The sequence below is a fragment of the Corvus hawaiiensis genome, chromosome 1, assembly GCF_020740725.1.
Source record: "Corvus hawaiiensis isolate bCorHaw1 chromosome 1, bCorHaw1.pri.cur, whole genome shotgun sequence".
In the NCBI taxonomy this organism is placed as follows: Eukaryota; Metazoa; Chordata; class Aves; order Passeriformes; family Corvidae; genus Corvus; species Corvus hawaiiensis.
Genome location: NC_063213.1, coordinates 54553041 through 54661304, shown reverse-complemented (window position 1 = coordinate 54661304; position 108264 = coordinate 54553041). Strand labels below are relative to the sequence as shown.

At 38.6% G+C, this 108264-nt stretch overlaps 2 protein-coding genes across 7 annotated transcripts; one reads left to right on the top strand and one right to left on the bottom strand.

The window, feature by feature from the left end:
- The first annotated feature begins 12049 nt into the window (after positions 1–12049).
- Positions 12050–26898, top strand: C1GALT1 (core 1 synthase, glycoprotein-N-acetylgalactosamine 3-beta-galactosyltransferase 1). Of its 5 annotated transcripts, none has more exons than XM_048304978.1 (4): positions 12050–12154; positions 18689–18928; positions 20576–21243; positions 22433–26898. In XM_048304978.1, the coding sequence occupies exons 2-4, from the start codon at positions 18706–18708 to the stop codon at positions 22640–22642; spliced, it is 1101 nt and encodes a 366-aa protein (XP_048160935.1). In that variant the 5' UTR covers positions 12050–12154; positions 18689–18705; the 3' UTR covers positions 22643–26898. The 5 variants fall into 5 exon arrangements, with proteins under 5 accessions (XP_048160935.1, XP_048160925.1, XP_048160945.1 ...); XM_048304968.1 differs by lacking the exon at positions 12050–12154 and adding an exon at positions 12828–12906; XM_048304988.1 differs by lacking the exon at positions 12050–12154 and adding an exon at positions 13040–13500.
- An 11875-nt stretch (positions 26899–38773) lies between these two features.
- Positions 38774–106272, bottom strand: COL28A1 (collagen type XXVIII alpha 1 chain). Of its 2 annotated transcripts, XM_048304937.1 has the most exons (38): positions 106254–106272; positions 106016–106141; positions 101247–101320; positions 99589–99744; positions 98555–99114; positions 97884–97904; positions 97182–97238; positions 95885–95938; positions 95341–95382; positions 94647–94673; positions 93499–93543; positions 90894–90938; positions 90491–90544; positions 82207–82275; positions 80698–80766; positions 78887–78955; positions 77250–77318; positions 76419–76487; positions 75632–75700; positions 74191–74259; positions 73182–73253; positions 71251–71319; positions 70614–70685; positions 69948–70016; positions 67156–67224; positions 62785–62856; positions 61245–61313; positions 55169–55237; positions 52577–52645; positions 47717–47785; positions 45672–45752; positions 45554–45589; positions 45338–45374; positions 44483–45037; positions 43142–43329; positions 40837–41053; positions 40232–40408; positions 38774–39567 (listed from the first exon to the last, which is right to left on the bottom strand). In XM_048304937.1, exons 4-37 carry the CDS (start codon positions 99707–99709, stop codon positions 40239–40241), a joined length of 3492 nt encoding a protein of 1163 aa, XP_048160894.1. In that variant the 5' UTR covers positions 99710–99744; positions 101247–101320; positions 106016–106141; positions 106254–106272; the 3' UTR covers positions 38774–39567; positions 40232–40238. The 2 variants fall into 2 exon arrangements, with proteins under 2 accessions (XP_048160894.1, XP_048160898.1); XM_048304941.1 differs by lacking the exon at positions 38774–39567 and having other exon boundaries at positions 40249–40408; positions 40833–41053.
- Between the last annotated feature and the right edge of the window lie 1992 nt (positions 106273–108264).

The following is a 108264-nucleotide window of genomic DNA, read 5'->3' as shown; positions in this document are numbered from 1 at the left end:
AAAACTAAGTTCTGAATCATAAACACGATGGGTAAAACAGGATCTTGGTGCTTACCTGAACTTCGTTATTGGACCGTTTTGCCTATTTGTCTTGGAGAGTGCTAAAGTAAATGAAATTCAACTCTGAATATTAGGATGTGAAGTCCTAAATATAAACCCGAATTCTCCATGTATACTTCAAGAGAGCAATTAGTAATTCACATGCAGTGTGCTTTCATAGGCAGCTTTAGTGGAGTTACTGTAAAACCGCAGTGCTGTGCATGAAGTTCTTCAGGTCATGCAGTTTGTCAATAGTGAGTGTGATCTGTGTGTAGAATTTTAAAAGGACCTTTAAGAAGCCATTAAAAGGATATTTTTAGGCTTCAGAAAGAAACATCTATTGAAGAATCCTGTGCATGAGAAGTAGAATCCAGTGCTGATCAGGAATAAATGTAGGACGTTTCTGTTCTGTACAACTTCACCTGAACTCAGGCAGCCTGCATATGCCATGTGTGCAGTTCCTAGAGCTGTGCACTGCCTGGAAGGGCAGAGTTAAAGTGTGTGCAATGGCACATGGAGTCACCACTCACAGAAGAGGAATGGTTGTGCTGAGGAACACCTTATATCCTGAGGTTTTTTCCAGAGATCGAAATGTCACTCTGCATTTTGGAAAGCTACAAGAAATAGTAGACAAACCTTGTACTAGCTTAGGTTGTTTTGGGGGGTTGTTTTTTTGTTTTTCAGAGGCATTTGTAAGCAGCCTTTCTTTACATCTTCTTTTCCCCATGCAGAAGAGATTTTTGGATGGGTCTGCTTAGGCTCAAATTGTGGTCTGGGCATTTTCATTGATGGTTCATAACTGTTGAATTCCTGGTTCATAGCTAGGTCTGATACAGTGCTTTATGATAGTAAGTCACAAACCATTTGCTACAATAAAAATCTTTTAATGGAGAAACCGAAGCGGGGAGAGTGAGAAGTGACTTGCAGAAAGCGACTTGGTAAGGCTGGATAGGCACAGCCAGGGTAGAGTAAAACCACCCAAGTCCTCATTAAAGTCCTCATTAAGCCTGCATCCTTAGGGTGCACTGGGTAACAGCCACATATTTATCCTACCTTTTACTATCACTTCTAAAAACTGGGGATAACAGGGATAACTGCTGCATTTAACTATGTCTTGCATGTTTAATGCCAAATTTTAATGAAGTTGATGGTGTTATATATAGGACTATTGGCAGAAATACTGCACACGATCTGTTTTTTAATATCGACAATGTTAGTGTTTGGTAGTTATAAAAGTGCAAGAAAAAACTGATATGTCCTTGGCCTTTTCTCTACTATTGTCAAGTAGCCCATTATAGTCTGCTTATATTAAGTCTCATTCTTCAATATCCAGTCTTTTCTTTCAGCATATCCACAGACAGCACTAGATGTAATTACACCTCTCTCACCTGTGTTCTTCTCAAGTCACATCTTCCCTCTCAGTTTTCTCATTCCTGCAGACATTATCATGTGTAATAGTTTCTCCAAAGCATTGTCTTCTCTACTCTACTCCTCTGAAGTTGATTTTTCCTTACATTTTTGTTGAAAGAAATTTAAATTGCTTCTAGCTGTGTTGAGAGAACAGGTTTGCATGTAAATATTGGATGCCATTAGTAGCTAGGAGACCTTCCACTTTGTGAGATGTGTTTAGTACTTGAGAATAACCACCTGGCCACAGACTAAAACCATTTAATAATGGCTGAAAAACCAGAAAGTAAGAAAGTTCCTGTTTAATGAATTAGGCAGTGCTTGCATTAGTTTTGTTTCTAGTTAGCTGAGATGAAAGGCTAATAGGTTTCTCTGAAGGCAACAGGTGAATGAGTAAAATGTCAACGTTAACAGTTAACCCAAAGCTAACAGGTTTACAATTTACAATTAATACAATGTAGAATGAACTGGCACAGCCTCATGACTTACACTGGTCACTGTCAGCTCAGCTCTCATCTGAGCATTTCTCATAAATGAAGGCTGTGCTCCTCATTTTGTCCCATTAAAGATGAATACCTTTGCTGCATCTGTTGGATGTGGTGCCATCAGCATGCTTGGAAGACTGGAAATATCTAAGTTCTGTGAGATTAGTAAAATGTGTTCGGAGAGGAGACAGAACTGAGGGAAAGGGGAGAAGTGGAGGCTGTGCTTAACAAAGGCATATGGTGAAGGTCTTTTGCTTTCACAGCAATGATTAACAGATTATCAGCCTGTGGTACCGAGGGTTTTACAGGGCATAGTCCCCTGAAGATAGCCCTCATGAGACGGATTTTTGCATGAGAGAACACATTCCAGTTGGTTTTGTCATTGTGGCTCTCCCAGCTCTCTGCTCCCATCCTTTGCTCTCACTGGAGCTGTGCAAGAAAACAAGATCTGAAGTGGAAAACAATGGCAAGACTCAAATATTAGAGAAAGACTTTCCCTTTTCTGGCATCATCCAGTGCACATTCTCTGGAGTTTCTCAGGCAGGAATTGAACGTCTTTTGCTGATGGTGAAAGTTGCCACAAGTGGATTCATGGGCCAGGTCATTAAGATGGGCAGGACTGTAAAACACCCGAAATTCTGTTTGTGTGTCTCAGCACAGCCTTGCACCAGCTCTTTGCACAGAAATTACTAGAGAAGAAGCATTCTGCACCCTACCAGGGCACCTACTTAGTCATGGACTTTTTGAAATGCTTTATCACCAACAATTTGAGGGAAATAAAAATAATGCTGTTTTTGAAAAATTGAAGATTTTGGCTGTGGGAAGGAGAAGGATGTGTCTTGTCTACACTTTCAGGACTCCCTTTGCAACCAGTATCCATTTTTAGCTTGGACCAACTACTTGGACCAACTGCTCTCAATCTGACCTTGAACACATCCCAAATTGTAATAGCAAGACTTGTCTTTTCCTTCTCCTAACTTGTGTAGTAATGGAGGTGTGGGAATAGGCAATTCCAAGTTTCCAGATGCCTCAAACTATCCTTTTCAGCATTCAGTGACTGAATGTTTTCTAGGACAGGGACTTAGCTTGAAAGCAGAAGGGTGTTTCTCCTAATGGAGCTACACAGAAAGATCCATATACCATGGTGGCATTGGCAGCTCATTATACTGAGATAGATCAGTGGTGGGCAGGGCTCAGGGAAAGGTGGAAATCAGTTCTTCCTCCCCAGTCACATGGATTGACATAAACAATATATCTCATACCTGGCTATCTTTCAAATATAGAGGCTTGTTGGATACATGTACATTCACCCGGCAATAGTTGTAGTGACAGGTGTTCTGCTAACACATCTGACATTTGAAATGCATGTTTGTATGTCGAGGATATGCATATGCAGAAAGCAAAGGCCTTTGCCTATATTGGTTTTCCTTCCCCAAGAGACAGTACACTGTGTGCTCTTAAAGTCTGAGTGCTTGCACTCAAATTCTCAGGCAGAACCATACTTTAATTCCTGAGTAAAAAATGAAAAGAGAAACTGTCAAATTCAAAAGCTGTTTGAAGATCCGTAGCTTGAAGTAAGGTAGGCTCCCATTTGTATAATTTAGTCTGGCTTTTATGCAGAGGGACTATATCACATGCCAGCAAGCTTGCAGCTTTTAAATAACTTACTGACCTAGCAGAGCTCTTTGTTCCTTTAATTTTGAATTTGTTTATTTTTCCTGTTTTTTCTCCTCTGTTCTTTTCCTTTCAAAGACATTTAAAGGACATACAGTCTACTTGTCTTCCAGACAAAATCTTTTTTCTCATAGTATAAAAAGTAGTTGTCCCACTGGGAGTTCCTGTTGCTATAGTCTCTCTTTCCTTTTTGTTTTCTTCCTGCTTAATTATGTTAAGCTTCAAAACAAATAATACTTGCTCTGACCTCGGAGTTAGAGAGGTCACAGCACTGCTGAGTGTTGAAAGAAAATCTTGTCTAGAGTCTGGGCATTCAGGACTTCGGTTAAGTACTTGGAAGGCATGGCTAGTGCACCAGTAAGGGAGAACACAAAGTAAGGTGATTTGTTATCGCCTGCACAAAAGACTAAGCATTTTTCACTACTACTGCTGCATCCTTTCTTTAACATCCCAGCCCTTCCATCATCCCTTGTGTTTCTTAGCACAGACAAGAAAGAGCTGTTTGCCATACAGTACACATGGCAGGCATGGCATATGGCACACCAATGGCTCTATTGTCCAGGCCCAGGACCACAGAGGAATGAAACATTGCTGACTTTAACTCAATAGTGGTCTTGGCTAGTGAGGAGGACTCCAGTGTAATTTATTCTCTTCCTGGGGAGGGGGAGATGGAAACAAACCACAAAACCAAAGCACTATATATAGATATACATATATTTATATATATGTGTGTATATATACACATACATGCTTTTTTAACGACTTACAGAATAAGAAAGAAAAATTAGCTGTCTGATATTGACTCTGCAACATAAACCAACATAATTCTCTAGGGATTTTAGAACTATAATGGTAAAACTAATTTAAATTCTGGTTCTTTTTCATATAGTAGTAAAGATTAAGTGTCAGCTGAATTAGCATTTAAACTAACTCTTGCAGTCAATACAGCAGGATTAACTGCAAATTACAATCTTCAGTTCACTTTTTCGTTGTAATTCGCCCATTGTGAAATTTTACCCTGTTCAATAGATGTTTTGTTTAATACAAGATTTCTTTTCACCTAGAATACGGCTAAATTCACCTGTAAGAGAGATGGTTAGCTGTTATAAAACTGTAACAGCTAAACTCATGCTTGAACATATATAATTGAGTTTTAAAATACACTGATACATATTTTTTCAGCTGGAATAAATGGGCATAATTTTAATAAAAAGTTATTTTGACACCCTCCATTGTGCTCCTTTAGTCTTTTAAAGTGTATTTAATGTTGTGATTTGTTTCTGGAAGACAAAAAAAAGTGTTCAGTAAAACGTGCTAAAAAGGCACTATTATGTTCTCCTAAATACAGTTAAGAACAATAGAGGAAGAAAAGTTATTGGACATTATATGAGAATATTTTTAAAGAAAGTTAGATGGTCTTTGGTTTATAAAAGATTGAGAAACTATTCTAGAATCTATGACTGTAGCAGCTCTTTCCCATCACTAGGTCGAGCTACTACCTCAAAATGAGAAGCCATCACCCTGCTAGTACTGTTGTTACCAGAAATAGAGGTGTAGAACAAATACACCAAAGGTCTGCAGTAAAATAATTAGACTGGCAAATGTAACCTTTGCAGTGTGGAAAATAAACAGCTGCACTACCACACACACTAAGTAAATTATTTCTGTAAAAGAAAAAAATTTAATAATGGAAGTAATTTCCCCCCATTTTCTCACAGAAGCACACACTAAAATAGAGTTCATTTCATGGCATGTCTTACTAATTGTATTAAATCACCATCACTGAATTCTTCAAAGGTTATATAGTTATTATAGCTAATTGCTCTCACTTTTTACTAGGAATTGATTCTGAATTCTTTACAGAAGTAAACTTCTGGTGTTGTTACTGCTCTCATATAAACAGTAAAATCTAATGTCTCTCCTCCCAGTTCTTTCCTAGCTAGAAACTAACAACAGATTTAATAAAAATAGCTTTGTCTTTTTACATACGAAGAGAATAAAGAGATGTCTTCCTGATTCAAATCCAAAGAAAACCAATTCTAAAGGAACTCAAAATGCAGTATCCATTCAAAAGGATTAAAAGAATTAAATAATGAATGATTGCAAAGAAGAGTTAGTTCTGCATTCTAATTCTTACTGAACAATATCTCATGTCTTACTGTGGATGCCAGATAAGAATGTGTTTTCCAGTATTAATGCCAACATTTTTATGAAGCTTTCTTTCCCAAAGGAAAGAGCCAACTAAAATCATCTATCAATTCTCATAGAAATTCAATTATATAAGAATTATACTTTATAGCAGCATTACTTTGAATCTTGTTTTAGTTGACAGCAACCCTCAGAACCTCTTTGCTTTTGCCAGGTACCAGACGGGCAAATGAAAGGATCTATCTGCAAGAGTTGGCTACTCCTCAATCTGTTCTGAAATTTATCTCTCTTATTAGAGTTTTTATTATTAGAGAATGCATTTTTTTATTTCTATTGTAGGATTTTTCAGATGAAATATCTGCACTTGTCCTGGCTAACTTCTAAATTGTGTACATGTGTTGGTTTAAGACAGCCTGGTTTTTGGTGGGGGTGAGAGAAAAGCTGCTTGAAACTTCTGTGCCTGGCACAGAGCCAGTCACTGAAGGCTCTGACTGTGGCCAGGTTACTAGCCCAATTAGACGAGTTGGTAATGCCTCTGTGATGACGTATTTAAGAAAGGAACAAGTGCAGGAAGCTCTCTCTTTTCTCCTCCTGAGGGGTGGTGAGGTGGCTGCCGGGACCCCTCCTGGCACGGGCCGCCGGGGGCTGCACAGCCGGGGCCATCCTAAGGTTTGGACCACATGGCCAGGGCCCTCAGGTGCCGGCGAGAACCACGCGGCCAGGGCCGGCCCTGCAGTGCCAGACGCGAGAGACATGGCGAGCAATTCCCCAATGCAGAGCCCGGACAAGATCAACCTCTCAACTGCAACTTACAGAGACCAATTTTCTTCCAAGTCAAAGAAAAAGGAAAAGTGAGGACTAGTGAGGAAAACCAACATGGCAACACCGAGGTCAGTGATAAAAAGGAGAGGGAGGAAGTGCTCCAAGTGTCAGAGCTGAGATTCTCCTGCAAGCCATGGTGAGGCCTATAATACAACAAACTGTTTCCCTATAATTCATGAGGTGCATGGGGGGTTGCAGAGATCCACGTGCAGCCCGTGAAGAAGAGTACTCACACTGGAGCGTGTGGATGCTGAAGAGTTGTAATTTAGTGAGGAACTCGAACAGAGAGAGATGACCTTTGCTTTTAGAGATGGAGGAAGAAAACGTTCACTTCCAAACTAGAACAGCTCATCCTTAAAAGACTGAACCCCATGAACTAAAATGACCCACGCTAGGCAGTTATGGGAAGACTGCTTCACCCGTGGGAGGGATTCACATTGCAGCAGGTTCAGGCGGGACTGTTGCTTGTGACAGTTAAAACCACGCTAGAAAAGTTTGCAGAGAACTATCTCCTGTGGGAAGGATCCCACAGCACAGCAGGAGAAACTCTTTTCCTTAAGCATACTGAAGAAAGGCTTTTAAGAAGTGAAATACTGACCAAAACCCCATGTTTTGTTTCCTTGTGCAGCTGGTGGAAAGAGGGAGGGACTGAGAAAGAAAGGTGTTCTGAAAGTTTGCTTTTGTTCTCATTACCCATTTTACTTTTAATTCTGTGAATAATAAATCTTCTTTATACTGTTTGAGTTTTGAACTTGTTTTGCCTTAAAGTTTTTTTTTCAATAATCCTTATCTCAACTCATGAAAATGAAATCTTAGTTTCCCCTCCTCTGCTTGACTATAGCAGGGGAAAATGAGTGAATAGTTCTTCATGTGTGCCTGGCTTCAAACTGCAACAATGCACATGTAAAATAAATGGAAAAACAGTTATCTATACAGAAATATATCAGCAACAAGAATAAAGAGAGACATTTTTCTTAAGTGCTTAAATAAGGCTTACGGGGCTATTTCTACAAGTAAATCAGGGCCAGAAAATAAATTCAGGTATGGGAGGCTAATTATTAACACACTCATTGGTGTGACTTATGACCCTGCCAAGTAGTATTTCCTTAAGAAAATCTCTGGGCAAAGTAATAGAGTAACACTTGCCAAGTGTTATTTCTAAAGAGCAGTATGGTCAAGGCTGAGGTTTTGGTCCATCCAGTGGAATCCCAACAGAATTCCTAACCCATCATTGCTCCTTCATGCTTGCTGATCACATTCTACAGCACTGAAAATGAATGTCGTTTTCTCAGTTTCATATGAAAATCTCATTCTGATGGGCTGCAACATGGCTTTCAATTTACTTTGAACTGAAAAATTGTGAAATATTTCTGTCAATGATTGGTCCCTGGCACTGTTTCATCTAGAGAAACATAGCTGTAGCCCAGAGCATTGTGAAGTGGGCTTTGGAGCAGGTCTGCAAGCAGGATAGAAAAATTGTGACAAGTGCTTTTCTTGCAGAGTCTCCAGAATGAGCCTATTACATTTTGTCTGGTATTTCCAATGAAAATACAAAGATATTTAATTTTTTAAAATTTTGATAATGAACGAATTCTCTTTACTTCAAACTTTTTAAAGTGTTCTTTAGAATTTCACATTTTATCAAGATCCAGTGATTAATTCCTTATTCTGCCACTTGAAATGGACAACCTGAGTTTTTGGCACACGCTGAATACTAATCTACACTGAATACTAATCTGGAAGTTCACAATGGCTTGTTTTAAGTCAATTATTTGTTGCAAGGAGGTCTGGTTAGCAGGAACAGCAGCATAAAGATTGTACAATTGTTTAAATGAAGACAGTACTTCTAACTTCACTGATCAGCAATGTGTATTATTCCACTCCTGGTGGTTCCTCTATTGTTTGTGCAAGAAACACAGTGACTAAAGTTCCATATCAGAACAGGATGTCAGACTTCTAGCCAGCAGATGTTCTTACGGGTAAAAAGAAGGTGGAGTGATACACTCGTACTTCTTTATTATATTACAGTTTATCTCACACAGCAATCTTACCACAGTAAATAATTTACTTTTACAGCTCCATACATTGTTCTGACTGTTCCGGACACCCCAGCACCAAATTAGTGCGTCCTGCCCCAAGTAAAGTGGGCAAAGGAGTGGTGGTAAATTGAAACTCCATTCACCTTTCTAAAGGCCTTTGTTCTGTTCTAGGAATTAGGGTTGGCATGTGTAATACTCAAACTTGATCTGGTCCAGTGTGCCTGCAACTACAATTTATGGGTTCCTAAGTGGGCACAGAATGGGTAATAGGTTCTTTAGAGAATAATGGCCTTGCTAAATCTGAATGTCAAGTTAGTGAGATCTTTTATAAATAATATTAAATGCGTAAGGCATTCAGTTTAATCTGGTTGTCTGACCAAATAGGAGTGAAAAGAAAACACGAAAGTAGCTTTCGGTCAAAATACATGGAAATTACTTATATAGTATATATTTTTATGGTCTTGCTGATGATCCATAAAAGCAATGGCATAAATGGACTTAATATAAGACCATTTAAAATGAAACAAAATGTTAAGAAGGCATGATTCCTTAACAGCCATTAGCTTGTAGAAAGCTATCTGCAGAAGGCAATCAGTTTCACCACAGATATATATTGGATACCCAATTACATATTTAAATGGTATGTAGTCAATTGCCAAATTGCAGAGCCTCACAGTAGCTGTTGCATTTTTCCTTCTTCCTTAACTTTGTGTGAGCTTTCTTATCTAGAAACCTGTGTTCCCAGACTCCTGCACGTGGAAATGGGGGGAGTTGAGAATAGTAGCTGATCTGTGAAAGGGCTTTTATGGTAGGTCCGTACTCCAGAGTGCTCTCCAGAGGGTGTAAGCATTAAAATGCCCAGACAACTATCTCATGGAGACCTACCTAGTGATGAGCAGAGGGATTAAGGGCCTGCTACTCTGCTTTTGCCCTGCTCAAAAGAGTCTTTATGTTGAATATGGCTAGCCCTCCTATGTGGGGAAAGATGTCATTCTTGGTATTTACTGATATGAAGACCAAAGTGATTGATTCCTTTTTAAATTAAAATACCAGAAATTTAATTTCCCTTTCATTTGTTCCCAGCCACATGTGCCAGTAGTGTGGATCTCCTTGCCATATTACTGTGATACAACTGTGTCCCCCAACACTGCTGGGGTTTCTCAGCTGAGAAGAACCTCCCATAGCAGTAGCACCTTTATATAGAAAGGGACTGTGGTCAAGTACATCTGCACATCCTGGAAGCAAGAGAGAGCACCAGGCCTGCTCCCCCTTCTGATTCAGAGCAAGAGAACGGCTTTTCTCTGGACCATCCACCCAGAGGCAGCGTGTTGAGCAAAGCAGTGCTGCACAGAAGCTGTGGAAGTGTTTGTTACCATTACACATGCAAGGCGGTTCCTTGGAGGGCCTGTTTCCTTACCCTGAACTGTAAGAGGTTGCTGACAGAGAGTTGTAAGAGACACTGCTCACCTCTCCCTGAATGAAAAAAAAATAAACCAAACAAAAGCTGCTTGTATGTGTGGCATGTAAATATCTCCATAAAATATTAAACAGCCATTACAACATGGCCAAACCAGTTCACATTTGTTAAAGCAAACTTTCTGTACCAATATTAAGAGGCAAGCTGTGGCTTTTGTTAAGTTACACCACATCCTACCTTCTCTCTGAAATTTCCCTTTCAAACTAGCCTAACAGAGTGAAACAGCTCAATGAACATGTCAGTATGAAAAAAGTGTAGCACTTCATGCATAAATTTATGGCTATGTAATATACATGGGCCACAGTCCTTGATAGAGGAACTCCTGTGATGCAAGACCAGGCCTTAAAGTTCACCAGGAAAAATGGAAGTCTTGTATTCAGCTCAGACATGCTGCATTATCTGTAATATAAAACAGTTTGAAAACTTCACTTAATCTATTTTGGAAATTTAAAGCATGCACTGGACATGGGATGGACAGTAATTCTATCCAGATTTGGTGGGGGTGAAAAAAAGGGAAACAAGAAGACAGACACATCACTTTTTTTTTGTTTGTTTTGCAGCCTTTGCAGTTTCCATTGTCTTTGTTATTGTTGATTTTCTTAATGCCACTCAAACTTCTTCCCCACAAGAAGCCTGCCCTTTCTTCTGATGAAACTAGTTCAAGAAGATACTATTCACCAAGTTGCTTGTAATTTTTATTTAAAGTGGATAGCAGAGTGGGATGGCGTGGGAATGAGAAACTATGACCTGGAGTAGTATGGGACATGGGAGCTTCCTAAACTGGTACAAAAGCCAGCATCTCCTGAATGACTCGAGGCCACACTTTGAGTGCTAGGTCCAGCTTTAGGTCCCTCACTTCAGGAAAGACATTGAGGTGCTGGAGCGTGTCCAGAGAAGAGCAACGGAGCTGATGAATAATCTGGAGAGTAAGTCATGAGGAGCAGCAGAGAGAGCTGGGGGTGTTTAGCCTGGAGAAAAAAAGGATCAGGGGAGACCTTATCACTTTCTACAGCTGCCTGAAAGGAGGCGGAGGCCAGGGGAGGGCCATACTCTTCTCCTAGGCAACCAGCAACAGGAGAAGAGGAAGTGGCCTCAAGCTGCACATGGGGAGGTTCAGATTGGACATCAGGAAGAATTTTTTCATGGAAAGCGTTGTTAAACATTGGAGTGGACTGCCCAGGGAGGTATGGAGTCACTGTCCCTGGAGGTGTTCAAGAAATGACAGGATGTGGCACTTAGTGCCATGGTCTAGTTGACAAGGTTGTATTTGGTCACAGTTTGGACTCAGTGATCTTGGAGGTCTTTTCCAACCTAAATGGTTCTGTGATTCTGTGTGACCCATCATCCAGAGAAAAAGAAGTAAAAATAGACATGAAAATGGAGATGAAAGGGCACACCCCTGAGGCAATAATTGGAGAGAGGGGAGACAGAAGTAAACTATACAGACAGCTGTGAGGGAAACCTATGGTTTGGACTGGACCCATAGAGAGGCTGGAGGAAGGATGAAGGAGAGAGGGAAAATCAAGAACAGTGTGTGTAGTGACCTCCATTTACAGAAACACTAGTGGCCCTCAGCATGGACCAGTTCTTCTCTACACGTACCTGCACCCAATACTTGAAAAAACAACACACACACAAAAAAACCGCCTCAAACCCAAAACATACCACAACACAAACCTTCTGTCTATGAACTGCAGAGCTCCATCATCTACCTAGTGCTTGCAAAATGCTATTCTTCAGTTACACTATAGTGAAAAACACCTTCCAAATCTACAATTCCTCTTATTTGATGTATTTTTTTCCTAAGGAGACCACCGAGAGATAAACGTCAAGAGCTGTTGGAAAGGTAGGCAGCGTTCGCACGGGGAGATAAGGAGCGATTGCAGAGGGCTCGGTATCCTAGCAACATCCCTTGCAGTTGCCTAATGGTATTCTGCAAGAGCGGCGGCTCCAGACCGGCTGAAGTGAGGGGAATGAGGGGCTGGAGCGCAGCGGAGCTCCGCAGCCCGGCCTGAGCGCCCGGCACAGCCGCTTCCGGGCAGGACCAGACAGGCGACAGCGAGGTAAGGCGGTGGACAGGGCTGCCCGCGGCATTTCCCCGCTGGCCGTGCCCGGGGAGGCACCGCCGGAGCGCCGCGCCGCTTACCGACTGCTGGGAGCTCCGGGTAGCCGCCCCTTTGCGCTCCTCTGTCCCTCCCGCGCCCTCCCCTTCCCCCCGGGACACTTTTCCCCCACACCCCTGGAAGTCCTGGCCGAGCTACCGAGCGCAGCAGACAGGCCGACCACCACTCTCACGCTGCGGCTTCGGCCTGGGGCTCCCGTCCTCGCCCACCGCCGCGTGCCGGGAGCCGCGGGCGCTACTCGCGGCCTGGCCCGGCGACGTGGACGCGCTCTCGGCGGACGGGGAAGGAGGGGCGGATTCCCGTGGCTGCACCGCGCAGGGCGGACGGGGCGGGCGGGGGCGCCGCGCTTCTCCCGCGCCGGGAGCGCAGCGGACGCGCGCACTGCCACGCGGCGGAGCCACCGCCGCGGCGGGAAAAGGGTTAAACCCGCGCGTGCCGCGAAGGCCACGCCCCCGAGCTGCCCGCCGGCCAATGAGCGGGCGGCGGGGCGGGGCGGGGCCGCTCCCGTGCCCGCCCCGGGGTGGGTGCGCAGCTCGGCGCGGGGCGGCCGCGCGATGGGGCCGGCGGCGGCGGCGCGGGCCGGCGGGGGCCGGGGCTGCGGCCTGCCCTGCGGCCTGCCCTGCGCGCGGCTAGCAGGTGCTCGCGCGCCGTCGCGCGGCTGAGCGCGCACCGGGGCCCCGCCGGCCCGCGAGGTGAGGGCGGGGGGGCGGCGGGGGGGGTCGGGCCTCGGGGGGCAGCGTCCCACCCGCGGGGGCGGCGCGGAAGGAGGCGCGGAAGGAGGCGCGGAAGGTGTCTTCTCCCTGCGGGGACGGGGCGGGAGGAGGCGCGGAAGGTGTCTTCTCCCTGCGGGGACGGGGCGGGAGGAGCCGACCGGGGCGCTGCGTGTCACCCCGGCGGCGGGAAGGGTGCCCGCGGCTGCAGGGACAGCAGGTGCCCGGCTGCATGCCTGGGAAGGAGAGGCGCCAGAGGAGGGGGTCTCCTTGGAAAAGCGCGAGTCCCTCGGAGCCCAGCGGAGGGAGCAAGGTGCCCGGGGAGCCGGGAATCGCTGCTCCCGCCTCCGCAGCGGGGACTTCCTGGGCGGACGCCCGTAGCACGGGCTGGGTTGGGAGAGGTCTGGGAAGCCGGGCTTCGGGCACGGGCACTTGTTGCCGAAGGACGGTGTCAGCTTTTGGAATGAGGAAGGAGGTTGCCAAATCTTCCTTCTAGCTCACCGCTGCTGTGGATTGTTACCCGTCTCGTTTCAGTGCAGTTGTTGGTCTCCTATACCGAAATACCTGGCTTTGATGGTTTGTAATTTTTGGTAGAACAAGCAGGTATTTTTTTGATGGGAAGAGTTGCTCTCCAAAGAAATGCTCACAACATTAGATATTTAAAGAGGAAGGACATGATCTGTGCTTCGTCGATAGGAAACTGCAGCAGCTCACAGAAATCCTAGATGCAGACAACATTAGCAAATGCGCAACTTGTGCGTATAGCTGCATTTCAGAAGCGTATGAATATACAGACCATCTAGCAATAAATGTAACTTAAGGAGCAGAAGGCCTGTTTGCTACTAGAAAAAACTATGTTTTTTCTACATTTTGATCGAGTTATTCTGATGCGTTGCTTGACTATTAAGGACATGGTGGTAGAGATCGATTTCATTGCTAATTATGCAGCTCGCAAAGGACATTTACACTGTTTCATCATGAGGCCTCAGAGCTTCCCCCTTCCTTTCTAAGTAAGGGATACAAGAAAGAATCAGCTCTGTATGTGGGTTTAACTTAATCAAATCTTAAAGTGATTATGGAATGATACTGGCATAAACATGTTTAAAATTGGAGTTATGTTCTGCATTCTTTGAATTTCAAAATCCCAGATTTGATGGTTGAATTTTTTTTTTTTCGGCCTTATGTTGTTTTGGGGTTAGGGTGTTTCTGTTTATTTGGTATTTTGTTTAATGTGTTTCTCTAGATTGTCCAAGTTTGTGTGAAAGTATTAATTTTAAATGTCGTTGGGTTGTTTTCTTTTGGCAGTGGGACCAAACTCTTACGATATATTCATATTGCATGGTTTTTCCCTAAATTTCCATTGGCTCAAGAAAGAGACCTTAAAGCCCTTATTGAAACAGCTAGCAGAGTGAGAGCAGTAATTTAGATTAACATGTTCAAAGGCTCACCAACGGGATGCACAGAGACACGGTGGGGGCAGGTGGGACTCCCATAGTCTCATCAGAGGAAGCAGCCCCTGGTTCTGTCACTGAGGAGCCACCAGCCCCATTGCCCAGGTGTGACATGCAGGAAGAGAAGTCACCAGGAAGGCTGTCTGGTACAGCTCACAAGATCGAGGGTGCTAACTGCCTAGAAAATATGGGGCATATGGGATGCAGGGGAAAAGCATCTTGTGACTGTACAAAATTTATGGGGTGCTCGGGGGAGGGGGGACTAAAGGAAGGTGTTTCAGGAGGAACAAGTATGGGAAAATAAAAGGATTAGATAAAGGGCCTGGTCAGTTAGAAGCAAGTGGCTGGTCAGTATGTTTGACTGTGTTCTGGGCCAGATTGCCACAGCCTGTCCTCTTTTCTCATTAAGGTGCCTTTCTAACCATTTTGCTATGCGAGAGGACTCTGCCGTATTCTCAGGTGCATACTGAGCTCTAAGTGCCAGCAACTGGAGATGCACAGTAAGTTGTAGGGACCTCTGTGTCCGGTGTGCCAGCAGCTGGAGGGACTGGAGTGAGTGAGGGCCTAAATGCCCAGCAGCTGGAGTGGGAACTGTAAGCCACAGAGGCTTGTGTGCCTGCAGTGCCCGTAACTGGGGAGACTGGAGTGCGTGAGTATGGTCTTGCCAAGAATGCCAGTGTGTGGTTGCTAGTAAGTAGGATTAAGAGGTTTGGGAGCCATGTTTTGAGGCAGCTGTAAGTGTGGGACAGGTACTAGTGAGATCAGAGAGTCATCAGTTTACCAGCAGAGTGAGGCTCTGGGGAGTCTGAGGATTCAGGGTTGGTTCCTGAATAGGTTGAAGGTCTGAGACCCATTACAGAGGCATCCACATAGTGTGTATGTTTATATTCCCCACTAGCAGACCTTTGTCTGGGTCAGCTGTGGGGAGGAGCAGCGTAAGGCCAGGCCATGTTTGTGTCTGCATGAGCACTTGTTTGTATCTGTGCTGATCTGTATGGTCAGCCATGTGTATATGCATCTTTGTATTCACAGCTATGGGAATTCATCCTCAGCCTGGCTGGATCTGGGCACATGGAGTTGCAGCAGCCTTGTCGTCAGTGGGCTGCCAGGTTCAGCAACCCCCAACACAAAAATTAGTTTTTGTGTAAGCTTGAAGTTGTAGAAATTGTTGACTCATGAAACTTAAATTTAGAACGAAATCTCCAATGACTGTTACGTTGCGATAGAATTTGAAAACATTTATTGGTTTGATTGATGTGTATAGGGCTACCTACATGAATATCTAAATACCTGTATTTGTTTAAGCTTCCATGATAGAGCAGTGGAGCATAAATTAAACTCAAACCTAGCCTTTTATTATAGGTGGTTTTTTTTAAATAGTGCTTTTTCTAACTCCAGAAGCAAAAATAGAAATGTGAATAAAAGTGGGGATGTTTCAGTAACCTGGTAGGTTTTGCACTTACCTTTTCTTCTCTGAATGTCATAGAATTGTAGCATCACAAAATGATTTGAGTTGGAAGGGACTTTTAAAGATCGTCCAACCCGCTGCCGTGAGCAAGGACACCTTTCATTAGATCAGGTTGCTCAAAACCTCATCCAACCTGACCTTAAATATTTTGCGTGTCTTCCCCCTGAATAAATCTGTGTGTAGAAAAGAATATCAGCAAGGAGTGGGGATATTTATCATCTGACAACTGACCTTCCTTTTAGGTGTTTTCTGGTTCTACTGTAATGCTGCAGTGTTCAGTTGTTTTTGCTGTCAAGTTAAAAGACTCAGTTTATGTGAAATATCAAGATATCATAAAAAAATGAAAATTTCTGTCCTGTTTACTGTTGGAGTTTACAAACATATGGATATACACCCACACATGTTTATAGTGACCCACTGTTGGTATAAAATTGATAGAATGATAAGGAGATTATTTTAAATTGAAAACTGTAACTAGAGGCATTTTATATCAACTATGAAGTACAGCTACCTACCTGCCCTGAGAAATCCTCTTTGTGTCTGAAGTACTGCCAAATCAGTTTCTGATTTCCAGTGTGATGAATGCACTTTTTAAATTTTTCAGCATTTCCAGCACATTTAATTTTTTTTCTGTAGAATTCAGTTGTATATAATTTCATAGTTAATGAGCAGCAATTATTTTCAAGTTACTTTCGTTTTTTTCTCTCCAAGCAAGACTAATTTTAACAGCTGTTGGAGCAGATAACTGAAACTGTATTGCAGAGAGACACCTAATATTGAAAAGTAGAACAGTAGAAAGGAGACCTTTTCTTCTAGAAGGTGGTGTAGCTACACTGTGGGCATGCTTGGCTTTATATATTTCCCCACTTTGAATATACCAAAGGAAGGCATTGTTTTATTGTGGCCATCTCCCTATGAGTATTGCAAATTTTGAGGGAACTTTGTGGTGATAGATTGGGAAAGCAAAAACAAAAAGATAATCTTAGTACAGCAGATCCTTTGCGTTTTCATAGGCTGCTTGTATGCATGGGCTTTTTGAGAAAGGCTTTGGGGTTTTGCCTTTTTTTTTTTTTTTTTTTTTTTGGCACCTCATCAAAATACTCATGTTTTCTTCTCAGTTTAGTGGCCTAAATGACAATAGAAATAAACCTGGAAACCAAGTAATTTTTTCAAGGCCTGGATCACAAATGATTATACAGGCACTTTTGTACTTTGTGGTATGATGTCTAAAGGCAATCATTTGTTTCCACCAAGATGTAGTACTGAATTGAGGGAAGACAATGTGCAATTTAAAAATTATATAATGAGCTTATTCATATTAAAGAATGACAGCTCCTTATCAACCACAGTTATAATCGTTTTATACACCCTGTACATTTCTTGATTTTTATTTTGTGCTTCAAGTTGTGTTTTCAATTTTCTTTCCTTTTTCTAGCAGTGTGGAAAGAAAAGCATTACCACGTGTGAGAGCTGCTTCACTCTCAAATGATCTTGATCTGCATGCGTTCAGTAAATCTGATGGATTTCTAGAAGTGCCAACGTAACAACGTGCACACGTGCATTCTGTCCTTTGCTTTCCCTTCAGGAGGGCAGAAGGACAGACAGAAGGCTGGAATTTGGAGTGCGTGTTGCTGCACAGTGATTCATGCAGTTGCTTGAGGACAGCCTGTTTCCAATAGACTGCACAGCCAGTGAGAGGAGGGGGTGCAGGCTAAATGGGTTGTTTTGGTGGCTGCAGCTCTTCTCTGATCGATGGCTTTCATCGATGCTCTGTGCAGTCCATAATTTTCTTTTCTGGGCTCCCTAATGAACTAAATTGGGTTCTGCCCACTGTCTTAATAATGATCCTAATGGAGGGAACATCATTGACTTGTTTGTAAAGCTCTGGCTTGAATTCAGTATGTATTTAACAGTCAATGTTTTTGTAGTTTAGTCACGAGTTATTAGAAAATAGCTCAACTCTTTTCTGAAGATGAAAAGCCCTCAACAACTTGAAATTGGTTTTCAAGTGTTTAATGTATTAAAATTCACACTGTTTTTTGATGTATAAAACTCCCTGTATGCAGGCATGGCTGCTGATTTGGTTCAATGAAAATGGTCAGCCAAGTCCTTTAGTTTTTGAGGAGTAAGGGTGTGGCTGATATGAAGGTGTGTTTTTATTACTGGAATACAAAGGTTTTGAAGTGTAGAAGAGGCTTTAAGGTTGATGTACTTTCTTTTTCTCTTCCTTTTAAAAATTTTCTGTATGAACATTCAGATGTCATTTTACTCTTTCTTCTGAAAGTCAATCCTCAGTAATTCCTAAAAGTGTAAGGACAGCTGCCCTACTTTGGGAGTAGATTTGCTTTTATAACTCTTCGAAATCTGCTTGTGATTGACATCTGTTAAGAATTTCTGTAATATACATTTGGCTGGAGTTTTAAGAACATATTGTGCCCATGTTCTATCTTGACCTGTAGACTGCCATTGATCATCATCTTCTACCTTCATAAAAGACTTAGGTATTATATTATAAAGTGCAGATTTGTAGGCTGAAGAAAATAAAAAAGCGTACGTATATTACAGTTTTATAAAGTTACTGCACTTCAGTGTATACATTCTTGTTTAAATGTTGTATAAATATAATTAATAGTTTTTTTATGTACAGCCACTATCAATAGATGTACAATTTTATATTGATATTTGCATTGCTCTTGTACTTAAATCTCTGTGCAAGCCCAGGGGAGCTGAATCTGAGCTAGAACTGAGTTCTCTGCTTTCAGAGGTTTAGTCCTTGATTTCTTCCTATAGTTCTAGATTTGATTTCTATGCTAAGTCTAACGTATTTTTCATTTGGTTTTGACAGTGTCTCACCTTCAGGAGATGGCCTCCTCTAAGTCTTTGATGAACCTTCTCACCTTCATTTTTGGCTCAGCAATAGGATTTTTCGTCTGCTATCTTCTGTTCAGCATTATACTAGAAGAACAAGTTAAGACCCAGCCTCATGTTCTTTACAATGATCCACATGGTCAGCACTCAGCAGATACTGACAACAATCAGCTGCAAGGACAAATGAATTTCAATGCAGATGCTGGACAGCATAAAGGTATTTTGTTACACCTGGCTGATTAGAAAATGTCCTCCCTTTTCATGCATTGCAAAACATTGCTTCTTCACTGTCAAGAATTTATATGAATCATTTTCTTTCAGTTTCTCCATATTCAGGTTACATCTAAATAATTTTTTTTCTCCTGAGGGCTACTGAATGGTGGTTTTCTTTGTTGACATTTTTATTATAGTAGTAATTTTTTTTCCTTTGAGTCCAACTGTTTGTCCAATGTCTGTATCCAGACTTGTTTGGAGCAGGAATTTCTCAAATGAGCTATTGACACCAAATGGCAGTTTTGCTAAGCAGATATCTTTGCTGGTGTTGTAGATGTAGCTGGATTGCTTTTTAGCCTTAAGAAGCTAATTTTGGACCACTTCTAACTTTTGATCTAGCCTCTAAGATAAAGCTAAAATAAAATTTAAGAAAACCCACTTTTTGGTACAATTAGTAAAACACAGAATTGGAGCAGGGGGGCAAAGGGAGTCAACTGTGGGCATGATTTGCCAAGCTGATTATATAGCAGTCCAGGCACAGATTGCTGTTTGCAGTCAAAGCCAGAGAAATTCTCTTGCACTCTTGATTATTTTTATTTTTCCAGAGAAGGTAGACCCTTCAGATACTTCAGGAATACTTTTATACTTGATATATTTCGTTAAATGAGCTCCCAAATACAGAGAGTGTTTGAGTAGGGACATCTGGATGAGAAAAATTGCACTGCAGTGCTTTTGCTGAAGATGTTAGTAATTTGTTACTTAGACGTATTTAAACTCCAAACTTTGTAAGATGAGTTTGTGAGTGTTTCACATGTAATTGTAGAACATTGTTACAAAGAAATCTGATATATAGTTGCATAAAGTGCAAGCAGGAATATTTTAGTACCAGTTATGCAGATTTCACTCTCCATGAAATATTCTTTTACATAAGTTAAAATCTTTCTGTATGTATCAAGTGAAAATGTTTCTTTGAGACCAAGGAATGCTTTCATAGCTTGAAAAACATTGTTACACACCTCAGATAACTGTATTTATTCTGCTGGATTGCTGGAAAATAAAAACATGTTAGTTCAACAATAATACTAGTTTCATAGTATCCTAAATTATTTAATCTGTTAATTTCTGGTTTACCACTGGCTTTATTCTTAAAACATATGTTCCTGTTTTAGAAATATTCATTAGGTTTTGTTAGTTAACATGAATATATATAAAAGAGCTCATTAGCTTTTTGGCCTTTCTGTGTTGGAATCATTAAGTTGTATTCATTGTGAATGGCAAAAATATTCTGTTTTTAAATTTTCATTAGTCCTCCAAGACCATAAAGAGGTTGCCTCCAAGCAGTTTTTATGTACAAATCAAGGTTTGCTAAAGTCACACTTGCCTGAACAGACACCCATTTTGATATGACTCTTACACTCTCCTTTATTTTGTGAAATTGAAATAGGTTTAAGAATTTTAGTCTTTGAGAGTCTTGTTTGTTTCCTTCCAGAATCTAGCATGGAGTTCATTAACTGGTACATTTGGAAGCAAAAGCCTCTTTTCTGTCTGCGTGTCTTTTCTGATGTAGAAACAGAGTATCTGAGGAGGTGGGAGGTTGCTCTTTGTTTGGCAGTCATGTCTAATATGGTTTTACAACTTTCCTCTTTTTTAGATGAGGATAAAAATGTTGCAGAAGGACTGTATCACAAGGTGAAAATACTGTGTTGGGTCATGACTGGACCTCAAAATCTAGAAAAGAAAGCCAAGCATGTTAAGGCCACTTGGGCCCAGCGCTGTAATAAAGTACTTTTTATGAGCTCTGAAGAAAATAAAGACTTCCCAACTGTGGGCCTAGAAACCAAAGAAGGCAGGGACCAACTGTACTGGAAGACTATTAAAGCTTTTCAATATGTATATGATCATTATTTTGATGATGCTGATTGGTTTATGAAAGCAGATGATGATACATATGTTATATTGGACAATTTGAGATGGCTCCTTTCAAAATACAGTCCTGAACAACCAATATACTTTGGAAGAAGGTTTAAGCCTTATGTGAAACAGGGCTACATGAGTGGAGGAGCAGGGTATGTTCTGAGCAAAGAAGCTCTGAAGAGATTTGTTGCTGCATTTAAAACAAACAAATGCTCTCACAGTTCCTCTATTGAAGATCTGGCACTAGGAAAATGCATGGAGATCATCAATGTGGAAGCAGGAGATTCTAGGGATACAAGTGGTAGAGAAACCTTTCATCCCTTTGTTCCAGAACATCACTTAATCAGAGGATACCTACCAAAAACATTCTGGTACTGGAATTACAATTACTATCCTGCTGTAGAGGTAAGTCCTTAGGAACCCATTTTGTCAAGTGCATCTCATGATGTGCGTGAGCGTGTGATGTGTGAATTAGCATTAGGTGGAAGAATTCAAGAACAGGATTTGGAATTTTTTACATATTAAAGCTGAAAAAAAGATAGTCTAGTTCTTCAGTAGATTTTTTTTGTTGTAAAGCAGCAATCTATTTTTATACTTGTATTCAGCAGCAAAAGCATTTCTGTAGCTTAAACCAGCTGTATGATACTGTATTTGGTGTGTCAGGAGGCAGCAGCTTTAGCTATGGCTGCAGTGCATGGGTGACTGAGCTGTGGACAGTTCCATCTGTAACTGATTCATAATGGAAATTGCCCATTGGATCCTGTCCTGTCATAACCTGTGCTTGGATAGACACTACTTCATCTGGTATCAAAATCAAGCTATATTGATCAAACTTAGTTATATAACAATTGTTCTTTTTGGCATCTTTAAATATTTAATCCTAGTTCCAATTGGAGTAGAAATATGAGCAGCTCTGCAATCAAAGCTGCTGAAAACAGAAATCTCAAAACTATGTTCCAGAAAAGTGTTCTCAAAGCTGAATGTGAGCTATGAAATATAAGTTGTGACAAATGTGTTAACAATGATCCTATAGCTCTTAATAATGTCAATGAAATCAATACATTTAAAACAAAATTTTGCAATTGTTTGTTACAACTTTCTGTAAGTAGGAGGTTAGATACTGACAATATACCAAACAGTATAATGTGTCAGCACACACATTTTGCAGGTACACACACATTTTGCTTATACATTCTGTCTGGATGCTGACATAAGTAACAGGCATGTATTGTTTCATATATAAATGTAACTCATTGAGGCCTGCCTGCTGCTTCTTGGTGCTGTTTAAACACCAGCATCAAAAATTAAGCATGGAAAAGCAGAAAACCTCTGATGTTAATGAGGGCAGCTAGTTTTTTCACTGGCTTGATCATAGAAGCAAAAGACTTCGTCAGCTTTATTTTGGAAAGATGCCTTGGCAGATATGTCTGGTACATTTTGCTTGCCTAACATTAACTTTTGAAGTATGTGTATGACTGATGGTAGTGAATTTCTTACCATTAAATCAAATATTTCTTTGAATTCTCCCTGGATCTTTAATCCAGGACATGATTTGCAATTCTTGCTGATTGTTTTGCTTTGTTTTGTGTTTCAGGGTCCTGGATGCTGCTCTGATCTAGCAGTTTCATTCCACTATGTTGACTCTGTGACTATGTATCATTTGGAATATTTGATTTATCATCTTCGTCCGTATGGGTATTTGTATAGGTACAATCCTGATTCGTCGAAGAATCCAGAAGAGCAGAGCAAAAATGAAGCACTGGAGGATAATCAAAAGCTAAAGCAAAAAATTTCTGAGGGCTAATTGGACTTTGAAAAAACCAAAAAGAAGCCAGTATAATGAGTAAGAGGCTCCTCAAACTTGTGCATGAAGCTTGTGGGCTGAAATTACTCCTGGCGATTCTTCTTTCAAAAATCAAGTTGGCAGCACTTGTCACCCTGTGTACAACAGAGTGTGGTGCTGGCTCTGACTGTTTTGGATAGTGTGACCTCGCAGCCCTGCTCACTAAGATTTGGGGCCCTAAAGCTGTGCAATTGGAGGTTGCTCTGGTATAATAACATGTGGAAGAATTTGTATAAAAACCACAGTGGACAGGTTCTCAGATGATCGTACCGTATTTCTGTTCCTTTTTCTGTTCTTCTCTATTTCCTTTCTATTAAGTCAGTTCTAATATTAGAAATTGGATGCTGCCCAGTCAAACACTTCATGATGGCTTTCTTAAGTATTCTCAACATCTTGAAGTTACCTTGTGTACCTTGCCCTAAAAGTAAGGCAGAGACACGGAATTAGAGTCTCCAGTCTGCTTTGCCTTAACAACAGAGTGGCAGATTTTTACCCACAAGATTAATCTGAATTGTTTCAGAAACAGAATTCACTGCTATGAATTACTTATAAAGTTTTGAATTGTGTTGTGCAAAACAATATGAAGTTTTTGGGGACAAATACTCTTTTGGAGAGAAGTCCAGAAACGGTTACTGTTATTTAAATTGCTGAGGTGATGCAAGCTGCTTACATATTTGCCTGTGGCTTTTTTTATTTTCCTTTTATTAACTTATCCTTTTGGTTGAATGGATATAAAAATTCATCTTAGCATTTCTTAGCATAAGGTTGATGCTTTTGAAAATAGAAGTCTGTGTTCCATCCCACCTGCCACATAAACCAGGAAGAACAGCATCTTAGTGAAGTTGCATTGTAACAACTTGATTTCAGCCACTATTATAGTTAGTTTGTTTCCATTTTAATTTTCACTAGAGGTTAAAATTTTCAGATACAGAAATGTCCTATTTTAAAACTGCATCAAAGCCAGTTTATTTGGTTGAAGTATTCAATTTCACTTTTCTGAACAGTTTTTTCTTCCACTTCAAAATTTTTTTTTATCTGCGTCTTGTTACCTTTTTCACTACAAAGTGTTAAATGATCCTTTTTTCACTGTTTTTGAAGCAGAAGTACATAGTTACTCAGGTAAACAAGCCTGAATGCAGGGATCTTTCAAAGTGCATTAACCTTCTCCACTACTTCATAAGTATCTCTGCCTTTTAACTGGAAACACTTTCTTGGTGTGGGACAAAATAGGTGTTTTAATTACTGTTTTTTTTTCAGAGGCCAAATATATGTTTTATAGAATTAATATAAAACTTTCTGGTTTTCTCCTTTTCAAATTGAGCAAATAGCAGTATGGGGAATGGGATTAAGCATGACATGTAGTGTGTTTTTATTTCACACTTGAACAAAAGCTTCATCTTTTTGTTACTTTTCACCTTCATCATATTGATGAATCTGGACATAACCTAATTACCTCCAGTCATTACTTTGAAAAGGGCACATAGTGGTAGCAGACAGCCTTATTTACTACTGCTGGTCCTTCAGGATGTTCCTGGAAGATGATGTTACCATAAAGTACTGGAATTTTTTTTTTCCAAAGATAGTTCTAGTACAGATTGGAGTTCTTTCTGTTGTCCAGCAGTAGAGTCATTACTTTTCTTTTTGACCATTGCTCTGCAGCACGATGGTAATTACTGAAACAGCTCATGGTGTTGAAATGCTGCACACACCTTCTCCGCCTGAATGTAGGCTGAGTTCATCTATCAAGTATTGGTTCAATAGTTCCTGCAGGGTTAAATCTGTTGGTCTTTATGAGCAGCATTGCTTCTGAAGTACTGATAGGGACACGAGCTTTATTTTACATTAATTAACTTAAGTAGACTTAACTATAATTGCATTGGTTGAGGAAAGGAAAAAGTCTCCAGTTTGCTGTAGTCAGAGGGATGCTTGTCCAGAGAACTGTGGATGTTAACATGCTGAAAGGTGCTTCCTTCTGTGAGCTAAATGTTTATCCCACATGCAGCACAAACCAATCATATTGTGAAATCCATATGGAATTGATAACTCCAGTGTCATTGCTCAAACAAGAAGTTAAAATATTCAGGAATACTTTTAAGAAGTTATAAAATGAAATCGAGATCCCAACCTAATCTCTTTGTAAATTCAGCCCATGTAGAAGATCTGCTGAACTGCTGTACAGTTCCTTTATTTCTGCTTTCTTCTTCAGTTCGTCCATAGGGATTTGGAGATTTTCTACCACAGCAGGCAGAACTAATCCTGCATATTTTCTGCAGATTTGTGTCGTATGTTTGCCCTGTGCTGTCCTGTGAAGCAAAATCATTTCCTCTTCATGTTCCTTACTATTATCTTGACTTTCCAGTCTCATCCAGTGTAAGTCTCAGGTGGACAGAAGGAAGCAGGATGTTTGAGCTTCACACAGGTTGTTTGCTGGGGTAACAAGGTAAACCAGCCACTGCTGAGCTCAGGATGAAGCCTTTTCTCAGCAGCAGTTCTAGTTCTTATTTGCTGCCCAGCTGGGACTTGTGGGTTTAGCAGAGCAGGCAGGAATAACCCTTTCCACAAAATGTGCAGGACCTCAGAGAGACTGGAAAAGTAAAGGAGCAAGTTCCCTTTCTGAAGGGAATAAGGCTAAGGACATACTACCTTGAGATAAATGGGTGGCCTGTCTGGAGGCATGAGTAGCCTTTTCTTCAAATGTACGTTCTTTGTTTTAAAGTGTCCTTTAAATCCTCTGAATTTAAAGTGTCTTTAATTCCTCTGAATCTGCTTCTTTTGCCTTTATAACAACACTACAAAGAATTTTTTTTCTTTCCAGACAAGCTAGGAAAGTATCAGGTTTTACATTCTGTGATTATAACAGAGACCTATTGTTCTCTGCTGAATTGCATTCCCATATCCATGAGCTGGTACCTCTGGAATAATTGGGTTCTATCTCACTGCCTTCAGAAGCCTCAGTGGACAAGGTTGGAATGTGAACAGTTAGTACAATTTTCATGTACAATATTACACCACTATTAGTAGTCTGCTATTTCACTCTCAGGTCTTTGTGCTTCGAGAAAGTATTTATTGAGTTTGAGAATTTTTGCAGCCCAAGGAGACTGTATTTCAGATGCAGAGACTTTCTGAAGCACAGCAACACGGGCTTACTTAGGCTGTGCAGATTATTGCTCTGTGGTTTGGTCTGGTTTCTAAGACAGGTTTCTTAATTTTGTAAAACCTAAAAGCTTTCATTGGCACTGTAGTGATTTAAATGACCCATCTAAAAATTTTGGACTATTTTCTTGAAATTACTAGGCAGTGGATGTGGGAATGTCCCCTACTGTGACAGAGTAACATTTCAACCTTGTATTAAGTGGTTTCACTTCAGAAGGATTGAGAATGGCAAGAAGTTACTTTCTGATCACAGATCTTAATCAGAGGAGAGTATTATTCTTTGTTTGCAGAAGAGAGAATTGATCTTTGTTTGCAGAAAAGACCGATTTTAATCTTCTTTCACTCCCAATTCATTTTTGCAGTCTGTATTTGTGTTATTTAAGAGATCACACACTGGTGATGTTTGCACCATCTTTCATTTTGTGGAAGCTCTTTTCACAGTGCTTTTGCCTTGAAGGACACTTTCTTTGTTTTGCTTTGGTGGGGGTGTATATTAAAAATCACTTTTTCTTCACCTGTTGCCATTTGTTCTGTTATGCTTCCAGAAGTATAAATTTCAGTGAGTAGCTGATAGACCTTATAAACACTTTGTTTTTTGAGCAGGGTGTTTTGTCTTCATATGACAAAATAGTGTGGGTTATTTCTCTGCTGTACCTGGTACTGATGCTGATAGTGCATGCACAGATGAAAATAGACCCCTCCAATACAGGACCACTGGGAAAGGCAGTTTTGTCCTTCTTCTGTCAAGAAATCTTCTGTGGAACTCCGAAAGTGTAATTTGCTTTGTTTTACCATATTGTATTTAAAAGATTCCACAAATGTTATTAATAGTCTAAAAGAATTGAATATTGCTGCTGGACAGTGTGCTCCACTTAAAACCTGTGAATGTTTCACTTTGCAATTATAGGTAGTTGTGTTCCTAATGGCAGATAAAAGTTGGTGATTTGTCTGGAATGGTCACCATAAGGATTTGTTTCTTAAATACCTTCTTTGAAGTGCCTTTGACGAATTTTTAGCATCAAAATTAGGTTGAGAATTGAATAAATAAAATAAGTTATGTCATACACAGTTCATGTCTGTCTTCATTTACCCCTCTGCATGCTAATGGTGTTGCATAGCAGCACAGTTTAGTCCAATAAAAACGTTCTTAGTTTCTTTCTTGGGTGGGTACAGGAAATTCAAAAAGCTTCTCTCACTTCCTATGATTTTGTGATTCTGTATTTATGCTATTAACAAATAGCAAGATTTTTGAAGTGTAAAATGAGTAAGTGCTAGTACCAGATTCAGACTCACATAAGCAGGCAGTTGTTTCTGCATTGTCCTGATTCTTCAGTGTCTCCACATTATTACAGATTCCTGAGTGAACTGGCTACAACCGATACCTCAAAACTAAAGAAAGACTGTCCAAAATTAACCACTTTTTAAAAAAAAAAAAAGGGATTTATTCTTTCAGTGAACCTCTTACTTCTGAAAAAAAGTCCTGTTAAGATTTAAAAGTTGTGCTTTATAACCTAGATGTTTGTGCAGAACAGCATTCAGCAGTAAAAATGCTGGCACTTAGGCAGCTGGGAGGTGTCTTTACATCTGGAACACTGGTTGTTGGACAAGGTGTTGGCACAAGCTCAGTACAGCTGTGTGTCTTTACCTTAAGTACTGTAATAGACCCTGCTAATACCATTAACCTGGATTAATTAACTGTTTCATTTCAAAGTGCAGGAAGCGGGTGACAACCAGTTTAACTGAGCTCCAAAGCTGGCATATTAAAGGGAACAAAAGCCAATTGAACAGACCATAAAAGCTCCTCTCAAGTTTCAGGCACAGATTATGCTTTTATGTGGTGCTGCTGTAACTTTCAAACTGCCAGGATCAGACTACATCCAGCACATTGCAGGGCAGTGTGAGTGCTGGAGCAAAGCAAAAGCTACAGCTGCTACTCTGAAGGAAAACTGTTTCCTAAGTGTGTGTTTGCTTTGCTTGCTTTTTCAGGTCTTTTTTATATTAATATATAACAGACTCACCCATTTCATTACCAGAAGTTGTAGGCACAGTGAAATGTCCATAAATGACGGTAAGCTCTTGTATCCAGCTCACAAAAAGCTTCAGTGGCTCTAGGGAATTTTCGTAGAGCTCTTCCCTGTGCACTAGTGCCAACTAAAAAGTATGTAAACATTTTACACCCAGGAACTGCTAAGTTTGTTCTAAGCTGCAGGGAAGATAAGCCCGTGTATTGCTCATTCCAGCTCTTGCTCCTGAATGTTTAGCAGCCTTTCTTCCTTTCTGACAATGTTTCACCTTAATTAAGCCCTTCCATGAGTTCCTGAAATTTGGTGATGAGGAGCTTTTTCTGACAATATGAGGAGTGAGAAAATCAGAGCTCTGCAGTGAACATTTTCATTGTTCCACATGTAAAGAAATTTAACACAGATATGGGAAAACAGATGGATCGTGGGATCTCACTTCTAGGTTGGGATGATATTTGGCATTCTTAAAGGAAAAGTGGTTATTTAATTCAGAAATGTAGCCTGAGATCTTCATTTTTTTGGCTTTCTAATATATAGTCCTGCAAGACTTCTTAAAATGGCAATAAAAATAAATTGTAAAGGTGCTCTTGTCACTGATTAGTAAAAAGAACATCGCAGGGAGGCTAATTCTGTGTATGTTTTTGTTAACACTGGAATTCATACTCGATGTGGTTTTGAGCTATGACCCACACACTCTCCTTTTAACTCTTCAGACTTCTTCAGCCCCCTGTTCTGTTGTGTATTACATTCCTCCTTTGTTGCAAAACTACAAGACAAGTATGGCCCCTTTTTTCCTTCCTCTCCCAGAAATGATCTTCTGTAAGCTTTGTTTTATTTAGGGAGCCTGAAGCCTCAAGTGCTGGAGCCTACACTGTACTGACAAAAGCGTCATCCAGTTCTGTGTTACATACCTGTGGGGATAAGAAAGTGTCAATCCTTTTGCCATAGCCCAGGTGTTCCCTTCTTTGGAGGTGTGATTTGTCTTTTAAACCTTCCCATCTTTTTATCTTCTTTTTAGTTTCCTTTTTCTTTCAATAGTTCCACCATCTGATCTGCAAAGTGCTGTTTGAGGAGTACCTGGTACCAGCTGGAGCTGAAGACTGTGATCCCACAGACAGACCTGTCTGCAAGGAAGCTTACTGGCTTACAACAGGTTTTAAAGTCAGCCTAAAGCCAATCACTTCCAGAGCAAGAGTTGGAACCAGGTTTTATCATTTAGTGCTAAAGTACTTCTCAGTTTGGTAGGATGGATAGGTGGACTGGCTCAAGACTCCAGCAGCCAGTTGTGCTAAAGAGGCATGAAAAATCTTCTCCTTGGAGAAGAGGGAATTATTTGTAGCAATCTTGTCTGAAAAGGAACATGAGCTTTCCAACTGTCTTCTGAGTGTTGCTGAAGTCACTATCTTACTTTCCACTTTTGCAGAGAGGTGAACAGTCTTTTGCAAAGATGACTACGTGGCAACAGAGTTTCAAATTCGTATGTGAATAGAGATGGGAGTATCGCAGGAACGTTTATTAAGAAAAAAGTTAATGTGAGCAGCTTGCTTATTTTCTTTCATTTAAGCTCTGTTTTACTTGAGCAGGTATGTAAGTTTGCAGTTAACTGTTCTTCAGTTGTACAAAACCACACTGATGTCTGTGAAGCCACCACTTTGGCATCTTGAAGTCAAAAAGGCTGGTTTGCTTCTTTGAATTTCTAACCTGGCTTCCAGCAACTCCTTGCCACCTTCTCATTCCTTTCCCCTCCTAGGATAAAATTCTAACTGATTGCAAGGAAAGGAGCTTTACCAATAGCTTCACCTAAAGAACCCGAGCAGCCTCCTGGTGCTGCTACTTCCCAGTTCCACCCTGTGCTTTTAGTGTTCCCCAACAGATCTGGATCCTGCATGGTCTCAGAGAGTCAAGGTTTTGACTCTTCCTCCTCTGTCTAAGAACTGATAAAAAAGAGTTAGGAATTAATGTGCATTAGTACCCTGCAGCTTTAAAACCTTGGACTATGATTTTTGCTGTGTTTTTTCTTTCACTGTCCCACATGAGTTCTTAACTGGGAATCACCTAAATGTTGTGCTCTTAAGTGCTGTCTTCCTACTTCCTGCCCCTGGAGATGGAGAGCATAAGATTTAACACAAATGTTAACTTAAGGCCAAGTGAGTACTTGACAGAAATCAAAACAAATAGATATTCCTCTAATTAATTTTTTAAATGAGTGTTTTATTCAATCTAGTTACACTAAATGTGGGAGTACTATTAAATGTCTGTTCTCTGACTATTTCTCAAGTGGAGGATGTGGCTGTAAACTGGAGCCTATATCCTTCCCAGATTTGTAATCCAGATGACCACTCTGCAGGGATTAATCCTAAATTAAATTAAAATCACACCCGAGGACCTGAAATTTTTCCCAGCACAGGAGAGTGTTTCACCAGCATTTGATCATTTACCATTGAAAACAGCAGGTTTCACATATTCCACTCTAGGGTCTGTTGAAATCATAGCTGAAATATGGTTAGTGTTTCAAGGACAGGTAGGGTAATCATGTCTAAACCAAATTTTCAAACACCATTTAGAAAAACAAACTCTGCTGTTCAGAAGCCGGCAGTGCTTCCCTGGGGACAATGAAGCCTTTGTTCCTATTCCTGTTCAATATTACTCAGGTTTTTTTTCAGAGAATGGGTTGTGTCTGTTTACCCAGATTAAAACATCATTTGTCTGTCTAATCAATGGCATCCTGCTTTTAAACTATTTCCCTGTCAGCCAGCTTGGGCTCTATGCGCTTTATCTTCGCCAGCTTCCAAAGCTGTATTTAATGTCTCGTTCAGACTCTTTCAAGGAAATATTTCCCAAAAGGCACTGGATATGTCTTCTTTTTGAGTAAGCGTCATGATGTCTAAATGCCGAAATTGTCTTATCAAAACCAGAAGTTGTCTTATCAAATGTAGATCTGAATATTCACAAATTCATACTGTTCCCAGTGGGAGAAGTGTCATGCATCAGTTCTATCTTCTCGCTTTAAAACTATACAAAAGTAGCATTTGAGTCTCATTAGTAATTGTACAACTACTAGTACTTTCTCCAGGAGAGTAAGTTAGATTCACAGAGCCTTGATTATTTCATATAAACCTATTGTAATTGCAGAAAATTCCCAGTTGTGCCAGTCCATGCGTTGGCCAGCACTTCTGGTTGAAGGAGTGTCAGCAATACCAACCGGGAACCAGAGCCTTTCAGATGTGTGGTGGCTCTCTGGTTTGATCCGGTCTTTGCCATACTGGTTGGTCCTGCAGCAAAGAGTTTCAGTGTTGCTGAATTACTTTTTGTTTGTTTTGTTTTGTGAGTCAGAGTTGTAGGTTTTACGTATATTATAAAAGCAAAAGCTTTCTAAAAGATCCATAGGTACAGGTGGTGAGCTGCCACCCTGAACTCTGTGTCCTTGTGAGCCTCGAAGAAGTGGAGGGAGCATGAGTTTCTCTTACATGCAGCATTGAGGAATTTTATTCCTGACATCAGGGCAAAATGAGGAAACTATTACAATTGTTTAACAGGATGGAAAAAAAATATGAAAGCATGGTTGGAAAAGATTTGCTGTGTCCTATTAGCCAAACATATTTGTGGGCTAGATGTCTGGGCCCAAGAGAGACTGAGAAAGCTATTGCAGCATATAAATGAACCAAAAACTTTCGCAGGTTTCCTATGGCTTTTGCAGTTAAACAAAGGTTAATTACACATGCTCAGCTGGACCACCTAGTCCTTTGGCTTTTCAATATATAATTGTGTATGTAGGAGTATTGTCTCTAAGATGAGCATAAGGTAAGAAAACGCTGGTATGAGGAATGTGCATGTCCCATGCTAGTTATCAGTCAGTAGTGGAGAGATTCTAACATGACTGAAGAGAGGACAATCCCTTTTGATTTTACACTTTTGTAATGTGCCTGGATGGCTGAACTCCAAAATGTTTCGGCAGGAGCACCTCATCAAGGGAATACCTTCACAGTGGGTTTTCTGCATACAGCTGCAGTGCTTTTTACTTCCTGCTGCCAGCCAGCACATTCTGTATTTAATACCTGCCTGACCTCTCCCCCTGACTGCCCTCAGGAGCTTTGGACTGTTCAAGAGGGTCAGGTTTGAGGATGAGACTCACTTTCCTAGGATATTTGCCTGTATGCAGGAGTTTAGAAGCTTGAGTAATGCAATCTGACCTTGTAGTTGACTCTCCTTTGAGAGGGAATCCTGAATGGACTGGATGGTTTCTGTGGTCTTTTCCTATCTGAATTATCCTACAATCCTGAAAACATAAGTTTTGCACATATTTTGCACCTGCGTGTTTTACCTTCAGCTCCTCCTTATCTTGTTGGTCCCTGCTGCTGCTTTGCATTCAGCTCCCTTCTGCTGACCATCAGCAGTGCTGGATTGTGCCCATCTTACCCTTTATGACTCTTCATGTTCTCCCTTTCCTTCCAGAGGAACAGTGGTATTGTGAAAGTTCTGCTTATCATTCTAAATAGCACTACACAGAACATCTCTTTATAGTCCCATTTTATAGAATGGTGGTTAAACTATCTTTTTTGTCTGTGCCATTTCCGTCATGTGGGAAAGGAATTGTTCTGCTAGACTGCATTACTAACTATGAGTTTGCCCTCCTTCCAGTGTTGTGTCCTGGTTAATGCACACTGGGGTTTATGGGTCCCAAGGTCCCCTTCTCTCTCTGTCCCTGTACAATTACCATGCCTATTGCTTGCTGAATAATGAGCTCGTATTTCCTTGCCAGGCAGAGCTAGAAGGTTAACCCTGCTATGGGCACAGTTCCTTTTTCTGTTACAAAAACTTCTAATGTCTGACAGCCAGCAGATATCTGCTGTTAAAAATGACATAAAAAGTGATTATAGGCAATGTGAGAACAGGATCCAAAATGTTTTTTCCTACATTGGAAGTAATAAAGTGGGGTATGTGCTGCCTGTGGCACCTGTACATAGCTTAAGTCCAGTGCTTACAAATTACTTGTAATTCTTAAAAAGCACATGCATAAAGAACAGGAAACAAATGCAACAAGGCAGGAAACACTTTCCCTTGATGTTCACTTCAGCATTATGCTGATATTTAGCATTTCACTGCTGTTTCACAAATACATCTGCTCATTATTAGATCAGGAAGCAAGCTGGTTAAAGAAAGCACAGTTAGAGAAACACAGCCGGTATCCAAAAAGTGTACATTGAGACCCACAGGAGGCAATGTCCAAAAAAATGCTTGCTACCCTATCGTAACCAGGTAGCAAGTAGACTGCCTGAGAGGAGGTGGAGATCATGGATTCACAGATTATCCTGAGTTGGGAGAGATCCACAAGGATCAAAGTCCAGCTCCTAGTCCTGCACAGAACCAGCCCCAAGAGTAAACACCATGAGTCTGAGAGCGTTGTCTGAACACTTCTGGAACTCTGCCAGGCTTGGTGCTGTGACCACTTCCCTGGGGAGCCTGTGCCAGTGCCCAACCACCCTGCGGGTGAAGAACTTTTGTCTAATACCCAATCTAAACCACCCCGACACAACTTCAGGTCATTCCCTCAGGTCCTGACACTGGTTACCACAGAGAAGAGATCAGTGTCTGCCACTTCTTTTCCCTTCATGAGGAAGATGGAGACCAAGGAGTGCTACTAGCATGTCACCAGTGTGAAAATGAGGGTGAGAATGATCCTGATGTGACTGTTTGAATGAATTTTATAAATATCATAAATAACTTCTAGATCTGATGTTAATGCTTCCCTCTCCCATTGCAGCTGTGTGATGAATAGGCAGTGCTGGAGCGGGCTCTCATTACAGAACAGGATGCTACAGAAAAAAGTCTAAGATAAATAAAAGTAAAAATATTTCCCTGCACAAAATATACCAGTTAAAAAGAAAAAAGAGAGAGGAGTTTAGTGAAATGATGTACCGAATGAAGCCTTGTTCTGTAACATCAGAAAGCTTTGCAGAGAATTAGTGTGTTGGGACATGCTGAGTTTGAGCTGAGTGGAGGGGCAGGTTCAGCCTGTGCCCCAGGCTGTATCCAGGAGGGGTCATGCTGGGTGTATTGAGGCAAAATCCAAAAGCAGAGACTGAAATCTTTACTCCTGTCTCAGACCTGCTGCACTGCCTTGGACACCAGCTCATGAGTTCTGGAGCCCTTCACTTTTCATTTATTTATTGACTGATTGTTAGATTTTTTTCTTGACTTGCTAGATTCAGCAGTATTGCAACCATTACAGATGAAGCAGGGTTCTGCAAGGGCATTCACAATATCATTATGGGATATGTTGCTCTTTGGCCTTCATACTATGGTATAGTGAGTGCATACAGGCCCTTTTTACAGCTGGGTTCCTGCTCGGTGTAAATACCTTGACCCTGCAATGCTCAGAATCTGGTTTGTGGAACATCCTGTTTACACAACGTTCAGGTTAAGCCAGTTGTAAGTCAACTTATGAACTTGACAAAGAGACCAAGGAGAAGCTACAGTGGCTGGTAGAAAATGTAAGCTGTGAGATGAATTAAGAGGTAATTTAAGCAGCTTCTGCTGCTGAGCTGAGTTTTGGAAGTTGTTACTTCGATATTCCTTCTAAAAACCTGTTGATGACTTGCTGTTTGTTTTACAGAGGCATTTTGTTGTTTTCCTCCTGGCGGCATCGCAGGGTAATACTGTGGTCCTTGGGACCCTGTACTGCAGCTGCATCATTTAAGATGCTGGGATATCTTCTTGCTGACACAACAAATTCTGTTATGCTTGACTTGAGGACCAGTACCACATCATTACTCCATGATAACCTAAATTACTGATGTGGACTTCAACTTATTTAGGGGAACTTTTTTTGGATGATTTTCTCCTCTTAAAAAGGAAAGCTTCAACCAGCTTATGAACTGTAAATAGATCAGACATCACTGAGAGTGTAAAAAAAATCTCAAAAAAGCCTGACATATGGCTGCTAAATTCTCAACAACTCTGCTCAATGGTTTTCATTCAGACACATTCACTTGTATCCTCTAGAATGTCCAGCTAGTACTGTGACTTTTGGTTGACTATATTGTACAGTCCATATGGAAAAAGAATGGAAGATTTCTACTTGCAAACATGATTATTCCCTTCAGGCAGAACGCAGTGCTGCCTCCAGCTCTGCCCTCATCAGTATACTTTCCAGTTATTACAGATACTGTGTATTTTGGCTGCCTTTGCCTCTAGTCACTTATGATCTGTTCAGTTACGTTGTGTGCAGACTAAAAACATCCCAATCATAGTTCCCTGAGGGACCTTGAAATAAAAATATTAATTTTCAAACCCAGATTTTATATGTGAATCTCATTATGTGTTAATTAATTGGAAAATACTGCCTCTCTGGTCAGCAGAAATATATCTCACCTATTAATTTAGAATGTAGTTAAGACTGATAGAAGCTATCCTTTGAGAAAACATGATGCACTAGGGAGTTGCCCTGAATGAAGTAAGAAGTTGCTGAGATTGACAATTATGTCATAAATGTAATTCAGAAGAATTACTAGCTATTTGCTTTCCACGGAAACATCTGTCCCCAGCCTCAATCTCCACACCCATGCCTGTGTGCTCAGCCAGCCCAAGGCACCCCAGGGCCAGCAGGCAGCAATCAGGCCACAAAATCCCTGAAATCCTTCTCTGAAATCATGCTTTCCAGTGCTGAGCATCTCCCCTGCAGTCCCTCTTCCCAACCCCTGCTACTGAAGGCACATCCTGGCGGCCTTTTTGATTTACTGATCATTTATTTACTGCTCTGGCAGGGTTTTTTAACTGTCCTGAAAGCTTTAAGCTGCTGAGACAGGACCAGTCAAAACAATTCCAGTAGCATTTGGGATTAGCTGTGTTATTTTAAAGCTGATCCAAAACTCTTTGGGGGTTTTACTCACATGTTGAGCTTGTGCTTGCCAGATTGATTCTTGTCAAAGCCCTTACTGACCACTATTTTTATAATAAGAAATAGTTTTCTTTGTGCCCCAGGGTTAACCAATGCAGATGTTGGTGATCCCTTTTGCCAAACCAATAAAATGCAAGAAGTCTCCCTGTCCACATGTAGAGAGGTTGCAGCTGCTAAAAGGAGAGATTGTGGGACAATGGGCTCTCCTTCTTTTATCTTACAAATTGCTCTAAAATAGGTCTTACATACATTAGAAAGCCAAAACAGAAAACCTTTATGGAGTATGTTTTAGAGACTTACCCATTTGTCTGAATTTCTACATATTCCTGGTTAGGAAAAAAGTCACACTTCAGTAGCATTTGGCTCAAAATTTGAGTTTCACTTATCCCTGAAGCTTAGAACTGGTTCAGGTCCATGAAAAGATATAATAATACCCCTGGAAATAAAGACCCTTATATTTAAGGCAGTCTCAAGCAAAAAATCTAGTAACTAAATATAATTTATAATTAATATTTCTTTGTCTAGTTATCAAGTATGGTAGCTGTCTCCTTATGTTTGCCTGTGGAATTTCAAAACCTTGATCTGCTGCAGCTTGACTTCAGCAGCACTTGGAAGAGTTCTACAACTGGGAAGGTAAAAGGTCAGCCTAGGGAGACAGAAATGATTTTAAAGAATGACTGAAAAGAAGCTACAGGAGGAGTAACAGTGATGTCTAAGATCTCAGTGCTGAACCTACAGTTTCTCATGTGTCAGCAGAAAAATTGCTCTACTTGCCAGTAGAGCTGGGGTGTCCCAGCCCACACACCTGCCCATGAATGCTTTGGCCCTTTCACTGAGGGGTGCAGCAGGAGGAGTTGTTTGTTTTGTTAATAAAAGGAGAATCATCAAGTTACCTGTGAGAACTGTGCCTGTAACTGTGTGTTGTGATGCCCTTGCAGGCTTTGAGAAGGGTGTGCTGTATGTACAGATGGTATCAAAAGAATTCAGGAAACAACCAAGGAAAAGAAGTGCGGGCATGTGGCACTAAATCTATGCTGTCCATAAAATGTTTCTTTACAAATGTGGATGTTGGTCTCAGCTATGCTATCAATAGTAACTTTTTTTAGTTTCTTTTTCTTAGTCTTTTTCTTCTTCTTTCTTTTTCTTTTTATTTCCATTTCCCCCTCCAAGGAATGTCTTTGATGGCAGCTTCTGAATGAGGAAAAATGTTAATCAGTTTTCCAAGGATGTTCAAAATTGCAGTGCAGGAAATGTTGCATATCTTCAGTCAATTTAGGGTAAGAGAGGAAATTTGAAGATGTGAAAGAAACAGAGGAGTGCAGACAGCAGGAAGGTCAATGAAAAGGCAGTTTTATTAATGTCTAAATGAGTCCTAGGGACGGACAGCGACTGAGTAAAGGGTTAAGGCAAAAGATGAATTCCATCTGATAGTCATTAACAAGAGACTGGTAGAGCTTCTCAAAGGGAAACGCTGCTGCTGTTCTATGTTGAGCAAATGGAGTACTATTTTCCTGGTAATTTTCTGAGTCTTAATCTGAACTCTTAAAATCAAGGATGTCAAAAAAAGAATTTATCTTATAATGATCAGTTCTATAGAAAAGTCTCTGTTACTCACTACTCTTAGATTTTATGGTTTATAGCATTTGGCCCAGTCCAGCAGAAGATTTAAGGATTTAATGATTAAACTACTCTTGCTTTTAAAATTTTCCCGTGACAAAAATAAAGGATTTATTTTTCAGTGAAAACTGTAATGCTCTCAGCAATTATCTTGCATGATTTTACTCTAGCTGGGAATAAAACAGTGGATGTTTGGCAAGCAGGGCCCTCTCCTGGTTTATTGCCCCATGACACCCTTGAGAAGACAGGAGCCAATGCTGCCAGTCACTGCTGATGCATATTTAGAGAAGAGTCCTTTCAGGAGGGAGTTATGTGCTTTTCCATAGTTTACTATATATCAGAGCATACCTTCAGAGTTTGCAGTCTGGAGATACACAAAAAGACCCAAACAGAAAAGGATGCTCGTTTTGGGATAATCTGATTTGAACAGCATACAACTTTTAAAACATATAGCCTTCACTTTTCCCTCTTTGCTACAAAAGGCTTAGTCAACTCTACATAAAAGTGAAAAATAAAGCAGTGGTCTTTTGTATAACACCGGTTTAACTGCATTAAAATGAGTCCTTGTGTGCATGTTAAAGAGTAACTGCTTGTTTTATAACCTTGTTAAGTAACAAATGATGCCATTCTTTGTACTTACTAAAGCTTGTCAGCTTTACCAGAAAGGTTTTCACTAACCGTTATAGAAGATATTGCAAACCCATAACCTACATTGTCACATTTATTCCCAAACTCATTATCCTCAATATTTCTTAGACAGATGTATTTCTTTGTCTGGAGATCTGGAACTGAACACACAGCTAATCCCATCCCTCAAGCAACTGCCCAAGCACACAAGATTAGAACAGATTTGAAAGATCTTGCAGATTCCTAGGCTTTCTTGCAACTCCAGTGGGCTTTGCTGCTGTGAGTTTCCAGGTGCAGCTAAGTGTACAATATTCCTGGTAGGATTAAGGAGATCTTCATAGTATGCATAGTACAAGGTAATATGTTTCTGTTTTACTGGTCCATGTCACACAGAAATTAATTGTGCCCTCGGAGGTTTTTTGAGAGATCATCATTTTAGTATGAGTATATTATCATCATTTTAGTTCTGAGTATAAGAACAGGATGTTTTCTGGGGCTGTTCTCAGTTTATTTCATTTCTAACTTCAAACTTATTTTAAAAGGTCAGATTTTTGGGAAAAAAAATTAAAAACTTTTAAACTCTTCTTCAAGCACTGATTTCCATAGAATTAGGTTTGCATCCTATTTGCTGCAAAAAAAGCTCATTTTGCAAGGTACATCCTGTCATTTGTTCATAAATTGTGTAAGGAATTGTTTAAACACATCAAGAATTGTCCATACTGGCTGTGTAGATTCTAGTCTTTTGTTTATGAAGAAATAATGATGCTTGACTCTTCATCAGGTATTAATTTCCGTTTTAATCATATGTTTGTCATTTTCAGTTTTAACAACGTGCTTATATAGGATTATGGCTAAAAACAGAAAGGATATGGGTAAACATTATTATACATCTTTCAGTGGTTTTCCCTTTTTTGGTTTAGTAGCATATATTAGAGTGCAATAAATTTTTCTTTTTTTTTAACCCAGAGGCCCTGAGAAATTGAAATGTACTGGCTAGCCTAAAGGACATGAAGAATCCTGTTTTTAATGTGTGTTTTGGATGTTAATCTAAGTGTGCTTTACTAACGGACAAAACCCCTATCTAATCACCTATAGCTGTGTTACTTACATTCCAAAGAGGAACTCTAATTAATAGAAATCTTTATTTATGTCTCTAAATGCTGTATTAAGAGTGCTAATTTCAGGAACCACTTACTATTGTTTAAAACTAGAGCATATTTTATTCTTCCATGAGACTAAGAGACCTCTATCATTAAGAATAAAATGTAAACAGTTTTGACATTTTAATCTGAAAAATAGAATTTCATTATTGCCATGTGAAGTAGTATCAAGTTACTGTAAATCTGGAGGGAAAAGGTGTGTCTGTATGTGTGATCCCAAGTTATTGCTATGGTGTTGCAGACAGCGTACATTATACGGGAATCTGGTTAACGTGCAGACCATAATGGGGAAAGCAATAAAGTGCAGCAGCAATAACTTCATGTTAACACATCATTTTGGATTCTTCTCAGCCAGTTCTTCCTCAGAACACATGAACTTCCAGCTTCAAAAGTTCCCAATAGAAGTAATTTCTAGAATAAATAAGAAATTGTTTAATTTTCCTGAAAAGTTTTGAAAAACATGCTCTGCAGTTCAATAAAATTTTCCTGTACTGAACGTCGAAATAGAGTATTTAATGCAAGTTATTGGGGGTGAGTTATATGGCTTTTGTAAAGGCAGTTTTGCACTATTGATAAATAACCTCTCTGAAGGCCATTCCTTGCTCACTAAGAGTATGGATCTAAGATAGCCAGTATAGGCTGACTGGATTTCCAAAACGTAAGGTCCCTCCCCAAAGGAAAATTGCACTGATTTGAGAGGGACAGTCTTATAACTTGTAAGTTGTGAAAAGAATAAAACAAAAAAAGGGGATAAATGGTCAGTGGACAGATGTCACTGAAGGATGGATGCCGTGGTCTGTCCTACTCAAGATAATAATAAGTTATCTAGAGAAGGGAGTAAATAGGGAGGTGACAAAGTTGGAGTAGGTGACAATATTGTGTCCCTTTAAAGTAGTTAAGTAGCAGTAGTAAAGTTGTAAAGAAAAGGAGTGACTGCAAGAAATTGCAGAAGGACCTTGTGATATTGACTGCATAGGCTGTGAGTTGAAAAGGAAAACTGAATTTTGATTAATGTAAAATAAAACATAAGGGGGAAAAGAAGTGATCAAGGGGGGACCTGAAGGAGACAACTTACTTATTAATCAATCAACACAGGTTTCTCGACATTCTTTTTCTGTTTCAAATCTGTTGTTGGTACCATTACAACCTCCATACCAGAACTGGCCACAAGAATTGCCATTCTTGTCATAATACCATTTCACCACGTAGTCCCAACAATCCCCTGGTTTCATAGGTTCCAAGCACCTTGGATCTGAAAGTGCATCAGTAAAAGTTAGCTCGGATTCTGGGGATAAGTTGTTATCTTAGAAGTGCCTCCTTCAGTAGGAAAAGCACCCCTTTTTTTTCTTTCTTGTAGCGCCTGGCCAAATTCCATTTCCATTAATGGCATACCTGAACAGGCCTAAAAATACACAGGATCACTTGGAAATAAGACTGCCTAAATCCTGATGCAAGAATCAAGCTGCTATTGAAATACATAAGCATGCAGTTGGTACACAAGGGTATAATCTGAGTCCGAAAATCTGGCTCTGACTGTGTGTAGTGTCTGTAGACAGAGCACCCAGAAATACAAAAAGTCATAAAATCTAAATTATATTGGAAGGGGGAGTGGGGTTTGCTCATTGCTTTTTTTGGTACAGTCTTGCTACGCACTATCTGCGGGCAGTATTTATTACTCACTTTTTTGGGTTGTTGCTACCTGTGTTTGCAACACAGCTGGCTGGTGATCTTCAGCAGCAGTTCCACCAAACAAAGGATTGACAACTGGACTCAGGGGTCTGATTTCAGACATGTTATAAACTGGGGGAAGTATCGATTCTCTGTGAGCAGAGGTGGTCACAGTGTGGTCCTGAGCAGATGGCAGAGGTTCAGTGTATCTGGATTGTGATGGACTATGCTGCAAAAGGAGTCAAAATCTTAAAATTCTGTCTGGGCTCAGATGCCATGAGAAAAAAAATTACAGAATTATGCAGGAAAATTTTGCTAAACAATGTGTGAAAAAATACTGTTAACAGCAGGTCAGTTTGGACCTGCTTCTACTGATTATTCAGTATGGAACCATAATTTTCTGACAATGAGAGCATAATGAAAAGGCAAAGTAATGACTTCAATTTAGTCATTCAGCTGAATTCATTCAATTCAAGCAAATTTCCAGTCACTACTTAGTCCATAATACTAATAAAACAAAAAATGGAAGGAATTTTTTGATAAATCAGTGCTGCTTAACATCTAGTACACTCATTGGGCATGATCTGACATCTTCAATCTGTCATATTTCTGGCTAACAGCCAGTTGCTAATCATTAGAATTTTAGAATTTACCTTGATAGAAGTGTTAAGCAGTCAACCCTGGTCTTCAAATTATAACTATTATATAAAAAATCGCCTCTCTAAAATTGTAGTATATTCAAGAAGACTTGCAAGATTCTTAGTACAGTATAGTACAAATAGCTGCCTTAATCAGACATTGATCACCTACTGAGAAGAGATAGGAATTTGATACTATTCAATATCTTCCCATTTACAGGCCACTACTGACAAAGTCAGTTTGAGAAAACTCTTCAGAGTCATTGGAACTCAGCCTAGGTGAAATGTAAAGGTGCAGACAATTCATCCAATCCTTAAATTTTGCATTTCTTCTCTAGGTCTACAAAAAGACTGTGTTTATATATGATAGTAATTCAACAGTTTGAAGATTTAACTATAACCACAGCCAGCCAGAACCAAGTGTGTGAGCATCTAATCCTATCTGATATATCTGAGAACCTACCTAAGAATCCTTTCTGATTCTTATCACATGCTTTATAAAGTCAGCATCTGTCTTGGTTTACTTTTATTTTTCTTAATAATACAGAATATCAAAACTGACCCTCAGTGTCTCACAGATCTGTCTAGAGGTACTACAAGCCCAAACCCTAAATCAATCACGCCTACCAAAGGAGCTCTTATTCTTAGAAATTAACCTGGATTTTGAAAGTGAACTATTTAATTATGAACGGTATTATATAAACAATAACACAAGGATAAATAATCTTTAATAATTAATAAGTGGATAATCCATTGACTCCTCCACAGTAAGTCAGTAATATTTAATTATCTCTAATCTGTATTCAATTAATATTTTAATACCAGTATCATGGTCTGCTATATCCATTCCATGCAGCTACAGAGGTTTACACATCAAATATTTCAACCAGTTTATCCATCTGGTTAATAAGGGCAAACAAAGTTCAACTTTTATCACTGACTACTTTAGGCAAAGCAATAAAAACACCCTAAGGTGTTAGTGCTGATCTACTGCAAAGGTGACAAATATCCTAACCCAATACCTTGACAGTGGCTGAAAAATACTGGAGACCCAGTAAGGGAACTAAGGTGATACACACCTGCAGAAAATATTATCTATTGCATTAAAGCTCTCCCTGTCCTGTCTATCTGTGCAGCAGCACTGTTTTGGAGGGCAGAACCTCAGTGCAGCTCAGGAGAAATTTAAAGCTGGAGAATGAAGAGTAACAAATAAGGAGTCCTACAAGTACAGCCCAATGTGGAAAGTGAAACAACACCAAAGGCTTAATAACTTGGAAATATGGCCAGGAACAACCTGGAAAGTGCATGCCACAACAAGAAGCATTGTACTGACAATCAGCTTGCACATAAATAAATGTTTTATCCACTGTGTGCACGCCTCAATAGAAATGTACGAGTTTTAACTCACTTCTGAGATTACGACCTACAAAAAATATGAGTACTGTTAGCATTTATTGAAACCAAGAGGCAGTATTACCCTATTTCTTTTGTAAATGTTTGTTCTCAACAAATAAGTTCACTCTAACTTTAAAAGTTTTTTCCAAACACATTGGTCTGGTCAAATGACATGTTATTTGCATATTAAAAGGCAGATGGTGAAATAAAGATGGTAAAATATTTGAATTCAAATAAAGACACATATTTTAAAAACATTTGATAACTGTTACTTCTTTACTCACTGGGGAACCAATTCCTTCGGTACGAAGCGTATCAGTCTCGGAAGTAGTCATTTTAGGTAACTGGCCATTAGCATCTTCCCTGGGAATTTCAGATTCCAGACTTGGAGATGGAGATAACACACTGTAATTTCTGGTGTAGATTGAAGACTCATTCTCACAGATTTTTGTGATCAGTTTATTTTCAAGAGCTGAAAAGATTAATGAATTGATGACATTTTTTAATAGTAATCAAAAGAAGTCACAATGATTCAGCACAAGCTCTTAGTGCAGTATTAACCCTAAACCTTTAATCACAGGGTCTTGTGAAACACCATCTTTTGTAGTGATGTCAAAATGCAAATGACAAGTAATAAAGTAACACAGTCTCTGAACTATTTTATTTTAATGCCATGTTTTCATTTTAAGAAGAAACAGATGAAAAATGAGAGTGAAGGGAAGAAAGCCTTTACATGTAAGAAAGAAAAATAAAATCTGGGCAACAGTTTTCTACTTATTTGCAAAAACAAAAAACACTAGTGAATGGGAATATTTTTATATTGAATGCTAAAGTCTGAGTCAGAGCCCTAAACGTAATCCCACTGGAACCAGAACCTTAGCTTGGATTCCTCTTAATGCCTTAAATCCAGACTTAACTTCATTCACAGTCTTAGCATAGCAAAATAAGATTATGCTCAGGAAAAGTATAGGCTGGTCTACAGTTAGTCTAGGTCAATGTACTTTTTTTTTCATAGGTCATTATAGATTTCCTCTGGGTTTGCTCCTGATTTCACCTGTAGCCACAGAATTTTTTCAAGCCACATACATTGAAATATACAATGTCTATCATATCCCATTCCCTTGTGTGCGGGTCCAGCATTTTTTCCCTGGAATCAGGGTGAAAGCATAGGTTTCCCTATGGCTTTCAGAAAAAAACCAAAAAAATGAAAGAATGCTTGTAAGAGAGAGTGGAGGGATTCCAAGACTGACAAGGCCCAAAAGAAAGAGAGAGTCCGAGATGTTACATCAAGGTGGAGGGAAATCTACATCTCTCTCGGATGAAACTATGGCCAAGCACAAAAGGACTGTGAAGGAAGGCTGATGCAATCTCTCACAAAAGAGGAGTATCCCAAAGAAGACCTGGGCTTAGAAAACTGATGTTCTTTGTAGTTTATTGTTTCTGCAAGAGGCAAAAATTTGGCAAAGGTTTCGTTTGGCCAAAGATGATGCGAAACAAGAGTGAGCTTTATCCAACAGAGAAATAAAAGCTGCCACTCAGTAGGCTGCCTTGCCTGGCCATGGGAGAGGCCACACTCCCTTACATGCTTATTTCAAGTTTCCTCTTAATGAAATAGTTTCTTTTACCTGAAAGTGTTATGAAGTCATCTATCTGGTAAACATGTTCGTCATCAGGGTCTGTTGCAATGAGCTGCATTTCTTTCAGGAAATCCTCATAATGAGGATCAGTCCTTTGAACAATCCCAATGACAAATATCTCAATATCCGTAGCATGGGCATCTCTTACTACAGTATCCAGTCGTACTTTATCACGACTGTCCGCTTGTCCATCCGTTATTACAACAGCCACCTTCCTTACTGCTGGGCGTGCTGCCTGGAATAAGCGAATGGCTTCTTGGATAGCTGAAGCTGTGTATGTACCTTCTCCTAAGTAGGGCATCTTGTCAACAGCTGCTTTCAGATAGTCTTTGCTTGTGTATTGGTTCAGAGAAGACACCAGGTCCACTTTGTGGCTGAAGTTGATGATGCCAATGCGGGTTGTAGCGTGGTTGGCTGAAACCTTGTCAATGAATGTTTTCATAAAGGTTTTGATAATATTGAAGTTATCCGGTCCAACACTTTCTGAACTGTCAATGACGAATACTAGTTCCAGTGGTATTACTCTACATTTGATACCACAACCTAGAAAATACCCATTTCAGACAATTTATGAGAAACCACCTTCAAAAAACGAATTGAGCTCACACATCAGATTTACAGTCAGTTAAAACTCAGTTAATGAATTAATTTCTAGTTACTGGTACTGATCACAGAAACAGAGCTGGACCAAATTACTTCAGGTATAGCTCTGGCAACATAGCGAGCATCGTTTTCATATCAGTGGTATCCTGACACACAAACATGCAGGGGAAAAATCCATTCAGTCAATATAAATTCACTGTGTTTTATCAGAACTACTTTTTTCCATACTGTAATGCTTACCACATATTTCGTTGATAAGTCTGATAACATCATCTCTCTGAAAAAGAGTATTAACTTGTTGTGTGTTCTGGTGTTAAGAATGCTGAAATATTTATTTATTTACAAAAATGCAGGCAATGCAATATCTCATAAAGACCCTCATAAAGATCACATAACCTTTAAATATTTTCCCCAGATAAACTACTATTGTTTCAAATAATTTATTTATATACTTACTGAAAGACCAGCTTCACCTTTTCTTCCCCCACTTCCCTGAAAACGTGTAGGGTGATATAATTAACAATTTGCTTAATTTCTATTTTGTAAATTTAAGCAACATGAAAATGTGTTTTACCTTTGGCCCTGGAGGTCCTGGGTCTCCAATCTCTCCTTTGGCACCTTTGCTCCCTGGATCACCTTTATCTCCATAGTCTCCCTAATTTAAAACAACTGTATTAAATACAGTCATAGCTCCAGTTTTGTTGATTGTCAGAGCTGGAAGGTTCCATGAGCTTTAAAGATAAATTTTCTGGCTTGTTTTGTTGTTTTTTCTTTTTATTAATAGTTTATCTTGTATGTATTATAAGGAGAATATCTGAAAGCAGGCTGTCAGAGAAAGCAAAATGGGCAGTAAAAGCATCTTTGAGAAATTTCTATGAAAACTTACCTTAGTTCTTGAGGGGGAGTAAAGACATCTATATGCAAATGTCAAGAATCTATAATATTTACTGTTCTTTGATTTTCTTGAACTCTAAAACCATGTTTATAGTGGACCTATGCTAGTTTAGACTTATGGAGAGATATAACTGCCTCAGATCAGCCCCTGTGCTGAAACTCACACCAGCTCTGCATAAAAGCCAAATGAAAACCTGTGAGCTTTCAAAGGACATATGAGAAGAGGCATGCTTGGACTGTTATATCCATTGGAAAATACAATGTTTCACATTTAGAAGCAATTCTGCACTTTTCCCCTCAACTGACTAGACTTTTTGATTTCCAAAAAGTGAGAGGTTTCAACATTACGAGACAGTTTTCATACAATGCAGGTATAAAATATATTGTAAATAAGATTCAGGTTCTAAATTAGACGTTTTTTTAAAGAAGAAGATTGTACAGGACAGTTTTTTTACTTCTCTCTGGAAATTACTAACCAGCTTACATTTCACTTGAAATTTTAAAGCTTATGAATTTGTCTAGATTACTGTCTATTTTGATATCATTCCTCATTATTATCCAGCCAGTGGAAACACACAGGTAACTCCTGTGTCACAGCCTTCACTGTGGTTACCAGTTTGTTGCCAGTTTTAAAGAACCCTTTTGACCCTCAGTCTGATTCTGATCTTATTCAAACTGGTGTAAACCTGGAAATTGTACACAGCTTCTCCACAGCATTAAGAAAACCAGTTTCAACTAAGTAAGGTCTTGGAAGACAGTTCTTATTCTATTTTACAAAATCATAGTATCCAGCAAAGGATATTACTTTCCATTACCTGTCAATGAATTGAATCGAACATCATCAAAGTTAATGTCAGCATTAATAATAATGGGAAAGCAAATATGATTTGCTGACTGTGGTGGTGGTGCTACTTTCTTACCCTTAAATATACTAAAACCTGATCTTTTTGGTTCATATACAAAATTCCTGCTGAACTAAACCATTCCTTTTCATGTGTGACAAGACTGCTATATTAACAACAAACACAAAAGTTTGCTTGGAGAAAAGTCACTTGGAGAGATTTACATTGGGTCACAAAGATTAGCCAATATACAAGATGAATATGAAGATCAGTGAAAATATTGCAGCTATTATTATAGTATGTGGCATTTGGAGTGTGAGTGAAAACAGAACTAGGAGGCAGAAATTTGAATTTGTGTGAAAGAGCTTGATATTCACATAAAAGCTCCCAAGCTGTTAGACGTGAATAGTTAAGTGTAGGAAATTATCACAATTTTTATAAAAACCAGGAAGTTATTCAGTAAGGAAAGATTCAAGCTTGGCCTTCAACCATTGCAGAAAAAAACAAGTCAAATAAAACAAAGCCCTTAAATGATATTAATTCTAAAGCAATTCCTTTTTTTGTCAGAGACTGGCAAATAAAAGGACATTTTGTAATACCCCAAAAACATCAAAAATAACTGAATACATAACTTTAATAACTTAGAATTATTCTCCTGCTAACAGGTATGACCTCATTCTAGGTCCTACTTTGTAATCTGGTCCTTAATGACCATTAGGATTTTCACAGACTTCAAAGCTGACAATGAATAGTAGCTACCTACCTTGCAAGCTAAACAAAGTAATGTCTTTGCCTTCTGTTTCTCTTCAAAGACCTGTCACACCAAATCACCAATAAAGGAAAAAACCCCCTTTTTTTTCCTTACTTCAAACTTAGGATTTACCTTTTGTCCAGGAAGGCCAAGTCCTAATGATCCTTTTAGTCCAGGAAAACCTTTATTTCCTTTTTCTCCCTAAACAGAATATGAAACTTAAGTTTAACTGAAAATTAATGTAAAATCTATGCTGTTCTCTATTCACTTTAGAACACTCTGCATCATAGAGAAAGCAGGGATGAAGCACACAAAATTAGTCTAAGGCTGGAGAAATAAGCAATTGGCTATGATTCAGAACATAAATGAGAACCTTATTAATTCCTGATTAATTAAATGAAAATTTGTCATTCCACTGAAAGAGCTGAAAGACAAAACTAACCTCTTAGAGGCTCAGATGCTTATTTATCCTGTCTATAACCAGTAAAATGAGGTCCAAACCAAATTATCTCTAAAAACACACATTCATGATCTCTCCAGGGTAAACTTAGTTTTTCTGATCTTAAGTAAATAAGAAGACATCTCTACCCTTCACAGTGTGGAAAGCAGAGCACTTTTCTGCTGATACTTCAAAAGAGAGTATCAGTCCAGTTACAAAGCTCAAAACTGTTTATAAGGATTGCTACACATGCCCTGCTGCATGTACTTTGACTTTAGAAGCATGTCCATACTAGCAGTGTGGGCACACAATGTTATAAAACACAGCTGTTATATACACACAGAAAATTCTTCATAGCTTCTGGATTCCAGAAACTTTCTTGCTTTATTTAATAGGGTAACACAAATGATTTTACAGCTGCTGTATGCATTTTAAACACAGCTAGAAGTGATTATATTTCCTGGTACATAAATGCTTCACCATAATTCACATTACATAAATAATTCACTTAACAGCACTGCCTGGTGCAGATACCAAAACCAGCTCCAGAGAATGTCAGTGAGATCAGGAGCAGTTACCACCTGTATCAAACCTAACTATGAGGTGCAAGTACAGGGTTAGTCTGTTCTACTTTTCAGTCAAGAGCTCTCACTGCCCCTCTGAAGCATCTTTTACTAATTCTTGTATTGCTACTCACAAATGGGTCTAAAGGGGTGATACTGCTCATAATGGACAGAAAAACACAAAAATGTTTCCAAGTTTATCCAGCCTTCACCTAAGGTGCACCAGTGCAGCAGGACCGATCACTGACTATCCCTGCTGTGCTGGATAGGGGCTTACGGATTTCTGCAGGCAGAGAAACAGCTGCACAGCGCACAGCTAAGCCAACCTTCTCTTCCTTGTACTAAGGGCTCCTGGCTCACATGAGTTGGGAATTCACCAGGAGTCAGGCAATGAGATGCAGCTCCTCGAAGACACAGTGTACTACATGTCCATGGATGGTTTTCCCTGTCTGAATTCCAGATCTAACTGAGATCCTGCTGAGATGACGGCTTCTGTTTGCACTTGGGTGCATTGTGGTCTTGCCCTGTGCTAGGAAAGGTATCCAAGGCACTCCACTGTTCACATCTCCACTGGAGTACTGCTTTCATAGCCTTGCCCTGTGGGTGCCTCTTGGTCTACTAGCCCCGACTTGGGGAATTAAAAGCTCTGCTTGCCATCAGGGCTACCTATCCCTGACCTGCTAACCAGTAGCCTCTTGCCTCTGTAAGCAGAACTTCCCCTCTCCCCAGTTTCTTACAGCAGCAGCAATTCAGACACTATTATGTAAATGCTGGAGACTGGAAAACAGTGGATGTATCAAATTACATCGCTGATCCACTAGGGGGATTTCCTGTGAATAGGAAATACTCCTAAGGTGATGGGATGCACAATTTATTTATTTCTGTCATAGGAGCTCACAGTGACTATTTAATCTAATTTCCTTTAAGTTGCTTTTCAGCAGGATTGTGCTTCTCGGTGTCCTCATTTAGGTATTAATGCAAATGGCTTTTAAACACAGTGAAATAGTGTGCCAGTTTGTTTCAAGGCTTGCTGTTCAGCACTGGGATGGACTATCCCTCCCCCCTGGGTCATCACACAGCTTCCTGGTTAACACCTCTGCAGGTCTGCAGAGCACACGCATATAAACCAAAATCAGGATATGCTGTGTATTCCAGTGGTCATTCACTAGTAATACATGTCAGACCAAACAAAACTAGATTTATTACTGCCATTTGTTGCTGCCCATTTGACATTGTTAGGATGGTGTTCAGGCAATGAAAACTGAATGAGACCTACTGTTCTAAGTAAATTCATACCCATACAGCTGACATTTCTCACAAGCACACATGTGAGTTTCATCCTTTAACACATCAACTGTGGAACCAAATCCTGCTTCCTCTACTTGTGCAACAAGTATCAATCAACATTAGAAGGTTTTATCACGGATTCCATAACAGTACATTTAGTAAAACCCAAGAAGTGTGCTGTATTAATTTAAAAATATTTATGGCTTTGACAGTTCAATCCATGTACATAATTAAAATCAAACTTGACCACCAGTATTACCAAAATGAACTGAGTGCAGATCTGAGAATGTCTAGACTGTGGTTTTGAAAGGGAATCAAGTATAAAAAAAGAAGATCTGTGAACATAGCAATCAACATAACTTGAAAACCAACTCATTTTTGGCATTCCATTCTTACCGTGTGCAGACCAAGATCTCTCTCCATATATTAAAAAATATTTGGAGTAATATTGGTAGCTCAAATGCAGGAGTAGAGTAGCTTTTATCTGATGAAGAGTGGCCAAAAAGAATGAAGTTTGACATGAGAAGAGATAGAACGACAAAATAGACAGAAGATCAACAAGCATTAGTGTGTGGAGGAAACCAGTGCTACCAGAGCAAGACAGTTGCAAAAGTGGCTCAGAAATAAGCTGCTCCTAAGAATTATATAAAAATAATCATAATTTAAAATAGCAATTGGTAAGGGAAGAAATTAGAAATTGCAAGACTGATGGTGCCTACACAATTCATGGACTGCTACAAAAACAATAGAAGCTGAGTTTGACCCACCATATCATTACAGTTTTGTTTTCAAGCCCAAAGACATTTCATAACCAGGACACACTACTTTCCAACATCCCTAAATTCCACATCCTTGCATTAGAAACATGCTTTTCTTTGACAGTGTGTCAGTGAACTCTCTTCTTCCACTGGAAAGCTTCCATAATGACACTGAGTTCTCTACACTTGTAAAACATGCTTTAGATATTTTTTCATAGCAGTGCCAACATAACATCCAGACATACATCTGTGCATATCTAAATATATATAGAGAGAGAGAGAGACAAGGGGGGAGAGAGAAAGAGAGAGAGAGAGAGAAGTGTATATGTACACACTGACCATATTGTGGGTAACCCTTACCTTCTCACAGGAACAGAATAATATTATGTAATCTGTATATTTTTTAATGTATCATCAGATGCATTTGATTGCTGAAACATTTTTGTCCAGAATGGTAATTGTGCTTTTATAATTAACCTTGCATACCCATAGAATTAACAAAGATATAACCCAAATATTAGATTCTGGAAACACAACAGAAATTGTTATTAAAGGCAGACAGGAAAGAGTTTTCCTATACCATAAAGCAATATAGAGATGGGAAAAAATTTTCTGATTTTCACAAGAATACAGCAAAGAGCCTGTGGAGATTCAGTGAACAAAGGAAGAAGAGAAAAGAAAATAAGGAGGTTTTTTATGTCCTCACACTACAATATGTATTAGCTTTGTGATTACTGATAACAATTAATACAGAGCCAAATTTCAAACAAATCAGAACAAAGGTCTAGACAGTTGTGACTCTTAACCATGTTGAGATCTCTGTCTAAGAAAGTCTGGAAACAAGATAAATCAGAACCCATAAAAGGGAGTTCTACAATAAGGGAAAAAGAAAGAACATAAGAAAGTATGTTTTTATGCTATGAAACACCTCACAGTGAAAAAAAGGGAAGAGCCCTCTACAGAATAGAAACAGAAATGATGGAACACAAATATAAAAATGAAAGACGTTGAAGATATAATCAAAGTAAGTCTTGAATAAAATAAATTCCAAAGGAATCTGTGCTTTTCTGGTAAAGCTGATTCTCCTCTGAATCATATTGCAAACAACATACATTTTCACAATTTGTTTGTTTGTTTGCTTCAGAATGTCACTGTTTTCCAAGGAAGACCTGTTTGCCAGTGAATTCCCTGATGGCTTTAGTATCTAGAGCCAAAATCACAGTATAGGGAGGCACCTTTTCTAACCCAACTAGAACATTGCTCCTTTTACTGAATCACCGGTGGTTGACCACTTAGCGTTGGAGACCTGAGCACAATACTCTTGATCCAGGGAAATATTCAGCCATATGCTCTATTTTAAGCACATTGATTTAAGGAAAACAGGAGAAACTTGGGCTGTTCTCCACTGGAGCCTCCAGTTTTAATAATTTTTCCACACATTTGTGACAAGGCAATTTAACAACTGAATGCTTAGAATATGTTGTCTTGTTTGTGTTTCTCCTTTTAAGGAGAGAAGTTGTGGCTGGAATTGGGTGAGTAAAAACTCACTTAAGAGTATATGGGAGACTGCCTAATTTCATTTATATTCCAACATTTTGTTTAACTTATTTTGCCACAGTAGATCTCCGTTACTGCCTCTTACAAGTGCTACCCAGAGAAAACCACAGATCTAAGTAAAACAGTAAGATGTGGCAGAGATAAGCCTTTTTTCTCCAGGTTAAATATATTTTTAATGACAAGAACAATAGAAGAGCAATTGGATGCAAACAATACTGATAACACAGCAAACAAAGTAAATATTGCATAGCTTACGAATAAGAAACTAAAGTGTAAAATTAATATTTGCAGGAGTTCACTGATTTGGTGGCAAAGACAGAAAAAAGACAGTCTCTTTAAGAAACAGTTTTAGAAGAAACTGACCAGATATGGCATTAACCCGGATTACCTTGTCTCCTTGTATGCTGGCACCAGGGGGGCCAGGTGGGCCAGGGAAGCCATTACGTCCCATAATACCCTATAACAGTCAGTGAGGCAAAAAAAGAAGGATCAGGAGGTAAACTCGTGGTAACACTATGGAAATAATCCCAAAATTGCTGTAAGCAAAAAAGTAAAACCATGTCAAAGACTCTAGTTCTGATTCTTCTTTGGTTTACACTTTCTCGCTGTGGTAATTATCCTTGGCAAATTTTTAGGAAAGCAAAGGAACAATTAATCTGGAAATAATTACAGAATAAAATTTACTCATAACACAGTGTGATATTTTCCTCATTTTTCCCCACACAGAAGACAACAGAAACCCTGTTTACAGAACAGCTTTGTGCAATCACTCCACCAAAGGGAGGCACAACAGCAGAGACACAAAGGACCAGAGCAATAAAACCTAGTGTAAGTAAGTCTGACAGGCATGTTAGTTCTTGGGCACCATGGGCATATGCCAAGCCCCTGTGGTGCCATAGTCTCTAGGAGCATCAGTCATTCAGAAAATCATAAGTGGGAGGGGAATAGAGTAAAGCCAAAGCAGCACATGCTGATTTGTATCAATACAGTCAAAATCAGGTAGAGCCCTTGTGCTTTGCAGGCAGGCTAATCTAACATTTCAAAGTGACAAAGTGAAGTATATTCTTTTGATTACATCAAAACTAAATTATTGATTTTCCTTTTTTTTTTTTTTTTCTTTATTTTTAGTTGACAAAGTTTTCAAAATTTGATCAAGCTTCATAAAAGTTTTTGTCAAGTTCAGGTTGGGGCATCCACAGCTCCTCTGGGCAACTGTTCCAGTGCCTCACCACCCTCACACTAAAGAATTTCTTCCTAATATTGAATCTAAACCCACCCTCTTTCAGTGTGAAGCCATTCCCCCCTGTCCTGTCACTACATGCCTAGTCCATCTCTGTCTTTCTTGCAGGCTCCCTTCTGGTACTGGAAGGCTGCAATTAAGTGACCCCTGTAGAGGCCCAAAGAAGTTTAGTTCCAGGGTGGATTGTGGCAGTGCCTCTCCCTGCCCCAGGCTGCACTAGGATGTAAGAAATGCTCATTAGACCTCAGCCTTGACGAACTGCACTTGGACTAAGCCCCTCCTGAGCTTATCAAAAACACTGTCTGTTCCCAGGAACTAACAGGCATCTAATGACCTCCTGTTTTTTAACAAACAGGCTTGGAAACTTTATCTTTCTTGACTGAATAACAACCCAAGTGGAATGTTTTTGTTACTGAACCTTCAAAGAAAGTTACAGACTCAAATTGTGGCCAGGATGGAAAATCACTATGACTAAAGTCTACTCTCTTGCAACCCTATAAACAGCAGTCCAAAGTGAGAGCCCTTTCAGCGCTCGATTCCCAGAAGGTAAGCAGGTAATTGTATGTCTCAAACACCTATGGCTGTGGAGACAGCCAGGGATTGGTGGTAATAACAGACAAGAATTGTTGATAATAACCAAGGACTGCTGGTCTTTACACACTGAAAAAGGGTAGGTCATCTCAACCATGAAGCCTTCTCTGTGCCAGGCTGAACAATCCCAGTTGTCTCAGCCTTTCCTCATAGGAGAGTGACTACATACATATCCTCACCCTTGAAAACAAAATACTGTTTCTCCACAGATAACATATTTTTCAGTCTCAAAGGCTTTGTGCAAAGAGCACATAGGGTCACACATTTGTAGGATTTTGACAGTCCAAACTTGAAACAGGCTATGTCAGTATGATTTACTAAGGTACTGAAATTGCTGCAGCTTTCAGAAAGCAAGGTAAAATCAGACACATATTCACACTCTTTGCTTATTGCATACCTGGAGTTGGTGATAGCAACGCTTCTTCATTCAGATGCTAGTTTATACAAAATGGCAGTGGAGGGTTCTGTACTCTCTGCTCTTATGCAAAAAGTTACAAAGGTCTGTCTATGTTTAAATGAAACAGAAGTGGAGAAATATACACAATGTTTGTCCTCATTGCCTCTGTAAAAATAATTGATGGATAAACCTGTAATAACGAAATCCAGGCAAGTACTGAATGCTTTTTCTTATCAGTATGTCTTTTTTAGATTACAAATCACTCCAGTGCAGGGAGAAAAAATTGCCCACATTGCACACTGGTTGCTTATAGAATTAACTTTTTGTTTTTGTATTTCTTTCCTAATGGTTTTACTAATGAAATTAATTGGATTTAATCTGATTGAGCAAAAATTTCAAACATAAAATTCACATTTAATGTATCTTCCAGCACAAAAGAATATCTTGTAAACAGGATAGATACAACCAGAAGAAATATTTCATTTAATTTACCATCCTGATAGCTCTGTTCAATCTCCAGATGTAACCTCATAAAGTCTGGCTGCAAATGCAGTTTTCTTCCCATTAGTATTCTTCCTAATCCAGTTGGTAGAAGTGTATGGTTAGTGACCATGTTTATATGCTTGATTTATCCTGAAGTTGCACCAGTGTAAATCAATAACTGATGAAGATCACTTGGTGTCTGAGAGATCAGAGTCTGGCAGCCAGCACCACAAAAGATCCCAAAAACTTGAACATGGCATCATACCAACCTTGGGACCCATGGTTCCCACTCCTGGTGGCCCCGGGGGCCCAGGAGGGCCTGGATTTCCATGGTCTCCCTGAAAATAGTCACAGAAATGTCAGTCATCACCTAGTAAATGTTACATCCTTCATCCACTTATGAAGCAGTCAAACTACTCAGTTTAAAAAACAAGCCAAACAAATGCTACATAAGTAAATAGCTGCTTTATAGATAGGTATGAAAAAAAACCAGCCCAAAATACAGGCACCTGCATCATTTAAGGTCTAGGTGCAGAACTTTATTTCCCAAGCAAAGGTCCATGTGATCAAAATCACCAGCAGAGTTAGGGCTCTACTTTGCAGGCTTATGAGCTACAAAAAAAAAAAAAAAAAGAAAGGAATCCATTTGGAAACACCACCATTTTCCCATCATATTTTGCAGGGGCTTACCAGGATGGACAGGGAGCTTACTAGTGGCACCATGACCATGACCTTTTACTGATACTGTGCTTGTTCTGACACTAGAGACATTTAATTTCCAGAACTGCCAAATCTGGGCGTTTATGAAAACTAAATGAATTTCAATAGCATCAATATAGAAGAATAAAGAGAATAGCTGTTTTTTAAAAAAGCCTTAATGTACATACATTTAGCTTGATTTCTGAAGGAAATTAAGTGATACTCTGCCTGTGCTTCTGCTTGTGTGTGTTGATTCTGGTTTTTTCTTCCAGTATATTTTGAAGTCATCTGTTGATTTCAGCCAAATTCATCAGAAATGTACGGGCCTTGACCATATTAATTTCCAGCATATTTGGTGGTAGTAGGAGGTTGGGTAATCGAGAGACATTCAATTCATGCTTTTGCTGAAGAATGAAGAAAACCCAGAGAGGACTCACCCCTTAACAACCAGGCAGAGAAAAGGCAGCTGCTGTCTGGTCAGGGGAAAATGAGTGTAACAGAGAGCCTGGTGCTGGCCCTCGTGCTGCAGACAAACCCAGTGAAGGAGATGGGGGGACAGGGGACATTAATGATAGGAGGAATGCACAGTTTTGTTTTCCTCAGACTGTGATTGTACAAATGAGGGAATAGGCACACATTCAGCGCAAGATTACTTGAAAACTCCCATCCATTCCTTGAAAAAAAAAAAGAAGTCTATAATCGATAAGTTAGAGATGCAGAGTATTCTGAACTGGGTTTAGCTTGATATCCCTAAACCTATTCCTGTGTACGCAAGTGCAAAATAAAAAAATGCACTGAGAAGCTATTGATCATATCATATATTAATAACAGAGCAGAAGAAATTGTATTTCTTGACAAAATTAAAAAGAAATCATTATAAAACCTCTTAATTGTACTTATTTTTACACTTGGAAAAGCTGCAGAAAGGGCTGTGCCTGCAGAGGGAGCATTCGTTCTAGGAGAGAGGTGCAAGTATAAATTGCAAATCACAGATGTCACTTGAGTTGTGGTAGGTGAAATGAAACAACATATCAAACAGATTAAAAAGGAAAAAGCAAACAGAATATTCTACAGATTTTCTTTACACACTGGGAGGAATGTGTGTAATCATTATAGTGACTACTTTTAGGTGAAATTCCCAAGGTTCAGTCTCTAGAACGACATCACCGCAATCTGTGTTTTTTATCCATGGCCATGATACCCTCATGCTAAGTCCCAACACACGTGCTAGTTATGCAGAGGTACTAGGGCCCAAACTACGCTCAGGCTTGAGGGATTTGGAGAGGTGGGAACCTAATCCCAAAGGCTAAGGCTTAGACCAAGCTTACAATGCTCTCCTTCCTGATGTAATATTTAGCTTTTGAATTTCATTTCCTGTTTCATCCGAAGCACTGGAGACTGGCCAGTTTGAGCAGGACATAGGCATGGTACTTAGATGCTCTTAGCTTCAAATTGCTGTGTCAAGGTGATTGGGTTAAATTAAGTGCCATGTTCAGTCAGGAGGAAATTTTTCCCTCAGATGACCTAAGGCTTTTATATCAGACCTTCCTTGCAATGCAAAGAGCCAAGGCATTGGCCATCTTCCTATCTAGTACCATCTATTATCAAAGGAATATTTATTTGTCCTCAATGTCCCCACAACCACAATACAATCTTATGCTGTTTGTAGGACAACTCTTTATGAACAGAAGTTGTGCAGAGCAGCCAAAGCTTTCCCTGCCCAAGCCTCCCTCTGAAATCTGCCAGAGATGCCAGAGCTAAGAGATACAGATATTGCATTAAAATGTATTTTGTAGGAGATCCTGGGATGCTGTGGCCTGTGAAACAGCCTGTGAGCTGCTGTGATGGAAACTGAATGGGAGGTTATCAAACCTAAATGATTCCTTATGGCTCAGTATCCAGAATACCTACAACCTGCTCTTAGACCAGCCCTGACCAGAAAGAGCCTAAAGTGTGACCTGAAGTCATCTGCCTCTTCCTCCCGCGGGTAACACAGTCTTCCACAGGGTCGTTGCAGGTGAAGGATTGAATTTTAGCCTCACATGCTTAGTTAATACCAGATGTCTCATTGAAAAGCTCTTCTGTAGAGCTTTATAGTAATCCTCACAGCTTCTGTATTTCTTGGCTTAAAGAAAAATACTTTTATTTTGCTTTATGAGTTGTGAAGTGGAGCAGTTCCTTTTTCTAAGGTGTCATATTAAACTGTCCTTCAGGGAATTCAGTTCAAAAATGATTAATACTGTTCTTTGATGAGGTCTAATTTATTTCCTGTATTGTGCTTGTAGACAAGCTTGTCACCATCAGCAAAACATTGAACTAGAGAAACACCACTGAAGAAAGAAATAAAGAGCTGAGTCAAGACACTGTAAAGTGTGGGAGTCCAATGTCTATTCTATACCTTTTATTAAAGAAAAAAAAAACATTAAATGACCTAATGGTCAACTAAAAAGTAAATATTGGATTTCCAAATATATATGTAATTTACTGTGAAGCATATGTATTTGATACTGAAACATGCAGCAGACACTGCAATACTCTCTTTAGTGAGAGCTAATGGATATAACAGTATTTGTAAGAAGAACATATTTTAAAAAAAAGATATTACATCTCTGCTTTCCACATTTTAGTTCAAATAGGCAAGGCCCAAGCTGCAAAAGTTGTTCATATTGCAACTGGATCCAGCCCAAATGCTCGTGCACTTTGCTAAGGATTTTAATAATCTTCCTGCTATCCAGTTACTTGCTTTATTTCTAGTGCTGGGCTCTTGCTCTTGAATGTCTGTAACTCATCTCCTAGTTGGCGACAGTGCTTTTAAATCAAATTTTTATTATATTCTGACATTATGTGCTTCTGTTTTAATGCTACAGAAAACAGGGTTCTGCCAGGACTGAATGCATCCCACATGTTCCAATTTTGTTTTCGTGTGAATTTGACCTCTGATACATAAAATTCCTGTCTAGCAGTGTGCACATATGTGAGCCATTTCTGAAAGCAGAGAACAGAGCTTTGATTCAGATGAGTGGAACATTCCTATATAATGATCCTCAAAGGAATTTCAAATTAACTAGTATGTAAATTTATGAGCCTCTTTAATCAAATAAATGTTCTTTTTTTATATGCAGAGATTCAGAGATTGTCACTGTTTTTACCTTCTTTTTTTTTTTTTTGTGGTATGTGTAAGAGGTAGACAATGCATTTACATTTCATTGGAAAAAGCCAGAATATTTTCCATTTTATGAACTAAGTTCTGGAGGAATTCTTGCAATTCAAGTGAATTCTTTTTCCTTGTTGCACCTTTGCTACCAAGATGTTATGCAAAGATTAAAAAATCAGAATGTAGTATGGGCAAACAGAAGCAAAAAATCAGGGAATGAGAAGAGATGCTTATATATTTAGTTCCTTTTTTTCCAATGCACTCTATACTATGTCTGGTGTGAATAAACAGAAGTAAATCAGAGATGTTATATCTCATTAGATAATGCTTGCGTTGGTGCCCCACTCATATGCTGCAAAAGCTACAGCTGCTCACTCTGCACAGAACAACACACACTTCACTCAACATGGCTAACACACCAATCTAGGGACATCGTCAAAAAGAAACATACCTATTTTAAAGTAAAAAATACAAATTAAATATTTTACCAGATGTTTTTAACTCTTGAATTTTTTATTATCCTGACAGAGTGTTAGATAAGCATTACTCTGAGCACGCAGGTTTGGTAGGCAATATCACACTGTAACACAAATAAAACCTGTAGATCCATGAAAACTTTTCATACAAAATTTGGTGTAAGCATGATTTGCCCTAATTGTGTTGTGTTCCTCTGCAGGGTTCCGTGTAATACAGCTCCTCCTAGAACAAGATGCCACTTCCCAACCCATGAATACAGTGCATTCCAAACCTATGCCATGAATCTATCCATGATTATTATGAGTAGGAAGCTGTTGATAGGCAGCTCCTAGTGCTATGTGTCCATCAACACACAGAGCTGCAGGCGCAACAGCAGCGAATTTGGAGCCTGGTGGCTACACCTACAGCGTGTGAGGAGATCTGCCCAGTCTGCTCCCATGGACTGACCCCCACTCAGGGTAGAAGAACATTAAGAGTCCCTGCAGATCACATCACCTAGTTTGGCTTCATCTGAAGGAAACCCATTTCCTGGCTTGTGGAATCACTCAAACCCTCTTTGGTCTGAAAACCTAAGCACAGAAAGTGCTAGAAGAACCACATCAATAGCACACCTCCAGTCCAGCCTCAAACTCCCATGTGGAGTTTTTGATAATGTGACTTTCTAATTCCTTTTCTTTAGGAAACACTACTTTCCAGAATTATGGATTAGGAAGCAAGGAAGAATTCAGACATAATGATACCCCTAGACATCCTGTAGTTGTAAGTCAAATCTTTATCAATATCTACCTTGATAATTTCATACAAGATTCTAGGATTTTAATGTTTTTCTGTAGTATCAAGAAATATGTATAATAAGACTACATTATATCAAGCTTGGTATTTCTATTTGGAAAGATACAATCTCATACAGAAAAATCTAATTAGTTTAGCCATATGCATTTTTTAAAAATTATATTGAATAACAAAATTGAAATTACTTCTAGTTCTTGCATTACTTGAAGTGAAATGCCTTGTATTGATAGGCAGTAATTCAGAATAGTTGCACAAAACCAGGTTTCCCAGATCCCAGTGACATTGGGACCATTCTGTGGTAATTCTAAAGTCAAGACATTCCAAGAATGAATGTCTTTCAATTTTTCCTTTTTTGTGGATTTTTTTGAGAGGCTATTGCAGTTTATATAAATGTGAATTCTGCTCTTCAGGGAACTGAAGTTGAAAGTTCTTTCTGTTTGGGAAAAACCTTATTTGGGCAATATTTCTTTTGCTTTGTCCTGCAACAGGCTGCCTGTTTCTCATTTCACATATGCAATGAGGAAATAATTAGTAAAACCACTCTGGGATATTTTAAAGAAATTTGTTGTTCGATTTTAGTCTTAAGTCTATTTTTCTGACTTTTAATAACATAAAAATGACAATGTGACTTTTAGGTGAGTTACATACTGCTTATAGTTTCATAAAACTTAACTATTCTGTGTTTTATGAAAAACCTTGGAAGTGTTTCAGTGTTGTATTTCTAATCCCTTTAACAGTTTTTCGCTTGTTTGAGGGTTTTTGTGAGTTTTGCCTCTAAATAAATACTAATTTTAGATAAAGGTTTATAGTCTTCTCTTAAAAGAGAACTTAAAAGATATCTCAGTAGTTCCATGTAACCCCTAACTCATTGTTTGGCCACATCCCTCACACTTCTGCCAGAGAAAGGAAGGGCATAATTATTAGGCAATACTGTGCTTGTGTTGGATTCTGACTTCCACATGGGAACACCAGCATCTAGAAACATCCTGGGTCTTTGGATGTATGGAAAACCTGGAGATCTGCATCAAGTCTGAGGATAAAGCAAGAACTAGTTTCTACCACATCACAAAAGTCTATCGCAAGCTTTTCTTCTAACAGAAATGAAAAGTGGGACAAAAGAATTTTGTCATGTATTTGTCATTCTTATCTAACGCATTTTTCAGAGGATGTCTATCTACCTTTGTTTACAAGTGAGATGCATTGGTCTACCATTGGACAAGTACCTTTGCTCCAGCATCTCCCATGCCTCTTGGGCCTGCTGGTCCTGTAGGGCCTGCTGGTCCTGGAGGTCCCTGGTACAGCAGAGGAATAAAGCATGTCAGTAGCTGTCCCAAAGTACTTGTGTTCTTCAACAAAGAAAATAATTTCTTGACATTTCTGATGTTTACTGAGCAACAGCCATCCTCAGTCCCAGGTGGAAGCCTAAAAAGACTCAGATTGGTGGAAGAAGTGCAACTCTTGACTTAAGAACATCGTTCTCAGCTCAGAGAAAGCAGTGAGAAAGCAGACATTGCTCCATGATTCATATGCTGCAAGCATTAGACAACTGAAATACCAGAGCTAACCTACCTAAATTTGGGGATTAGGTAATCATAACATGTATTTGTGTTTGGTAGTCTGTTCTCCTGAACTCCCTGCTCAATTCATCCGCCCCTTCAGCTGCTTTTCATACTGCTGGAGGCATTCCCAGGCTCCCTTTCAGCATTCATAGGGCAGATGGCTTTGACCCATCCTGCTACCTACTTAGCCATATAAATCTTGTCCACGTCTGACAGTGGTTTATTAAGTTGGTCTTTCCAGCTCATGGGCATGGAATGGCAGGGGAAAGATGTTAACCATGTGACAGTACAACAGAACCTTTGCACGTTACATGATGTGAAATGTGTCAAGTACACGGCATTACACCAGGAACCCGGAGTGAATGCCTTATGAACTAATTCTCATCCCAAAGGATCTTCTCAGCATCAGTCTGAATGATAGGAAATTGGAGCTGAGTAGGAATTTGGAAGCACTCAGGTCCCCCACCTCAGTGCATTTGGGAGTGCTTGCAGGGTTGTAGTTTGAAATAAAGCTGGATTAGACACATAAAGAAAATAGTGCTAGTGGAAGTTTGACATGTGGTGGTTGAAGGATGGCATCAGTATTTCCACTTTCTAGTGGAAAAGAGAGAGGCTGGTCAAACATGTCTGTGTGGCTTTGGGTGACTGAAATTTAGGATGATATGTCCTTGTAATGGAATGTGCCAGCTGGGACACTCAGGCATTAATTCCCTCTAAAACCAACCATCAGAAAAGCAAGAGGTGGAAAATCTTCAAATAAGAGGATTTAACTGCCCAGTATGAAAAACAGCTGAAAATTCAAGGAATTGAAACTGCAAAATTTGGTCAAGCAGGTGGTATTAGAAATCTTGATCAGAGAAGAGTAAAGAAAAGGGAAGGAGGAAAAATAATTCAAAGCAGTGATTATATTTAAACAGGTATGAGCAGTCATAATGATTTTTATGGAATTACACGGTGTCCCTTTCATGGCAATGAAATGAGAGCCATTTATATCCAGTTCCAACTGCTTGTACAACCGGTGCTGTATCTAGGACAGGAAAGGACTTCAAAATATCCATGAAATATTTAAATTAGCTAAAGGATGATTAACTGCACTTAGTTAAGTAACTAAATCTAAGCAACTAAATATTGAGTTATCACATAGTAATTTTTGTTTTGGTTTTTTTGTTGAACATAAAGTACGTTAAATTAAATTTGTACTTACAGCTTCACCTCTGCCACCTTTGTCACCTTTCGCTCCACGGGATCCAGGTGGTCCAGGTGGTCCTTGGTCCCCCTAAACACAAACTAGGAAGTCAGAAATCATGCCACTACCTGGACCATCACAGTGTAAAGAATATTAACAAATATGTAAGGAAGTTAGTTAATATGCTTAATATAGAATAGCAGTTACCAGCTCCTGAAATTTGTTCACAAAGTTCAGGAAATTCTGTGATTTTTTTTATTGTGGTTTCAATTGAATTAATTAAGATTTTAGAAGAGTAAGAATTTTTATTAGGAAATTGTTAATTTCTAGATTTGTAGTTGCAGAGAGAAACCTTCAGAACACTGACTTTAAATTCAGGCAATACAAAGTTAAATTTATTTTCAAGAACAAACTTTTATGAATTTGGGGGTAAGTTTGAGCAATGAGAACTGAATTTAGAATACTGAAATATAATATGCCAGCGTTAAGTTACATGTTGCACATTTTGCACTTCCAGGTAATAACATTGGTTCTCTCATACAGTAAAGCAAAACTTCATTCTACAAGGGAAAGTAGGAAAAGAAAGAAATACAACCAGTTATAAGAAAAAGATCAGCCTAAAATACTTTCTTATCAAGAGACAATCACTCCTGTTGACCCTGTCACTGACTCTCACTAAAGATTTGTGCATCTGCAAAAACTCAATGCTTCCTTTCATGGCCAGAAGAGACGCCAACAGCAAACTTTTCCTCTTTCCTCATTCCAGTGAGAGTTTTCCGGACATTTTATGAGAAAATTAACTGAGCTTGCAACAGACTGTTCACAGAACCAAGAAAGAGAACGTATTGCTTTGAGGCATCTCTCAGGTACACTGTTGGTTTGAACTGTAGATGCTCACATGACAGCACTGGCAATCGGAAATCCTCATTGATACACACCCACCTCCCTCCCAGGCACAGTATGGATATCGTGGCTGTTCACAGAGAACTGCACGCCCTTCACTCAGTCCCACAGAACCAAGAGATGTGATACATTCTACAAAAGAGTGTTGTAGAGTGCTGTCAACAGCTCCCAGAGTTTTGTTAATGTATATAGGTATAACATATCCTCAAGAATAATTGCATACAAATACACAAATATTTCCCTGTCTATTCCAGTAAAAGGAAATAACAAGAAAAACAAAACTACAAGGAACAGAAAACAGCTGTTTCACTGTGCATTGTGCCTGTAAATTTCTACAATAATATAATCCTTCAAGAAGAGAGTCCAGTTAGCAGCTCAGACCTCAGCAGCTGGTCTGTCTGAATACAATATCCATGTCTGGAAAACAAATCATCTTGTACTCTAGTTGGATATACAACAAAAACAGACATTGGGTCAAAATCTCCCGTCCCATGAATGTCTCTACCACAGACACAAATAATCAGTTCTTATTAACCAGTTTGGTCCTACCAGAAAAACGGAAGAGATGCTTTGGGTCTCCTAAAGATATATATCCTAGGTTTAGGCTAGCAGGTAGGTAAATGTAGAAAGACAAGGTAGACTCAATGTTCTGGTTAAGATGAAACCCTGAAATTGCTTTAAATGACATTTGGATAGGGATGCAAGCATGCCTTATGCTTAAGTAAATTCTGTATAGTGGGTCATTCCTGTATGAATCGCATCTACTCTTGAATCCAATGGGACAGTTTCACTGAGAAACTTTAAACAGACCCTGACCAAACTGTGTCAGCTCTGGAAGATGTCTCTTCATGCCTCCTAATTTCAAATGATGGAATTCTGATCCACCACTGTAAAAATTTAATAATGAGAATGCTTCTAGATCATAAATAGCTTTATAATAGAAAGTCAATTTCACCTCTTCCTGATTCTTATGATCCATAGTTCTGAAAGTGTGGATGAATTGAGAAGTGTTTAGAAATGTTTAATAACATTTTTATTTTACAAGAAAGGAAAATATGGATCATAGGTTCATATCTGTTTTTACTTCTAATCTCAGTACACTAAAAACCAGCCAAACAGATGTTTTCATTTAATCTTAGCAGACCACTGTAAATATCAAATACATGTTAACACATTCTCTTCCCTGAGAATTGGGATTTTGTCAACTGCCTGGGTTTCCTATTAATAGCATAGCTATAAATGCTATAAATCTACTTAGGTCAGATCTACAGAAAAATCTTATATAAGAAACAGTTCTTTAGTCCAGATTATTTTGTTGGGGCTTTAACAGTCACACAAGAGATGTCCCAGGAGCAATTCTGTGATTACTGCTTCCCACAGTTTTGTGGTGTCTGGAAGAGAAAATCACAGTGACTTGCTCTAAGTCAGTGCACTAGCAAGAAGGCAAGTGCCACTGATGCCACAGATAGTCTGCTAAATGAATTAATCTGCTTTTCCAGCCTTTCCAGGGCAGGTTCTAAAGTAGTTTTCCAAAGAAGTAATATAAAGATAGTTGCTTCTACACTCTTTCAAAACAAAGAAAATGTATAGAAACATAAATCTTGTATCCATGGTTGTTATAAAGAAAATAAAACAGTTGTCATAATCAAAACCTAATTGATTAAGGATATGACTGGACAATTAAGTCATGTTCATCACTTCTTTTTATAAGAAAAATAGAGTGAAGCAATATTCTAGATTATAGACAAAGGAAATTTAGAGTTTTCGAAAATCAGAAATAAAAGCTACTGAATGAGTGTGGTTCAATGTGCTATTCAGCATCCTCTGGTAGGTGTACTGGTAGAATTGTGTCAAGCCAGGAGTAAAGCATTATTGGTATTCCTAAAATGCTATAATGCAAAAGCTATTGAACTAAGTGGCTATATTTTGAGCTACATTGTGTTAGGTAGACATAAACTACTTGGTTTCTGAATTTGGGTCTATTGTCTATATTTCCACAAAGTGAAGCAATGGAATTGAGTGGAATATTTAATGTGCAGTCATGGTAAAGAGGAAAGAAAGAAAGAAAAAAAAAGATGTTTCTGAAGAAGGTTCCCAGTTTCAGTCTGGAAAGAAGATCACAAGAATGGTACCTTTCCCTGAACTATTCCCTTTTCACAAGCAGCAAAAGTCTGAAAGTTGCAACCCGAACCACAACTGACAGAAGTACAATATGATATAAAGCGTGTTAGACGGGAAGAGGTGAAAGCTGCAAAGGAAATGTATTCAGTTTTTGCAGTAGTGGACATGGGCACAGTTCCAGGGACTGGGCTTTTCAGTTTGCTCTTCAACTGTAGAAAGGTGAGTGCCACAGTTTTCTAATACTGCCTTATTATTCTGATTAGTTAAATGAAAGGCAATTTCAAGGAGCCAAGGAAAAACCTTACTAAAGGGTTTTGGTAATTTGGTGATAAAATACCAGCCAAATTCCATGCTGATAACTGTAATGCATTATACAAGGAGAAAACACAGACATAACTTTATGTACCTAACAGTCATCCTGAGCTACTATCGCTACTCAAGAAACACAACAGAGAGAACCATTCCTTGAAAAGTTCAATTCACTGTTCAACAGTGATAAAATCCCATAAATTTAATTCTTTGTAAATTAATCTATATTCTTATCCTCTAAGCTATTGCCCACTGGTAAGAGGATGGTCCTTGGTCTTACCTTATTCTTCAAGCAGCCTAATGTCAACTCATATGTACTACAGAAGACAATTTTTCACTCTCTCACTTTTGTAAAATCTGCAAGCTCTTTGTTACCACTGAATCCTCAGTTTCATCTCTGGTCTTTCACTCGCATGTTGATCTTGCCATTTACCCACTAAAGGCTAGAAAAGTGACCACTGCAAGCCTGCTACAGACTACTGTACTTCATTCCTGATGTTGATGTTAAAATTTTAAAGGGTATAACCAAGTAAATCCTATTCTGTAACCTATATACAAATAAGAAATTTCAAAAGATCTATTTTTAAAATTCTTTATTTTGGATCTCACTTATGTTTTTGAATGTGCAAGCTTGGTAATACCGAAATGCCACTGTTAAGGTAACGAATACCTCTCAGTTTATACTCAGTAACAAGCATATTGCCCATGTAGAGCTATAAAAGATGACATGAGATAATGACAAGTGGAGATGAATTTGGACCACATGAGATGAATTTGAAGAACTGCCTTCCTAATGAAGACTTCCTATGGGAAGTGTGCAGGGTGAGGTACACCCTCAACCCAAACACAAAATAGTATAAATATTTATACTATTTTGTGTTCTTTGCAAAGACAGTAAGTTTATTTTAAAAATAAACATAACCTGGAATGATGGAAAAGTTGAAGAATTGGTGAGCTCCTTTCCTGAAAAGATTCAAGTGGTGTCTATATTTTCACAGAAGTTTTGTACATGTCTCATGCTTATTTACTTTCCATCTTTTGTCTAAAAACTCCTACCGTTGGTCCCATTATTGAATTTCCAGGAAGTCCATCATCTCCTGGTGGTCCCTTGTGTCCTGGATCCCCCTATCCAAAAAGAAACAAATTCAAATTTATATTAACTATATTAAGTTTTAACTTCCAAAGTTCTACAGAAAAAAACATGTATTCAGTTCTTTCTTACAGGGACAATTTTTGAGCTAGGTAACATGAAATCAGTATGTCTAGAGGAAGCTTCTGCTACCTTGATTCTGACCTCTCTTACACTTCTACTTCTCCCCAGCTGTTTCAAAGAGTTTGTTTTACCTTGACAAATAAATTGATGGCTTTAGTTTTCAAATGAAGATCGAATATCATAATTCCCTTTGAGAGGCCAGATGCACCTGTGGGTCCTGCCTGCTTTTGGCCACAGGCAGGCTGCATAACCTTGTTTCTGTCAGAGCACATAGACAACAGCAAGGAAATTCAAAGACAAGTGCTGGAACAGAGTATGCTTAGAAAGCCCACATATGCTAGGGCGTAGCACTTCAAAATCACAGGTTCCATAGTCTGAAGTCTCAGGGAGAAACTTGAGTTTTCCACAGATATTACACAGCACAACTTTTTGATAATAGCTCTGTCAGTGGCTTTCCTGGAAAGCAATCAGGTTTAGAATCTACGTTCCTTTTGTAACCCTTCATAGAGCAAAATTTGGCTCCTTCTAGTGCTTAAACTTTGGCAACAGATGTTTCACTTTACATTAGGAAACTTAAAAAGAAAATCTAAATGTTCCATGAAACATCTGCAATTTCTCAGTAAGAAGGACATGCAGTATTCCAGGAAACATTCACTAGGGAATGCAATTAAATGCTCTTTCAAAACCACTGAGCAGCTGATGAAGAAATATTAGAAAAAACAGCTTTCTCATAATACTGTCCCCACATTGGTAACAGCATAATGATTGTTAAGGGAAATAAAACTCCAGGCCCCTAATGTGGTGTAGTTTAAAGTAAATAAACTCCCAATGGACACAACCATGGCTGCCCAGGAGTTAAAACCTCTAGCAACCACCCACTTCCATCTCAGAGATGTCCCAAAAAGACCTCAGACATAACTCCCAGCTTTGAGAAACATTCTCTGCATTACAAATTTATAATGTCTGTCTTCTCAACTGCAGACATCAGGACGTTTTAGGAACAAAATTAGTAGTTATCATTGTACTTTCCACAGCTGAGAGAGAAAACAGACCTGTGTAGCTGTTACATTATTGATCAACTGTCCAAAACATAGTAGATATTTGTTTAAACAAAGTAATTATGATGGAGCTGAAGAGAAAAAGTTTTGTATATTTTCTAAAAATCAACTTGCATTTTATAATTACCCCAAATACTTGGGTTTTTTTCATCAGTTACTGCCCATATAAGCCCTGCTCTAAAATTTAGTAAAGAATTTCAAAAGACTTCTACAGACTTCATTGGATTTTGGATAATGGCCCATCTGCTATGATAGTTATATGAACTGTACTGAACAGACCAAAATCATGGTGAAAAAGACAAGGAAGTCTACAAAGTTGTTATTTTTCAGCATGAATTTACTAATGAACAATCTTGACTCCCTTTCTTGTCTATTCAAAAATGTCACAGCAACTAGAAAAACACAAAGAAGGGAAACTGATTTAATGAAACCTGTCTTCATACAAGTTGTGCCTTTTAGCACGTCACCTGTACTCTCCTCACACAACGTTTGTCACGTTATTATAGTTTGAAACCAATATAAGAGATATGAGCACCTCACAATCTTCTTTTTTTCTGCTCTGTGGTTACAATTTTCCTCCAGGTCTACCCTGAGCATTTTGCATTTTCGTCTTTCTTTCTCCTCCATGCACAAACAAGTCCAAAACACATCATATCCCTCTGTGATGTCCTATTGCCAGATGGATGAGTATATTGTATGTGTAATACCCTCCTGTACTTGGGGGGTGAGGAAGGGGGTGCACATATATTTTTAAGGAGGAAGAAAAATGGGGATGAAATTACTTAAATTACTTCTGAGTGACATGATATGCATTAGTGATTCCCTCACTCTAAAAATTAACACCAAAGGTGAAAAGTGTCAATTAAAGTTGAAGTTACCTGACATATTAGAGCAAGACTAATTTAAGTAGCAAGTATGTTTTATTATTTAAATAGCAGTGAATTTTCGAATATTTTTAAAACCTTCAAAGTTAGCTTTATTTTTGCTGAATCTACCCATTTTACTCAGCAGGACAAGTCCCACTTATTTCAGGTACATTTTTCCCATAGGGAAGATGAGATGGATGTAGCCCTAGCTATGTTATATGTGACATTTCATTTCAAGTAGTACCTACAGGCCAGCTGTTCACTTGGAAGTGACATACAAACACTCAGCTCCAAAAAAACCCAGCATATAACACCCTAGAACTATACATAAACATATTCTTGCAGGGGTTTAATGCCATATTTTAAGAAGCAAAAACATAGCAAATCTAGAAGAAAAACAACTTCAAACTGATTAATTTCACAGGAGGGACCAAACCAGAACAGAAATCTAATAAGGTTTTTTTTTTTTAAACAAAAGGCTTCAGGAGGAAATAACTATGTACCAAGTTCAACTTACTATTAAAGGACCTGGCCTCCAACACTCTCTGTTAATTTTTAATACTTTTTAGTCCTTATTTCTGAAATTCAGTATTTTTGTTGCTACAACAAGGAATTTTAAGTTCTTTAAATCAGATTCTTTTAATTTTGACAGAAATGTACACTAGAAATTTGCAATCTCTGGTCTCTAGGAAATACGTATCAGACAGTCACCTTTGGTCCAGGAGGTCCCTGAATAGATGACCCAGTTGCACCAGGAGGTCCTCTCTCTCCGGGATCACCCTGTTACAAAATGGTATAATGTAGACTTAAACAGACAGTTTGACTTTCTGAACCAAAAATATCTGCAATACAGATCTACCTGTAAAACAGGCAATACCGTGAAAAAGACTTAAATCAGCCTATTGTTCTTACGAAAGCTGGTCTGAGTTTCATATTTTAAATTACTATTGGTTGAACTGTGTATTTGACTTCTTTTAGCTTTAATTAATATTTTGTGTCTGTCCAATGGAATAACAAGAGCACTTGTATTATTCCAATTTACTTATCATTCAGAGCAACACTTACAAAATACTACAACAGAAAGTTAATGATTCAAAGTAAAAATTTTGCAAAATACTCATGGCTACATTAACTTGGACAACTTTAATGTAGCTTATGAGTGCTCATGCATAACTACAAGGTATGTAATTATTTTTTTACCTATTCTTTGCCTCGTTGAGACTTCTGTGTCATTTAGGACAGACAATGGAAATATTTCTGCTTTTCTTTTGTTAAGTCTTTAAGTATCAGATGTTTGAGAAATTTTTACATTGCATAAACTCCATAGATTCCTTAACAAATACAAAGAGAAGGGTTACCATGAAAGAACAAGCTTACTTTTGGTCCAGCTAGGCCTTTTGGTCCTGTAGGACCAATCTCTCCTTTGGAGCCTTTTCCTCCAGGGTCACCCTGAAGAAAACAAACTTTTTTTTCAGTCACAGCAAAGATTCATTCACAGCTGCAGATACACAAATAGCCAAAACCACAATAATAATGACACCCATAATTAGAAAGATGTTTAGATGCTCCACTCCAACTGAAATCCTAGTCATTTCTAGAGGCTGGCCCAAATGTCCTAAACCATATGAAATGGGAGATAAAAGTTGTCTGCCTACTAATACATCTTTCCAGGCTTTTAATTTCATATTTAGATATCTAACTATTCTCCTAATTTGTCTTAGCTTCTCTCTCCCTATCAACTTACTGAGCTAATTTGTCACCTCTGAACTTTGATGAAAACTCTCTACTGAATTTTTAGGAAATCTCTGCTGCCCTGTTAACTTTAGGCTCTATATTTAGAGTCTGATTTTGCTGCACTTGTTCAGGCTATAGAACACATTGCTCTCTCTTAAATCCTTTTAAGTCCAGTTAAAATAGAATTGCTACTTAAGATATAATGAAAGAAAATATAGCTCAGAATCCAAACTCTTATAAAAGTCTGCAGTATTTCCCCAGTGTGCATGTCAAGTCATACCTTTTGGCCTATGGCTCCTTTGCCAGGCGGTCCTTCTGAGCCTTTTGGACCTTCATCTCCCTTTTCCCCCTAACAGAGATTAAATGGTTAATTACTTTTCACATAGTTAATTTTATTGCTAGACTTATGAGAAACAATGCTTGCATAAACACTTTCCTCAAAAATGTCAGTAAATATCTGGTAACTGTTTTCCTACAAAAAATAAAGTATTCTGTCTCTTAAAGCCCTTGCAATCTCCTACATTCATGTTCCTTTTTTTTACAGACATTTGCAATAGTGCCATCTGCAACTGCATCAATCTTTTTTAGGAAGGATTCCATGCATACTCTTATAAGAGGAAGAGAAATGCTTCCAAAGTTATCAGAAAATGTCTTGATGGACCAATTCTGAGAAGTAATTTTAGACAAGTCTGTAGCCTATGGCCAATCCAGGCCAAAAATATTTGCCAGGAACGTTACAGCAAATAACTCACAAATAGCCCACATAAAACATTCCATTAAGGAACATTACCTAGAAAATATTTATGCATAATACAAGTCAGATAAGTACCTCAGGATACCTGTAGGTAATTTAGAGAGTGAAAGGTAGAGTAAAATGAGGTTAAAATCCATTTCTGATTTGAACTGTTGATGAAAGTGATATTACAGAGCCCGTTGTTGATAGGCATCAGTCTGGATCCCACTTGGGTGAGATATTTTCACACCTACAAATAATTGCTGTAGTATCACTGTGCTACTCACTGCAGGTATCCAGCTGTTCTTTGCACTGCCCTGAATACCCAGGGTAGCAGCTCAGTACTACTACTTTTACCTTCAGTGGGTTACAACAGGGAAGATGACAGAATTAATCATCAGAATAAAGGCAATATGCAACAGAAAAAACCAAAAACCCAGCATGGCCATCTGTAACTTTAACCCAACATGTACTCTTAATTCTGCTACACTTCTGATACACTGCAATCTTACTTTTTGAGCAGTGGATGATACAAAATTTAAATGTATACTTAAGTAGCAACAAAAATGCTACATTTTTTCTCACAGTGGAAGGATTACTGCTTCAGGCCGTAGCTTGTCAAACAGGTATTGCACTTTTAGGTGACAAAAATGCAAAGCTGCATTTTTAACCGATACTTATTACAGCTATTCAGATATTTTCTGATTTAAAGCCCTCAGTCAAAAATGATTTTCTGACTCCAAATTATGTTTAGTTTATCAATTCTACATGTCAGCCAGGTGCTACCCTCACAAAAGAGCTGCACAGTAGCAGTCTGGAGGCAGCAGTTAAAAATCATACCAAGCACTGGCACTTGCTTACTCAGCAGCTCATCCATTTTGGAAAGAGTACAATTAAAAGCTTTCATTTAATTTGCTCTAAATTTACTCTTTTGGGCACTCTGCTTTGCACCCCTCTAAATTACTGTCCTTCCTTTTGAATTTATGCTTCTTTTCCCCAGTGTGGTGCAGTTTTTCCTAGATCCTCAGAATTTCCCTTGAAATCAAACAGCCCTGGGTTCAGCTGTTTGTGATGGTTCCTGTGCCTCAGCTGACAGGTTTCAGCCACAGCTCACCACGCTGTGAGATGCCCTGAGTCACACTGATTGAGCATTACTTCTTGGTGTCAGGAAAAATCTGAACAGGCCATGAGGAACAGGTTAAAGACACGAGCTGTCTGCTCTCCAAGAAGATTGTGAAATTAAACAGTAGTCAATTGCCCACAAAAGGCAGGACTGCTTGCCTGCAGCTCAGTTGCTCATTCGGATGGTAACCACTGGTAGTAGAGTTTGTTGAAAACATCTCACCCAGTCCTTTATCCCTGGCAGAAGTATTGGCATATGCCTTCCTCAAGGATGAACTCCTTACCATGGCAAACCTGCAAATAATCTGTTCTCACTTCATCACCATTTTTGTCCATCTTTTACATGCGGTCCTTACCTTTTTCCCTGTCAACCCCATCTCTCCCTTCACCCCCTTCTCTCCTGCGGATCCTGGTAGACCTGTATCTCCCTTAAAGAAGAAAAAAAATCATTATGTCTGCATACTTCAGTAAGTTCTTTATTTTGTAAAATGGATCTAAAAGTTTGTGAAAGTATTGATTAAAGATAAACAATATTTTTTCTCAAATAAAAGTTGTTATTTCCAGTAAGCTAAATGTTCTATAGAGACAGTAATTTTTAATACCCATAAAATAAGTATCTGAAATTTCTTACCAAGTTTCCCACCTACTTCTTAAATCTTGGGCTTGTATTAAATAAATTTATATTTATTCAGTGAATAAAATCATGATTGAAAGCTGTTTGTTATTCTGTGCACAATAACAATATTAGATGAATGTAATTTAGTCAAACATCTGGGACTTAAAGAAAGGTCAGCCAAAAATGCCTGAATGATGTTATTGACCAGACACCAACCCCTCACCATTTGTACAAACTGACCAAGGCATTACTTTTGATGGTTACCAGAAAGAGTTGAAAGAATCCACAGGAAGCAGGATCTTTCATGATACAAGAAAAAATCATTAAAAACAAGATGACTGTGCCACCTTACCTGATTTTGGAAGCCCTACATAAGTCATTAAAGATATAGTGTGCAGTCCTCAAAATGGCATCTGAAGTCAAAGCTTTGAGTGTTTAACATCTCTTCCAACATGTAGGCAGTACAACCACTGTTGTCACACAGACTGGCTTTTTTTTTCAAATTATTGCACTGGGACAGAGTTAGCAACCTTTCTAACAGGTCCTGGAAAGACCTCACTAAAAAAGATTTGGGGAAAACTTTGTTCCAGTTATGGTTGTGGCAATGCTTTTATAAGAGTCACTGAAATTCCATCTTATTTTGACCACAAGTTAATTTATGCCAAAAAATCTTCTACTTGGTTTATCAGCAATTAGTGGGAGAATTAAAAGACCATGCAAAGAACAGTTAAAAATAAAAGCAGCCTCACTTTGACTCCTGGTGAGCTAATTCCTGGAAGTCCCACTTCTCCTTTTTGTCCAGGTTCACCTGGTTCACCCTAGGACACAAGAAGTCCTTAGTTTAATAGAGGAACACAATTTAACTTCATTCACTACTTGCACTATTTAATTAGCTGCTTACACATAGAGGTGGACGTGATGATCCTTATGGGTCTCTTCCAACTTGCGATATTCTACAATTCTATCATTGTAAGTGGTCAAGTTTTCAGACAAACAGTTTTCAACTGGAAAATTCTGTTCTTTAAAACCCCCTGTAACTTGTAGGACTGCATCTATTTTACTTTAACCCTGCAGTGGACAGCAAGTCTAAATAAATCACTCCAACTTTTTTCCTTATGCTTTAACACATTTTATTTTTTACTTTACAGGACTATATCAAAAACTCTGGTCACTGAATGAAAAGTGAGTCCAAATAAAGAACAATCAGAAGTCCTGCTTAAAAGGAAGTTTTACCCTCATAATTCTTTCTTCCTGTGGTTCTAAAACAGTTAAAGAGATAGGAACTCCATTTTTCAATTTTGCTTTATCACCTTAAGAGAACTGGCCTACCACATAACATGTTTCACAGATACCTATTTTTTCTGCACATTAATATTAAATGTTGCTGCTATAACCACTGCTTACATGCCAAAGTTATACCCAGAAGAAAATCACCAGTTTTCTCCCTGCTTTTGCTACAGTGACTAATATCTTCCTCTCATAAATCAAGGTGAGCACACTAAGCACACTTCTGATTTATAGTTCATCAGTTCATTCCACTTGTTCTCGTTACATTTCAGCAATTGCCCTTTTCTCCTCTCACAGCACTCACCTGACACTGTACCACTAGAGGCCTGGGCTTTGACTGCAGTAATTGTTTTCCACACTTTTGTGTACTCTTCCTACTTCCCCTCCTTCTGCGGTGCAGGGTCAGCTAAGTACCCTTCAGCTCTTTTTCCTCTCCTATTGTTTCTATCTTTGGTTTTGGTTCTTTCTCACAATGATCATCAAACGCTGAAGGCCAGGCTGAAGGTGTGGTGGGACTAGCTTGAAGTCTCAAAACCATCACTGAACTAAAGCTAAATTGTTAGGTAAAATGACTTACTTGAAGAGAGCATGCATGTGGCACCAAACTCATTGGACACAAAGAAGTCTGAAAGATCCTCTGTTTATAAGTATGTGTTCATTTAGAACCAGAAGTTCACATTCACAAAGGTTAAGAGCTGATGCTAAGCAGGCAGAAGCCATATGCTCCACTTTGGGAACATCTTCATAACATGGATGGCTTTCCCTCTAAGACTCAACAGGAATTGTTATCTCCAATGAAGAGTTACATTTTCATCTCATCAAACACACTTTTGAAAAGCCTGGCAAAGACACTTACTGTTTTGTGACAGTGCTGCTTTTAAAAAACAATGTCTGAACCATTACCTTTGGTCCTGGCCGACCAGAACCTTGAGAGCCTTTTGCCCCAGGGTTTCCTCGTGGACCCTGTATACCCTACAAAGCAAAATAAATGAGTTAGTGCATTACACTCTTCCACATCTGAAATTCACCACATGCCCATCTTTCAGTTAATAATGATTTTATCTTATCTTTAAAAGAAATCAATTAGCTTGCCTGTCCTTGGGCTTAGTTCTGAGATCTTTATTTTATTTTTCCTTTGTCACTAGCCTGTAGATTTCACTGATGTGTCAAGTGTAATGACAATTACCTTTTAGGGAAAAAACAAACGGGAAACCTCTCAGTATCTGCACCTAAGTCTTGATTCCACGGGATACTACGATGGAAGCATGAAGTCTTCTTTCCAAAATTAACAGAACCCAGATCTTTTGGAATGTTTCAGTTTTTCTTTATCCAACTTCTAAAGGGTGTGTTTAAGTTTCAAAGGGCTCAACATTCAGAAGTGGTGGGTTCTTAACCTTGTGAAACTCTTATGTACAATATATCACCATCAGAACAATGCCATCTGATTTATCTCCTATGCAAATTATCATGCGGATTAGACCAAATTTACATTTGTTTGATTCTAAGACCATTCAAATCAGTCGAAAACAGTTGTATTTACAAGCTTTGCCTAAAGACTAGTTTGATACTTTTAAAAATGAAAAATCACTATGAGTTTTTTAATGTATTTACATCAAAATTACAGCTCTGATAAAATATAAAATGAAAACTGTATGCAAATGCTCATTACATGTCCAAAATGTAGACTTACCCGGCTTCCTTGACTGCCTATTCCTGGTGCTCCTGGTGGGCCCTGTGGTCCTACTTGGCCTTGTTCACCCTATAGAAAAAGTATTCCCAAGAACTAAATTGCAGTAATTCATGCTACCTGTTTAACATATTTAAGCTACAGAGCAGCAGTCCTCAAGCTGTATTATCTTGAAGTCACTGCTTCTATTTGAATGAAATATGTTTGGAATATCTGGAAGTCTGCCTATGACAACTGATCTAATAAAAATAATAGCCCTTCTTCCCTACAAACTCTATCTCATTTATAACACTAGATGATCATACCTGTAACTTTATTATTAGAAGGATCCATAGCTCATCTTTACATATTGATATTAATTTTAAAGTTTTTCTTGTACAGAAATATACAGTTTCTTGCACAACACTCAGAAGAAAAACTTGCAAGAGTAAACACAGCAGCTACGGAGTATATCAAAAACCTAAAAATATCTGAGTGTTTCTTTGCCTGTTCCAGGTCCATTAGATGAGATGACTCAGGGATTTTTACATTTTAATATTTATTTTAAAAATTAAACTATTTTAAATAGAATAGTTCTGAAATTATTTTAGGAGAAAAAAAGTACATTTCTTCCCTCATACTCCCAGCTGCATAGAATACAGTCCTTAGCGCTCCAAGCTAACACCTACTTGCACTGATGAATGCACCCCATGGAGCTGCATGGAACTGTGTAACATACCTCCTCAGATCCAGGTAAAACATACCTTTGTATAGTTGTGATATAGTGTAAAAAATTAGTCTTAATTTAACTATAATTAAGTATAGATACAATTAGAAGAATACCCTGTGCCTCACCTTGTCACCTTTCACTGGTTCACCTTTTGGTCCAGGATCACCATCTTTACCTGTAGAGCCTTTTTCACCCTAGAAATACATGACAGTTTTGAAACTTATATTTGGGAACTTATAAAGAACACCATCTTAGACAAACTGGTCATCACAATGTGGTTAATGAGGAAAAAAGTATTCCTTTACAAACAAACTAGGAAAATAATCAATGGAATTACCAATATTAGAGAAAAGAAAAGAAATTGGTTACAATTCATAACATACTTCATCTGCATTCGTGTTTCTGAACATAGGACTTCAAAGGGAGAAAATGAAATACTCGGAGGTGACGCAGGCCGACTTGAAGGGTCGAGCTCTGGCGTGCCGTCAGTCAGAGGGAATGCAGCGTCGTTTCCACAACGTCCCCAGGGAACACCTTTGGTGGCAAAGCAGGGCGCAAGCTGGACACGTGCTGCTTCCGCCTCAGAGGAGGCACGACAGGCAGCCGGTGCCTGGGCTCGCGACAGCCCGGGGGTAAAGGAACAGAGAGGGGCCTCTGGTGTGGGTTCCAACACAGGTTTATTGCCAGAGGGTCCAGGGACCAGAAAGGCCCCAAGGGAAGCCGTGCATGGCTTCATAAAGGGGGGTGGAACAAGTCGGGGAAAAGGGAAGCACCCAATGGAGTACAACCAAGGGGGAGGATACCAGTAAACTCGAATCACTGGGAAAAACAGGGAGGTGGAAGTCACAACAGTGAACCAATGAACAACAGAGAGAAATAGAACTTTCTAGAACAGGGGGAGGTAACTTGTGCCCGAGAACCACCCAGGGGGATGTGGCTTAGACCTCTGAGCCATCCCATGATCCACCCTCCGACCCACTGTCATGGGCGGGGAAATCCACCCAATGGATGGCCCTGACTTGAGTGGCACGTAACGATCTGGGCTCCTGAGTGAGCTGAGCCACCCCAACAAGGAGGAAGGAAGTTATATTTTAAAACATGACAATATGCTCACTAGTTGGAGAGATCAGTTCAGAACTGAGTGCAAAGACATGACTGATGCCTTTTCCATAATAGGAAGAAAAATGTTTGCTTAGTAGTTCAAGGCTCTGGAGAATCTTGACGCCCTAAAACAGGGGGATATATTTTGATGGGAAATTCAGTTATGATTTATTCATAGATCTTTGATTGTTTGTACTTATTTTTAAAAAAATGAAAGTTGACATCTATTAACCTAGCAAATGCCCTAAATGAGATAACTGTCCACAGAGACTCATACAACCCATCTTCCAGTTTCCCAAAATGGTACAGCAAAATGAAAGCAGCTGCTGAATATTTTCTTCCAATACAGAATATAAATAGCTTAGTAGTTTCTTGGAAGACAATTTATCTCACTAATGCAATCAAAAGAAGTTATCTTATTAAACACATAAGTAAGAAAATCATTAACTTACTGCTGATGAGGGACTGTACAATTTTTTTTCTAATTACCTGGATAGAGTTTCTGAAATCAGTGGGATATTCAGAGAGCACAGAGATTCAGAAAACCAAGATCCATCATCCAACATTTTATACTAACGGAATTATCAATGGCCTTAAATAATTTAGACACTAATGCAAATTTGATCCACAATGTTAAATAAAGTAATTTCCAGAAAACTACCTTTTGGCCTTGAATGCCCTCTCCTGGCAGACCTCTCTCACCTGGTGAACCAGCAGGGCCAGGTGGTCCCTGAAAGAAAAGAGAAAATATATTCAACTGTATCAGCAATTCAATTTTTTATAGACATTTTGTCTAATTTGCTAGTACAGGTTTTTGCAACACTTATGACGCTGGTAAGTGAAAATGCTTCCATAACATCTGGCTGAGCCCAGGCAAGTAAAGTGTAACAACCATTAGTTGGGTCATTTAGATTAGAAAAAGCCAATGCTGAACTAATGTAAATTATGTAATTAATGTCTAAAGATTGTACTCTTAAAACTCAAATGAATATGTAGATTTATTTATTAAAAAAATGTTAATACAGTGAAATGTGTTCCCCATAATTTCATATCATTTCATTAATTTCCTAATAAAAATAATCAGTTTGAACATATTTTTTTATACATAATGACAGGTTACGCACATAACATGAATGTTAATATCGATTTACACAAGTACAGAAATAAGTTTTTTTCTAACACTTTCTCTCTTCTTGCAAAATTCAGCCAACTTTCATTATATAAACGTAGTAAGTATTTTTAAGGATGGGCTTGATTAAACAAAAAGTTTCCACATATTTTTGTGAGAAAAGTAGTCTTTCACAACCACAAAGTAACTTTCAAAAATACTATTAGAATCAATCTAACGCCTTGTCTTGGGGTGACCTTATGATGTGTATCCCATATTGCTGCCTATGCCCAGAAATTAATTTTTGTGCCTTTCTATGCCTCTAAACTGAGCCTGAGAGGAGGAAGGAAAAAAACTGAGCAAAACTTTTGCAAAGCAGTTTGCAGCTTGTTCAAGGTCACACACAGATAGCAATTTGTTTCCCAGCTGCGGCAGGGGAGGGAGGAAGCACCCGGATTGCTGCACCCAGAACAGGTTTTTTTTTTGGCCAGTGGTTCAGCTGCTTTGTTCTCCGGAGAGAGACTGAGAGTTGAACTTTTCCTTCTCTGGAATCTCGGATTTTCTCCCTTTTCTACTGGACTGCTTGATTGCTTTAACATCAGAGCACATCGGGAGGACTTTCCACCGGGCACAGAGGGCCTGGCCCTGGGCCAAGTCCCAGCTCCGAGAGACCAAAGAGAGGACTCCAACACTTTCCCAGGTTTTTTCCTCCACAGTGACAGATTTTATTATTTAGCATTATTTTCCTTTTCCCGTGTGTTTGTTAAATAAATAGTTTTATCTCCTTCACTTTCCTTCGAAGAAAATTTATTTTTTCCCAAACCTGGTGGGTGGAGGGGTAGTTGTGCCTTCTCTCAGAGGATATATTTCTAAATCTGGCCAAACTGGAACACACCTATCTACATTTGTGGCTTCATATGCATAAGAAAACCATACATTTTATAAATTTCAGGGAAAAAAAGCAGCCAGAGAGCATTAAATCATGATCTTGCCAAAGTTCTGTAATTCAGAACATAAAGACATAATTAAAAGCATGTAATTTGGGTCCTTTTTCTTGAAGTGATCCAAATTACACACAGGAGTCAATTTTTAATTATCCTCAACTTAAACGAGTAGGAGTATACATATACAATTTTTTTATTTTCCCAAAACTGACTTGGGTGTGGTTTTATTCTCCTGCTTGGACAAGCCACATGCAACTACTGATGAAATAACTGGACTGGAATAGCTGAACACGCTCGTGCTGCTCCAGACTAGGTACAAGGTGCTTATGGAATCAGTAGCCAGTATAGCTACTGACAATCAATTACACTCACTAAGACTCTGTTGCATTTCAATTTCCAACGCACGTATCACTGACTTACAGGTATTCCCGGCTCACCAATTCCAGGAGGTCCTGGCAATCCAATTGTACCTTCTCGACCTTCAGCACCCTTGTGAAAAAGAAAATCAGAAAGTTCAGTCCTAATTCAACTTGGTACTTTTGAAGAGTGTAACATTTACGTATAGATGATTTAACTGTGTCACCACAAAGGCTTGAAATCTAATGTGTAGCTTCTCCTAAAGGAAAAAAACCCCATACATGGTGTTTTAGAAACATTTGTAAGTACCCTTCACTTAATACTTGAAGCACTAGATTGCATTCCAGCCCTCAAGACACAGGGGTAACTGCTTAAAATTGCAAAGCCTAAGAGATGACAGACATGAGGGAGCTAAGTCAGACTGAATTTGGCTACAGTACCAAAGCAGGATTGCTGAGGCAGGAGGAATGCTCACTGTAGCCTCTATCTAGGTACTCAAATTGTAGCCTGCCTGCTTCAGTGGAATATGGGATTGCATGGGAACTCTAGGAGCTGCATGCTTTCTGCATCTTCTATTTACAAGGTGTCATAATCTTCACAATTTCTTCACTTTACTGAAAACTATGTGCTTTGAGGATAAGGCAACAGAGGATTTTTATCTTTCTACAGAGCAGTAAAGAGACAGAGGGTGCCATTTCTTCTCCATAACCTATTTTCCCTTCTGGAAGGACCCAGTATTGTTCCTTTTACATGGCAAAATACCAGTTTCTGAGCTTATAAACCCTCTCTGTGTTCTGGGATCTGCCCCGCTGCACAGGAGAAATGTAGGAATTCAATGAACATAAAAATTAGAGCACTAAAAGCAAGAAAATGTAAGTATATTAGACAACGGCACTTGGCTCCAAAACATTGTGAAAAGATGGCATAAAGCTACACCAGAGACTCAGCACCAGAACTAGAGTGCTCTGCCCAATTTATACTTCTTGTCTGAGTCTGAGATGCAGGTCTCTGACAAAACTCTCGTAAACTAAGGAGTCATGTTTCCTATGCAGATGTTTTTGTAGTTTTCCAAAGGGGGATCTGTCTGACCAGCATAGGCAGACATGACTTTTCCAAGGCTGGATTCCACCTTCCAGTCTTTTGCAATAAAATGAGATGGAGGTATTAAATGCTGCACGAGAGTATCTTACAACTTTTATGAATATCTGTTCCCTAGTGAATGACAACGAAAATCTCTCACTTGACCATATATCACAGTGACTGAGATGTATTCCTATATCTCCAAGTGTGGTTTACTCATTAATGCAACCATTTGCTAGTGCTTGAAAATTACCTCACACAGCAAATCCCCATTTAAATGGCATCATTTCTGACTTCGATCAATAGGATCATCATAAAAGTTCAACAGTTGCTGGAAAAGCAGGTCTTTTATCTCTATCCTATGTGAATACAAAAACCTGTCAATCAGTTTTACATTTAGATGATAAGAGTTTGATAAAACAATGAGTGAGAAATTTAATTCAAAAAAATGACTGCCCACAGTCATCACTTTAACATACTGCTGAGAGTTACCTTGGGTCCTGGCTCTCCAATGCCAGGGAGTCCTGGAGGACCATAGGGACCTGGAGGGCCTTGTTCTCCCTAAAGAGAAAAAATGGAAAGAAACTATTAATGTGAATAGAATTTCAACTAAATTCTGACAGTGTCTTTCCAAAGCCTCATTTAGGACTAGAGAATACATTTTAAGTAAAAAACAAATAAACAAAACAAAACAACTAAACCTGTCTTGAAGAAATAGGTTAAGATTAGAAGCAGGGTCAATATCCTGGCCATACGAGTTACTGAAAGAGATAATAATGTTATAAAGCCACTCTTCCAAATGCGTCATGAAAGATAAAAAAAAAAAAAATTATTCTTTGTCCTATCTTTGGTCCTGACTTCATCCAATATTCTGGTGTTTCCACAGACTTTCCTTTATAGAAAGATGGGTATTTGGAAATGAAGCAGAGCTTGCAACACTGCACTCAAGGTTCTTGCCATAGCAACAAATGCACACATAGCATGACTTCTGTTCCTACTGCTATCTTTGACTGCAGCTCCTAATTCTCTTCCTCCCTTCTGGATACTGTGTTTCTAAGAAAGCCAACACAGCCACATAAAGTTACTAACAATAAGTTACTAAAAACGTTTCTGTCAAAATGTGTTTATATTATGGGAAAGTGTTAATCTTTTGGGGATTTAAACTTTTATTTACTGAGAAATTTTATATGCCGAATTCTTTCAATGAGAATTTTGCACTTGGGAAGTCATTGGAAGCGTAAAAAATTACATTTCCTCACAAAACAAGTCAGGTTTTCTTTCAGCCAAAGAACGAAGATAAGATGCAGGAATGGAAAGATACAGGAGAAGTAAATAAACAGATTATTCTTGAAGCTTAATTTCTGATAACTATGCACTTGGAGTGCTACTGCTGCAGCTTTAAATCTAGAATAATGTGGAACTTGTTGCCCAGACTCAAATTCGTTCCACCTTAACAGTATAATAATTTGGAAAGTAGCTATGAAATGTAAAACTTATTCAAAATGCAAGGTTTTCTAGCACATCTTTTAATTCAATAAATTAATACAGCACCAGGAGAAGTTACATCCTAAAAGGCAGAGACAAATCAGACAAAACTGGTATTACCCAGCAGAATAGCATATCTCCACACAGGACACTGACAGGGTATTAACAACATTGATATTGTGTTATTGTGGATTCTGTGCATGCAACTATTGCCAAAATACAAAATACAGCTAGAAGGTTAACTGTATTGCTAGGCAGAACTTATTGTTCTGGGTTCCTAATAATATTTTCATGAAACCTTTGGACCAGAGTCACAATTCAGTTCATCTGTATCCAGATTATTCACAAATGACAATTTTTACTGACATAAAGCCAATTGCAAATTTACCCGTTTTCCTCATAGCTGTGTTTTTCCTGATGTGCTTGTTTGAAACTGATCAAACAAGAACAACAACAATTCCTTAAATGACCCATCTTCTACACTTCCTACAGCCTGGTGCCCAGGAAGTTTTGCCTTTCAGCCCATAGGCTCCCTTACCTCAGCACCAACTCTGGCTTCAGTACCTTTCCACTCGACAAGTCACGTTAACAGGTTCAGCCCTGTGCAGCTTCAGGGCCTGAAGGCAGTCTAGGATGGAAAGGGATGGATCTACCCACTGCAAGAGGTGTCAGAGTGAGAAAGGAACAGGCACAGGCTGTTGTCAGGCAAGGCAGCATGCTAAGTATTAGTTGTTCCAATTCACAGTCCTTGTTTCTTCCATGGAGAAGGCAGACTGCTATTTCTGTCGTGGCAGGATGTGTGACCATGCCCCACAGAATGAATCCAAAAGATACGCAAAGTTGAAAATATATTAAAAAAAATCTGTCAGGTAAAAAAAGTCGTTCAACTGTATACAGCACCACCATGCCCTGGGCACGGCAAATGCAACTAAGCACACTGGCTCCAGCTGATAGAACTAAACCTCTGAAATGGTGTAGGAACTTGTTGCATGCTGAAAAATGATATCTGATAAATACAGGCTCATCTCTCAGCTGAAACAATAAGCCAACCCCCTTTGTTGTGCTTGGTAAGTGCCCTCCAATTTTTTCCTGTCATCCAAATGGACATTGTGTTTCCTGTTCATGCTGATAGTCCCTGAAAGAATTTCCCAAGGACAGTAACTCTGAGGGATGCTTCCAATCACAAATAATTCACTCCTTTGCAAGTTTACCCACATGATAGAGCCAAGCCTTGAATGCAGCTGATAGTCCTACTGAAGTTAATATTTTTCCAAAAGCTCTACTTTTTAAACCATGATAAAAACATTACACAGTTTTCCTTGCAATGACTGGTGTCATGTGCCTTGCAAGAACTGTTGCTGTAGGTATGGTACTAGTAGGTGCTGGGGGAGGGAGTGTAAGAAGCCCTTGTGATAAAAAAACCATGTAGGGTAGTATGAAAATGTTGTTCTCCGGAACACTTTTTTATGGATAGAGGATGCCTGAATATTAACAGAGAAAGAAACCCAACCTTCTACCAGACCACATGCAAAACTTGAAAACTTAAATGATTCAGTCTGTTCTAAAGACTGAATGCTTCAAGCTTCAAATGGCTATTAACAAATCTGGGTTTTATCTTCTGTGGTCTTGGTGCTACAGGTAATGTGGAATTTATGAAAACCATAAAGTTCTGGCAATAATAATATCACATTATGTCTACATGTAGAGAGAAAAGTCTGCTTCTCCAAATAGCTTTTTTGTAATAATTTTCTTCATTTAATGCTTTGCTCACATTATTTTTTCTCTCCTTATAGGGATTTTCCTTCAGGTGGCATCTAATAGCATCTGGAGCAATGGGAAGGAAAATTACACTCGATTTGAGCTTAATGTTTTAACATATTGAAATTGTACCATTTTAGGCCTGGAACATACTTAACAGTGTAACCCAAAAAACCACCATCTGCCCCCCCAAATTGTTCATTATGTTAGGATGAGTTCCTGTTAGTGCTAATATAAATAATTTCTTTCCTTTTCAGAAAGCCCATGTATACTGTAAGGAACACAAACACTCTGTATTTCAGTCTACAGCTACAGTAAAAAAAAAAAAGTCTTTCAAATGTAATGATTTTATCTTTAAACATTGGCAACAACAATGCAAATAGATTTAAACATTTTAACAGATACCTAGGAACTAAACTTGTTCATAGGAAAGTTGGATTTTTTCAGTCTCCTGGGAAAGTTGTAACTTGCCACATAAGTGAGGAAAGAATTCGTATGTCATGAGAGAAGAAGCAGATGCCTTAGCAGTTCATTCTAGGACATGCATTTGGGAAAATATGCAATGATGGATTTTTCATAGAATTGTAGCAGGATGATTTTACAGAAATAACACCTTTGAATATCCACATTCAAACTTAACCTTTTCCTTATAAGTTTGAATACATGTCTGTTCATAAAACTTTAGCCTTTAATTGAAAATCTTATTACACAAATCAAATCAGAGAGGGTCCTTACTACAGTGGTGGATTTTAAGAACTTCATTCTCAGCCTTTCCATGAATAGATTGTGATTTCTAGAAACATGCACTTTATATCTAGTAGCTGGTTTAAGAGTTTAAATAAACCCAATGTCAATTCTGAAATGATAACCATAAGTACTCCCTGCTCATCACTTTTTTATGAGTGGAGCACAGGTCATACCCTGATATCACACCCCAGTTTTATAATCTGTAACCATATGATTCTGTTTGTAAATTATTCACTGAAATTTGTAACTAGTCACTACTATTGTCCTCACTAACAAACACATTTTCAAAAATTAACTGAAGTATACTCTTATGGAACCTTACTGGTGCTATTGCATAGAATACCTCATTGTTGGTCTGGGGTTTTTCTAATAAATATCAGTTAAGCATTTGAAAATAAACTAAACCCAGAAAAAATAATGTCGGCTAGTCTGAGTAAATCAACAGATATGTGCATGCCTAAAATAAACTTTTTATCCAACACTAAGAATACTAGGTGACCCCAATTTAGCTTTGCAAAATGCTATATTCATTCCTAGAACTCTGTTTTCCAGAAAAAATCATGATGATTCTGTTTCCTTCCTGGAGAGGACACCAAGATGAATTAAGTCCTTTTGTGTTAGAATGTTGGATTTTTCCTGGTTTTTATTGCTATTGAAGAGCAAAGCTGTCTTCTATTGAGAACACAACAACACAATGTGGGAATAGGTAAGTCTAACAAAAGACATGAAGTAACCAGTCCAGATGCTGTTTAATTGTATGAACCGAATTAAGAGATATGTAGAACCTAAGCAGGAAAATGACAGAAATCAGGTTACTGAAAAAGTCAAATCATAGATGGGATTCTCACTGGATAATGTTTATGGACTGCTTCTGACAGACTATATTACATTTACAGAGCAGAACCAAGAGTGGCATGGCTTTTCTCTTTGCCAATTTTCTGTTTCTTGTACTTTTAGTCTTTTACCAAGTGAAGTAGGATCTTCTGTGTTTTGGAAATTGTTGAATCATCCAGGAAAATTGTATCATGGGCCACCCCTGAATTCTTAGTGAGACAAGGAACACAAAATCTGAGTTTCTTGCTCCTATAAGCTGCAGTTTGACAAGAGTTGAGTGTCTCTACCTTAGACCCAAGGTTACTAATTGGTGTTCTGCAAATTCAATTAATTAATTCTGTGTGATAAAATAACTGCATTTTTTTTCCTATTGGTTTTCTTCGTAAGTTTTATAGCTGAATGAGGTACACTTTGATCCAAGTTTTTATTTTATGTTACAATATAGATAATATGTGACGGCTGGTGAGGCTGAAGAATGCCTTAAAGTGAAGCAGATGTCTAAGAAAACATAAAGCACCAGTGTGAATAGTATTTCTTTTGGTATTTCAAGTTAGTGAAATAGAAAAAACAGCATAGAATTTGGCTTTAAAAATTTTTTTTTCTTTGATAAACTTAACATCTTTGTATGAAACTTGTCAATGGGCAATAGAAAACCAGTAAACCAGGAAACAAGCAGAAGAATCCTGGTCCTTTGCTCAGGACTTGCTCTGGAAACAGGACCAAGATGTCTCGTTCAGAAGACAGGAGATACACAGTGAAAAGTGCCAGTTCCCAACTCCTATCTGTGCTTGAGTGAAGTGTCCTGTTACCCTCTAATGTTTTTCGCTTAAAAATTGTATTTTATACTGTGCTGTAGGTTATTGTTGACACAGAAGTTTAGTATTTGGTTAAATGGAAATATATTTAGACAGGTAGATTAATAATAATAATAACAATAATAACAATAATAATAATATGAATTAACATACTTTTATGCGTTTTTTTTCTGGAAATGGAACTCAAATGTCTCATTTTAAATGCCTCAACCTCTTTATGGAGAAGGTTTATATATACAGGAATAAGATTATTTAGATGTTTTTGAGATGTTAGAACTTTGCAGAATTGCAAATAAGAGAAAAAATTTTTTTTAATTTGGATAATGGCAAAAACTGGTTCTAGTTAATGCCACACTGAGCTGCCTTCTGGGCAGGATACAGGTTGTTCAACATACTCACACATGGCTTGAAAAGAGGGTGGAAGTAAAGTGATGAAATTTGTCTGTATATTAAAGAGGTTATTAAATATAAGGACCAATTACAAAGTGCATTAGAAAGACTAAGAGGTTAAGGATGCGATTCAGGTCCATATGATTGCTTCTAAACATTTACGTCTACATGGAAACAGGTTGGCTGAGTTCCTGTCAGTGGAAAGTTGTTCAGCGCAGGCAGTGGGACTTAGAGAGCTTCAACTCACTACTGGCAACACAATAAATCAGTATCATTAGAAGGAAAGAAAGTATTGCACAGTCAGGGAAACTTCACATTGAGAGACTAGCCAGCAGCTTGAGAATAAGAAAGTGCCTATGAATAATAGAAGTAAAGATGAAAAGTTCCTTTAAGTAATTTCTTGGACAATGTTTCTCGACTCCATGCTACCTTGTTTCAGACAATTCAAATTGAATTAGTTGAAGGTGTAATGCCACCAAGCCTCTCCTGCTGGTGGCTGCCAGAGCCAGTGGCACCCAGACAACACACAGACAACACTGTCCTCACCTGTGTCTGCCACCTGGCACTGCCAAGTGACAGGATGCATCCATACCTGTAACCAGCATTATAGAGGTGTGGGATGCACTGAGCCGGCCAGACACATGAGTGGACTGTAAACTTCACTACTGAGACACAAAGCATCTGTAGGCTGAGGCTGAGCTGGAGTTTGTATTTTGAGGAACCGAATCTACTCTTTCAAACCTCAACATGGCCCAGTAACAAAGAATAAAAGTTCAGCAGCAGTGTTCTGTGTAATGTCACATCGATACCAATGCCACCAAGATGAAGTCACTAGTTCAATTCAAAAAGCAGAAAGTATTAGCATGGAAAGGCCAAGGAACTGCACTAAGAATAGACTTATTTATTTAATCCAAGGCAATTATAAATAACTGCCACTTTTCAGAGATATTGTGTTATGTGTCATGAAAACTAATCTTAAAAGAGCAATTTAATAATCCTTCGGTCAGGACAAAAAATATTGGAAGGACTGGTATGTGTCTGAACCAAAAAAGGCCTTGACCTTTACTAGCTGAATGGCTGCTTATTAATCTGAAAACAACCACTGATTATCTCTACTGATCATTAAAAAATTTTTCACTCATGTCAAATAAGCCCCAAAATGCCAAAGGTTAGCTTTGGCATTCGGTATGGACATGAGATAACCCTTAAACATACATATGCTTCTTCTATACTCTTCAAGTATAATTATCTAAGCGTGTTAGCTAAAGTTGTCTGGCAGTATTTTTTTTATTATAGATGTTTTGAGCATGGAAAAATCTCATCTGTAGGCTTTGAACAGCAGGTTGGGGAGTTGGAAGCTGATAAAAGAAGGAAGCTTCTTATTCTTACAGAAAATCTGCAGCTAAAGCCTAACAAAAGACCACAAATATTGTATCCATGTAGATGGATTCTAGAGAAAGATGTATGTATTTTACAGACATGAAAGTATGTGAAGAGACTGACAGGAGGACATAAAAGATTCAACAAATACAGTTCTGTATATAAAAGAAATATCTGGTCCTACTGTCATGGACTCTTCAGTGTGAAATGACAGATAAAAAAAATTACTGTCATTTGCTGCACTGAAGTTAAGAGACTCATGATTTTTCCACCACACGTATGAATAGCTTCTTTCAAACCCATCATCTTTCTTTTTCCACTTCTGAAATACTCTGCAGAAGCTTTCCCAATCAAGCATTTTGTTGAGAAGATGAAGAAATGAGAAGTATGAAAAAGCATTTGTCAGGAGGAGGAAAATCATGGTGGATGGCAATATTCCAAACCTTTTACAATAAGCATTTCCCATATCTAAATTTATTTCTGTGAATTTTCTAATTAAATTGTTGCCTAAGAAACAAAACATGAGTGTTTCTATACTGCATCTTTTACAAAGCAGCTTTGTATGAATTAATTTGCCTTGTATAACTTAGATTGTTAGCCAGGCTATCAATGATCCTGTGATAGAAAGTTGTTGCATCAAACTGATAAATGAAAGACCTTTCTGTACCGAACATTGATGTTAATAACTCTCCCATGGGCAAGACAACTGTGTTCACATCAAGCAATTTCCCAAAGGTTTGAAAACCAGAAGACTTCCCAAATTAATCACAAACTTTATCCAACTGATTTTGCTTGACAGGGTGTAGTCATTAACTCTAAATTATCTATTTTAAATATCACTAAGGCATTAATTGTCATAAAATCTCTCACCTCGACCAATTTCAAAGTTGTCTTAAGTTTTTACAGTACACAAGTAATTAAAAATTGTTATAAATACTCAGTCTGAAGGTTTTAACCAATATCTAGAAATACTTAAAATCTCTAAACACAGGCATTATAGACAAAAATATTCTAGAAAAAAAACTTCCCAAGTGATGGCAAAAGTCAAGACACATATTCAGGTGATTGAAATTCTGACATAAGTGCTGTGGCTCTAGGGAGGCCCTTGGTTGCATCCTATTGTGGCCCTACAAAATGCTCTTGGAGACCCAGATCGAGAAGTGGCTGTATGTGCCAACAACACCAAGCCTTCATCACATGCGGGTGCACTGTGCAGGTGGGGACATTATTGCTATGCAAATAACACCAATAATAAAAAAACTACTGACAAAAAAGGACACTAGAATATAAAGATTCTACAGAGTTTCTGCATCCTCTCTCCCTATACAAATAACATATTCAACTACACATACACAACTACATCTTACCTTATTGCCTTGAATGCCTTTTGGGCCTTGCTGACCTGGATCTCCCCTGATACCCTACAAAAAAGTAAAAGCAAAGAATGAGCTGTCTTTGAAGACACATATAAATTTGGGGTTTTACTTCCCCTGAATGGGGTGCAGTATAATACAGCACAATTCTAAGCTTTAAAGGACAAGAGTTTTCTGCATCATACCTTGTGAATATTGTTAATATTCAAAAACCAGTGCTGACAGAAAGGGTATCTTATTACTCCATGTGAATTGCAGGACAAAATTATTTGGCAGACTCTGCTGTCCTGGTGCCACATATACCATGGCTGTTCTTCACAGAATTGACAGGTTGTATGTAGAAGAAACTTACAGAACATGTCTTTCCTTTTTATTTGGTAGCTTTTAGTTCCCTTACCTGAGGTCCCCGAGGTCCCGTAGGGCCCACAGAGCCTTGCAGACCCTGAGGAAAAATTGGATTCAATTATCAGATTAAAAGGAAATTGCAATCTACTTTCAAGTGTCAAGAACTTGAAATGTATATGTAATGGCTCAAATCCCTGTTCAAGCATTTTAGGGACTTTATTCTCTCACCAGAGCACTGCTGCTCTCATACTGTATTCAGTAATTGCCTGTTACATTTCACCCTCATTATTTGGTTAAAATACTTTTCATCTACAACAAGCATAGTGAATGGCTACTTAATATCTTAGCTATTTGATTAAAAAATTTTTATTTGCTACAAGTTTTTGAATTTAGTTCCTAGAAACATATTAGATACAGAATTCTTAATAAAAATGCTGCAGTGTATATACCAGAATAACTTCAGGTAACTTTGCCTCACTAACTCTAACTGCTGTTCAGTAGCCTGGCAGAATCACACTAATAGTTCACAAAATCCATCAAAAATGCATCCAAAAATTTAAAATGCCATGCTATTTAATTCCATTAGCTGTGATTTCTCCATTTAATGAGTTCTTACCAGTCACCACTACTGCAGATTATTCAAAAATCATTCTGCCTCATTGTTTTTTGTTTAGTCACCATAATGCATATTCTACAGAATTTCACTACTTGAGTAAATATTCAGTTATAATTTATTTCTAAAGCAAAAATAATTTTGAACAAATTTACTGGTTTTTTATTTCTCTTACTTCTCTTTTAATTAGTAACATCTCTACAGGCAGAGGCACTAGCAGACTGCTGCATTTTTCAAGTTATGTGTCACATTTTGAACTCCTAATAGCCTTGACAAATTTAGCAATGATACCTATACAGAAATTCCATCGACTGCCCTCCCTAGAGATTGAGAGTCAGAAATTTTAAAAGATTCTCTACTCCCTGGTGTTTGCTCCCAGGCCAAGCATCAGCCACCAGAGAGAGAGATAATCCCACTCAGTTCCAGCACATTTCCAGCCCAATTACACAAGGAATGAAGGCTACAAACAGTGGCTGACGCAATGATGGCTACTTTTGGTAGCACACAAACATATCACTTGAGTCAGTTCTGATTTCAAAGCCAAACAGAAACTGTCTGAATTTCAAGCCTGAACAGCATTTGAAAAAGCTCTGATATACAGCACCAAAACTACTGGATTCAGTCTGATCAGTGAGATGAAAAATTGGTTGTGGAAAAATGCAACATTTTCAAATCAGACTCCCAATTATGCTTCAATATCCATCACTCCAGTTAAAGACTGATCTCAGAACATTGAATTTGCTTCTCATACATTTGGCTATATGTGTTCTGTGTCTGATTTTGTCTAGCCTAGAATGCTTTCTTTAAAAATAAAGTCATAACTTTGTTCTATCTTCAAGATTTGTGAATGTGAAAGTGGGAATTCTGGAACTGACTGATCCCCTGCAGAAGACAAAGTTTTTTCATCACTGTCCTCAACAGAAATGAAGCAAGCAGATTTCTGGCAGCCCTGGCATATGTTTTCTATATCCAGATTCCTTGGCTGCTTTGATTATGTTCTTTGCCAGCTTCTGAACAGCTTCCTTTTAGCTTAGTAGACATTTCAGATAACATCATGCTATTTCTCACTTATTGCCTGGATAAAGAAGGTATGATCTTTCTTTATTCCTCTGAGAGATGCAGCTCTCTCCTTTTTCATTGATATTTCAGACTTTTCCGATTCACTTGCTGCCATTTTGAACCACAGTATCCCAAAAGATATTCTCAGCCTTTAGGTTTTCGTTATAGTATAATGCCCTTTCTTCTTTGCTATAAGTGTTTCTGGAATGAATATTTATTAATTCCTACCTGAAATTAATCATCAAATAGCAGCTTCCAGGAAAACAAAAACTTTTCAAGGTGGTCTTTGATAAAGGTAAGCATAATATGGATGGCAAAACTGAAGAAATGTGCTTTAATAGAATGATAAGTGCAATGTAGTTGGTAGTTCTTAACAATTCTAACTATAAATCAGTGGTTTGCATTACTCATACAAACCTGCTCGTATGAATCAAGATACATGATTATCTCACTTAGCAGTAAAATATCCTTCCATCTTTCAGAATGCAAATAAACCAGATAAAAATCTGTATTCACTTGCAACATTACTGCACTCCAGGTTAAAAAGAAAGGAGGACAGGATAGAAGTGTGAATGCCCAGAGGGGCTCGTAGACCTGACAGTTGGTCATGTCGGGTAAGAACCTGCTTTTATTGCAATATAACTTTATACACTCAAATTGAAGTCAAACTTTTACGGAAATAAATTGGGTGGTCTCTGTAAAATGCTCAGTCCAGTGTAAGCAAGGCTTGGCATTGGTCAGGGCAGCTTTTGTTTTAGGCAAGGATCTGCATTTCTTATGCAAAATGGAAAAAAAACCCAATGCGGTGAACTGTGGGTTCAGTTTCCATAAATCATACTTCTACTATGAATGTATCTCTACCACCAGGGAATTATAAGGTGTTCCAAATCTAAAATAATCTTTTCAAGCTGTTTTTATGAATATGTTACATTGTTTTCTAGTATCTTCATCAAGATAAAACAGTTCAAATAAAAATTATACTTACTATTTCTCCTTTTGTTCCTGGGGGTCCACATTCTCCCCTTTCACCCTTCATAAGAAATCAAAGGGTTCACAGCTAAACAAGATGATTTGATTATACCTCATGCATTAAAGACTCTGCAAGCAGTAGCATAAGAAGTTTAGTAGACTCTGAGGACCTGCAAGTGGTATCATTGTACATGGTCTGTAGAAGATATGATCTGCTCTGCTCAAGATAGATTATTTCTGAAAATTCCTGCAAAACATCCAACTTACATCAGAGAATAATATATTTAATATCTACTAAGTTTTGCTGCATTTTTCCACCTCGCTGCACCACCTCCAGAGATCCTTTCCATGCTCTGATTTCATTACTGTGATGTCTGAGATTTTTCTGAATAACAATTGTGAGACTGTACATATGAAATGAAGAAAGAATTCAGTGTTTCACTGATGATTTAACATATCGATAGACACATGAAAAGTAGACCTATGAGTCCACTGTTCCCATTTTCATGAAATGTTACCACAAAATTGACTGAAGCATTTTACTGACGAATACAAAGATTCATAGAGGCACTGCTTTTATTAACAATGCAGAGAGATAAGTGTCCAAAACAAGAAAAGTCAAAATGGGATTATCTCTGTTTCATTTCTGACTATGATGGTCCACTTTGTAATTTCATCTCTAGAATCCTGCAAGTTACGGAAATGTATACTTTTTTATCTTCTTGGAGAGACTATGTTGAAAATTTTCTTGATCAAGCATTAGCCCTTCCAAGTTATAAATAGCTTAAAACTAAACTTCCTTGTGGAAAGTTTTTTGAAAGCTAATCATTGCCACATTGTGTTTGTAGTAAACATTTTCACTTTCTTTTCACTTAACGTCTTATTCAACCCCCAATTTTTTTTTCCTTCCAGAAACTGCATTTCTGGATGTTGCCACTCTTCTTTTTATATTTAGATTACATTCTGTGGTTGGTTTATTTAATTTTTTTTTTCCAGCAATCCAGTCTGTAAGCATTTACATAAATTATGAATTTACTTCTAGGGATTGCATTAGGAGCTTTCACGACAAAAAGACAAGACGAGCTCTTTTTTCCATTCTTTCATGTACACGGTCAGCAAGTGACAATTTATTTTCAGACTACTTCTATTCTACAGAAAACTTACCTTTTCTCCCTTGTAGCCAGGAGCTCCCTATTTAAAAATTGAAAAAAAGGAAAAAATCATAGAAGAGAAAGCAAAGGCTTAACATACTGCTAATTTAAGTAGAAAAAGCCCCACTTCCCCCGTAAAGAATTATGTTTCAGAAGTTTAACAATTCACAACAATAAAATATCTCTCTGAAATTGCTAAACATATAATTATCTGCAAATCTAGATGTCTATTTTTTACTCATATATTAGCTGTAAATATGCCACTCAGTTTGCCAGCCTCCTAGTAGATACACGCTGTCATTTAAACGGGACTTTTAAACTGAGTTACTCTTCTACAGGGAGTAGTGTTAATCTTTCTCCAGTGAATCAACAAGAATTCTGAGAATTATCAGTTTTTAGAAGCCACTGAAGGACTATCTAGTGTCTTTAGTAATGACATTTTCAGTTCTGCCTTTGGGATAAATCTAATGCAAGTCAATTCAAAACCACACAGCTTTGAAAGTTCCTTCTTCCAGTAGCATCTCATCTGTATAGTTAAGCACATGGTTAGACTGTTTCTCTTAGTATATATGCTTCTGTAAACCAGGCCTTAGTGTAGGTGCTTTAAATAATTGAATAAAGTAGACATATAAAAAATGAAAATAACATTTTTAGTTCAGAAAATGTGAAAAGACAAAGTATGAGTTAGCACTGTAGTAGTCACATACCTCTTCACCTTTTTCTCCATGATCACCTTTTTGAGCATCACCCTATTGAAAGCAAAGGAATACAACTGAAATATGTATTGCCCTTTCATTTATCTGTATTGCACTAAAACCAAGAACACTGTTAACACTGTTACTATTTACTAATATTCACACTTCCTCCTTCCACAATTAAGGACACACATTTCCTGAACATTAACATAGAAAACTCAACTATTGTCACTGGACAACTGAAATCTTAGTCAATAGAGTGAAGCGCTCTGCTCAAGGGATCTGTGTACTGTAAGAAAGCTCTGTGGAACTTAAAGAGCCTTCAGCTATACTCAGACACCTCTGCTGCCAGAGGAGAACTGGAATGATAGGCAGTGTTAACTTGATAGCAGTTTAGTTTTAAATTTTTCTCTCACACTTCTAAAGCAGCTCACTATAAACTAGCAAACCTCAATATTTAGAACTTATTTTAACATACTTTTCCTTTGCTATATTCATACCTATGGTTTGAATAACTGGATAGAAATTTGCTTTATTTCTTTTAAATTCACATTACCTTGTTTCCTTTTGGTCCTGGGTCACCTTTCTCCCCTTTGTCACCAGCACTGCCCTGAAACAAAGCAAGAAAATGTTATTACCATTGTGAGGATAAAATTCACCTGCTTGTCTAAGACCATATCTTAGTGCAAAATCATTCTGGAATAAGCTTTGGTAGAAACCCCTACTGATTCAAGTATGGTACACGTGACACAACATTCATTTAGCTAAACCCACTCTGGTATTATCAGGTATCTACAATTTTTTTTTAAACAATATTCAACGATAAATAGATTTTCTACAGAGCATCTGAAAAATCTAATCAGGAAGGCATTAAAGAAAGCAAACACAGTTCTTCCTTCCCATTTCTCAATTAACCACCACTATCTCATCTTCTCTGCTTAGAAAAAAACAGTACAGAACAGTTAAGGGTCAATACTCAGCAGCCCTAAGGAAAAAATTACTGCACCATTATTACTCTTTGGAGGATCATCACGGTGAGGACTAGAAAGTTTGGTGTACACACATCTGTATACGTAGTTACAACATAATTTTGGATAAAATAACTTAAAAAATCTTGGATCTAAAATTTTAAATTGCAAACAGAGGTTCAGATGCACGTTATCCAGATGCACGTTATCCACAAGGATTGAATGATAGGCCCTGGTGTCATAATCTAACTGTATGGTTGATTGGTTAGAGTCTAGGGAGAAAGATAAAAACCTCTGAATGCACCTTGCTTGTCTCTGGGGGAGATATTAAAGTCAGAAAAATTATCAGAGATCACCCACCATCTGAACTCACACTTTTCTGTTCCTTACCAGAGCCAAGAAACATGTCCTGAAGTGTCACAAGAGAAAAGAGAGTGTTGGAGGCAGAGTTTTAGATCTTTCCTCATACAGCCCACTACCTTCAAACTTTTGAACCTTTACTCCTCACAAAAATAGAAGTTGCTGCTGGATGAAAACCTTTGTCTACTGGACCTTTCCTTCCCCACTGCAAGATTCAAGAATAACTTTTTCATTTGGGCTCCAAAATCATGTACTTATTTATCCACAGTGTTTTATTACCCAATAATAGAAATACATTTTCAAGATACTATCTGATTATGGATAGATTTTTTTTCTGAGCTCTTTTAACAGTGGCCTTTCACTACCAACTTCATATGCTACAATAAATCAATCTTTTTGCAGTATGCGCACAGCTAATGTCTTGGTTTTTACATCGTTTACATAGTAACCAACTGAAGTACTGTGCAGTATTGATTTTGATTAAAATTCAAATTCTTGAGCCTATTCAAATGAATGAATACTTACAGAATCACCTTTGTCTCCTTTTACTCCCTTTTCACACTCGCAGATCTTCTGCACACACTACAAGGTTAATAGAAAGATAAAGCAGTATGTTTTTCAAATATATTATTTCAAAATTTTAAAGTGAAAGTTTTGGTTTTGCCTAGCCAGAGACTAAAGAACATAAAAGTGGAATAATAGGAAATAAAAGATGTTCTAATACATTTATTTCTCATATAATCAACATTAAACTTCCATATAGAGCAACAAAAATCTGTTACTTGCTTTGTTTATAACAAAAATAAATCTCTCACTGTAGTGACTGTAGTTACTGTAATAATTACAAATGTTTAAGATAACATATACACAGTACACAGCACTGTGAAACCTTATATAAATTTTGAATCATTTTGACATTGTTATTGTTTTCTAACGAGACCACAAATTAACTTGCGTATCTTGCATTAAACATATTCCACTGCTGTAGGAAGAGTTCTTTATGTCTTACTGTTGATACTACTCACTAATGAGCTAACATCATAGATTTCTCAGGAAAAGGGACAGAAGAAATGGAGGAAAGTTAAAATAAAAGCAACCATGGTCAGAAAATTTACCCAGAGATGGAAGGCTGATTAATCCTCAAGTATTGTTGCATTATAGAAGAAGCAGACTTTGGGAAGTCTAGTGTCAATAACAGTAATCAAACACAAAGCTCAAAAACCCTACCTGCTTCTGTAGCAAGGCTTCCTGAAAATAAAATAAAACAAAAATATTACTTTCATATAGATATGATTTAATTTAACAGAGTACTAATTTTTCCCCTCTAGTTTACAGAATTTCCAAAGTGAATGGTAGAGATACCTTCATCCCTCATTCCTTCCTCAAAGGGGTAAGAACCAGTCTGTGCAACTATTCATAGAGAAAAGGGTTCTGGGTAGAAAGAGAGGGTTATTCCATGTGACCCAATGATCAGAAAACATATGAGAAGCAATGGGATAGCTAAACAGACAGTATCAAGGTGCAGTGCTAACAACAGGGACCATGAAAAGACTTCCTAATCTAAGGCCTTCCCATGGAAAGCCCTACAAACAGAATATGTAGGGGAAGGACTCAGTGACTATGCATGAGATCAAGCTACCTTCTAAAGTGTTTTCATTTGCTCAGAGACACACTCTGTGTGCTGGGAAACATGATCAGCACAGCTGAGCTGTTATTGTCCAAGCATGCAATTCCTTGGAGGGGGGCTGGGAAAAGGAAGCTCCAGCTGCCCTGACTCCTGCTGTAGCAGAGAAGGCACCACAAAACCCTCTGCACTGTCTTCAGGGCTTACCTAACCAAAGTCAAATGAAATCTGCCATGGGTAGACACGTGACAAGAATAACATCAGCATAACTTACCAGTTCCAATGCTACATCAGCTACCAGGTTCTCATCATCCAGGGATAGCACATGTTTAGAGGATGAACCACCAGATACCATGTGCAATTTTCCTTCTTGGACTGTTTTCTTAGAAAGGCCAATGGTAAAAAAATGTATTCCAAGACTTCTGGCTGTTGTGGCTATACCCTGTACATTAGGGCTGTTCGGATGATCCACACCATCAGTCATCAAAAAAGCCACTTTTACACTTCTCTTACGACTTTCAGTTTTAAACAGCTGAGTGGCATTTGAAACTGCATAATAGGAGTAAGTGCCATGGCCAATAAGGCCCAGAGAATTGATTTTCTGCTTAAAATTCTGGACATTTTTCCAGGCTGTAAAGGGATGATCAATGCTGACTGTGCTGCTGAACTGCATACCTGCTAGTTTAACATTATACATGTGGGACTTAACTGGCTTCATCTCAAAAATGCTGTCAGTTATGTTTCCAACAAAATTCTTCTGTAAATCAAACAACTGATTTTTGGCACTTTCTGAACTGTCCAAGATAAAGACTATATCAATGAGACACATATCACCTGTAATGGAACAAGAAAGTTAAATCTATGAATGATGGGAACACCTGCACAACAGATTTCAGATAATTCTCTGCAAAAATTATTTTCCCAAAGATTCCTCTGTCTTCCCAGTAAAAATTCTAAGGATAAATTTCACTGTAAAATCCCAGAAATTCTAATGCAAACTGTCAAGTTAGCGTCTTCATGGGATTGTTTTAGTATTTTAGTTGATATTGTATACAAAATTTTCCACATGCAATTTAAAACAAAAAGTCAGGTTTCTTATAATTTCTGTTAAGAGATATGCATGTCCATGAAAATCACTGATTAAACTGGAATCCATGCCCAAGTAGTCACAAAGTATTTTCCAGCCCTGATAATCAAAAGAAACATTTTACATATTCACATGAAAGTTATCAATTACTAAATAATTATGCTAAAATGCATGGATACCTGCAACACGGTCAACCAGAAACTTTAAGAAAATGGTTTTACCTTCATCTTTTGGCATGGGAGAGTAAATATTCTTTCCTTTCTTTCTGTTTTGCCCATGTACTACCTGGTTTGTTATCATAGCCAGAAGTATAAAGCAAAGGAAAAGACATTTTTTCCTCATAGTGACTTTCCTCCCAGTTAGACAACTTTTCCTTCCTGTTAAAAGTAAAAAGTAAAAAGTATGTGAATACTTCATTAATAGAAGCAAATAAATAAATACAGATACTTTAAATACATCTTTGTGGGAAGCATGTGCTGGAGAACATATACAGAAAACAATTCTATAAGTCACTGTGTAGCTAATTTAAGCACAGTAACCAGCACCACCTCAACTCTAGCTCACATGTATAGTAGAACCTGTTTCATTACAGAAGCAATATGGGTATAACCCAGGATTGCCTTTTCGTTCTTAACAAAAAGTCATTTGAATAGCTAACAAAAAAAGGTTAAATGAATTGTTACTCTATTTATTAGGAATAAACAAAGATCTGGGTATTTTGGGATACAGATATATTACCTCGGTCTGGAGCATCTGTATGAACAACTTATTCCTCTAAGAAACAGTGGCTAAGTAATGAAATTCAGTATGTTAATATATTATTAACATTACATGGCTATTACAGAATATGTGCAATATTTTTCATAAAGACAGTATTCTACTATAGGAGAAAGTTTCACGAAGGATGTCTGGACTTCAGGCGGCTCTCTTGAAAGCTGTTTATTGCATAGGTGAAGTTACAGCATTTCAGGGAGTGGGTATCCAGAGCCAGCCCTACAGCTGCCAGCTCCAGCTGTAGGCATACCTGAAGCCCCTTTCTGTTCAAGTTACAAAGCATTTTATACTTTTCTTTGCAGAGTATCTTAACACATAACAACCAATAAACACCATACACAATACCTTTACATTTGCCTACACCCTATCATAACTACTACCATCACCATATTATAGTCATTATTATCCAATCACAAGAGTAAGTAAGTTACAATTTAAGCTTACAATGGAAAATTCTCAGACCTCTCTTTTTCTTCCTACATCGACATTTCTTGTTTGCCTGCCATATCTCTCTTTTTGGTAAAGACATGTTCTCTATTTACTTATGCTCTTCTTGAGCATAAGTAATATTATTTACTTGGTGAAAAACATGTCTTTGTTTGTAGTCACATACCTTTGTCCTACTCCTAAAAATCTCCTTCCAACTCATCTCCAACCTTTTCCTTCTCAGTTATTCAGTGGCCAGTGTTTCAGCAAAACATCTTTTACTCTATATCAAAACTTGCTTCCATTTCTACCTCATCCTCAGTTTCTACATTCAGAGATCTTTCTGCCAAGCCTACATGTCTGTGAAACTTTCTTACCAAACTTTCATCCTCCCCAACATTCTACTCTAATGAGAATATACTGATAAAATGAAAATTAGAACATTTAAATCAGCGATTCAACATATTTCTAGAGTACACTGAAATATATTAAAACTGATTTACAAAAAAAAGCCTGTATTTTATAAAAATTCATTTTAAATATCAATAACAACAAAGACAATATGTTAAATGTAAAAATCCTTCCTAAATCCTCTTTTCAAGTCCATCAAGCAGTCACATATACAGAAACCGTAAGTCCAGTCCTCTAAAAACAAAAAGGAAATAACAAAGCCTCTTACCTTTGAAGGCATTCAGAAAGCAAATTGTGGATTGAAGAAGTTTTCAGCATAGAAAATATGTCCTGTAGGTCATACTGGAAAATATGTTTTGTTTACCAAAATAAAGCAATCTACAAATAAATAGCCTATCCACTTGTAAATGGCTCTATCTTGCATGTAGATGTTTTATCTTTTATTGCTGCTGTTTAGTTGGCCAAAGTTTAAATGAAGATCATCAGGCACTTGGCCAGGGCTGAGCAAGAGACCAAGACATTTTATTAGAAGGGACAGTGTTAGTCTGGGACCACAAGTGTTTTTCCATCTTAAGTAACTGTACTTTCACATTAAAAAAAACCCAACACTTTTAGGCAACCTACATCTTTACCCTTCACTCTGCCAGTCACATGTCTTCACCTTGTCTGTGTTAATGTTGCAGCACTGGCTAGATCAGAGATACGAGAGCAGTACATCACTTGCAGGCTAGAACTGAAGTCTGACCTGATGGTTTTGACAGTCTGCAGGACTCAAAGGTGGTAACTGCATTAGCAATTACAATAATAAAAGACAACTTAAAAAAAAAAAAAATTCTTCTTGAGCTGGTTTCCTCAGAAATTCTTTCTGCTTTTTAAATCCTCTGAGGGATCAGACACAGATAGGATATCTGAAAGGTGATGGGTCATTTAGGTAGCTTTCAGAATGTTGCACGGAAATTATATTTGCTCTATGTACTGGCATGCTTCAGAGTAAAGTTGTGTTATCACAGTGTTAAGTTAAAAAATGGGGTGAGAGAAAGTACGCAATGATGAGTCTCAAGGAATCATAACATGCCCTGAGGGAGTTAAGTACAAATGCCCAGCAGAAGGTTAGCAGACACCCCCTAGACAGGCACTGCCTACCAGGCAAGAAATCCCTCAGCACCTTGGTCACAGGGCAGAACCATAGAACATCCTGAGCTGTTAGGGACCCACAAGAATCATCTAGTCCAACTTCTAGCCCTGCATATGCCAAAATGAAAAATCACACCATGTGTCTGAAGGAGTTGTCCAAATGCTTCTTGAACTCTTACAGGTTTAGTGTGTGACCACTTTCCTGGGGAGCCTGTTCCAGTGCCTGTTCCTGGCTGCCAGGACACACTGTCAACTCATGTTCACCTTGCCATCAACCAGGACCTCTAGAGCCCTTTCCAGCCTCTCATTCATCAGTCTGTCCATACATACAAGGTTGTCCTGTCCCAGGTGCTGAATCTGGGACTTACCCATGTTAAACTTTATACAGTTGGTGACTGCCCAGCCATCTAATTTGTCAAGGTATCTCTGCAGGGCCTCTCTGATGGAGTCAACAGCACCTCCCAATTTAGTATAATAAGCAAATTTACTTAGTATACCTTATAGACCTGTGTCCCCAGTCGTTTATGAAGATGTTGAAGAGCACAGGGCCGAGGATGGAGCCCTGTGGAACCCCACTAGTGACAGGTTGCCAGTCTGATGTCACCCCATTCACTGTAAACCTGTGCCCGACCCCTGAGCCACTTGCTCACCCATCATGTGATGTGTTTATCCAGCTGTGTGATGGACATTTTGTTCAGACGGATGTTGTGAGAGACAGTATAAAAAACTTCACTGAAATCCAAAAAGATTATATCAACTGGCTTCCTTTGATCAACTAGGTGGGTTACCTTGTCATAAAAGGAAATTAACTTTGACAAGCAGGACTTTTCCCTCATTAAGCCATGCTAGCTGTGACCGATGATGACTGTATTGTCCTTCAGGAGTTTTTCACTACCTCCCAGAACAATCCTATCCATAATTTTACCAGGCACTGATGTGAGACTGACACACCTGTAGTTACCAGGGTCATCCGTCTTGCTCTTCTTGAAATTTCCCAGCTTCCAGACAGCTGAAACCTCTCCAGATTCCAAAGACCATTAAAAAACCATTGAGTGAGGTCTCACAATGACATCATCCCTTTGAGTACCCTAGGATGAATCCCACCAGGCCCTACAGACTCAGCAAAATCCAGCTGGAGCAGAAAATCCCATGCTAGTTCAGGGTTGGCTGGGATATGTTGAGTAGGAGCTTGTAAGTAAGCCAAGTACATTAAGCTTTTAAGTGAGCAGAGGACATTTCCTGCTGATTTCGTTAAAATGTTGGTGAAAGGGAAAGAATAGGGAGGAAAAAAATAAGGCACCACTGACCAATGAACATAAAGAAAGTATCTGTCTTCATTAAGGTCAGTAGAAACATCCTTCATGTAGCCTGGGTGCAAGGTCTCATGTATTGATAGACTACAAACACTTTCTTAAGCACTCACTTTCTGCTTCTCCAAGGGTGTATACCTTTATAAAGAGACATTCAGCTAGAAATCCACCTTTGCAAACGCCATTATTTATTCGTGTGTGCTGTGAGCCATGAGCATGACGGCATATGTAACTTTAACCAAATTAAAGGGTGAGACAACTCATACTAAGGAACTCAAAGAGACCTTAGCTCTTAGTAAAGACGGAGATAACACTAATCTGTTTGTGTTGCTGTTTTTGGCTGGGGTAGAGTTGATTTTGCCCACAGTAGCTGGTATGGGGCTGTTTTGGATTCATGCTGGAAAAAGTGTTGATAATTCAGAGATATTTCAGCTGTTGCTGAGTAGTCCTTACACAGGGTCAAGGCCTTTTCTGCTCCTCATCTCACCCCAGCAGGGAGTGGGCTGCAGATGCACAAGGAGTTGGTAGGGGACGCAGCCAGGACAGCTGACCCCAGCTGACCCAAGGGATATCTCAGACCATATGCCGTCATGATCAGGATATAAAGCTGAAGGATGCTTGTTTGGGGGGCCACTACTCAGAGACAGGGTGGGGATGTGCCAGCTGGTGGTGAGCAATTGTTTTCATTCACATCATTTGTCTTTCTTGGGTTTTATTTCTCTTTGCTATTTTCCTTTTCATTACAATATTATTACTGTTATTAGTTAAAAAAATTAATTGGTTAATTGGTTGAAAAAAAATATTAAACTGTTCTTCTCTCAACCCATGTGTTCTATTATTTTTACCCTTCCAATTCCATTCCTCCCATCCTGATGAGGGTGGAGAATAAGCAAGAGGCTGCGCAGTGCTTAGTTGCTGGCCGGGGTTAAGCCATGACAGGTTGCATGTGAGAGCTGTACCTTTGCCCTACAACTGTACGAAGTACCATTCCTACACAGAATTGTCAGTCTGTTCATTCTCTGTTAACATGAAGTGTACTGAAGGAATATGCTGCTAACAGAAAAAATCCTACCCACCAACACTGCTCACCCTCTTCACCCAGTTCAAGTGAGGAAGGATCTGCTGGCCCAGCAGTTGCACCCTCATTCTAAAGGGCCTTCTTCCTATAAACCTCTACATCGTCTCCTGTCAAATACATGTCATCTTTATTGAGGCTAACTGCCCTCATTAAGTAAATATTGCCTTCATTACACACATGGAAAACAAAGAGTTTCAATGGAATACAATATTTTACACTAAATATCTGTTAATACATTAACATTTACATTAAATATCTGTATAAATGATAAATATTGTCAGCACCCAGTGTCTGTTGTATTTGAGACATTGGTGATAATTAAACACTTAATTAGCAACAAATTAGTCACAAGATCACTTGTACTGTTTACCTACTTATTCTCACCCTTATGCATGCTTAGACCAAGACTGCAAACAGCCAATCGGATCAACAGCTATGGAAAAAAAATGCTTTTTCCAGCAGTTGGCAAGGTTTATCTGCACTATGTGCCAAAACAGAACTGAATGAATGGATTTCCAGATGTGTTCAAAGATTTCTCACTTTTTTTTGGGACCTGCAAACATGACTCTCATCTGGCAGAGATCAGAAAATGTTAACACTTAGAATTTTTAGACATAACAATGTGACTAGTCAAATATACATGTATCATGGTAGTTCTGATGCACATGATGTATTTGGACAATAATAGGGTCAAATTTAGTTGTATTTCTCTGGTTAGAACATCCATAAATCTGTTACATGTTGGTCTGTAACTCATCTCTGGGAACAGCCTAAGCTCTTCTTCACTTCTTACTGTGTTTTGGAAGTCCAGTAAGAATCTTGACAGTTCCACAACAGGATTGTTGATTTACAATTCAGAGCTTTTTTTTTTTTCACTAGTCTTGTTAGTATATATTTTCGTGGCTTTGTATTCACTTAGAAATCAAATCTGATGGAAGTAATGACTCCAGATTTACAGCGTTGTTTTTAACAGTAATACTTCTTGCAAAACTTTTTAGTACAGAAGTGTTCCAATGGCTACCCAGAACCACATGCTCTGAACTAGATGCTCAGCACATTCAGCTTCCAGGACTACTGAATCTGTCTAAATGCACCCATTACATGACCATACTAGAGCTCTAGTCTGCAACACAAAGTTTTATCTGTACAACTCATTTTATGTTGTTAGTGACATTTCAAGTTAAAAAGCCTTTAGTTCCTGCATACATGCTAAGTCATCTCTTCTACTGGAAAAAATAGTGTATAACTTTTGTTCCTGGTACATACCTTCCCTCCTTGAATACTTCCTGCTATTCTCATTACTGAAACTCAAAAATGGTAAAGAAGAAATGAAAAGAGAGAGTTGACAAAGATAAGAGAGAGCTTCTATATGAAGACAGACAAAGTAAATTATGATTCTGTTGCTTGAAAAGCCACAGCTAAATGAGAATGTGATACAGATGTATACAAGTAGTACAAGTAGTAAAAAACGTGACTATTCTAGAGCACATGAATGTAAAATGTCAGAGGACTTACACTATGGGTCAGGTTGTTCGATGATACTGAATCACTCCAAACTGAGCCTAGAGACACTTCTGAGATAGAGTCAGAGAAGCGGGCATTTGCTTTATTCAGCGCTGGGTGCTTGGGGGATTGCTCCTCCTAGCATGCATGCCAAGCACACAGTAACTTACAATATATGGTTGCATTTCATGCATATTCATTACATTTCTTAGAAAAGGGGTGGTTATGCAAGTAATTTCTTAGAACTCACTATTATCATTAGCATACACGATGCGCAGACTCAGTGCACTCTGGTGGTCGCACCAAGGAAGGCTCGAAGTCTTCCTCTGTGGTCGTTCTGGTGAAGGCCAGCAATCTTCCTCACAATGCACTTTTCACCCCTTGCTGCAGAGCACGTACAGTTATGGTTTTGCTGCCTCTGCAGTTTCTTGGCAAGCTCCAGCTGCTTTTTGTCTCTTCGACTATCTTTCTACTGTACAACATTCTGCTTCCTAAGTTTGTGGTTAGTGCCTGCTAACCTCTAACATTTGCTACTATATCTCTAATGTCTACACAAGTACAATGATTTTAACCCTTTCAATATCAATGAAAACTCACTGCCTTAAATTTATATTTTTTCCCCTGGTGCACTCTTCACTCAATAAGAAGGTAAATAATTACTATAAAGAATACTAGATTTTTTTTCTCTGGCTAGGAGACACTAATAGGTGAAATTTGAAATAAATATTTTAAACAGCTTTTAAAAATCACTGCTCCTAGTACTAGATGTGTCTTAATTCAGTGCCGTTGTTACTCATACACTGTGTTAGCAAAGTTGTGATTATCTGCCTTGTTAAAACCAGATTGCAGTAAGTGTATCAAAAGGATCATTTAGTTGCTGAATATTTATGCAATGAAGATATTTATGCTATTTAAATCCTGCCCTCTGGTGTATCTACATGATAATGCATAATGATAGTAATGACAGTACTTCATACCGGGCAACTCATTCAGCATTTAATCATTTATACACACCTAGTAAAGGAGGCTACTGTCTGGGCAAAAGATTTGTGCCCTTGTAATAGAAGGTGGAAGCTAAAGACTAAGCTATCAAAAGACTAAGATACAACACTTTGAGGAGGGAGGATATCTTCTGGAAGAATTGGTATTACTCCTTAGTTCCTACCTGATCCTGAGATTCTAAATACTCATTTCACACATTCCTCTCTTTTAGATACCCAGATTGAGAGCACCAGTATGATGCCTTAGGTTTTAACTTTCATATTTTTCAAATCCTGTACTGCCTAGTGTGTAACTCTGAAGTTTCTTGTAGCCTGTTAACTTCTGCTCTCTCCTGCTAGGTAGACATAACAAAGCCTCTCCAGGGCTGCTCTCCAAGGACACTCAGACTGTCCTAGGCCCAAAATGTGTAAACCAAAAGTCTCTGAAAGGGGGGCAAGCTGAGGGGAATTACATCATTAAACTGAAGCTTTAATTGGGGAATTAACCCTGATGTGCAAATGAACCAAACTTATGAAAGTGTGAAGAACTCGTGACCTGTTGTCCAACTTGGGGTCTATTTTGGCAGTAGCCTCTGGCTCCCCAGGGTGTACCTTTGAAGGCCTTTCAAATAAATACCTACCTTTATTCCCTTACTCTTGTCTAATCTCTGTTTTTAGGGTGGCCTCTTCAGGCATCAAGTACATCACATGGATCTTCTGAGTACTGCAAAGTTAATAAAAGCTAAAAGTGAATGTACTGGCAAGGCAGTATGAACTGCTGAAGTAAGTACAGTTCTAGGTTGTCAGAGAAGTGAAATGACAGTCTTGTTGCATCACTTATGTAGCACTGGCCTGAGAAGTGTTTTGCATTCGTACAAAGGTAAATTATTACTTACATTTGTAAGTAAACGGAGCAAGGATTAAAACAGTAACTGCTTAAAACAGATTCACTTTACTTCCTGACAGTCCCGTTCCTGAAATTCCAGTCCTGTTTGGACCAGGCTCACTTTGTTGTCCCTAAGAAAAAGACAAACACACACCCCCCACCCCCAAAAAAGAAAAAAAAAACAATAAAACCAAACCAAACCAAGAACCACAAAACCCACAACACCAAAAGACTTCCAAAACTCCAACTTAGAATTATTTGTGTAAATGTTTTACTTCACTGATGGCTTAAAGCAAAGATGGCCAAATGTGCAGCCATTACAGGATCCATTGTGTAGCCACTTTGTGGCTACAAGAAATTGACGGTTTGAATAAGGGCTTTGGTCAGCAACATGG

Bases quoted from the DNA above. Each gene is read 5' to 3' on its own strand.
- C1GALT1 (XM_048304951.1), top strand. The intron at 18,929-20,575 runs GTATTTTGTTAC...CCTCTTTTTTAG, and splicing joins AGATGCTGGACAGCATAAAG to ATGAGGATAAAAATGTTGCA. The intron at 21,244-22,432 runs GTAAGTCCTTAG...TTTGTGTTTCAG, and splicing joins ATTACTATCCTGCTGTAGAG to GGTCCTGGATGCTGCTCTGA.
- COL28A1 (XM_048304937.1), bottom strand. From the start codon at position 99,709: ATGAGGAAAAAATGTCTTTTCCTTTGCTTTATACTTCTGGCTATGATA. The intron at 70,686-71,250 runs GTATGACTTGAC...TGTTTTCTTCAG, and splicing joins AAGGAGCCATAGGCCAAAAG to GGTGACCCTGGAGGAAAAGG. The intron at 55,238-61,244 runs GTACTTGTCCAA...GACTATTTTCAG, and splicing joins TGGGAGATGCTGGAGCAAAG to GGAGACCATGGAAATCCAGG.